The sequence below is a fragment of the Ursus arctos genome, unplaced genomic scaffold (genome assembly GCF_023065955.2).
Source record: "Ursus arctos isolate Adak ecotype North America unplaced genomic scaffold, UrsArc2.0 scaffold_20, whole genome shotgun sequence".
Lineage (NCBI taxonomy): Eukaryota > Metazoa > Chordata > Mammalia > Carnivora > Ursidae > Ursus > Ursus arctos.
The window spans coordinates 15,014,145-15,152,420 of NW_026622875.1; the positions used below are offsets into that span (position 1 = coordinate 15,014,145).

Here is a 138,276-nt window from a genome sequence, read left to right on the forward strand (position 1 = left end):
CCACCAGCCCCACACCAGGCCGTGTCCCTAATAAGTCCACTTCCCAGAGGGAAGGGGTCCTGTAAGTGACTTATGGAGATGAACGTGGAATATCAGATTGGGGGCTAGATTACGGACAGTCTTAAATTTCAAGAAATTTGAGAATAACTTGACGTATTAAATGACGAGGAATTTAAATTAACATCTAGAGGGGTGCCTGGGTGGCTCAGTGGTTAAGCGACTGAGGCTTTGGCCCAGGGCGTGATCCCAGGGTCCTGGAATCGAGCCCTGCGTTGGGCTCCCTGCTCTGCTGGGAGCCTGCTTCTCCCTCTCCCACTCCCCCTGCTTGTGTTCCCTCTCTCTCTGTGTCTCTGTCAAATTAATAAATAAAATCTTTTAAAAAAAATACATTGACATGTAGAGGAACGCATTACTGAAATTAACATGTAATGAAGAATCTGGGAATGGTACGTAGTAGGACGGACTGGGACAGCGAGAACGTAGAGGTTAGAGAATAAACTAGAGATGATTCCTATAATCTAGGAACAGATAATAATTGTCAGGGGATGATGGATGATCTGGTAGCCCATCTATCCAGTAATTCAAGCAAGCTCTGATACTGGCCAAGCACCAGTATTCTCCGTGGATTGTGCAACATTGCACTCAGCCTGACTAATGAAAGCTAAATGTATTTAGAATGGGAATGACGTATGTGTAGATGAAACACATGACAGGCTCTTATGCAACTCTGACTTATGTAAATGGACACAAATAAAGGAAGAAAGCCTGGATTATAAAAGAAAGGCAGGCATCCCTCACTTAGACTCTCCAGGCTTAGGGTCTGAAAATGAAGGCCCTTTTACCACTAATCTTTCTGGTTTTTATTAGTTCTCCAGGTGGGGCAGTAGATAGGCACTACAGCATAGGCATTAAAGAAACCACTTGGAACTATGCTCCTACGGGTAAAAATATGCTCAATGGGAAGCCTTTTTCAGAAGATCAGTAAGTAATACCTTTGCAATGAAAAAGTTGCTATCAGAAACAAAAGTTGTTAATCGTTATTCACTGAGAAAATGCTGATGAAGAATTTCCCATCATCGACCCTTTAAGGGCACGTTTGCTATTAGAACTGCTTCCTTTGTTTTCTTGTAAGCATGGCGTGAAAGACAGATACTGATAGAAATCAGAAATTATTCTTAGAATTGTCACCACTCTTGCCAACATGGCACAGTATTTCAGGGGTCACCTCTAACTCTGTGTTTATCATCAATTTTGTGTGTGTGGCCCTCAAGATATAAAACGACACTAGTCCTTCTGATAGGGAAGGTATGGCAGAGATTCTAAAATTGCAGCTGTGTTCTTGACTTCTCTTTTCAAGTAAGTGGGAGGGAGAAATCAAGTGGTTATCCATGGTTTGGATTTACCACGTTTGTTGGCCAAAAGGACCCTAAGTCTATCAGCAAATCCACAAATCCTCTGAAATGGGTAAACGATTCTAAGTCACCAGGATCGATGTAATGTTCGAGATCTAACGTGACCTTCAAGTGGGGTTAGAAGCTTTTGTGGCTCAGTGTGAAGAGTTGGGTGAGTCTTATAAACCAAAATGCCACGTTTGTGACTTGCTACATTTGTGTCTGATCCCTTTATCACAGACTCCAATGTTCTCCTTGCCTACACCACTTTTTTGATTCCCTTCACATTTTCTCCAGTGTCTGAGTTTTGTCTATCAAAATTAGTCTGTAAAGCTTCTTTTTCTCGTTTCATTTGATTCAATATTTTTTTTCTTTCCTGTCAAACTTTGTTGAAGTTCTCTCTTTTTGTTTCTTTGTTTATTTTTTACAGGGAGCTTCAGTCCCATAAATATCTGCAACGAAGCCAAGACAGGATAGGATCTGTTTATAAGAAGGCTTTGTATTTTCAGTATACTAATGACACATTTCAAACACTCATTGGAAAACCATCCTGGCTGGGATTTTTAGGGCCAATAATTAAGGCTGAGACTGGAGACATGGTTTATGTTCATGTAAAAAATTTTGCTTCGAGAATGTATAGTTTCCATCCTCACGGACTCACCTACACTAAAGAAAATGAAGGTAAGTGGGTCCTTTCTCCTTACATCCCTGAGCTGTTGCTTATGGCAAGTGGGAGCCCAGGACCTCAGGGAAAGCAGGGTAAGTATTAACTGGGAGGAGTTTGGGGTGAATGCAGACACTTACTTTTGATGTCTTTAATGTTTATACCCAAGACAGTCCTTTTTCAATTTCTCATCTTGAGTAAGTGCCCACCCTTATGCAATTCCAAGGAAAGAAAATACACTTTTCACTCACAATAATAATAATGTACATTCATGGCTTAATAGAGAAAGCATGGGTCTCTTTCTTTCTTCCTTCCTTCCTTCCTTCCTTTTTTTTTGTGTGTGGGAGATGCTCACGAGCAAATGTTAGGTTGGCAGAAATACTGTTCTACCCCCATCTCATTTCATTTCCTGATGGACGAGGATTAGCCTCTTGAAAACATCAGTGTCAAGAAAAGTCATTTTCCAGACAGTATCTTGTCTCCTAGACATCCACACTCACAGCTGCCTAGTGGTGTTAGAGAAAGGAAGGGAAGAGAAAGCCACCAAATAAGGTTTTATGTTCTCCATGAAACAGGGGGTTCCTGGAAGATGGGTATACATGAGAGGTAAGCCATGCTTCAAAGCCCTCTATTGAAGGTAGGAACTTTATGCATAGTTATGAGGACTCCAGCCTCAAGAGATCGAGATCTGAGGTAAAAATTCTAGGAAAAGAAGAAAGAAGAGAAAGCCCAGATTCAGAACTAATAGCTCAGGGTAATGTAAGCTACGCAGAAGGCCTCTTTGGGGCTCCAGTGGTCCACTTAGAGGACACATGGATGTCTCTTGATGCCCTGGGTCCCAACTCTGAAGAAAATATGGAAGGCATCTCAGGAGCCTAGATTTCTGTATCTGAGGTCTAGGCATATAGTAGATACACAGTAAATATTTTTGGAATCCATCAATAATTGTGATAATAGTCTGCAATTATACTGCCTCTCTCATTCCAGTTTAGTTTAAAAACTAGACCAGCTGGACATACGAGTGGAAGCCAGCTAAGGAAGAAGAGACAGGAGGCAGGAAAGAGGGGAGAAATGCACACTTGAGTCTAAAAATAGAAATTAACATACATTTATGGCTTACTAGAGAAAGCACGAGTCACATTCAAAACAGTGCTGCCCAATGGTTACTGTGACTGCAGTGTGGATTATGTCTTCCAAGGTGCTCTCTATCCTGATAATACTACGAACAAGCAAAAGGAAGATGACCGTCTGCAGCCAGGGGCACAATATACTTACAAGTGGTATGTAGAAGAAAAGCAGGGGCCTGGCCCCAACGACAGTAACTGCGTGACAAGGATTTACCACTCCCATGTAGACACTCCAAGAGACGTGGCTTCAGGTCTAGTTGGACCAATTCTGACTTGCAAACGAGGTATCGTATTTTTAGAATCTCATTGTAGCCAAAGAACCAGAATAAGCCGTCTCTCCCCTGCTCTCCTAGTGGAATTTTTCTATCAAAGGAGCTCCCCTTTTCTGCCTTGACCTTGGTTGTTCCCTCAAGAAAGTAAAGTTGCCCTCTCAGACTCCGAGCACTAGATGGCGATGGTGAGTCCCATGCCGCAGTTCAACTCCAGTGATGCAGGTTGGTCACTAGATGGTAGTCAAACCCAGTAAACTTCACTTTACCCACCTTTTCACAAAATGACTTGACACCTTTCTCCTATAGAGAAGTGTTCCATCAGCAGCGTTGGAGAAACTAGGACGATGAGGGGCTGTCTGTTCCTTGCATGCTCTGTTCCTTAAGAGTTCTGTCTGTAGGTGTGCAAGATTAACTTGAATCAGTTAGAATCACCAGTTTATTTCGTGGCAAAACTAGTTATGGCAAAGAGCAAGTTTTGTTGTTCTTTATGTTTCAGGCACACTGGATGGAGACACCGAAAAAAATATCGACAGATCTTATGTTTTGATGTTTTTCATAACTGATGAAAACAAAAGCTGGTATATCGATGACAATATTAATACATATACTGAATCCGGCAAAGTTAATGCCAGCGATTCTGACTTCCAGGAGAGCAATCTCATGCCCTGTAAGAAAGAAAGCTTTCTGATTCATCATGCCCTATAATTCTAACTTCCGTGATTTCTTCTGTTCAAGTTTTTGTGGCTGAGTTTACATCTTCCAGGCTTTCACTCGAGCTACGCTGGTTGATATGCAAGGCGTCTGGTAAATCTTGCTGGTTGGCAAAGGTTCTTAGCAGGTGAAGTTAGGTAGATGCATTCATTTTCTAAAGTCTTATCTTGATCAAAAGGAGACGGTAAAAAACAAGAAAGACACAATGTTAAGATAATAAAATATTATGGAAGAACAAAAACATAACTGACCGGATATTTTATGAAAATGTGTTTCTTAAAAAAAAAATGTGTTTCTACATAAGATGTTTCAGAAAAGATACTCTCATTCTCTCAGTCACCCATCCTGGTTCTCTTCTTTCCGGGACTTAGCTTCTTTTTAGTCTTTTCCCCTCGTCAATGACCCCTGCCCTTTGGCTCATTTTTCCTCCTCTCACCTGTAATTCTTGGTTCTCCTGACCCTTCTAATTATCTACAATATCTATGGCCTTTTTGTGTGAAACACCAGTCAAGTCCCCTGTTAGATTGTGCGTGAGAATAAGGCTGACACTGTGAGGTTTGTGTAACGAGCAAATGCACAGAATGTACAGCACGTGGTCCTCATCTACCGTGTGTGAGAGATTAGTACACGTTTGTTTTCTTGGCTCAGGCAGTACAGCATGCAACCCTTGCTATCGGGGCCATGGGTTCAAGCCCTGCGCTGGGGCTAGAGTTTGCTCAAAAAATAAATAAATAAATAAAACATGCCCTTTTTTTCAGCAATAAACGGATACATGTATGGAAATCTGCCCAATCTCACCATGTGTGCCGAGGACAGGGTCAAGTGGTATTTTGTGGGCATGGGTGGTGTGTTGGACACACACCCCATCTATCTGCACGGACAAACCCTGATATCTCGGAATCACAGAAAGGACACCATTACGGTCTTCCCTGCCTCGCTGGAAGATGCCTTCATGGTAGCCAAGGGCCCTGGAGAGTGGCAGCTGGGATGTCAGATACACGGTAGGGTTTTGTGACCTTTACATAATACAGGGTCAGAGAACTTTCAAGATTGCAACCCCTCACAAATGCCTTCTCTTCCAAATGGAGAAACTGATTTCTAGGGAGGTGATGGGATTGCCTTTTCGAAAGGCAGTGACAAGGTCAGAACTGGAACCCAGGTGTCTAACACTTAACTCCACAGTAATGGACGCTTCTAGGTATATCGGGATATTTTGTTTTGTTTGTGCAAAAAACTTTTCTATTTTTAGCCAGCAAGCCTTGCAGAAAGCCTGAATGTCAGAGAAGGTACTATTACTGTTTGTTTGTTTTTTAGTTGAGGAAACAAGTTTCAAGGTTGAAACACTTGTCTAAAACCCTATAAGAATTGCTAGGAATATTGTGGGACTAAATGATACTAATCCAGGACTCAGGAAACCTCTGTATTTCCATTTATTTCCCTCTTCAGTCACACCCTCCATTGAATCATACGATGGCCAGTTATGAAGTCATTGATCCTTTCTATACTTGAGTATGACCAAAACTACATATAATCATGTAAATGTTTTGTTTTACCTTTCAATCAAAAAAACATGGTTATTAGAACTGAAGAATGTAACTTTTCTTCTTTTGTACAAAACTGGGGTTTATTTCTGTGGTCAAACCTGTCTTCTAAGTCCCATACTTTGGTTAGAATCATGCTTCCACTAGTTACTGAAATAACTACACAGCAAATATTTATCAGGATTTTCTATGTGCTGGGGTCCTCGTAGGGCTCTGGGAAAAAGGAGAACCACTCGCAGCTACTGCAACTCGAGGACTGAATTTAATGGTAAAAAGTTTCTCACTTAGAAAGGAATATCATTTTCAGATGAAAATGTACACTCAGTCCCACTCGTCCCATTTACTGACTTTGCAGATAGTGCCAGGGCTGGTCCTCAACTCTTAGGAAAGGATAGGGTCAGCCCTAGGCACAATTGAGAAGCTTCTGAGAGTTCCTTGGCTGATTCGATTGACTCCAGAGCTTTCTCCTGTGTCCCATGTCCTAGAGTTGTGTGTGGTTTTCAAAATTTACTTCCACTCTTTTTAAAATTTGCATTTAAAAATTTTTTAATTTAAATTTTATTTAAAATTTTACTTTATTTTATTAGTAATTACAAGAATATATGCGTAGACTTTGGCCAGAAAGAAAGGAAGGATGGAAGGAGGAAGGAAGGAGGCGGAGGGAGGTTTTGGTGGGGGGGTAGTAGGCAGAAAAAGTGAAAATCTAATGTGATGTATGGGAGCCTGCTCATACCAGCTCAAGAGGGTGGAGGGTTAAGTCAGCCAACTGGTAAACCCTTGGTAACTTCAAATTGGTCACAGTGGAAGTGTTTAGACTACAAAAATTAGCAAAATAAATCAAATATTGTGTTTTTTGTCTTTAGAGAGCTGGTTTAAGAACACACCATTAGTCCAACCCTCCCGTTGCCATCTTCATTCCTCCCCAGAGAATAAACACCGGGTGTGAATACTTGAAAACCTGTGTACTATGCATTCTCACACAATGTATATGAACATGTAGACACAAAAAACACATTGCTATAGTTTGTGTTTTATTTTACATAAGTTTAGATCATGCTGCATGTGATTTTCTGCTGTTGTTTTCTTCACGTATCAATGTTTTGAAATCTTTTCCCTGACATTCCCCATACACCTAACTTATTCTTTTACGCTGTTGTATAGTTTTCCACATTGGGGATGTATCTTAAGTTATTTACCGATTTGCCTACCGACATTTAAATTGCTTCCACGTTTTTTACTTATTAACAATGTTATAGTTAACATCTTTTTATTTGTATCTTTTTATGTACGTGCAAATATTTCTCTTGGTTGACTACCAAGAAGTGAAATTATGTAATGGAAGGTGTTTAGTTTAAACAAATGCTGCTAGATTGCCTTCCAAAATATCTGTCCTAATTTACACTCCCACCAACAGTGCTCCGAAATCAAATCACCGGACTGGTGCCCTCATGGAGAGGAACCTGCCTGATTTCTTCCTGCTTGCCAATTAGTTAATCTAATAAATCAGCTAATTCACTAGTGACTAATGGTAGTAATTTCATACCCCCGAGGAAAGATGTTTTTGGCCAAAGAGATTCTCAAATCTTCTTGGTAGACAGGCACCATCTTCATCTAGGGACTGGGCCAATGGTGGTGATTATTCTCCGAGGTCATACGTGTTCCTCTAACATTCATCTTTGCATCCTGCTTTCTGTATTTGTTTCATACATTTTAGGTTTTTACACAGATTCTGTAAGTAAAATCCCTGAAATTTCTCCAAAAAGGAGAAGTTGCAATATTATTGGCTAAAATATAGATAAATATGGAATAAGAAAAATGTTGTAGTAATGTTCTATGCTTGGGTTTATTGTTTTTCAGATAGTATGCAGGCCTTTTTCAATGTAAGGAATTGCCAAAAACCTTCAACAGACGTTCCTGGGACACGTGTTGTACATTACTATATTGCTGCTGAAAAAATTGTTTGGAACTATGCTCCCTCTGGTGTAGATTCCTTCACTAAAAAAAATTTAACAGCATCTGGAAGGTAATAATTTGGTGATTAAAATATTTATAGTTAAATAAAAATAATCGAAATTTTTCATAACCAGCTACTCCTAAAAAGGATTTAGGCATCTTATCATAAAAAGATACCAATAAAACAAAAGTAGAAAAATAATTATATCAATAATTAGAAACTATTGAATCAAAGGATCACTACCACACAAAATTTTTCTCTAAATGCCTTGGCAGCCAGTGCAAAATAAAACATGCTGCTCATTTTTTTCCCCAGCACTAAATTTTAAAATAGATTTATTATATGTAATTATGAGACATAGTGGATAATTTATCGATAACAATTTTACAAAAATTCAAAAATGTTCTTCCTGTATAATTTATACTTTCCTGCTAAGATCTGAAGGCATAATTAAATAATTGCCCATGACATTTATTATTATTTTTTTCTTTCCTATGACATTCTTAAATCACATTTTATAAATATTTTTTATTCCAACATGTAAGAATATATTACCAATTACTATTTTAATGACCAAAACCTACGACCAAAAAACATTACCACGACACCAGCATTTAAAAGTACACGAAAAGGTTTTTTGATAGTCCACCTGCTATAATTGTATTTATCAACTCAAAGATTACAAGAATTTTAATCCTGCTGGTCCATTGAATGAAAGTTATATGTCAGAAGAGATCAAGCTCTAAAACCACCAACCAGTGTTTCCCATGGTAATTATTTTTCTCTCATTTACTCGCAGAAAATTTGTGAAAACTAAGACTGCTATATCAAGTGAATATTTTCTCTTCTTACATCAGCTCATCAATAAATTATTCAATCTGCGGGATGGAAATTTTATATGAAGGCTCTCTGGGCTTAGAGCAAAAATTAGATTCAGAATTAGGTCCAACTCTCACTTTATATGGACTCAAATAAGTATGAATGAATAGATGTTTTTTCAACTTGCTTGACTGTCCTGCCTATGAAATTCTATGATGTGTTAGCATGACAAGTCACTACTTTACTGCTAGGGAACACTTTTTCTCAGGGGACCCCACTTAATTTTATCGTAATAAAATTTAAAAAGAGGAATGACATCGCTCATCTTACTATTCTAACATCTTGGCACATGGTAGTTTTAGAAGTGGTGTTTGTTCCTACCTGACTGAAAAAAAATACCTTTTGTTCCAGAAGAAAGTGTGTGGATAAACCACCGAGTAGACAGGCACAGATGCTTATATACGCATGCACAGATAAAAGACTGAAAAGAAATCCATGGAAAATGTTGACAGTGGTTATATGTAGATAATGGGATTATGAAGATTTTAATTTTTTGGGTCAGTTTTCCTTTTATTTTTCAACTTTTCTACAATGAACATGCATTGCTTTTATAAATAAATTGCAACTAATTTAAAACAGATGTATGTAGATTCTTGCTTTCTTTTCACATGATCACTGTTATTTTAAAGGTTCTTTGTGTTACCTACTTTCTCTGCACAGTGAATCCCAGCTACATTTTGAACAAAGCCCGACCAGAATTGGAGGATCTTACAAAAAACTAGTTTACCGTGAATATACAGATGCTTCCTTCCGAACACAGAAGGCAAGAGATGAGCACCTTGGAATCCTTGGTAAAATTCTCTTCATAGCTCTGCAGGGTTATAATAGACACATTTTCTATGCAATCAAAATAGTATTCACATCTCACAGTTTTAGAGATTTTAGCCGTCATCTATGAAAACAGTTCATTCGGATTCAGCCAATTTTAAAGTACATTCTTTTGTCCCTACACATCCAATGAGATTAATACGTTCATATGATCCAAAGTGACTTTCTGTGACCGTGAATCATCTAGAGCTCTTGAAGTCGGATGCGTTCCTGGTTCGTGGCATTATCTCTTTAACTTGTTCCTAGAAGAAACTTACTCAAGTAACACACCAGACAACTGTTGGTGAAAACCAAGGACACTTACGGACTCTGTTGGTTTCTAGGCCCTGTTATTAAGGCAGAAGTAGGACAGATCATCAAGATCACTTTCTATAACAACGCTTCCGTGCCACTCAGCATTCAGCCTCATGGACTGCGTTACAACAAGAGCAACGAGGGTTCCTTCTACAAAACACCTGGAGGGAGTAAGTAACGCCCAAGGGAGGCCCAAGCAAGCCACACTGCGACATAATGTCAGCTAGAAAATAAAATTCCTCCTCAATTCGGGACGCAGCCCACTTTTGACATAGTAACCACTGTGTCCTTATTATGGCGGTGATTCCCTCAGCCCCTTTCAACTGTCCCCCGAGGTGCTAAAAGGTGAGCAAGATACAGTCCTTGTTCTCAGAGATCTCACAGCCTAGACCAGGGTACTTCTGGTTCTAGGTCCTATTTTACAAATACTTTTTTCTTACTAGGTACTCCTCCACCCTCCTCACATGTAAATCCTGGCAAGACATTTGTCTATACGTGGGAAGTTCCAAGATATGTGGGTCCTACCTCCGCGGATCCCGACTGCCTGACCTGGTTATACTATTCCTCAGTAGATATGCCAACAGACATCAACAGTGGCCTCGTAGGGCCTCTCCTCGTGTGCAGAAATGGAAGTCTTGGAGAGGATGGCAAACAGGTGAGTCATGGACCTACGACTAGATGTGCCTTGACGAGAGGTTGCCTGAGACGAACTGCAGAGGAAACGCAGTGTGGCAATCGGCAGTTTCAATTTCTTCTGTGTGCTGATTCTCTCAATTCTATCCTTTTCTGAACTCCAGACCTGCATCTTTCTCCGCCCAATGAGCACCCACCCTAGCGTGTACCAGACACCTCCAATTCCACTTGATGGTTTTAGCTCTTCATCTCCCTCTGGACAACCATACCTGCCCCTCTCTCCTCCACTCCGTCTCTTTGTTAATGACACCATCCAGCCCAGGACTTCATCAGCAACTCCTTTCTCACCTCCAACATTAGTCACCAAACTCCCAATACCACTGCCTTCTCGGAGGTCCCATCTCCTCATTCTGAATTCCTTCAACCTCCTGACTCCTCTTTCCACTCTCACCCTGCCTCAGTACAGCTCCACATCCCTTCCTTTCAAATCGAACTATAGCACTCTCCACATTCTGCAGTCTGCTGGCTCAGAAGTCAGCCCATCAGACCCTTATCGATCCCTCCAGATTCATGGCTCCTTCCTGCCACCCTGGGCATGCAATTCTCGTTCTACTGCAGAATTGGCTTATTAGTCCATGAGGAAGAAAGACTAATTCACATCTCTTTGATTGTGCCCTCTTCTCTCTTTCTGGAATGGCCTTTCCTCACTGGAGCCATTTTTAAAACTCCGACTGAAGGTCCCTTCCTGCCCTTCCGACAATATTCACTAACTACAGTGGTTTCTGCTAGATACCACAGTTCCTTGTGTATGTTTCCATTGGAGCACTTCTCCATGCAATTGTGTTTATTGGTCTTTCTGTCCCACTATGAAATGAAACCATACATGAGGTTTTATTAATTTTTTGGAACAACCACACCCCCTCTGTGGCATGTAGTAGGTGCTCAATAAATGTTTGAGGAATGAATTTCCCTTGTTCCTCACTCACAAGTGAACTAATATCCGATTTCTTTTTTTCATCTATAATTTATAAGGTAATAAAGCCTACTAATTATCCCCAAGTAAAGTATAATTGAATGTATATTTTATTTAAAAATGAGATGATATATTAATAGGCATCCATATAATGCAAGCATTATAAGTCTCGTGATTCTTATAGTACATGTAATCTATTTATCCAAAAATATAAATACGTGTATATATTTAATTTCTTCATAAATGCTAAAAATGCACTTGAAAACATTTTATTTAACTCACTTTCTACAAAGCATCCTATGAAAAGCCACTATAAACATCTACGATCATACAGTTTAGTTTTATGAAGTTCAGCTGTAGGGGTCCCTAGAGTAAGAGCTTTATATGAAAATAGCTGTAGATAATTCTCCTAACTTCTTAGTTGTGTGATAAATCCATTCACTGGGATTCATGCCTTTATCCATGCCTGGATTTTCCAGGAGTATACAAAACACTTTGTTTAGGCAATCCTGTATGCAGATCAACTATTTGACTAGACTTTGTGTATGTGTGTGTGTGTGTGTGTGTCTATCTATCTATATCTATCTAGCTAGCTATATATATATTTCATGTCTATTTCTTTTTCTATTCTCATCCACAGAAAGGAAAAGACAAAGAGTTTTACCTGCTTGCCACGATATTTGATGAAAATGAAAGTTATCTCTTAGATGAAAATATAAGAACATTTACCACAAAACCTGAAAATGTGGATAAAAAGGATCCAGATTTCCAAAAGTCCAACCAGATGTATTGTAAGAAAACATACAATTTACAATATAAATGCATTAAGCACTTGTTTAATTTCATTATGTCTAAAGAATCGCAGATTAAGAGAGACATACATTTTTCCCCAAGGGTTGGCTAATATGTTTCATGTTTCTTTTAAAGATAATTTCTCAACAAAAATATTATCTAGTAGGATGATTATGTTAAATTCAATATATTTAATATTTAACAATGCCTTGTTGGTGCACTATATTGTTTAGCTATTATGAATGTGAGATAGAAAAGTCATGTATTTTTTTATTGCCAAATTAGTGGTGTAGGTGGGTGGAGTGTTTATTGAGTTGGTTTAGTTAGTTGATTGGTTGGTTGGTTCGTTGGTTGGTTTTTGAAGACTGCAGGTGTAGGGGGAAAGGACTGGTCTAGAATCTAGAGACTTGAACTCTGATCTTAACTGTTTCAAATATTAGCTTAATAACACTGGACAAGTAATTGCCTCTTTGGCATTTGTTTCCTCAAATCTAAAAGGAAGGGGTTAACTCAGATAATCTTGAGATTCTTACATGATTGAGCTTCCTTATGATTAGTCCTTTGTTGAGTTTGAAGAGATGCCAGTTATCATTGAATTTTCTTTTCTTCGTCACCAATGTCTTGTAGCCATAAATGGATACATGTATGGAAATCTGCCTGGACTGGATATGTGCTTAGGAGACAACGTTTCATGGCACATTCTTAGTGTGGGATCTGAAAAAGACTTACATGGGATATATTTCTCAGGAAATACCTTCACTTCCTTAGGATCAAGGGATGACACCATAACTGTGTTTCCCCACACCTCCCAGACGCTTTTTATGAAACCTGATTCTGTAGGTAAGTAGTAGATCTTCTCTTTCAAACTGAAATGTGTCCGAATTATGAAAAACAGTGTCTTTACATGCACCGAATATTGTTCGTACGGAAAAAAAAGGAACTTATGTAAACAGTGCTTAAAAAGCCTTTCCCCTGCCCCATGTAATCTACAGGAACGGTAATATATCATTTCCCAGATCACAAAAATCACACCCACCCCTCGGTTTTCTCTTCCTGGCCTCCAGACTCTAAATCAATTCACATTCCTCAAACACGGTGAGATGCTTTGAAGTATTTTCACCTGTTTTCACTCTGTTATCCCCTCCATTTCTTACTCTTCTATCCCTTTGTTTCCCAGACCTGCCCTCTGCTTCTGCCTTCTTTCTACTCCTCTCCTTGCTAGCTTTGTTCTGTAGGAAAATGTTTTCACTTCAGGGAGGTCGATTGCAGCTGGCAAAAATTTTAAAATTAGAATATTGTTATATATATCATATATATATATATATATATCCCCTCTTCTCTGAACCTAATACCCTCATTTGTAAAAGAGGGATGGCAATAATTTACAATCCACAAAAAGGAATAGACAAGGACCAGGTGTGATACAGGTAGCATAGTAAAGTGCTGGCATATGTTAGATGTTCAGTAAAATATTAGTTTCTTCCTTTATCCTGCAGATCCACCTTCATCAAAATAAATAAATAAATAAATAAATAAATAAATAAATAAATAAATAAATAAATAAAAATCCATTCATCTTGGTCAAAAACTACTGGCACCAATCAAATGCTGGCTGTACAATAAGCTAGCTACTCCGTAAATGCCATGGATGGGTGTCCGAACTCTTGGTGATACCACAGATTCACTTGATTACATATTCTACGTTTAACATTTTTTTATTTTACTTTTCAAACAAATAGAACGTGTGATTAAGACCACTTGGAGGAAAAAAAGAAAGAAATCTTTTCCAACACTCGTTCTCCTCTCTGCCCTGGGCACTCACTTGGTGTCAAGTGATTTCCTGCCCCCCCCCCACCCTACTTCTTCCTCTCCTTTTCCCAGGAGGTGTTTTCCTGGACTTAAAAAAAAAAATTGCTTTGTTCTTCATTTCTTTCCTTAACGCTATCAGCAGCAGTAAACATGGGAGACACCTGCTATGTGTCGAGCGCCGTGCTACATGGGCGCCGGTTCATTCTAAACAATGACTTCTTTCCAAATCCTTGAGTCTGAAGGTTTTGATCATTGTCAGTCTTCCTGAATCTTACCCTCTACAAAAAGTTACAGCAACAACAGAAACATGTCCAGAGACAGAAGAGAGTATTGGTGATGACAAAGGTAACTTTGCGAAGCAGCGTCGGCAGGCAATGAGCATAAAATTACCAAAATCAAAGAAGGACAACCTGAATTCAGGTGGAATTTACTGGTCTCAACCAGGCTGGAGTTTTTTTGTTGCTGTTGTTGTGGTCATCGCTTAGGGATTTGAAAGTGTGAGTCTGATCGCCTTCCACTTCGGCCACTCTGACCCACGCCGCACCATCTCTCGCGGATTACTTCCTAGCGCCTTAACAGGTCTCCTTCCTTCCACGCTTGCCCACTACCTTCTGTTCTCAGCACAGCCGCAGTGTCCTCATCACTCATCAGCTCAAAATCCCACAATGGCTCCCCATTGCACAGAGCCACAGACTTTCAGTGACCCCTAAGAGCCCTTAGGACCCAGCCCTCCAACCCACACCAAGCTTGTCTCCTCTCACCCACCCCATCCCAGACACACAGGCCTCTCGAATGGTCTGCAGACACACCAAGCAGGCCTTCAGCTTGGGGCTTTTGCTGCGTGTTTCCTCTGCCTGGATTACTCTGGCCCTGGATCCATCACTCACCTCTCATCTTTGTCCAAGTGTCACCCTCCCATCAAGGCCTACCCTGATTATCCTATAAAATATTGCTCATTGTCCCTAGAGCTCCCCTCTGCCTGCCCCACCCCACCCCACCAGGATTCTCAATGCTTCTGACACCGGTGTGCCTTTCTCTTTAATCCACAGTGCTTATTAGCTTCCAACATCCATAAATGTTACCTGCCATGTTTATCTTGGCAACACCCGCCCTGCAACAGAAACCCTAAGGGCATGGATTTTTAACTATTTTGTTCACTGATGTTTCCCAAGTGCCTAGAAATAATCCTGGCATAAAGCATAAATAAGTATCTGTCAAATTAATGAAAAAAAAATAAACTGTCTTACATTTGGGGGTTAATATCTTCTAGATGACTTCACAGAGAAAAGAAATCTGAACGCAAAGTTTTATGCATTCTTTTCTTACTTGCCTCCAGGAACTTTTGCTGTGGTTTGTATGACAACAGAGCACTATCTAGGAGGCATGAAACATAAATACCACGTGAGGCAGTGTGCGGAGCCAAACCCTGATCAAACACAGTATGAGGAAGAGAAAACCATTTACATCGCTGCTGAGGAAGTTGTGTGGGATTATTCTCCCAGCAGGAAGTGGGAGAAACAACTGCAACATTTACAAGGAGAGAAGTATGGCCATCACTTCCATCTCTAACCAAGAAGGGTTCATTCTGGAGTCCTCCGCCCTTCCTTTCCAGTCTCACGTATGCGTGCACGTGTTGTGTATTTGTTTGCTCCGGTGTGTGGGTATGTGTGTATGGCGTACATGTGCACGACGGGTGCGTGTGCATGGTACGTGTGAGGCACGTGTGTGCTTAGGAGAGGATCCATTACAAATCACAATGTATCTGTGTATCTTACCTTCAACTACAAATGACTTCCAGTCTTTCCAAATAGCTGCGTCACTTACTTCTGTGCTTTGTTTCTCACTGTCTTTCTTTTCCCTTCTCGCCTCCAGTCTTCCTGATGCGTGTTCCCATCCAGCCTGGCCACTCCGAGGTGTGATAAACCTCTTTCAGCTACATTTAACATCTGGCATCAGTCAGATTTTCCTCTTGTCTTCATTTGTTTCTGTCAATCTCTCTTCTTCTGGGAACCTCAGATTGAAGATCCTTGCTTTTCTTTTGGTAAAACTTGCTTTCTTTCTCTGATTTTCACTTTTACTATTTATTCATTTATCAAAACTAAAATTTCATCCAGAAAACATGTTTTAAAATACAGGATGAATATCCAGCAATCTTACCAGTATTAGCAATTTTTTTTTAAGAAGAATCACTTTTCCAGGGGCGCCTGGGTGGCACAGCAGTTAAGCGTCTGCCTTCGGCTCAGGGCGTGATCCTGGCGTTATGGGATCGAGCCCCACATCAGGCTCCTCCGCTAGGAGCCTGCTTCTTCCTCTCCCACTCCCCCTGCTTGTGTTCCCTCTCTTGCTGGCTGTCTCTATCCTCTGTCAAATAAATAAATAAAATCTTTAAAAAAAAAAAAAAGAATCACTTTTCCAGGTAAAGTAGCCTCTAGACATTAATCAATTGTGTTGTTTCAATAAGGAGTTCTTCCATATGAGAATTTGTCGAATTTAATGGTTAAATTAACTAACTTTGTGGTTTTTTGGTTTTGTTTTTATTTCCTTAAAGTAAAACAAACATATATTTGGATAGAATTGGGACGTATCTTGGGTCCAAATACAAGAAAGTCATATACCGTCAGTATGATGATATCACATTCAAGAATCGAACAAAAAGAAATGAAGACGAAAAACATCTGGATATACTAGGTACTGATATACGATCAGACTGGTCTTCGTGTTTTTCTTCTTGTCCTCGACCACCAGGCACTGTTGCACACATTGAGGGTACTGTCGACCTCCACCAGGACAGAGAAGAGTGCCAATAATGCTAATTCTAATTTGTTTGCCGATAGGCACTTTTACTGGGAAAAGAAAATTGATTCAACCGTTGTTTCACGGAAACTAAAGAGACCATAGAAATATAATGTGATTAGTTATGGATTACCTGGCTTCCTAGAACTCAGGAACTCTAGAGAGACCTTAGAAGTAGCTTTTAGAGATCATTTCACTGATATTAAAATGAAGCCCAGAAGGCCTACTATAGTGAGGAGGGGGACCTCTTTGTTTAAATTTAAGTGTTTAATTTAAATACTTAAAGTGTTAATATCTAGTTTCATCTTCTAAGAGTGAGGAAAATTACAGCCCTTTCTTCTACCCTTGACAGGTCAGCCAGGAAAACCACAAGTTGCCCCCAGCACCTACGTGTAACATTTTCCTAATTGCCACAGCGTTTGCAGAGGTCACATGATGTTTTCATAGGTCAAATGACATTTCTGTATGTTGCATAATATTTCCAGAAGCCACGTGGCATTTCCGTATGCTCAAATTTTACGTGTCTATTGGAGATAGACATCTAAGTGTCTATTGGAGACTATCTTCTGGTGTGGGGCCCCGACAAGATGGACTTACATGCTGTTGGAGAGACTCTTACTCTTCTTAGCTCCGCATTGGCCTATTGAGCTTGTCCCTTTGCAACCCCCAGAAGGAGGTCTGTGCTGTCTGGGTCCCCCTGTTATTGGGTGGGCTCCTACCTTTAGTAACAGCAGGATGTTAGTTTTTGCTAGGATTCTGACTGCATGCATCAAGGTAAATGACATAGTATGACCCTCTAGATTCCATTATTATTTATACCAAAAACAAAACAAAACACCCAACCACTTTATGGAAAAGGGAAAACAATTCTCTAGTGTTTGGGAAAGTGAAATGGCCATGGGAACAAAGAAAGGATGTCCCGAGCTAGCATCTAACGTCTAGTAGGTGTCTTCAGGGCTCTGATTTCAGTAATGATAGTACAAGTTTGAAGGGAATTCTTACTGCTTAGTTCATCTCAAAGCCATCTCTGTTTCAGAATTTTTAGAGTCACTGATACAATCTGCTTCTAAATAGAAAGAAGATTTAAAACAAATTTTTTACCTCCAGTTCTTGGCCTGGGATGAAAGGGAGAGAGGGTACAATGAAGGGGTCTTCAGTGTGGAGAAAAAAAAAATCACCTTTGGTCAATAAAAAGGCCTTCCAGCTCCTCCTAACTCTCCACTAAGGTGAAAGGGGAAAAGGATAAAAGGTTTAAGTGAGGGGTGCCTGGGTGGCGCAGTCGTTAAGCGTCTGCCTTCGGCTCAGGGCGTGATCCCGGTGTTCTGGGATCGAGCCCTGCATCGGGCTCCTCTGCTGGGAGCCTGCTTCTTCCTCTCCCACTCCCCCTGCTGTGTTCCCTCTCTCGCTGGCTGTCTCTCTGTCACATAAATAAATAAAATCCTTTTTAAAAAAAAAAGGTTTAAGTGATAATGTTGGTCAAGAAAGAAAATAAAATATTTCATTTCCAAATTGTGTGTTTTCGTAGGCATTAACTGAGGCTCATCGAATTAAGTTTTCTAAAGACTTAAATTTCCCAGGGAAAAACTGTATTTCATAAATCATCAATGATCCACTGGTTAAAAGTGTGTTTTATTTGGCTGCATGTTGAGGAAAAAGGATAAAAATAAGTCGCTGTATAAATACTTAAGAGGACAGATGATTCATAATTTAAAATAAATAACAATTTCCGCACATTTTCCTTTTTATATCCCCTAGGTCCTTTAATATTCCTCACCCCTGGTCAAAAACTCCGAATTATCTTTAAAAATAAAGCCTCAAGACCATATTCGATTCACGCCCATGGAGTGAAAACAAACTGTTCCACTGTTGTTCCAACACAGCCAGGTAACTGCTTTGGAAGAGAAAAAAAGCTTCAAAGCTTTTATGCAAGACTATGTGCTAGTGTTCTTTCTGAAGTATGGGGTAGTTCGAGATGAGAGAGACCAGTGGGCTAGCAGGAAGGGTCTAAAGAAGGAGCTTGGGAACAAGTTCCTTTTGCAAGTCTTGAGTTTTCTTCTAGAGTGGGTACTATGAGCAAAACTCCCCCGTGTGTACAGTTCTCTTCTAGAACCACCTTCCTTCCCATCTCTCCACCTATCCAGCTGCCAGGTATCCCTAAGCTATCCTCCATCTCTCCAATTCAAGTGCTAAAGCAGGAGTTGAGTATACGATGCAGTGTGTGAAGAAGGGGGCAGGGGAGAGGGAGCCACTAAGAGGAGGTAACCTCGTGTATTAACATTTCTATGGCATCCCCACTCTACAGCATGCCATTCCACATGCCTCAGACAAAAAGAAATGCTTTTTAATATAAATGTCTAGGGAGCAGACCCTGAAATGAAAATTTGTCAGCAGTAGTGTTCTTGGGATCAAAGGCTATGGAGAGAAAGACGAAGACAGAATTGGGCAGGAGGAGAGCTTAAGCAGAGATATAGCCTCAAAAGAAATCACAGCCACCCTAGAAGTTCTAAAGAAAGGGTGGTCCTCAGCTGTCCTGAGTTGGGGTGAGAAACCTGGGCCTTTCTGTCCCTGCATCTGTCATTGGATGGAAGCTTGGGTGAGGTGGCTCTCTTCCACCAAGGCCAGCTCAGAAGAGGGTGGACAGCCTGTGGAGCAAAGATTCCTTCATTCTTAAAGGGGAACCCAAGAGGGGCATCGAGAATGTTATCATAGTTGCCTACCAAAACAAGTAGTTCTGGGAATTAAGGGTTATGAAGGAAAGAGCCAAAGTCAGAAAGGAAAGATGTGTGGGGCAGAAGGATGAAAGAGAGGTTTTGATGACAGGTGAAATAGTCCCTTTTGATTTTAAAAAAGAGCCAGTCCCATGGTAGTGCCAACATGAATCTCATATCAAGAGAGTTTGCAAGTCAGCACTCTGTCCTCATTAGTCAGGGAAGGATCTCATTGCGTACATTCCACAACCACTTCTGAGTACCTGCTGTGCCCAGGCACTGTGTGGTGCGCTGGAAGGGGAGGGCTGGTACTCAGTAGACTGATTGTTAAAGATTTGGAAGCAGGGAAGTTGGGGATAGGATCAGTTAGCCGAGGTGTTTGGGAAAGTTAATTTAAACCTCTGGAAGTGGAAGACGCAGGATTATACAGCAAGGGGCAGGAGTGGAAGGAGGTGTCCAAAAGAACTTTTCTGAAATAGGCAGGAGTTTAGGACTTAAACTCAGCAGGGCTACTGCAAATGCCCTGGGAGCAGGGAAGAGGCACATGTGATCTATAAATTGGAAGGTTCAGAGCTGGAATTCAAAACGGGTCACGTTTCAAAGCCTGTGTTATCTACACTACAATCAATACTTGTTGAACAAATGAGTTAGATATGTAATGACTGACATTTTTCAATGGCAAAATCACTATAAGCTTTTGATGCCGTAACCCTGAGAACATGAGAGCCAGCAGTGATAGTTACATCAACTTCACCCTGGGACCCAAGTAATGCTTTATTTGGACCATCTTGCCTAATCCCTAAATTCCCATTTTATGTGCAGGAGGAAACAGAAGCTCCGAAACTGTAAACACATTGACCAAGACCACAAGGCTAGGAGCGGATGAGCCAGAAGTGAAAACTAGGGCTATGCTGCCTACTCATTGCATAGCTTTAGGGTTTGGTCGTTATCCGGTTCCCCATAAAAACATGGGCTTTAAGACATTCTGTTTCTATACACTGTGTTTGTCTATTTTAGGAGAGATCCAAACATATATTTGGCAGATTCCTGAACGAGCTGGTCCTGCCTCAGAGGACTTTGAGTGCATACCTTGGTTTTACTATTCGACCGTGGATATGGTTAAGGTAAACTTTAAATCAAGTCGTCCTTTTCCTCCCATCTCCTCTTAGAAATTATAAAGGAAGAAAGAAGGAATTTATTTGTGTTAAAAAAAAATCACAGTTCTATGTAATCTTTCTTTTAAGTAACCTAATTTCTGCTCAGCTTTGAAGTCTATAGATGTTTGCGTTTTCCACGAGCAAAATCACGGCGTTATTTACTTCGAGTCATGGTATTTTCCACAATGTCACTGTGAATTGGAAAGTATAGTAATAGCCTCTTCTTTGTTTTGTTGAATTTGGATTACAGAAAACAAAGTATGGAGGTAAAGGTCTCTGATGAATGAGAAATGAACACATACAGAGGTATATTTTTTTTAAACCATCAGCTCTGGAGTTCAGTTTATTTTCACTTAACAACAACAACAAAAGTCTCATCTCCAAACTTTGGTTATTTTGGTCTGCTCTCTGTCTAGAATAAGAATCCACCCAGACATTCAACCCCAAACCAAAATGAGTATAAACAAACCAAGGCTCCCGGCTGAAAGCGACTCTGGGAGCAGGGACATCGCACGGCCAAGGATCCGAGACCTTTAGACATTGCTGCCAACCAACTCCAACGCCAAAAAATTCTAATTAAAAACAAAGCTCTGGGTTGTGTTTTTTTTTTAATTAAAATTTCAAAAATAGAGCTAAATCCACTGAGGAATGTGACTAAAATCCCTCTCAGGAGTTAGTTGTTCTCGTCAGACTTCAACTCGAATGAGTGAGATGACCGTGTTTCCTCAGTCAAGGATTTAACATGTCAACCATTTTCTTCCTTACTCTCAGACTTAGAATCCTAATAACTAAAAACTCAGGATCTGACCTCACTAGAACTCCACCTTGATTCTACTCGTTTCTCTGGTTGGGGGAAATTTTTCGTTTTGGGCACAGTTAATAATCCTGCTTTGCTTCTCCAGGATCTTAACAGTGGACTGGTAGGCCCTCTGATCGTGTGTCGCAAAAACACCAAAGCCAGCATAGTTCACCGTGTGCTCCACTTCATGATTTTTAATGAGAACAAGTCCTGGTACTTTGAAGAAAATGTCAACACCTATTCTTCAGATCCGAACAACATAGACAGGAATGATGAACTGTTTGACCTCAGCAACCAAATGCACGGTAATGTCCACCAGCTGACTCAACAGCTGGCGCCTGTGGGGTGTTTCACACAAAGGGAACAGAGGAAGGTTCACGCTTGTCACACTCAGCAGTTGACGGAAGGCAATCGCATGGGGCTGTGACGTAGATCACGTGGACCAGGGGCTGGCAAACTTCCATAAAGGACCAGAGAGTAAAGAGTATAGACTTGTAAACCACCCAGTCTCTGCCAGAGGCTGTATTTTACTCTGCCATGGGGCATAAAAGGCACCCCCAGACAAGACCTAAAGAAGTGGAGGTGGCTACAGGCCAGTAAAACTTCTTTTATGGACATTGAAATTTGTATTTCATATAGTTTTCACATGTTGGGAAATATTCTTTTTTTGTTTTTTGTTTTTTGAACCATTGAAAAACCATCCTGGACTCATGGGCCATAGAAAAACAGGAAGCGAGAGGGTGGATCTGGCCTAAGGGCTGTAGACTTAGCATGGGGCAAATTCTAATGCTTCTGGAACCACTCAGGGGATGCAAAACCAAGAATACCAGCTATCACTCTACAGGGCTTTCTTACACACTTTTCTAAGTATTTTACCTGGACGGACACAGGGAGAGGTGGGGCTTACGGCAAACTGGAGAGCACATGGCCCCAACCAATCTTCCCACCAGGCAGAACTTTCAAAAACCCCGTGCTCATCAATCAAAATTCTTTTGTAAGTGGCTTGTGACTAGGCATGTCCTGTTTATGTCTCCCCTCCCATCTAGAATCATAATAATGAGACAATTATTCAAAGAAAAAGCACATGAACAATCTCACTCAATCATAGTCACATTCAGTCAGACTTCTGGTCCCAGTCCTTTCACCAGAGGAAGCTCGGGGATGCGACTAGATAAGGGACCCTTAAGTAAGGCCAACCCAAATGTAATCTTTTCCAACTTCTTCATGTTTTCCTCCCATACATATAGTAAATTCAAAATTAATTCAAGGACTGCATCCTCACTACCCATCGTCTTTTAATAAGCCTCGTGGAGGGCGCAGAGCACCATACTGGTGCTGAGGGGTACGAAGGCCATAGGATGAGGCACCTTCTCTCAGGTTGTTCACAGCACAGGGCCAGCCCGCTTCTGCTGACTTGGGGGGGGGGGTGTGCTGTAACAGAAATATAAACACAGTGCTGTGTTTTAAATTCTTATTTGGAAGAAAATCTTCATGAAGGGGAGGGGACTTTTAAGCTGAGTATTTAAAGATGCACGGAAGTCTGTCTAGTAGAAAGGGAGGCGAATGACATTCCATGTAGACGGAAGAATGTGACCTAAGAAAGAAAGAAAAGAAAAGCCCACAGAATTGTGCAAGACCTTGAATAACCTGTTAAGAATTTAGACGCGATCCAAGATGGGGTTTCTCAAGCTTGCCACTATTCGTATTTTTGGCCTGGGAACTCTTGTGGGGGGCTCTCCTGTGCATCGTAAAATGGTTAGCAGCATCCTTACCCTCCGACCCCGGAAGCCAGTAAGACCCTCCCCCAAGTTGTGCAGCTCAGAATATCTCCAGGCATTGCCAAAAGTCGCCTGTGGGACAAAATTCAGCTAAGAACCTCTATGCTGAAGACACTCAAGACACCAAAGGAGGGAACGGTAGGAATAGGTGTGTGTTGTAGGAACAGTCCTGGCACTCAGCTAGGCCTTTGTGCTCCGGGTGTAGTCCTAGCATCAGCATCACTCGGCAGCTTGTTAGAATTTCAGAATTTCAGGTGAAACAGAGCAAGTAAATCATAATCTGCATTGGAACGAGATTCTCAGGGCACATACACATTAAAGTCTGAGAAGCACGGTCTAAAGCAGAGTCTCCTAGTTCTATTATATTTCTCCATCAGCTAAAACTTAGAACCCAACCTCCATAGACATATGGTTATAAATTAGTATATTTATTTGTAAATAAATATTTGTACCATATTTGTACCACTGTATTAATGCATTTTTGGTTTTTCAAAAGATGAACACAAACAAGAAAAGTAAAAAGGAGGATATATAGATCCATAATTATATAATGAAATTAATTAATAATATAATTAATATTTTATATAATTTATATAATATATAATTTGTACAGTTAATATAAAGCTATATATAATTTTATAGTTATATGTATAATTTATATTGTTTTTATATAAATTTATATAATTTATATATTGAAATTTAATGTGAATATTATATTTGTATATTAACTAATTTTAATTATCAATATTATATATAAATAATAATATGTTAATTAATAATTAATATATAGTTATATATTGATATATAAATATACATCAATATATAATTTAATTATATATAATTAAATTATTATATAATTTTATACAGAATATACAGAATATATTAATAATTTATATGTCATGTAAATTATTCATTATAAAACATATTAATATATTATAAATTATATAATATATTAATAAATATATTGATTTATTAGTAATTATATTAATATATGATTGCATATGATTAATAATTGAATTATATATAATCATGTGATTAAATTAACATCTTCTTCCTATTATCCTCTGGAAACCATGCCTACAGAGGACTAGAGAGAGGAAAAGACAACAGGCCCGGACCTCAGCTAAATGGCCATTCTAGTCACACCAGTGACAGATCGTGAAGGTCTGACTTAGAGCAGTTGAAGAGGAACACACTCAACTTCTATGCCTCTTGTGATCACTTTAAATATACTTTAAATATGTAGACACACTTAAGTATTCATCAATTTAGGTATCGGTAGTTGTGAAATATTCTAGTCCAGCCCAATTATTTAAAGCAAAGTCACTGTGTCATTTCCTCAGGCAAGGAAAACTCTAGAACTGGACTCATCCACACGAATGGACGGCTTGGTCATGTTCAACAGCTTCCTTAGGCTGACTTTAACATCCTCATGGCCTCTGAAAACATCTATGATACTTTCTATGAGGTGTTTTTTTTTTAAACATACATTATTTTAAATCTTTGTTGAATATAATAAGTTGTGTTCCTCCACAGCAATTAATGGAAGAATGTTTGGAAATAACCAAGGTCTGACGTTCCACGTTGGGGATGAGGTGAATTGGTATCTGATTGGCATGGGGAGTGAATTTGACCTGCACACGGTTCACTTTCACGGCCACAGCTTTGAATATACGGTAAGAGCCTTGGACAGCTTCGTTTAATTATTGCCGTGTCTTGTTGGGGCAGCATGGCAGGATAACAGGACTAGAAAGGAAATGACCCAGCCAGAACTGAAGTTCAATACCTACAGTCTGTAACATATCAGGTACATGTAAGTAATTATACATTTGGCTCTTTGTGTCCCATGGACATTCAGTAAATGTTTGTGAAAGCATGAAGCGCACTTCTCACTCTAATCTGGTGTTACTTGATAGGTAAATACGACTTCTATAATCATCTTGAGTTTCACCCTTTCTATCCCATCTTGTTTTTTTCAAACCCTTAGTAACATAAAAGAAAAACACTTGGAACAGTCATACATTTTGCCACATTTTCTTTCTCTATTTTTCTGAACTTAATTTAAAGCAAATTGCAAACATCATGGTTCTTCACCCCTAAAAACTAAAACCATGTGCATCCTTAGACTAAGGAGAATCTCTGCCCCACCGTGATAACATTATCACACTCCCAATGTTAACTTTAATTCAATAATATAATCTGTCAGGGCGCCTGGGTGGCTCAGCTGGTTAAGTGTCTGCCTTCGGCTCAGGTCATGATCCCAGGGTCCTGGGATTGAGCCCCGCATTGGGCTCCCTGCGCTGCGGGAGAGCCTGCTTCTCCCTGTCCCTCTGCCTGCTGCTCCCCCTGCTTGTGTTCTCTCTCTGTGTGTGTCAAATAAATAAATAAAATATTTTTTAAAAATTATATAATCTATCATATAATCCAACCAAATAGCCCCAGTTGTCCCCAAAATGCTCTTTATAACTTTTTTTTTTTTTAAATCCAGGATCTAATCATTTATACATAGCATTTGGTTGTCATTGTCATGTCTCTCCTAAAAGAAGAGATTTCTTTTTTTTTCTCAATCCTTCATGACACTTCACTTTTGAAGGGTCCAGGCCAGTTGCTTTGTAGAATGTCCCATATTCGGCCTTGGTCTGATAGTTTGCTCATGATTGGATCCACGTCAGACGTTCTTGACACGAACAGCACACAGGTGATATTACGTGCTTCCCATGCATCACACCGAGGGGTACAGGCTGACAACAGGTGCTGACATTGTTGGGGCTGTTTGATAACTTTATTGAGGTGATGCCTACTATGTCTCTCCATTTATAACAGCATCATCTTCCCCTTGTAATTAATAAGTGATTAATAAGGGATTTTTTAAAACATATTTTATTCTCCAACTATATTTCACCTTGTAGTTATAAAAAGAACTCACTGATGATTGTTGCCGGAATCAATTTTTCCGTTGGGAGTTATAAATGGTAGCTTTCTAATTCTGTCATTCCTTCAGCGTTTGTTATAAAATAAAAATGTGGATTTAGGTGACGCTTGGATTTATGGTAACTTTTTAAGATAATTATTTTCCTCTTTTTCTGTTTTATGTATTCTTAGTCTCTTTATAGCTCTGTCTGAATAGCTTTTCCCCCACCACACCCTCATGCTCTACACCATTGTTGTTTTACTGACCGTCTTTGCCTGGCCCTTTCTCTAATTTATTACAAGAATTTTAAGTTTTATCCTTCCCCTTTTCAGTGTCCGGGTTAGTGTCTTTTATTTACTTAAGGAGCATTTTCTTTATCTCTTCGTCCTAGTCCCTTTTATAAACATTAATGTACCATTGAGAACCAATTCTGTTTCATGCATTTGGCACCTCACTTAGTCCAGCCACTTGGCATAATACAGTGCATCTTTCGGCTCTGATAAAAGTTTCACGTAAAGCTTTCCTGGATTCGAGATGTATTATGCTCATAGCTTCTGTAATGCTCGGAGCCTATCTCAGGCAAATTCAGTGAGTGTGCATGACTTGATTGGCAAAGCTTTATTGGATGTGCCGCTTTTTCTGCTGTCCTTTAATAAACACATTGATTCCTTCTTTGTTTTGGCTGAAACAAACTATTTGTTTTGGCTGAAAAACTTTTTTTATTATTCTAGGGAATTTTACATGACAAACTAGACAGAATAATATAATGAACTCCGTTACCCACCACCCAGGGCCAACAACCATGACCTTCCTGTTCTTCCATCTACATTCCCTGTATTTTTGAAGGAAAACCCTTGATATTAGGGTTGTTATTCATAAGTGTTTACATTAGACTTTAAAAATTAGAACAAAAGAGACAGATTTAAACTCTGGTTATAATTTTTTACAGTATGTTTGATGTTCAGTTCAGATCAGTTCATTTCAGCAAATGCCTCTGACATTCCATTGTGTGGAGACAGAGGAAATCCAAAGAGTTAGCTCTCAGGGGCTCGTTCTACACAGACGATTATATTATTTAATAAAGGCATCAAATTAAGTGGAATTTGTGCTAACATTTCTATAGTGTTAATTAAAGCTAACCTTGATTAAGTACTTATGTGTCAAATGCTATGCTTAGTTCTTTGCGTGGATTTCTCATCGAGCCTTCCCAGAGATAGACACTCTTTTATCACCATTTTATAAGGGAATAAAATGAAGGATTAACAAGACAGAGAACTTTCCCATAACAATAAGGAGTAGAAGTAGGATTTGAACCCCCAGCTCTAGAGTCCCTCACTCTTAACTGCTTCACAAAACTGTTCTTTTCAGAACAATCCTATTAAATTTAAGAAACAAAATGAACAAAGAAAAAAGGAGATGAACAGAAAACCAGACTCTTAAACACAGGGAAGAACTGGTGGTTGCCAGAGGGGAGGTGAGTGGGAGGGTGTGAAATAAAGGAGAATAAGAGTACTCTGATCGTGATGAGCCCTGAGAAAGGTATAGAATTGTTGAATCGCTATATCGTGCACCTGAAACTAATATAACACTGTATGTTAATTATACTTGAATTTAAAAACAAGAATAATCCTATTCCTAGTACCAGAAGCTGTCAGCTCTCACCACTCATCCTTAACCTCTTTCAGATGATCACAAATAGTCTTCCCCTCCCTTGAGGTGGAAATTAATTACTCCAAGGTTAATGCAGCCTCTGGGTTTTACTCTCTGGAACTCCCGGGTACAGCAAAGTAGCCCTCTGGGGTTATTCACTTGGTCTTGGAACAGCCAGTTACCTGTTCCCTAAGGCCATGGTCTCCCTTGGTGCCAGGGCTCCAGATACATCATGCACATTTACTGGTGCCTTAAACATCGTCAATTCTTAGTTAAAATTGTTCAGTATTGTTCTCTACATTTTCTGACATCTTAGAAATGAATCCATGCCACCCGTTTTGTTGTCCCTGTAGATGCAAAATTAATCTTCCTAAATGACAGTGGTTCAGGCTCCAATCTACAGCCTGTGGAAAACAGCCCTGCCTCCCTGCTTTCCACTCTCCAATATCTCCAGGGCATCTTGAGAGCCTGTTTCTAGTCACCTCCCACTCTCACTTCCTGTTTCTGCTCATCTCCCTTACCTCTCACCTTCCATGACTGGTGTTTTCTCATCTCTGTGCATCTCCAGAATGGAACACACCCCCATTTCCTTTGACTCTCCTTAACCACCACAAAAACAAGGCCATTGTGGGTCAGAGACTCTTAGTGAAAGTTTGGAGGTAGATGAAGTCTTCCCCCCCACCCAGTACTACATGGTGAAAGCATTTGACAGTAGACACCCCTGTATTCAGTTATCCCTCTACCATGCGTCACCACGAAACACTGGCTCTCCGCCTTTTCCTCTCACACTCAGGACTTCTTTCCTCACACTCTTCCTCTCTAGACTTGCTTGACATCTGTCCTCTCCTCAAATTACTCCAGATCCCATCTTGAGCTGCACTCTTCAACACGCCCCCACCCTCCAAATACCTCCCATTGCATTACTCAGAGCAATTCGTCTCCTTCCTATGCTCTTCCAAGTCCATCCTAATCCAGCCAGGCCAGGCCTGGGGCTTCATCTTTCAAAATCAAAGTAGCCTGCAGAGAAGGTAGTCTTCTGAACATCCGGTTCTCTGCTTGGGAGAGAAAATAGCCCTTAAGGCCCTCAGTCTTTCGTCCCAACCCCAGAAGGCAGACGAGCTCCTCTCCTTCCTGTAACCACGACTTTTCCTGATTAGCTACCTCTCAAGAAACGTCATCTTCACATCACCCACATCCTTAGTTAGAAATACTTCAGTTAAAACTTTTGGGATATGTAAGACCGGATGTTGTCTGGAATCTAGAGCATTCTTCTGCAGGAGATACTGACAAGGTATCTAACACCAAGAATGACACGAGATCCCTTTAGAGGGAGATGTTTCTCTGTGGCCTATCCCTGAAATGTTCTCAGACTTGCCCCTCCTCTAAAACCCTCAACTGTACTCAGAGGAGAAGTGCAGTGGCACCTAATGCTTTCTAATTGTCATCTAACAAAGTATATTAGAATTGATAGGCTGTGTAAGTGACGGATACCTTTTATAAGTTATTTAATGATGTTTTGTCTCCTTATTGAGGATACGGGACTGTATCGCTCTGATGTTTATGACCTTCCTCCTGGAGTATATCAGACTGTAAAAATGTATGCAAGAGATGTTGGGACCTGGTTATTTCATTGCCATGTTAGTGTTCACATTGAGGGTGGAATGGAAACCACATACACTGTAATCGAATGAAAAGGTAAGCCAAATTGATTCGAAGTAATCGTATTTAAATAAATTCACTGTTTATACAAAGATATCTGATCCACTGAACATTTACATGATCCCACACACAACTCATTCACTCAAAGATTCCTGTTCTGAGGGACATCTGGGTGGCTCAGTTGGTTAAGCATCCGACTCTTGATTTCAGCTCAGGTCATGATCTCAGGATCATGAGGGGGAGCCCCACATTGGGCTCTACTTGAGATTCATTCTCCCCCTCTCCTGTTGCCCCTCCCCCACCACACTCTCTCTCATTCTCTCTCTCTCTCAAATAAATAAATAAATCTCAAAAAAAGAAAACAAAAACCAAAGATTACTGTTTTTAGATGACCAAGAAACTCTGGTTTTATCTTCTTTCTCAAACTTAGATAACTTTCTTTTTTTTTTTTTTTAGGATTTTATTTATTTATTTGACAGAGAGGCAGCGAGAGAGGGAACACAAGCAGGGGGAGTGGGAGAGGGAGAAGCAGGCTTCCCGCTGAGCAGAGAGCCCGATGCGGGGCTTGATCCCAGAACTCTGGGATCATGACCTGAGCTGAAGGCAGACGCTTAACGACTGAGCCACCCAGGCACTCCTTAGATAACTTTCTGATCTGCTAAAAGATACTCTAGAATTAAATGCATTATTTCTAGATTTATATAATATATGCATAAGGATTTGAATAATTTAGGGACGCCTGGGTGGCGCAGTCGTTGGGCAGCTGCCTTCGGCTCAGGGCGTGATCCTGGCATTCCGGGATCGAGCCCCACATCGGGCTCCTCCGCGGGGAGCCTGCTTCTTCCTCTCCCACTCCCCCTGCTTGGGTTCCCTCTCTCGCTGGCTGTCTCTCTGTCACATAAATAAATAAAATCTTTAAAAAAAAAAGGATTTGAATAATTTATAGAAGATGAAACACAAATGACTACTGAGTCTATAAAAATATCTAACCTTGCTAATAATCAAATCATTTAAACATTGTATTTAAACAACAGTCAGATACAGTTGTTGAGTAAGGAACTATTGATTTGGCAAAGATTTCTTTTTTCAAAGATAATATCAATAACACTGTGGTGAGATGGGTGCATTACATATACTCTGGTAGAAGTATAAAGTGTTTCCACAACCCTTGAAAAAACTAAATAATGATTACGTATTTTTTCATATTCAAGTGACACTTTATTTCGTCTCATTCCCATCTCCCTTTTCTCCAACACATTTTACTAGAACTTTAGGATAAAAATAGTATCTTTGTTTCTGAGATTTGCATCAGTTCCTTACTTAGGCTATCGGAAGTCATTACCCTTTGGTCTCTTAATATGATTGTAATATTTTTTTTTTTTTTTAAAGATTTTATTTATTTATTTGACAGAGATAGAGACAGCCAGCGAGAGAGGGAACACAAGCAGGGGGAGTGGGAGAGGAAGAAGCAGGCTCATAGCAGAGGAGCCTGATGTGGGGCTCGATCCCAGAACGCCAGGATCACGCCCTGAGCCAAAGGCAGACGCTTAACCGCTGTGCCACCCAGGCGCCCCTGATTGTAATATTTTGACTCAGTTACTTCTTAGAACATCATGAAACTTTCTTTTCCACAGCATAAATATCTTTCTGATATGAGTGTTGACAAGTCCATGAGCAGAGCTAAAGCTGCTGAAGGAGAAACACCAGGGTGAAGGAATCCAGGGGGCCCTGGCTGAAGATTCACGGCAATCTATCAGGAAAACAAGCTTGAAATAAATGCGGGGTTTTGGGGGTTTTTTGGTTTTGTTTTGTTGGGTTTTTTTTTTTTTTTTTGGCCAATTTTGTGTGTGAGCTGCTTCCTCTTTCTGTAAACTGTGCCACTGGAGCAGAGTTTCTAGTGGTGTTAACAAGGCTTTCAACATATGGCGAAGGGGGTGGGCAAGTGGAACAAAGAGAGCAGGTACAATCTGAAGTCTAGCTCGGTTAGGAAAAAAATACGCAATCTAAGACTAAACTGCACCATCACCAAGCATCAAAAAAAAAAAAAAATTCTCATAGCATGGATGAAAATTAGAATCAGTCTTTACAATGCAAATCCATATATTATTATTAGATGGCAAGTTATAGAATGTATAAGTGTCAGTTTTCCAAAACCAAGAATAAGCACTCATGCTCTGACTTTGTCTCTAGCAATATTCACATTTGGGATGTGTTCTGTTACAAGTAACAGAAAACCCAGCTAAGGGGATTATCAATGATGTTGTCTCATATTTTTAAGTAATTTAGGAGGCTGCTAGGGTTGGTTCAGCAACTTGATGGTGCAAGGGCTGGTGTCTTTAATGTCCTTGGCCTTTCCCTCATGACTGTTGCCTCCTGGTTGCAAAATGGTTGCTGCAACTCCAGATATTGCATACACATTGAAGGCAGAGAAGAAGGAAAAAAGAGAAGCACCAACCACATATTCTCCTCTTATCAGGAAAGTAAAAGTCTTCTGAGGAGACCCAGCCAACTTCTTCCTATGTCTCATTGGTCAAACCTCTATTATCTGCTATTCCTAACTGCAAGGAAGGCTAGGAAAGAGTTTTTGTAGCCTTTGGAGAGGAAATAACAGGAAGAGGGGAATACAAATGTCTTGTGGGTTGGCTAACAAACAGCTTATGACTTTGACAATAAGTAAGAATATTTGAAATCAGAAATTAAATAAAAGTGTTCAACATGAGAGTTGAAACCAAAGCCAGACTTTTCATTCCTTTTACTGTTTCCTTTTCAATATTTTGTCATGCTTTGACATCTTTGGGGACCTTGCTAGCTGGGAAAAGACTGCCCCCCCCCCCGACCTAGTTAATTCCTAGAGATAGTGAACAGCTTGCCAGTGAGCCAGACTTTCATATGCAAACCAACTGATCCCTGAATCCATACACCCAACCACCTTCTTTATGTAATTCTGGAGCCAAGTACCAAACAAGTAGAGACTGTTCTTATGCCCCAAAGCCCACTGAGTATTCAAACTAGCCAATCATAAGCTACTTACTCTGCCCTGGCTTGCCTTTCCTACACACACCCCAACAAAGGCTGTGGCCTGTGCCTCCCCCAGTATCTGCTTCTGCCTCCTGAACAACTCTGGCCCTGTGTGACATGTGTGCTTCTTGTGTCTAGGGGAATTGGAACTTTTCTTTCAATTGGCCTCTTTGTGTCATCATGGAGTCATCTTTTATAAATTAAGACCCAGGCACAAATCAAAGTGTTAAGAGGTATACAGAATGTATTGCACCACATGGAATAGAAGCAAGAAGGAATGAGGTTAAACATAACAAGAGAGGAAGACGTTTCAAAAAAATTGCAAATTGGGGACGCCTGGGGGGCTCAGTCAGTTAAGTGGTTAAACATCTGCCTTCTGCTCAGGTCATGATCCCAGGATCCTGGGATTAGGCCCCCAGACAGGGTCCCTGCCCAGGTGGGGATTCTGCTTCTCCCTCTGCCCCACTCCCCAGCACCCCACTCACACTCTCTCTCTTTCAAATAAATAAATAAATAAATAAATAAATAAATAAATAAATAAATAAAATCTTTTTTTTTTAAAGTCACACATTGAAGTCGTATGTAATCAAGCCTTGTGAATAAGTTATTCTTTAACCTTTTATAAAAATAATTCTACTATTTTGGTTCCCTTTCATTGCTAACGAATCCCATGCTTTGATTTCTGCCTTGTTCACAGCATAAGAAAACAAGAATGGAGTCATGGGAATCCTTATGCCATTAAAAAACAAATCTCCTTCTCTGTTGTAAGGCAGACCTTAACACCATCAAGGCTTTTGCTAGATGAGAGTCTAGGCTTTTCTCCTCCCCTGCCTGTGACAGCTCTACCTGCCCGTGTGTGCTGAACAGAGCCTTGACCCACTAATCGGCAGCCAAAGGGGATGGAGCAACCAAAGACCGATCTGTGTGATCACTCCCTACTGCTCACTCCCTAGTGAGCAGGAGAGAAGAGGATCAGCTAGGCTTGTGCTATACTAGTTCCAGGGCACTCATTATCAGAGTTCTGTGTGTAACCACACTGATAACATTCCAGAGTTGCACAATTTCCTGTGAAAAAGATAGCATCGTGGTGGTCTGACTGGTCATGTACAGAGTGACCTGTGATTTCATACTGTTTCCTGCTGTCACAAAATGAAAGACTGTCCTTGGCGGTTTGTTTCTCAGTAATTCCGATATATTATATTAAAAGCCAGTTTTCATGGATCAACCAAAAAGAAACTAGAGGGTATAAGCAGGAATAGTGGAGGTAAGGAGATATTGAATCTTGCCAGACAGAAGTAAAACTAAAGCTTCCTTGATTTTAGCCATTATCAGCCCCAGGATCTCTTTTTTTAATCTTTTTTTTTTTTTGAGAGATTTTATTTATTTGAAAGAGAGAGTGAGAGAGCACGAATTGGGAAGGGAGGGGCAGAGAGAGAAGCAGGCTCCCTGCTGAGCGGGGACCCTCCCCCCAACATGGGGCTCCATCCCAGGACCCTGAGACCATCACCTGAGCCGAAGGCAGATGCTTTACCGACTGAGCCACCCAGGTGCCCCCAGCCCCAGGATCTTAATTGTTAAATGCAGATAAGACTCACCCAATCCAGAAATCTTTAAGACAACAAAAAAAGAAATTGTGGAAAATGATTAAAACTTGTGCTATGTGACTCTACTCCGGTTACTAAACAGTTAACTTGGCGCGCAGTAATTATTTATAACAAACTATAAATGTGTGCCCCAGGGTTCTGAGGTAACAACATTCTGACACACGCGGTTAAGTGGACGAGCTACTTGGTCCCATCCAGGTTCCTCTCTTCTTTTCTTGCAACGCTCTAAGCCTGCTGAGCCTCTCCTGGTGGGCCCCCTGCTCTTCTTGGCTCACTCCAGTTTATGCTGCTGTGACATTTCTTGAGCACAGATGTTCTCAATTGCAACATTATTCAAAGTTCACTTTTGAGGTCCACCCCTGGAGTCACAGTAAGGGGGTTTCCAGTAAATGACCCTGTCAATGGCTGGTTGTTTATTAGCCCACAATGGCCTCTTTTTATTTAGACAGTACTGAGGTTCAGAGCATTCTCCCTACTTCCCGCCATTCAGCAGCCATATGCCTTTTAATGGGAAGGGTAACTGTCACAAAATAGGACAGAAATATGGACTTCAAGACCCTTCCTGCATTGCAACATGAAATATTTACTCCCACTGCGCAGGGGTGTTACTATTTAACCATCTCATTTTACCCCCATGTAGGGGATGCTATCCATATACATTCTGAAGCCCTCAGTAACTACCTGAGCGGTTTTTGTTCGTTTGGGGGTGTTTTTTTGGTGGGATTGGGGTAGACTAGCTGAAAGAAGTGACAGGATTGTTGCTGTGATCTGACATTGTCCTCACATCCCTCAGGGCTGAGTTTGAGCATGGAGTAGAGAATGAGAAAGAAGGAAATGCCGGGAAAGCTGCTGGCTCCGTGAGGGCACATTAGCTAAAGGGGGCTCTAGAAGGAGGTCTTGGGACATCCTGGGCGATGTGACTCAGTTTTCTGTATCAGGGCAATTAGTTAAGAATATTATGACTCGGTGAGAGAAGCATCTCTACGACGTGCCTTAACGTGGTGGGTCAATTCAATTACCATCTGGACAACAGTCCGCTTGGACTGAGATTTTACAGGTGAGGAAACAGAGGCCAGGGTTAAGCATCTTGCCTGATGTGACATAGTGCCGTCAGGTTTTCATCTTCATCCTGCTGTCTTCCCTGGCACTCATTATTGTGCTTCTCGGATTTGTTTTTCTTCCTAGCACTTGCTGCTAATAGGGGCTCTCTCACCTTCCATTTGTACATTGTCCGTCTCTCACAATTAGAATGCAGGCTGGTGCAGGTAGGGATTCACGTCTGCTGTAGCCCCGCACTTAGAACAGGACCTGCGCACAGCAGGCTTTTCGGTAGCACGTACTAAACCAATGAATTGTACAAACATCAGGGTCCTTTCTCCTATACCAGTCTATTTCTATAAACAACTTCGGGCAAATAATAATGCATTGAAGGATTCTAGGGGTAAAGGTCATATTAACACAAAATGTGCAGTGTTAACAACCAGGATTTTCTGTTAATAAACTTCTGTTTACTTCTGATAATAAACTTCTGTTTACTAAGACCAACCTTTGCCTTTGCAAACAGATGTACTTATGTCTGATTTCTTTGACAATAAAGCAGAGTTATCAACCCCTGTTACGCTCTGTTAGTTATTTGCATATAGCAATCAGAATAATACGGTAAGCTTTCTCTGCAGATGTGTGCAGAGCATGCAAAATAGATAAATCCTTCAAAATAAGATTCTTATTGTGGGGTACTTAAATTTGGCATGCTAAGTATCATGTTCTGTATCATCAAGTTGCAACTAAGTATTGTAAGCCGTTTCAAAAGTAAAGAGTGACATGTTTAAAGCCACTTTGCATAATTTCCTCCTGATTTATTAAGAGTTCACTGCGTGCAGGGCACTATACTGTGGCTTATTGTTCGAGGAACAAAGGGAGCATTTAGAGATGATTCTTGCCCTCCTGGAATTTACACAATAAACGGGAGAAAGCAGAGTTATGCACACTCTAGTGGCTCCAACAATCACTGTTGACTTTTTATTTGTAATCAGAGAAGCCTGGCAACAGGAAACTTTTCTTTCTGGGTTTACGAGAACTGAGCTGAGGTGGGAAACGTTATTTGCTTTGACGAAACAATTTACTTTTGTGCAACATTAAGTTGTGTCAGTCAAGCAAATAAAGGAAGAAAGTATAAAATTGCCTGCTTCTGATTTCACTTCATTGCTTCTAAGGCTCCAAGAGGAAAAAAAATGAAGATTTTGTGGCTGAGTATTTTTCTAGTTTTATATAGTAACTCAGCCTGGGGGAAAGAGAAGCATTATTACATCGGAATTATTGAAACGACTTGGGACTATGCCTCTGACAACGAGAAGAAACTTATCTCAGTCGACACGTAAGTTACTATTTTCATTGTTTACAGACCAAATTTATAAACTATCAGTTAAAAAATAAAGACAATAAGATAAAATATTTTATTAGTTTGTTGCATATAGAAACTGCAAAATGTGGACTGGAGATCCAGGAGAGCTTTCTAAATCTCCTCTAAATTTCTGGGCATTTTTTGGTAAGGGGGAAAGGCTGCCCTACTCCTTTCCCTTCGGTCCTGGGGGGGGTCTGCGGGAGCTCCCTATTATCTCCTCTGATTATTATTTTGTCTCTCATCAGGGTTCTATCTTCTTGTCTGTTTATGCAGAAGATCCTTAAGTTAAATAATGACAGTGTAAAATGTTATGCTTATCATGCCATTTATTGATTACTAGTAGGTAAGAATAAAATGTTTTTTAATCCTTTAAAACATCATTTATAGAAATCAAACACAATTTTAACAAATATGACTGCCCCCAGTACTTGTTGGATGACTCCACACAGTTAATTCAGTTTGTCTCTCTCAGTCTCAGCTTGCTAATCTGTAAAATGGAGATAAAGAATGCCTCACAGGGTTCTTTGAAGAATGGGTGCATGTAAAGCTCTTAGTACAGTGCTTGGTCCATCACACATGTACAAAAAATATGAAATATCTATTGTGATGGTCCCCCCAAAAACTCTGTGTAACTTAAAGTTTTCATGTTTTAGGTGAAAGCCCCCTTATTTCAAGCAATAGTCACCATACAGAAAAGCAAGAGTATAGTTCTTGACATTTTTATAATGGAAGTTTATATGGAGGTCATCATTTTTAATAATGCTAATTAAATATTTATCACCACACCCAATACTCACTACTTTTAAAAATGTATTTTAATGGTGATAAAGCACAAATGAACACAATGACCATCAGCTGCTAAGATTACATCTTTAAAAATAGCCAAGCAGGTATGCCGATTTTTATAACCGTTGATTCTGTTGACAGGTATTTGCTATTCTTGTTCATTTTATGTATGTTTGAAATTTTTCACAGTAAAAAATGAATGCATAGCTGATAATAATATCTAATTGTTAAGTTATTAATTTAGTAATATACAGTAAGAAAAGTTTCTGACCTAAAAGTAACTGATTGTAAACAAAACTAATACATCTTGCAATAACTTTTTTAAAACCCAGGAGCGCCTGGGTGGCGCAGTCGTTAAGCGTCTGCCTTCGGTTCAGGGTGTGATCCCGGCGTTATGGGATCGAGCCCCACATCAGGCTCCTCCGCTGGGAGCCTGCTTCTTCCTCTCCTACTCCCCCTGCTTGTGTTCCCTCTCTCGCTGGCTGTCTCTCTCTGTCAAATAAATAAATAAAATCTTTAAAAAAAAATAATTTTTTTAAAACCTGGTTTTGAGGTAGTATTCTCTTCTTAGGAATATGACCTATTTTCATGACTTCACCAAACTATTTTGTGTGAATGCTATATTTTCTGATTAAATACAATGTAAATTATATATGGTTTCTATAGGGAAAAAACACATTTTTTTAAAAAAGTACTGCTGTACTCCATGCCCGCATCTGCCATTCTTCTGCTATTATTCATGATCCAAAACCAAATCAGCTTTACTGGACATAAACTAAGTGCAAGACATCGACCCAAGCATGCTTCAATAAAGAAGTCTGTAATTCCAGAAGTGAGAGAAGAGAGAGGGAGTTTATTAAGGATGTCCGGGGAGGGGGGACTGGGGGACAGAGAATACCTTTAGTTTTAAATACTCTTGTGTCTTGTCTGTGCTTAGGGAGGTTGCACAACATTGGTTTGACAATCCGTGGCTTCAACAACAGCCCAGAGCCATGTGGCTCTAAATGACACTGCTCCCTCTGCCTGTGATCTTTCTTAAAATATATCTAAACTGTGACTATTGAATAGAGCTTTAGCGATTTCGCTCATACGATACTAAACTTTTTGTAAAGATGAGTTTAGGTAGCAGCTTGTTTCTCCCTTCTCTGACCCTGATTACCAGCATGTCCAGCAGTCTTAGTTTGTTCAGGCCACTACAGCAAAATATCACAGACTGGTAGCTTATTAACAACAGAAATTTATTTTTCAGTTTTAGAGGCTGAGAAGTTCAAAGGCAAGGTGCCAGCATGGCCATATTCTAGTAAGAGCTCTCTTCCTGGTTCATAGCATTTTCACTGCATCCTCACATGGTGGAAGAAGCTACGAATCTCTCTGGAGCCTCTTTCATAAGGCACTAATCCCATTTATGAGGGCTTCATTCTCATGACCTAGGCACATCCCAAAGGCCCCATCTCCTTATCCAGCACACCGGAGGTGGCCCTAAACCTCCAGAACCCATATATACGATGAGCTATCACTCTCATGGTCTGTATTATATTCAATGGCACAGTTGACTTTAAAATAGGGTGGTGACCCAGCAGAGGAAACAGTCAACAAAACTAAAAGGCAACCTAAGGAATGGGGGAAGATATTTGTAAGTGTCTTTTCTGATAAAGGGTTAGTATCCAAAATCTACAAAGAACTTATCAAGCTCAACACCCAAAACACAAAAAATTCAGTCAAGAAATGGGCAGAAGACATAAACAGACATTTCTTCAAAGAAGACATACAAATGGCCAAAAGACACATGAAAAAATGCTCAGCATCACTCATCATCAGGGAAACACAAATCGAAACCACAATGAGATATCACCTCACACCAGGCAGAATGGCTGAAATTAACAACTCAGGAAACAACAGATGTTGGCAAGGATGGGGAGAAAGGGGAACCCTATTACACTGTTAGTGGGAATGCAAGCTGGTACAGCCATTCGGGAAAACAGTATGGAGTTTCCTCAAGTGACCCTACCCTATGACCCAGCAATTGCCCTCTAGGTATATATCCAAAGGATACAAACATAGTGATTCGAAGGGGGCACATGCACCCCAATGTTTACAGCAGCAATATCCACAATAGCCAAAATATGGAAAGAGCCCAGATGTCTTTTGACAGATGAATGAATATTACTTAGCCATCAAAAAAAATGAAATCTTGCCATTTGCAAGATGGAGCAAGAGGGTATTACACTAAGGGAAATAAGCCAGTCAGAGAAAGACAAACACCATATGATTTCATTCATATGTGGAATTTAAGAAACAAAACAGATGGGGCGCCTGGGTGGCACAGTGGTTAAGCGTCTGCCTTCGGCTCAGGGCGTGGTCCCGGAGTTCTAGGATCGAGCCCCACGTCAGGCTCTTCCTCTATGAGCCTGCTTCTTCCTCTCCCACTCCCCCTGCTTGTGTTCCCTCTCTCGCTGGCTGTCTCTCTCTCTGTTGAATAAATAAATAAAATCTTTAAAAAAAAAAAAAAAAAGAAACAAAACAGATGAACATAGGGGAAGGGAAGGAAAAATAAAATAAGATGAAAATAGATAGAGAGGCAAACCATAAGAGACTCTTAACTCGAGGAAGCAAACTGAGAGTTGCTGGAGGGGAGGTAAGTGGGGGTAAGGGGTAACTGGGCAATGGGCATTAAGAAGCACACTTGATGTAATGAACAGTGGGTGGTGTATGCAACTGATGAATCACTCAATTCTACCCCTGAAACTAATAATACAGTATATGTTAACAACATTGAATTTAAATAAAGAAATTAAATTAATTAATTAATTAAAATAAAAATAAGATGGGTTGATGATCTGGGTGTGCCTCATCTAAACCAGAGAATTCCTAGTGGAAGAAGAGGAAGAAGAGATTTGAAGTGATTCAACAAACCGCTGCTGACCTGCATTTGGAAGAGACCGCTTGAGAAGGAATATGGGTGGTTGTGAGGAGCTGGGTAAGGTCCTCAGCTTACAGCCAGCCAGCAAGTGCGGATGTCGATCCTACAACCACAGTGAACTGAATTCTGCCGATAACCTGAACAAGTTTGGAAGTGGAATTCTCCAGCGCCTCCAGATAAGTGCTCAGCCCAGCCAGCACCTTGATGTCAGCCCTGTGATAACCTGAGCAGCGAAGCCAGTCACGCCGTGCCAGACTTCCGACCCCCAGAGCTGTGAAATAATCAGTTGGTGTTGTTTGAAGCTGCTATGTGATCCTTTGTTATTTGGCAATAGAAAACTAATGTTCTGTGTCTCCACTGATGAAGCCAAGAACCCAGAAACTTTTCCCATATATTACCTACATTTTAGTAGCCATGTCTAAACATACACCAAGACCACTCAAGTGCTTTCTGAATTTATGGAAGGATGTAGCATTATTATCATCACTAAGGCAGTGTAAAAAAATTTTATTTAATTCCACTACCATTAAAAACTCACTTCTGAGTGTGACTCTACCAGAAATTATAAGGGTTGACTATAGGATTCTAGAAGTTGGGGGGATAAAAAAGAGGGATGTGATTACTGAGAGGGAGACAGTATCTATTATAATGAGTAGAAAAGAGCATGTTACAATTCTCAACAGGAAGAACTACAATTAATATGAATTATCTGGTTCAAAGATCAACTATAATGGATTCTTTTGACTGAATATCTGACTGGCAGACTTCCTGCAAGTTTCCAGTAACTGACCCTTGTCCCCAGGCTGTGCTCTTGAAATTAAATAGACATCTTCTAATGATCCTTTGATGTTCCTTTGGAGACAGAACATAATCAAATAGACCTCCCTCAGAATATCACGTGATATGAAATATTTCCCAATTTGGTTAAGTTAATTTTATTTAAAAAAAAAAAAAAAGATGGGAAACATATTTTGCATATTGCTGTGTATGTAAGAAGAATTCCAAATGTTAAAAACCCAGAATATGTTATAACTTCAGATCAATTATTTCAAAAGCAGTTTTTGCCTCCCCCAAATCTCTGTGTACAAAGAGTGAATCCTGAGGCTTAGACAAGGCTCCTCCTGTATGAGGAGGTGATTGACACAGGGCAACTTTTGAGCAACAAAGGCATTCCAACAAAATCCACTGCATTTCATTGAAATGGGATGTTACATATTCTCAAGTGTTTCCGAGTCACATTCAGAAAATATATATACACAGTATATTTGAGTGAAGCCTTAAGAATTTGAGGGCCTATGTAAAATGTGTGTCAAGAGGGCATTTTCGGGGGCGCCTGGGTGGCTCAGTCATTAAGTGTCTGCCTTCGGCTCAGGTCATGATACCAGCGTTCTGGGATCAAGCCCTGCGTGGAGCTCTCTGCTCAGCGGGAAGCCTGCTTCTCCCTCTCCCACTCCCCCTGCTTGTGTTCCCTCTCTCGCTGCCTCTCTCTCTGTCAAATAAATAAATAATATCTTTTAAAAAAAAGGGCATTTTCGAACACAGATTAGAATCTCAATTTAAATATCACCAGGGCCAATCTCCTCCCACTAGGAGACACTGGAGAACGCTGCCCCTCAGACTTGGATGGGCCTGTGTAAGACTGAGTGCGCCAGGGTCTGCTGGGGCGACCAGAGAGGAACTCCATCTTTGTACTGTGAGCCTGCCTCAAGTTGTACTCTCATGAACCTCCTCATGCAGTCCCATCTGGATGAATTTGCTTTTAATCTCAGTGGCCTTCAGTGCCTCAGAATTTTGCTGTTGTTCAAACATCTACTTATTAGGACTCCTGTTCATGTTAACGCTGCAGTGTTAGAGGAAGAATTCACCCCCTGTCCTGCTGTTTTCCCATGCATTTTGATGTCCTTGAAGTCCCTCTGAGTCTTTCTGAATTCGTTTTTCTATTTTATTCTAATGAAATGGAAACTCCAACACACAATTAGAAAATGAAAACAATTAGGAGAAATGAAGCAAAAGATGTCACTTCTTTGTTTTCTAACTTCCAGCTTGGCCCCCTTCCCATCAACAGGGTTCATTTCTCAGTGAACAATTTGAGAAGCCTGGGGTTCACGCAATCCAGGAAAGATGGCGTCCTCGATTTACGGTGACAACGATGAGATACTCCAGTCCAGGGCATGGTGCTCTGCTATTTTCGGCACCCACTGCTGCTGCCCACGCTCAGCCACCAAAACCACGGCAGAGCAGCTATTGCTCATTGGCTCCAGCACTCAGATTTAATCTGATGTCCTCATGCAGCTATACCCACAGAGGTCTGGCCACTGCCAGGGTATGGTCTGGAAACAGAACCTGCCACTTTTCTGTCTCACTGTCCCAAGAAATCCCACTGCCTCTGGGATGAGGCAGCTCTCTTCCCCTTCACTTCGGAGTGTCCCGTATTCAGGTTGCCCGTGGCCCAGAGCTGCCCGCCCACAGCAGGACACACGGGGTGTTTGTTAGTAACCACGAATGCCTGAGGCCCAGCCCAGACGCGCACCATCGGAATCAACGGGGCTGGCACTCGGGGGCTTGCATTTCATCAAGGCCTTCAGTAGATTCCCAGGCACACTAAAACTCAGGAAATATTAGGCTGCAACCCTAGATTTTTTGAACAGCAAGGCCTTTAAACTCTGCAGCAACATTAGTCCAGAGCTCCCAGACAAGCCCTCCTCTTGTCTTGAAAAAAGAAGGAGAAGTCTCTCTCACTCTTTCCGGTGAGCTTGCAGCTGAGGAAGTGACGAGGTTTATTCTCCAGTCAGATCTTCCGGCTCCATGGGGATTGAGAAGAAACCGTAAGGCATCAAAGTCACTGTGGTGAAAAGTTGGCAACACACACACACACACACACACACACACACACACACACACACACTCACACGAAGAAACACAAACCTCAGATCATCAGCCTGAGCGTTCACAGTGTTTGTTCTATTGGAAGAGATCCATTTGCGGCGGGGCTTACCAAAGTCCAGGTTTTAAGTGGGTTCTCCTAAATGGGTAGATGGTGTTACCCACAAATCGATCTCCCTGAGCTATCCAGAGCCTTCTGTTAAGGACAACATAAGAAGCACTTTAAAAGTTCAAATACCAAACTCACTTTCTTTCTTTTCCTTTCTTGTCTTTCTCCTCCTCGCCTTGTTCCCCTGACCCAGTTATAATTTAATTTGCTAATATGTTTAGAAAAGTTTTGAGCAACTATGAATCAGCCACTAAGCAGAATGTAACCATCTAGTGTTCAAGTATTTTCAGTAGCAAGGGATTAAAAGAACGTAACGGTAATTTGAATCCAAAGATAATTTTAAAACCCACATATATTGCATGCATCAATTCCAATCTTGGTTTAGTGCTGCTAAAAGAAATACAAATTAATTAATTTAGTGTCTTTAATTTTATTTACATAGGAAAAAAATATATGCACACGTTGAAGTCTCAAATATCCAGATTAACTGCTTATAAACTCATTTTTTTTCTAGTAGCTGAAATGTATACCATAAGTGAGTAATGTCTTAATATTTATCTTAATATTTCACTTTAACTTTGTATTCTATTTCATAATGCGTCTGGGCTTTAACATAAAAATCCTGTAGAAAAATGCTCTGGTAAGATACACCATGATTCTCTGCTACACACCTGATATGAGACGCCTCACATAATTAAAATATGAGGGTAAGTACCCGCTCACCTCTTCATTTTTTGGAAGCATCCATATGACAAAGGCAAACATTTAATGTGATGTGATTATTAATCTCTCTTTAGTTATATGAGATGTTATAATTATAATGTTACCCCCGAAATGATGGCTTCTGATAGAGTCGTCTTCTTTCCTTTGCAGGGAACACTCCGATATCTATCTTCAAAATGGCCCAGATAGAATTGGAAGGTTCTATAAGAAGGCCCTTTATCTTCAGTACACAGACAAAACCTTTACAACGGTTATAGAAAAACCTACCTGGCTGGGGTTTTTAGGCCCTATTATCAAAGCTGAAACTGGAGATGAGGTTTATGTACACTTAAAAAACTTTGCCTCTAGGCCCTACACTTTTCATCCACACGGAATAACTTACCATAAGGAACATGAGGGTAAGTTCAGCTCATATTCTAGCTGGAATTTCCTTTTAATTCTCAGTAGGGGCACTTTTTTAACTTCTAAGATTATGGCCTCCCCTCCTGGATAAGATCTATAACTGTCATTTAGCTCCAAGCGACTTTATTAAGAAGTATTTTGGTTCATCGTAATAATGCTGAGTTTCCCTTGGTTGCACTTGCTTGTGTGAAGTGTGAGCGTGGGATTTCCAGGTAGACTGCTAGAGTGAGTCAGTGAGAACTGGGACTTCCCGCCCAGCGCCCCGTAACTCGCCAGCCAAAGAGAATGAGAGAACTAGGCAATGGGCATTAAGGCCTAGAAAAGGCACATGTCCAGAGGGAGGAAACAGGACTCGACGTAGGGATTTTCTCACCTCTGAAGTTCCTACGTGTGAACATACTGTGGCCATTGTCACGTGGCATCCTAACTTGGGATCAACTCTGTTTCAGCTCAGGCAGTCAGAATAGTCTCCTACATCAGCCAAATGGTACACATGGCTGCATGACCCAAGAGCCACAGCTGAAATAAAATTAACCAAAATGTCATTGGAATGTAGGCCTTAGAAACCTTGAAGATGGTACAGGAAGAACACAGATTAGGTTTGGTGTCTCTGATCTCATTTTTAATACTTGATGATGGTAATGATGATGATGGTATTTTGTTGTGGGTAAGAGCAAAGGCTCTGAAAGTAATGGACCAAGTTTCAAGTGCAGCCTTGCCTTTTATTGGCTGAAGGATCTTAGGCCAGTTACTTAAATTCTCTGTGTGCTTCAGTGTCCTCATATATAAAATAGGGACAATAATAGTACATAGTAATAGCTCAATGAATGTCACGTATTATCATAAGCGAAAATGCGGAGGCCATGCTAATTGAAATTATAAGGATTAAGTCTAAAAATGAAGATAAAGTTCGATTTTTTAAAATTATTTGTTTTCTTTTTTAAAGAGGTATTGCTTTGCAAGGTGATTGTTTTGACCATATATTTTTGTTTATTCTTCTGAAACAAATAAATATACTCATGGCATACAGGCTGACTGCCATCTTATTTCTTTTTTTTACAATTTCATGGTATATTAGGGCATTACTCATTTTTAAGGTATGGTAGTTATATTGTGTTTCTGTTAAAAAAATAAAAAAGAGTCCTTATCCTTTAGAGGTACATATTCAAGTATTTACAGATGAAATGATATGATGCCTGGGATTTGCTTTAGAATAATTTGATGGTGATGGAGATAAGAGTAAGTAGGTGTAAGGATGAAACAGGATTGGCCTTGAGTTGATCATTGTTAAAGCTCAGGTGATGGGTACATAGAAGTTCATCATATTATTTTCTCAACTTTTATACGTTTTTGGAAATTTCCAAAATTGAAAGTACAAAATTTTTAAAAATCTGTAGTTACTTCATGGGCAAAAATTTTTATCATATAAGATGTTTCAAATTATAAGACAGAGTAGCCATTTTGCTCATGCTTCCATACCATGACCCAGAGCAAAGGTGGTTCTTTAAATTGCAAACAAAAAGCCACTATTCTCTATCTATTACTACTCCTTTAAGATTCAGTAAGTATCAAAAATAATAACCAAATTTTCTGTGAAGCTGCCAGACCCCCTAGTCATTAGCCTCTCACTCCTCTCTGTTCAAACAGGACATCACTACATCCCCAAGGGAACACATCCTAGAAATTGAATACATGTTTGCTGAATAAATTAATGGACCATCTAGTCTCTCATTTAAGTTCAAATACATTAACTTTGTAACTTTATCGTGTATTGCCTCCTAGGGGCCATCTATCCTGATAACACCACAGATTTTTACAAAGCAGATGACAAAGTGTATCCAGGCGAGCAGTACACATATGTATTGGACGCCAACCAAGACCAAAGTCCCGGTGAGGAAGACAGTAATTGTGTGACCAGGATTTACCATTCCCACATTGACGCTCCAAAAGATATCGCCTCAGGACTCATCGGACCTTTGATAATCTGTAAAAAAGGTACATTTTTTCATTGTTGATCATGATGTATGACCAAAAGGCAAGAGACGGGGCAGTTTGGTTTTTCTTTTTTTTTTTTTAAATATAAGTCAAGTCTTCTGTGTTACGATTGAGTAGGTAAGGTTGAGAGGGGGTGATTCTAGAAAAAAAGGAAAGAAAGAGCAGGGCAGGAAAAGAAGAACGGATAAATGGAACAAGCATTCCCACACATTGCTAAACTGCAAGAAACATGCTTTCCTAGAAGGTAGGTTTGCTGTCCCCAAGTTCCATCAGTGGTGTTGAAGAGATGTGGGACTACTGAGTGTGACGCATTAGCGGCACTCCATGGTGTTCGGTCTGCAGTTATCTGTATTGTGTTGGTGAATGTAAGATCACAGTATCTATTTCTAGCATCATGAAAAACACCACATAGCTCAAGAGCTCGAAATCTAATTCTTCCTGGAATAATGAGTTACCTGCAAAGACTTAGTGTCTCACCGTATGGCTGTATGCACCAGAAGATGTACACACAACTTTAAATTCCAACCTTCTCATTTGCCAAAAAGTCTTGAATAGTTATGTGGTCAGTGGACATCCAGATATGTGAGGATCTCCAAGCCCAGGATACCGACCATAAAATTTCCTAGGATTTCCATGTCTGTAAAACGGAAGTGGCTAATCCAGATTTGTGCTTTATAAGAAAAATAAATCTTTAAAGCTATAAATCACCTGCTAAAAATACATGCTAAAGATTAACTTCTACTAAAATAGTAATTTTTCACTTCAGATTCTCTGGATTATGAAAAAGAAAAAAATATTGACCAAGAATTTGTGGTGATGTTTTCTGTGGTGGATGAAAATCTCAGCTGGTACCTAGATGACAACATTAAAACCTATTGCTCTGAACCAGAGAAAGTCGACAAAGACAATGAAGACTTCCAGGAGAGTAACAGGATGTATTGTAAGATTATAGAAGCTGTGTTAGTTTTATCTTATTTTTCTTGATCCATTAAGTCTGCTAGGTTTATCCTTCACATGAATAAGTAGTGTGCTTCCTTATTTTTTTTTAAAGATTTTTACTTATTTACTTGTCAGAGACAGAGAGAGAGTGAGAGAGCACAAGCAGAGGGAGTGGCAGGCAAAGGGAGAAGCCAGCTCCCCACTGAGCAAGGAGCCTGATGTGGGACTCGATCCCAGGATGCTGGGATCATGACCTGATCTGAAGGCAGATGCTTAACCGACTGAGCCACCCAGGCGTCCTTAAGTAGCGTGTTTCTAGTCTGGCCTTGATAAGAAGGTATATTAAACATGCAACTTCATATTCAGCTGAACAGATCAAATCAAAACTCTGTGCCTGGTAAAACTGGATACACCAAATTGTTCCCAAACTAATAAGGAGAAAGCATCATCAATTATGGTTAATGTATATGTGTGTCATATTTATTTATATATTTGTTTATCCTCCAAACTCATTCCAAAAATTATTTGAGGCAGCTTAAAATTATTCAATGAAATGCTTAAAATTATACTTATATCATAAAGCATTGAACTGTATTTGGGAAAATAGTTCAAACCACTAGTACTAAAAGGTATTTCTTTTACATATACATTTTTCCTCTGCATCTTTTTTTTCTATCTTTCAATTAATTTTATTTCTTCTAGAAATGCTTTCTTTACTGCCTAGGCTTCTCCTTAATTCTTAATTGTGTCCCCAGACACAAAATAATAAGCTTAGTAAGGTTGTCTATCACTCAGAATTTGCATAAGAAATCACATCTCTTCACACCACTAGACCAATGAGTATAGATTGTTGTTTGTGTGTAGTTCTTCAAAATAATCTTTACTCAGAAACTGAGAATACAAAAATAACTACCAAAGCAGAAACATAACTAACGAAGTACAGAGTTTTCTCCTGAACTTTTGCTTATTTCTGGCTAGAAGGTGTCTTTCTATACTTCAATCCTGCCTCTGTTATGCACCAATCAAAAATAGATGTTAGAAAAAGATACTCAAAAAGTCTGGGGAGGTCTGGTTGTACCTCTGTTGTATCAGGTACATTCTCTGTGCTTCCCAGATCCAATTCCCACCTTACTTCCAGGACCACCTGGTGTGAATAGTGAGCCTAAGTTTCTTCAAAGGGTCTTAGGTCAGCCTGCCTTTGAACTTTTGGGGCTTTGTGGCTCTGGTACCGGTCCTTGCTATCCTTCCCCAGCATTTCTTCTTTCCTCCTTCACATCTCTTCCAATTTTGTCTTCCAATCTTTAAAAAAGAAAAAAAAGCTTTCCTCATGTTCTTTTTTTTTTTTTTTAAAGATTTTATTTATTTATTCGACAGAGGATAGAGACAGCCAGCGAGAGAGGGAACACAAGCAGGGAGAGTGGGAGAGGAAGAAGCAGGCTCATAGCGGAAGAGCCTGATGTGGGGCTCGATCCCATAACACCGGGATCACGCCCTGAGCCGAAGGCAGACGCTTAACCGCTGTGCCACCCAGGCGCCCCTCCTCATGTTCTTATTACAAAAGTAAATTACATTCACTGTAGAAAATTGGCAGAGTTCTGTAAGCAAAAAGGGAACATTGAAATCATTCATGTTACCACTATCAACATGATACATGATTGATTACTAAATAACCTTCAGTCTTTTTAAAATTTATGTGTGTACATTTTGTATGTATGTGTGTATCTATGCACATATTTGCATTTACAAATACACACACATATACACCTACTAATGTGTACAGCTTCTAACGGAGAGGGAAAACAGGATTCATCCTCAGTGCCGTGTTCATCTGCTAATGCTGTGTTGACAAAATTCCTGAGGCTGAATACAGGTCTAAGATAAGAGCATCGTGATTGATTAGCAATGTCTGATGGGGGTACAGGACGGAGGAATAGCAGCAAGATGTGTGCCAGGTATTTTCCATCCCAAATTCATTCTGTTTCTATAAAGGTGACTTTTACTATCCCAGGCACCAATGTCTCTGAGGCACAATCTCTGCTCTTGGCTTACAGCTGTGAACGGATACACTTTTGGAAGTCTCCCAGGACTCTCCATGTGTGCAGAGGACAGAGTCAGATGGTATCTTTTTGGTATGGGTAATGAAGTGGATGTGCACGCAGCTTTCTTCCACGGCCAAGTATTGACTAATAAGAACTACCGGATTGATACGGTCAATCTCTTTCCTGCTACCCTCTTCGAAGCTTTTATGGTGGCCCAGAATCCTGGAGAATGGCTGCTTAGCTGTCAGAATCTAAACCACCTGAAAGGTAAGGCATCTTTAGCAAAAATGAGCGGTCAGCTGATATAAGTGTCATGTCTCAGTTATACCACTAATGGGGTGATTATTGGGAATCTTAATGTAAAAGTTAAATATCTTTGGAATAATCTGAGCTTTGAACTGGTAACTTAATTTTATTCCTATGACAGTATGCATCATAAGCTAATAACAAAGACTGGAATTTTATAAAGTAATGAAATCTGAAAATATATTAATTTGGGGAAAAGAACAACTGGTTCTGAATGGGTAGTTCTATCCTAAAAGTATTGTTCTGTATACAACTTCTCAGCTTTATAAGATACACAATATTGTAAACACCAGAAGATTTGCATGTGGTGCTGAAAAGTAGCTCTTTTTTTTCTTTTTTACTTGGTTCTATCAAATATAACCAACTTTGTTCTTTGAATCCATCTACTCCTTGGTTTAATTTGCTAAATTCCTCTTCCATCTCTTCAATATAAGAACATTCTTAGTTCTTGAAAAAGTATTAGTTTGTAATATTGATCTCCTGAAGAAATTAAATTTAATCTGGGTCTTTTGGTATGTTAATTGGACCTTCGAACATAACCTCACTTACTAAATATGACCTTGGCCTCAGAAGACCCAGCACACTGGGTACATATCCATTTTTATTTTGTCTGAGAACCATAATCATATATGCTCATTCTATTCCTCTTCCTCCACTCCACCCTGCCCCTTAAAATATGGCCAAACCTTTCTTCAATAATTATCTATTAATGTGTCTTTTTTTTCTCATCAAAAGACCTCCCAAGGAAACTCCACAGAGATTGGTACCATATTTTTAAAAAATACTAGTATATGATTTCTCTGTGCCATATGGAGAAGTTTTACTGCTTGATTTTTCCATCAGTAAATCACTTACCCTGTTTACTATCATTTTTAATATTGTTTCTAGCTATCTATTTCTTCAATTTCTATCTGTTATTTCACCAGCAGTGTTTACAAGGCAATAGGAGGGGAAAACCATTGGCTTCATTAACCAATGTCTCCTTCCGTGTGGTTTTCAGCTGGGCTCCAGGCCTTTTTCCAGGTACAAGACTGTAACAAGACTTCATCAGAGGACAATATCCGTGGGAAACATGTTAGACATTACTACATCGCTGCTGAGGAAATCATCTGGAACTATGCGCCTTCTGGAATAGACGTCTTCACCAAAGAAAGCTTAACAGCTCCTGGAAGGTAATTCAGAAAAAGGACTATTTCAAAATATGCCTCCCTAAAAAAAGAAAGATGGATTCAGCAATTAACATTTTAATTAGTACCTGAAATTTAGCCTGCTAAATATTTATCAAGGTGTTTGGTATGAGTCCCAGTTTAAGAAATATGACTTTTGAGTTCATGAAAGAAAATGGTTTTAAAAATTACCAAATGCTCAACAAATTCCTCAGAAAATACTGAATACAATTAGACTGATCAATGCATTAGCTTTCCTTTTGTGAAAATAGAGCAGCATTCAGTACATTCACAAAGTTGTAGCATCATCCACACTATCCATTTCCAGAACTTTGTCATCATTCTAAATAGAAAGTCTGTATCCGCTAAACAGCAGCTTTCCAATCGCTAATAACTTCTACTTTCTGTCTCTATGAATTTGCCTATTCTGGGCACTTAATGCAAGTGAAATGATGCGGTATTTGTCCTTTTTTGTCTGGCTTATTTCACTTAACACAATGTTTCCACGGTTCATCCATGTTGTAGCATTCGTTCCCCTTGAAGGCTCAGTGATATTCCATTGCATGCATGTATCGTATTTCGTTTATCCATCCGTTGATGACAGTTTGGGTTGTTTCTACTTTTTGGCTATTGTGAATAATGCAACTATGAACATGGAAGGACAAGTATTGTTTACATCCCTGCTTTCAATTCTTTTGTGTACATGCCTAGGAATGGAATTGCTCAACCATAGGACAATTGTGTTTCTAATTTTTTGAGGAACGGCTGTAACCAGTTTACATTCCCACCAGTAATGTGCAAGGGTTCCAATTTCTCTACATCCTTGCCAATATTTCTTTTCCATTTTTTTATAATAGGCATCTTATTGGGTGTGAAGTTGTATCTTATTGTGGTTTTGACTTGTGTTTTCCTGGTGATTAGTGATGTTGAGCATCTTTTCACGTTCTTGCTGGTGATTTGGAAAAACAGCTGTTCAAGTTCTTTTCCCATTGATGAATTGGGTTGTTTGTTTTTGTTTTTGTTGCTGGTGGTTGTTAAAGTCTATGATTTCTTTATATATTCTGCATATTAACCCCTTATCAGATATATGGTTTGCAAATATTTTCTCCCATTCTATAAGTTTTCTTTTCACTCTCTTGATAGTGTCCTTTGATTTACAGAAACTACTCCTGTCCATGTTCAATGACTTCCAGAGCCTCCCAGCCATTCTTCCCTGCTCAGTCTTCCTTTCCTACTGTCCATCCTCCATAAAGCACCCGAAGTAAGCTTTCGAAAATGTTGAGCTTATGCCACACCCCTGCCACAAGTCTCTGCTCAAACATCACCTCCTAAGGGAAGTCTTATTTGCCACCAAGCTACTTGGAAAGGTTACGTAACTCAATGACACACAACAGGTCAATAGCTGGGCCTGGCTCTACCCAGGTCTGTGATTCCTGAAGCAGAGATTTAAGTCCCAGTCTACACTGACATCCAGATGCAATGACTCGAAAGCTGCATCTCAGCCCAGAAGGCTCTTCAAATTGTAGATTTGCATTTCAAATTGCTTAAATATAACCCACTTGGATGAGGCCCTTCCAAATCAGTATGTCCAAATCTGAACCTATTGTCTTCCCTGTGTATCTGAGTTTCCTCCTCTCTGTGAATAGTATCACTATGCATCCATCAGTCAAGCCCAAAACCTGAGTGCCATCCCCGACTCCCCACTTCACCATTCCCTCCTTCTCTCCTCAAGTACTGCCTCATTATATCCTCAATGTCTCCAACACTTGTCTACTTTCTCCCCACATGAGGGATCCTCTTAAAACACTACTCCCGAATGCTCACATCTTTCTAAGCTTTCCCACTGCTCTGGGATGGAATGCTGACACTTTATCTAGGTCCTGCTGCCCACCTCCCATCTCTCCAAGCCTCATTGTCTCTGTTCTGTCTCATTCTGTCTCTTTTCCCCTGCCCTGTACGCTATGCTCCTGTCATACTTTGTAAAACATGCCTATTCACTCTTTCCTCTGAGCCTTCCACAGGGTATTTCCTCTTTGTCAACACCCACCCTATTCTCCCCACACATATACTTCATCTTTTTAAACTTGACTCTCCTCTAGATAATTTTTAAAAATCACTTCTTTGGAAAGCCTTTGGGTCCTCTTTCCACCACTTCCCTCAGCCCCAGGAGAACTGCTCCATAACTCCCTGTGCTTATTGCATCGTATTATGTTGATTGGTTCCTAGTCCGTCTTTTCTGAATGGTGTAAAGTCCCTGTGGACAGGGATGGGTCCAGCTTGCTTATGGTTATGCCTTCAGCAAGTAACAAGGTTCCTGGCAAAAAGCAGGTGTCTGATACATTCATCAAATGGGAGAAGAGATGAATGGGATGGCTTTGGCAATCAAATGCCTTTCTGAAATTTAATTTCTTCATTTGTAAAATGGGGAGAATAATGCCAACTTGGTTGCCTTATCACATGAGTTTCAGATAATAAGTGAAAGTTCCTAAGTACCAGGCTGGTGCTGATATGCAATAAAGAGTAGCTACTGTATTTTTAAACATTTCATAATTTGTTTAAAAGATTTTATTGTAAAACAATTAATAACTATCAGGGATTGACATGGGCCATCTTAAAATTTTTCACTTCACTTGAAAAAGTGAAACCTCTATATCATGATACCCCATTCATTAATTGAATATCCTTCTATGACGTGCCTGGTACCATCTGCTTCTGTTTGAATATTTGGCAAATCATAAATAAGAATTACCTCTGAGCACTGGTCATACTTTTGTTCTTTAATTTTTCCTATGTGAATGCCTGCTTTCTGTTCTACTTTCAACTCCATTGTTAAACCCTTTTTCTCTTGGCAGTGCTTCAGAGGTATTTTTTAAACAGGGTACTACAAGAATTGGAGGATCTTATAAAAAGCTGGTTTATCGTGAGTACACAGATGCCTCCTTCACAAATCGAAAGAAGAGAGGCCCTGAAGAGGAACATCTTGGCCTCCTGGGTGAGTCCATGCAGAATATTTATGACTGTTACACTCTTTTTTTTTTTTTTTAAGATTTTATTTATTTGTTTGAGAGAGAGAGAGAACAAGCAGGAGCTGGGGAAGAGGCAAAGGGAGAAGGAGAAGGAGGTTCCTGCTGAGCAAGGAGCCCGATGTGGGGCTCGATCCCAGGACCCTGGGATCATGACCTGAGCCAAAGGCAGACGCTTAACTGACTGAGCCACCCAGGTGCCCTGTACTCCTGTCCTGGGCTACCCAAACTTAGAAAGAATAGAAACTTCAGGACCCTCAGTATGATTTCCACATACAAACTAAGGATGTGGAAGGTCATTCGATAATTAAATGTAGCAGCTAATTACTTTTTCCAGTGTAAATTACCAATAGTAAATCTTCATCATTAAAAACTCTCCTGACTCCAAACGATGACTTTTTTTTTCTTCAAGAGGTAAGGAGAATTGTGTGTTTATGACTTGGTTTAAGCAGACAACAAAGCTATTAGCCTCTATTCTTAGCTGAAGTTACATTCCTCTAGAAATAAAATCCAGGCTATTAACGAAAAAGGCTGGGTCTGTCTTAGAGCCTTGTGCGCAGCCCAGAGACCTGTTCTTGCTCAGGCCCTTAGACAGAATGTGGCGGGTGAGCCCACAGAGTCTGGATGCAGACTATCCGCACTCCTCACCTATCAGCTGTGTGACCTCTGAAAGCACTCAGTTTGCTATGCCTGTTCTCTTTCTGTAAAACGGGAACAATAATAACAATAACAGTCCCGGGGCGCCTGGGTGGCTCAGTTGGTTAAGTGTCCAACTTTTGGTTTCAGCTCAGGTCATGATCTCAGGGTGGTGGGATCGAGCTCCACTTGGGCGGGGGCGGGAGGTCCGCACTCAGTGGGGAGTCTGCTTCTCTTTTCTTTCTCTCTCTGCTTCCCCACCACATGTTCTCTCTCTCTCTCAAATAAATAAATAAATCTTAAAAAAAATAACAATAACAGTCCTTACCTCATAAAGGTGCTATAAGGATTAAAAGAGTTAATACACATAAGCACTCAGGAAAGCACATGGGAAGCTCTCGATAAATATCATTTTATATATTACATAAAATATGTACTATATACCTATGTTTTTATTCTATATTTGGTAACCATATTAATTTTGGTGACAGAAAATCCACAAAATTGTTACTCTTCACATCCAAGACAATTTAATTTACGCTTTTTGGATGGTTAAGGTTTAACTAGCAGCTCCGTGAATCTTGGGAAAAATATCACATATCTGGCGAACAGAAAACTAGGATGAGGAGAGTATAGACACGGGATAGTTTCTTGTCGATGTATGGAGCTGGTAAACTGACTTGGATAAAAATGATAACAAGTTTCCTTAACCTGAAGTTAAATCAAACAGCACTTCTTACCTCTTTCTAGCCTCACCATATTGTTGATAATAAACTTGAAAACAAACCAACAGGTTTTCCATTTGCCACAAATAAGATGTTGCTTCCAGCAGTTTCTGCCAGAGGACAAGCCAAAGAAAATTACTCTTAATGTATTCTGTAGGTTGTATACCCGGGAAGACTAACAATGCTCTCTTTGTCTCTAGGTCCTGTCATTTGGGCAGAGGTGGGAGATACCATCAGAGTCACTTTCCATAACAAAGGAGCATATCCCCTCAGTATTGAGCCAATTGGAGTGAGGGTCAGTAAGAACAACGAGGGCACGTACTACACCTCACATCACAACCCCTTGAGTGAAGGTGAGTACAACATTCTGTAACCAAACAACATTTAATAACCCACTGCGCTGGTCAGCCGGGGAAAACTGCCCTGCAAAAACTGAAGGCAGGAACTTCCGAGGATACCGCTCATCTATCATTCTTAGGCATCTGCCAGGAAGCAAGTAAATCTCTTCTCCTTCCATTTCCAACAGGCGTCTGGAAATTTGTCCTGCCTTAATTGGATGAGTTTTGAAAATGCTGCGAGTAACTTATTGGGATTATATCAATACATTTCTGGAGTCCTGCTTGGGTGATTTTTAGATTTGAAAAATGTTCTTGCAATTATAAGATTAGATGCTCATTTTAGGATATTTGAAAAATATAAAAAGGGACAGTCGAAAATATTATCTATAGTTCTATAGACAACCACTCTTATATTCTTATATAATCCCCTACTCTTTCATCTGTGTACATATAATATATATATTGAATGTAGTTGAGATCATAGTATATAAGTACCTGTCATTGTATTTTTGTACTGAGTTTGTTTCCTTGGCATTATAATCATTTTAATGTAACTTTAATGACACAAATATTCCATTTTATGCACGCATTTGGGTATTTTTATATGTCAGGCTGACTGATGAAGAATAGTGCCTTTGCCACCTCTTGCAGTGTGACTGTGGCAAGTTATTCATTCTTTCTGGCCTCAGTTTCCCCAGGAATAAAATCAGGATATTTGAACAGAATCATCTGCAGTTACCTTTTAGTTCTGAAATTATTTTCAGTTCAGTTTTGTTCAATAGAACAGGTATGGATTACCCCCTCTTTTCAGGTGTTTTTCTAGCAAGGGAAATATAGAGACAATGCTTGCTTCAGGAGGGTTACCTTCTATCCGTGGGGGAAATACACATAATCTAACATGAAAAGTTCTGGGCACATCGTCAGGGGCTGTGAGAGCAGCCCTGTCTTAGTCTGCCCAGACTGCTGTAACGAAATGCCATACACTGGGCGGCTTATAAACAACAGAAATTTATTACAGTTCGAGACTGGAAGTCCAAGATCAGGGGGCCAGCATGGTTGGATGAGGACCCTTTTCTGGGTCTCAGACTTCTTGCTGTATTCTCATGTGGTAGCAGGGGCTAGGGAGCTCTCTGGGATCTCTCTTGTAAGGGCACTAATCCCATTTAGGGGGACTCCAGTCTCATGGTTTAATCACCCCCCCAAAGGCCCCACCTTCTAGGACTATCTCATTGGACATTAGGATTCCAATATGTGAATTCTAGGAGGACACAAACATTCAGACCATAGCAGGCACCAAATCACACCAATTTGGTGTGTTTGAATCACTGGTTAGAAGGAGGCTTCCTGAAGGAAATCACACCCATCCGTGACCTGACACAGGAGCACAAGTGGACACCATTCAAGTAGGGTTTCATTCTAATTAGTAATAAGAAACCGAGAAGTGGGTTGTCTTAGACTAAAGCCAGTCTAGTCTACGTGGTGGCTCAAATGACCACATTAGAAAGCATACTTAACTCTCCACTGTGACATTTCTCACAGGTGTGCCTCCTCCTTCAGCTTCACACGTGGCACCCAAACAAACATTCACCTACGAATGGACTGTCCCCAAAGAAGTGGGACCCACTTACAAAGACCCTGTCTGCCTATCTAAGATGTATTATTCTGCTGTGGATCCCACCAAAGATATATTCACTGGGCTTATCGGGCCAATGAAAATATGCAGGAAAGGAAGTTTGCGTGCAAATGGGAGACCGGTGAGTCCAATGAGGAAAAATAAAAATGATTTCCCAATCCTTCTGAATTATCATTATTACAAAGAAAACTCTGGGTTTTGACACAGTGAGGATATAACACATAATGTTTATTACAAATTTTTCTCGGCTTGTAAGAGCTCTATTGTGTAGAGAATCTCTGGCTAACGTGATTATTTCAAGATGAGTTGGAAACAGACTTTCCTTGGAACCCAAGGTCTTTTATGATACATTTAGACTTCCCACACACAAATAAAAAATGAAATTGGTCGCTCAACATTCACTAGGGAAAGTATTGCTTAAAGCATTTTTTAGAAAGGAGGAAATGACCATTTGACCAGGAAAGAGAAATACCTAACTCCATCATGTTTTTATCTCTCACTATTGTAATATGAACCTTTAAAAGATAAGGACTCTTTTTTAAAAAAATCCCTTCAATATAATTATCATACCTTGGAATCATCATCATAACAATATTAGTATCATCAATTTTTAATCAAATTTTATCACATTTCCAATCAATGTTCCCATTTTTCCAGCTGCCTCTTAATTGTTTCGTTTGTTGTTTGAAACAGTAGCCAAATAATGACACTCATTGCAATCAGTTGTTGTGTTTCTCAAGGTTATTTCCTTGCATTTTTCTGTCGCAAGGGTCATTTATTCTATGGAAGTTTCCCATGCCTGGATTTACTGCTCGTATTCCTGTGGTGTCATTCAGCATGTTTCTTCCTCCTTCCCTCAATTTCCTATAATCAGTGGCTAGATCTATAGGTTTGATCAAATTCAGGTTAGATTTTTTTTTTTTTTTTTCAAAACTACTTCATGTGTGGTACTGGGTACTTCCATCAGGGAATATATACTATACAGTTGGGAATGTTGTCAGCCACTGAGGACCATTTCCTAGACTGTTAACTAATCAGGGATTGCACAATAGTAACATCCTGACCCCATCATTCTTTTTCATTTATTAGCCAGTATACTTCCATAAGCAGAAGCTTCCCTTAATGGATTATTTGGTTAGTCTGAGAAAGAAAGAAATGACAAATGCTGATTCTTTCCCTTTGTTTACAAATTTTCAAAGTAATAGTTCTCTAACATACTTCAAAGATTCTTAAAAATTTATTTTCTTGTTAAGTGCTGTTGTGAACTCATGGATTTAAGAATATTTGGTATGTTGAATTCATTGACATTATCCCTATTGGTGCCCCAAATATCCTATTTTCTGCCACTGAGGGGATTTGTTCAGGTTGATTCCTTCATTTTTATATGACCTTGGTAGTCTTTGAAGCTTCCTTGATTTTTTTTAGTATAAAAAGCTGTTTTAGGTTCATATTACACACTTTCTGAGCCAGACGTGGAATTAGCCATTTCTCCCAAAATGCCCTAGTTCTTTTCAGTAAGACGTTATTTTTAGAACCACAATCTGGGCACCACAGGCACTCATTTCTATTGGCTTAATCATTGTTTCTAGGCCTTTTCACCGGGCAGAACTGGAGAACGAAATTTTTTAAAATAGAATTCATCATGAGTTCATACTGATACTTTCTATTCAAATTCAGGTCTAAGGATTCTTATTGTTTTTTTACTTAACTTTATTAATCTTACATCCGTATCTCCCTTCAGCTGCACTGAAAATTTTAGTTCTCAATGATACCAACGTAAACATTCACTCAATTCACCCCACAATAAACATACAACAGCCTCAAAATCACAATTACAGCACTACAGCCAGCAGTATAATTACTGAAAACAATTTAGATTTGTTTGCAGCCCTTTTTGTCCTTAGAGTAGATTCCACTGGAGATGTTCAGTCAAATTACAAAGTTAAAGTCACTTGGAATAGCTCCTCTCTGTGTAGTTTTGCTACCCACCAGATACACAAGTTTATTTAATTAATTTTACTTCTATTTCTTCTAGGGATTGCCTTTAAAATTGTAATATTATTTTATAATAATGTAAAATATTTATCTGGTTCCAACATCAAATCTACAAAAAGAGGCATATTCAAAGAAGTCTAGCTCCTATCCTTTCTCCCCTCTCACCTATCCCCTTACTACAGCACCTTTTATTTTTTAGCTTTCCAGTTTATTTTTTATTTTTTTCATTATTATTTTTGTCAACTTAATTTTTCAGAACACTTTAAGGGTAACAGCAAAATTAAGAAGAAAGTAGAGATTTCCCATATATCCCCTCCCCCTCCCCCACAGCCTTCCCCAATATCAACATTTCCAACAGAGGGGTGCATGTGTTGCAATTGATGAATCTACATTGACACATTGTTATCATCCAAAGTCCATAGTTTACATTAGAGTTCACTCTTGGTGTTTACATTCTGTGGGTGTAGACAAATGTATAATGTAAGTATCCACCATTATGGTATCATATAGAATATTTTCACTGCCCTAAAAATCCTGTGTTGCACCTATTTATCCCTTACTCCCAATCCCCAACACCTGGTAACCACTGGCCTTTTTAATGTTTCATAGTTTTGCCTTTTTCCAGAATGTTGTATAGTTAGAATCATACAGTATATAGCCTTTTCAGACTGGCCTCTTTCACTTGGTAATACACATTTAAGTTTCCTCCAAGTCTTTTTTTCATGGCTCAATAGTTTATTCCTTTTTAGTGCTGAATCAGGTTCCATTGCCTGAAAGTACTAGATTGTTTATCCATTCACCTACTGAGGAACATTTTGGTTACTTCCAAGTTTTGGCAATTATGCGTACAGCTGCCATAAATATTCATGTGCAGGTTTCTGTGTAGACATAAGTTTTCAGCTCCTTTGGGTAACTACCAAGGAGCCCGGTTGCTGGACTGTGTGGTAGAAGTGTATTTCATTTTCTAAGAGAACACCAAACTGTCTTCCAAAATGGCTATACATTTTGTATTCCCACCAGAAGTGAACAGGAGCTCCTGTTGTTCCACATCTTTGTCACTATCTGGTGTGGTCAGTGTTCCAGATTTTGGTCGTCCCAGTAGGTGGTATCCCACCGTTGTTTTAATGTGCATTTCCCTAATGATATATGAAGTAGGACATCTTTTCATATGCTTATTTTCCATCTGTGTATCTTCTTTGGTAACATGTCTGTTAAGGTCTTTGTCTATTGGCTAATTGCGTTGTTTGTTTTCTTAATGTTGAGTTTTAAAAGTTCTTCGATATTTTAGATAAGAGTTCTTTATCAGATGTGTCTTTTGCAAATATTCTCTCCCAGTCTGTGGCTTGTCTTCTCACTTCTCTGGACATTATCTTGAATAGAGCATAAACTATAATTTTAACGAAGTCCAGCTTATTAATTATTTCTTTTACAGGTTGTGTGTTTAGGTGTTGTTATATCTAAAGAGTTATAGCCAAGGTCATCTGGATTTTTCTTATGTTAACGTTTAGGAACTTTATTTATTTTACATTTATTTTATTTATTTTATGTTTAGGTCTGTAATCCATTTTGAGTTAATTTTTATGAAGAATGTAAGATCTGTGTCTATATTCTTTTTTTTTTTTTTTTTGCATGTAAACGTCCAGTTATTATGTCACCATTTGTTGAAAAGACTATCTTTGCTCCACTGTATTGCCTTCGCTTCTTTGGCAGAAATCAGTTGACTAAATTTATATGAGTCTACTTCTGGTCTCTCCATTCTTTCCATTGATCTATTGGTCTATTCTTTCACAAATGCCCTAGTGTCTTGATTGCTGTAGTGTTGTAGTACGTTTTGAAGTTGGGAAGTGTCAGTCTTCCAACCTTGTTCTTCTTCAGTATTATGTTGGCTATTCTGGGCCTTTTGCCTCTCTGTATAAACTTTAGAATCACTTTGTTTATATCCAGAAATAATTTTCTGGTATTTTTATTGGTATTGCATTAAATCTATAGATCAAATTGGTAAGAACTGACAACTTGGTGGTATTGAGTCTTCCTAGCCATGAACATGGAATTTCTATTTAGGGTAATGTGATAGTGAACAGAAATCCTAGTTCAGATAAAGTGAATGTAATATTTGAGGTGAGATCTAAATTTCAAGGAGGAAGCCTTGCAAAGATCTGGGGGAAAGTGGAGGGAATATCTAGTGCCAAAATATGTAATTTTATTTAAAATTTTTTATTTAAAAAATTATTATGTATCTTTTCTCCTTTGACCTGTAAGCACGACCAACTACATTAAGGATTTCCTAATGTTGAACCAGTCTTGCACTTCTGGGGAAAAACATTGCTTGAACACTGTGGGCTTTTTTTGTTTGTTTTCAAATTTTTATTTAAATTCTAGTTAGTTAACATACAAGGCAATATTGGTTTCAGGAGTAGAACTCAGTGGTTCATCACTTAAAACAACACTCAGTGCTCATCATAACAAGAGCCCTCCTTAATACCCATCACCCATCTAGCTCACCCCATCCCCTCCCTCCAGCAACTCTCAGTTTGTTCTAAAGAGTCTCTTACTGTTTGTTTCCCTCTCTATTTCCCACCCTCCCATATGTTCATATGTTTTGTTTCTTAAATTCCACATGTGAGGAAGTCATATGGTATTTGTCTTTCTCTGACTGATTTATTTCACTTAGCATAATACACTCTAGCTCCATCCATGTCATTGCAAATGGCAAGATTCCATTCTTTTTAATGGCTGAGTAATATTCTTTTCCCATTCATTAGTCAATGGACATTTGGGCTCTTTCCATAGTTCGGCTATCATTGATAATGCTGCTGTAAACATCAGGGTGCATGTACCCCTTTGAATCTGTATTTTTGTATCCTTTGGATGAATACCTACTAGTGCAATTGCTGGGTCATAAGGTAGCTCTATTTTTAACTTTCTGAGGAGCCTCCATACTGTTTTCCAGAGCGGTTGCACTAGTTTGCATTCCCACCAATACTGTAAGAGGGTTCCCTTTTCTCTGCATCCTCGCCAATACCTGTTGTTTCTTGTGTTGTTGATTTTAGCTATTCTGACAGGTGTGAGGTGATATCTCTTTGTGGTTTTGATCTGTATCTCCCTGATGATGAGTGATTTTGAGCATCTTTTCAAGTGTCTATTAGCCATCTGGATGTCTTCTTTGGAAAAATGTCTATTCACGTTTTCTGCTCATTTCTTAACTGAATTATTTGTTTTTTGGGTGTTGAGTTTGATAAGTTCTTTATAGAGTTATCAGATGTGTCATTTGCAGATATCTTTTCCCAATTCTTTAGGTTGCCTTTTAGTTTTGTTGACTGTTTCCTTTACTGTGCAGAAACTTTTTATCTTGATGAAGTCCCAATAGTTCATGTTTACTTTTGTTTCCCTTTCCTCCAGCAACGTGTCTAGTAAGAAGTCACTGCAGCCGATGTCAAAGAGGTTGCTGTCTGTGTTCTCCTCTAGGATTTTGATGGTCTCCTGTCTCACATTTAGGTCTTTCAACCATTTTGAATTTATTATTGTGTATGATGTAAGAAAGAGGTCCAGTTTCATTCTTCTACATGTTGCTATCCAGTTTTTCCAACAGCATTTGTTGAAGAAACTGTGTTTTCTCCATTATATATTCTTTCCTACTTTCCTGAAGATTAGTTGACCGTATAGTTGTGGGTCCATTTCTGGGTTTTCTATTCTGTTCCATTGATCTACGTGTCTGTTTTTATGCCAGTACATCTTGACGATTACAGCTTTGTAATAACAGCTTTAAGTCTGGAATTGTGATGCCTCCAGCGTTGCTTTCCTTGATCAGGATTGCTTTGGCTATTTGGGGTCTTTTATGGTTCCATACAAATTTTAGGATTGTTTGTTCTGGCTCTGTGAAAAATGCTGGTGGTATGAGCACTGTGGTTTTTAAATATTTTTTTCAATTATATTTCTGCATTGAATTTAATAGTGTTTTATTTAGAATTTCTCACCTAAGCTGGAAGTGATATTATTTTAGATTTTGTGTGCTTTTTTAAGGTATTGTATCATGGTTATACTATCTTCATTAAATAAATTGGGAAGATTTCCACGTTTTGAATACTTGGGAACTATTTAAATATATAGGAATTATCTGCTCCTTAGAGATTTGAAAGAAATTGCCCATAAAATTACATCAACTGTGTGACTTTTTTTTTAAAGATTTTATTTCTTTCTTTGTCAGAGAGAGAGAGCACACCACAGGGGGAGTGGCAGGCAGAGGGAGAAGTAGACTCCCCTAGAGTCCATGTGGGATTCGATCCCAGGACCCTGGGATCATGACCTGAGCCAAAGGCAGACACTTAATGAACTGAGCCACCCAGGCATCCCTCAAGTGTGTGACTTTTTTTTTTTTTGAAGATTTATTTATTTATTTATTTATTTATTTATTTATTTATTAGACAGAGAGAGACAGTCAGCGAGAGAGGGAACACAAGCAGGGGGAGTGGGAGAGGAAGAAGCAGGCTCCTAGTGGAGAAGCCTGATGTGGGGCTCGATCCCGGAACGCCAGGATCACGCCCTGAGCCGAAGGCAGACGCTCAACGACTGAGCCACCCAGGCGCCCCTCAAGTGTGTGACTTTTAAAAAAGAAGTAGTTAGGGGTTTTTCTTTTTCTTTCCTTCTTTTGTTTTCTATTAAAATGTGTTTTAATCACATTTTTATTTCACCTATGGATATTGGTCTATTCAGGTACCTTCTTCTTAGTCAACTTAGAACATTTATTGTACATAATAATCTTTTTTTCCTTCTCCGTATGTGTGGTTATAGTCCTTTCTCAGTTCTATTGTGGTATTTTTAGGTTATCGCTCATCTTTTTTTATTAGACTTGCCAGAGATCTGTATATTTCATTGGTCTTTTCAAATAATACATTTTTAGGTTTAGCCATTTTAATTTGTGCTCTAATTTATTAGACAGGTTCTCTTTTGCCTTTATTAATTCCTTTCTTCTTTTTTTATTTTACTTTTCTAAAATTTGCAGATATTTACAAACATTTATTTTTATTTGGTTTTCCTTAAAATAAAAAGTATTTCAGGGGTGCCTGGGTGGCTCAGTTAGCTAAGCGTCCAACTCTTGATTTCAACTCAGGTCATGATATCTGGGTCGTGAGACTGAGCCCCACATCAGGCTCCACAGTGGGAGTGCAGCCTGCTTAATTAAGATTCTCTCCCTCTGCCCCTCCACTCCCCCCACCCCTGTGCACTCTCTCTCTCTAAAAAGTAAAAGTATTTCAGATTCTCAGTTTATATGTTTAGTATATTCCATACATTATGCCTTGTTCTCATAGATGTTGTTTACCAAGTATTAAGTAATTCATGTTTGCTTCCTCTCTGATCTAAGAGTTATTAGGATCAAATATGATCTTTTTAATTTTATTAACTGTTTGTCCCTTTATTAGTACTTTTTAGTTTTGTTGCATTATGATCAGAAAATATGACCTGTAGACTTTTACTGAAGTTTTCTCTATAAATCAGAATACAAGTGACTGTAGCAGTCTTCTATTACAGTCCCTACACATGTGAGAACATATTTTTGTTGTTCTTTGCTAAGTACAGAATTTTTGTATCATAATCTTTTTCCCTCAGAAACATAAATATTACTCCATCTTTTTCTGATATTTAATGTACTAGAGAAGTCCAATGTTTGTGATAACACTTGTTTTTAAAGATTTTATTCATTCATTTGAGAGAGAGAGAAAGCACAAGCAGGGGGAGAGGCAGAGGGAGAGGGAGAAGCAGGCTCCCCGCTGAGCTGGGAGCCTGATATGGGACTGATCCCAGCACCTGGAGATCATGACCTGAGCTGAAGGCAGACACTCAACCATCAGAGCCAGACTGGCGCCCTGTAATAACACTTTTAAAATGACTTATTGTAGAAATTTGTCTATGTCTGAAATTCAAAAATTTTACCAGAATATTTTTAAGCATAGATCTCTATGACTACTTTTGCCTTGTTTGCAGTCAAACTTTTGAATCTGAATTTCTCTTTATAGTGGTAAACGTTTCCATTATTTATTATCATTATGTCTTCCCCTTTTATAATGCCTCTCTTTCTGAAATTGTTACTACGTATATATTTTTCATCTTTGAATCTTTTCTTCTGATTTATGAGACCTTTGTTAAAATTATCTCCATCACAGGGGCATCACCTCGGTGGTACAAGCAGTTAATTGTTAGATTCTTGGTTTCAGCTCAGGTCATGATCTCAGGGTCATGGGATTGAGTCCTGCATCAGGCTCCATGCTCAGCTCAGAGTCTGCTTGAGACTCTCTCTCCCTCTGCCCCTCCCTCCACTCTCTCTCTCTCTCTTAAATAAATAAATTTTTAAAAAAATCATCTCTATCACTGATTTAGTTTTCTATAGGATCTAACCTTCAGCTCTCTGCTTTAGCTGGATTTTAAAAATTTGATAATCATATTTTTCATCTGAAAAAAAACTATCTCAGAAAAAAGACATGTAATGATCTCTAAAGTTTTCTCCTCTTTGAGGGAGTATCTAGTTTTTAGGGGTTCATACGCTTTGGTCTCTTAGACCGATTGCCTTCTTCTGGACTACTGAAACATTTCATAGACCAGATAGCATTTCTGCTTGCTTATTTTTCAGCAGGGACGGGGGAGAGGAAGTGAGAATGTTTGTCCAGATGACTGGAGATTGTGTGAATTCCTGGCCCCCCTCATTTGGCAGGCTATTTCTTCACTTAAGATGATTCCTCCCTCTATCTGCTTCTCCTGCTCTGCCTTATAGAAATTCTTTAAGTTTTCATGAATAAGTGCGGATGACACTTTCTCTAATTTCTGGCACAGCCATCTACTCCCCCTATTTTAGTAATTGTTGTTGGTGTGTTCAGTTGGTGTGGGCAGAGCTGGCAGGAAGGTGGGGAGAGGAGTCAGAACTCGTAGATGCAGAGAGATACTTAGATCATGTTGAACCAAAAGCCTACTACACAGATAGTAATGAAAACTCTGGTAGTCAACTGGACAATTTCGTGAGCCCCATCTACGAAGAGGAATGGAAACCTCTTCTCCTTCCTTTGGTGAGTTTGTGCCCAAATAGTGTTGTGCACATGGAAGTCTTTCTGCTACACTTACCCTATCTTCACTTCATTGTTTTTGTTTTGATTTACAGAAAGATGTAAACAAGGAGTTCTATCTGTTTCCCGCAGTGTTTGATGAGAATGAAAGTTTACTCCTGGATGATAATATTAGAATGTTTACCACTGCACCGCACCTGGTGAATAAGGAAGATGAAGACTTCCAGGAATCTAATAAGATGCACTGTAAGTACGCACCATCTGCCAATACTCTGATTTCAGTACTGCACATGTAATGCCTTTAATGAAACCAAAATGCTAATTGCTTTGCCCATTGATTAATTTTCAACAGACGATTAAATACAACTCTGAGGGTAATATTGATATTTAAGGTATCAGTCCATTATTCTTCACTTCGCTTAATCTAGGATAATAAAACATACAAAATATGTCAATTAAATGCATGGTCCTTAAAATGTAGTCCTTGGATCAGCAGCTTTAGCATGACCCAGGGACTTGTTAGAAATGCAAATTCTTGGGCCCCAACTCCTACCTACTGAATCAGAAACTTTATGGGTGGGGCCAAGCAATTCCTATTCAACAAACCCTCTACGTCATTGTGATATATGTGTCAGTTTGAGAACAACTGGATTAGATGCTTTTCTCATCTGTGGTTTGATAGCTATAGCCTCATTTTATTATTCAAAATGAAGAGAGATATGGTCTCTGTTGTCAACGAACTTCAGTGATTCTCACCCTTGACTACAAATTAGAATTCCCCTGGGAGTTTTATTAAAACTGTTAAAACTACTTTTTTAAATGCTCAGGGCAACCTCCAGAAATTCTTATTTAATTGAAACCTAGCATCAGATTTTCTTTTTCGTTCCCAGTGTAATTCTAGAGGTTTAGAGACAGTGAGCTAATTGTTCAGAATGCCCACATTGCTAATGGACTACATGTGAAAATCACTGTAGTAAGAAGAAACAAATGTTAACTTGTGTTATAAACTGATGCTGTTTTAATTGAATCAATATTAGTCACGATCATGATAATATTCCTTTCGAGTGTGCATTTTTACATTTTGGAGAATTCAAGACTATTACTGATTAGTAACAGCAGTGAGAGGAAACTTTCCGCATTCACTCTTCCCTGTTCTTCATGATGAATCAGAGAATTTTCCATCCAGAGCAACAAACACATTCTCAGTCTACAGTGCCAAGGAATAGCTGTTATTATTCACACATTTGGATGCTTGCAAATCTGACTCTTGGGAGAACTAGGAAATGGCTAGCTGGGACGAACAGGGCAGAACGTCAAGAACCCTGCCTGCAGCTCTTCCCCTTCCAGCCAGGGACTGTCCTGGGGCTGCTGGGTGCAACTAGGAGTTGCAGAGACACTCCTGATGCATAAAGCGGTGGGGCAGGCATGAATGGGTCTTTCAGAAATTAGATCAACAAAGTTGGTGCTGGAAAATATGGGAGGTTTTCATGTAGGAGGACATGAGATAAACCACTTTCAAAATACCATTTCCCAACTTTTACAGCCATGAATGGATTCATGTACGGGAATCAGCCTGGTCTCAACATGTGCCGAGGAGATTCAGTCATGTGGTACTTATTCAGTGCTGGAAACGAGGCTGATGTACATGGGATTTACTTTACAGGAAACACGTATCTGTCAAAAGGAGAAAGAAGAGACACAGCAAACCTCTTCCCTCAAACAAGTGTTACACTCCTCATGGAGCCCGATACTGAAGGTGCATTTTTTTTAAAAGTCAAGACAAGTCTCCATTGAATGGATTCATGTCACTTGGGTTTAAAATCCTGTGTTGGGTGATAAACGCTTCCCTTCCCCAACTCCCAAATGTGTGCCCTTCCTTCCCTTGAAGAGCACATCCGAGTCACTATTAGCTAAGTGTGTGGCTGATAGATCTATTTCCTGCCTGTTGAGGGGAGGAGAGTGACAAGTGAAGTGAAGAGTAGACCGTAGTTTCTCCCATTTCCACACCATAGAATCCTCAAGATGCTTTCTTTTTAAGTTATGTTCCTTTTAAAGATAGCTGGCAAATCAGACTAGAAAGGGAATGACTTCCATAACAGCTCTGCAGTGAAACTTTTTGTCCTCTCTCTGTAGCCTACATGTAGCGTTGGCTTGTTGGCTGCTCGCAGTCGAGGGTCCTATGATAGAATGATAGCCATGCAACCTCAGAGATATCTGCAGGCCTGGTTCTGAATGAGTAAAACAAACTGAAACAAAAAAGAAAGAACTTTAACCAAAACGTGAAACATACTAACTTGCTTCAGGCTTTATCTGGTTCATCATATGCTACCACAACATAAGACAAGTCCAGTGTCACCTCTCCCTTTATTCATTAGATAAGTGTAAATACAACAGTCAACAAAAGACATAAAGTGTCTGCCTTGTGAAGTGGAAATTCTAATGCAGGGAGACAAGAAGCTAGTGGTTGTAAGCACTATAAAGAAAAAGAGGGCAGAGCCCATAGTCTCTGAAAAACAAACTGAGGGCTTCAGAGGGGAGGGGAGTGGGTGAATGGGATAGGCTGGTGATGGGTAGTAAGGGGGGCACGTATTGCATGGTGCACTGGGTGTTATACACAACTAATGAATCATCGAACTTTACATCAGAAACCAGGGATGTACTGTATGGTGACTAACATAATATCATAAAAATGTTATTATGAAAAAAAAAAAGAAAAGAAAAATAGGGCAGAAAAGGGGGCTGGTGACTGATGGGGGAAGGTGGATAACAATTCTCTGAGATGATGATTAATGAGAAGCTTGAATAAAGCGAGGACATGAGCTCTGTGGCTATTTTGGGGAGGAGTGTTCCCGGCGGAGGAAACAGCAAGGGCAGAGGCCCTGAGGCAGGCACACACTTGACCTCTTCTAAGAAGAGCAAAGAAGCCTCTGTGACTGGAGTAGAGTGAGTGGTGGCTGGTGTAACCATCCAGCTGAGCCACGTTAAGGACTTGGGTATTGATTCTGAGTGAGTTGAGGAGCTCAGTTGAAGGTGCTGAGCAAAGGAGTGACACGCTTTCTTATTTACCATTTCAGGGACTTTCGATGTTGAATGCCTGACAACCGATCACTACACAGGAGGCATGAAGCAAAAATACACTGTGAACAAATGCAGGCGAATGTCTGACGATCCAAGCGTCCACCTGGCAGAGAGGACCTACTACATCGCGGCGGTGGAGGTGGAATGGGACTACTCCCCCAGTAGGGAATGGGAACGGGAGCTGCATCGCTTACAAGAACAGAAGTAAGTCTCCAGACTCTGAGTCCCAATTTTTTTTTCATGTTTTTCTTTCAGAAAATTAAGAATTATGCTAAATTTTAGAAAAACAAACAGTTGCATTAAACAGTAACATCAGAACAGTAACAAAATGCTTCCCAGCAACCTTTCCTCCTTAATTTCTCCTCTCGCAATTTTCTCACAGGAAAATTTCCATCTACCTCATTTGATTCTTTGTAGTCACTCTTTCTTTCTTTTCTGTTGGATTGTCTTCTCATATCCATGTGCCCTTATCTTGCTCTTAATTGTCCAACTTAAACAAAAATTAGTGCCTAAATTCAAAGCTAAAGTATTATTTTCCTTATCTACCGTTTGCTGCTTATTTTTCCTCCAGAGATTTCCTTATCAGTTCAGTAATCTGTTCTTTTACATTCTTAAAACTGCTATGTGTGAAGAATATTTTAAATTCTTGAGGGCAGTATAGTAGATATGGTCTCTGTCCTCCAAGAACTTATAGGAAAATATGCTGCAAAACCACCAATAATGTATATGTTACAGAAATGTAAAAAAATAAGTTCATTGTGAATAAATGTAAGGAAAGCATCATTATTGGACCTTTAAAAACTGTACGTAGAGTAGTATCACCAGACACTTCTTGAAGACTTTTCCAACCACTTTGCCCTCCATCATCTCACATGTCATGCACTAACCTTTCATGGATATGATTTGAGAGATTGGGATGGACATGTGTTCGGATCTGGGTGTACGGCATCTCTGGTAACCCGTAGCTAAGCAAAGGTTAGCTGGTTAGTTTGATTGCAATGGAGAGTATGATTTGCAATGTACAGGGGCAAAAGGTTATTTCAGGTGGGAAGGGCAGTAAAGTAGTCAAAAGGCTACAGGAGCTGGGGCACCTGGGTGGCTCAGTTGGTTGAGCAGCTGACTCTTGATTTCGACTCAGGTCATGATCTCAGGGTCCAGGGATCAAGCCCCACTTCAAGCTCCATGCTCAGCGGGGAGTCTCTTTGGGATTCTCTCTCTCCCTCTCTCTCTATCCCTTTCCCCACTTGTTATCTCTCTCTCTCTCTCTAAAATAAATACATAAAAATCTTTAAAAAAAAAAAAAAAGGCTACAGGGGCCATGAGGAGTCAGTGCAAACTTTAGATAAAGGAAGTGGCTGAAAACACTGAGCCATTTCAGCTCTTATAAACCAGAAATACTGCAGTAACCAGAGAACACTTCATCGGTGAAATCTGGGCTCAGAATTTCAGGGCTATCGAGAAACGTTAGAGATCATCTCATCTCACACCTCATTTTGGGGGTGAGGAAACTGAGGGTCCAGCAGGCAATGACCAGCTGAAGGTCATTCTAGTTACCCGCAGAGTGGGCGCAGGTCTCGGATGGCTCCACTCCCAGCAAGGAGCACTTTCTACCACGCCTATCTATTTCTAAAGTCTTACTCTTTCTTGCTGGACTGGGAGAATGCTATTAAAAATTAGCATAACTGGGGCGCCTGGGTGGCACAGCGGTTAAGCATCTGCCTTCGGCTCAGTCCGTGATCCCGGCGATCTGGGATCGAGCCCCACATCAGGCTCCTCCGATATGAGCCTGCTTCTTCCTCTCCCACTCCCCCTGCTTGTGTTCCCTCTCTCGCTAGCTGTCTCTATCTCTGTCGAATAAATAAATAAAATCTTTAAAAAAAATTAGCATAACTACTTAAATGAAAACTATATTTTCATTCAAAATTGAAAACTCAACTTCCACTTTCATTAAGACAAGTACTAACCTTAGTCGTTTGTGTGTTTTGTTGAAGTGTTTCGAATCCGTTTTTAGATAAGGAAGAGTTTTACATAGGCTCCAAGTACAAGAAAGTTGTGTATCGGCAATACACCGACAGCACGTTCAGAGTTCCTGCGGAGAGAAAGGCTGAAGGAGAACATCTGGGAATTCTAGGTACTCTAATCATCGGGTGTGGGGTAGCGACATGGATTAGATGCAGTGACAGTATGTGTCCGCGGGTTTCATTTCCCAGTTCATAGTCAAAGGTATTTAAATAAAAATTAAGTTATGCAATAAACATGAGAAGCCTATATATACTAAAGAATATGACAAAAACATTGCTTATTTTTCTCAGAAACAATGTCTTATCCCATATACTAATGAAATTGTATGTATTTGATGTTCATCAAATTTATGCCTGTCGTTTTGGTGAAATTCCTAGAAATTATGTTCTAATGAAAATCTTTGCCAAATTCTCCCTGTTATTTCACCCCTCTCCCAGCTCCCAAATCATAGCTATTTGCTTTTAAAATTGCCATCTGGTGATTAACTCCAAGAGAAAAAAATGTACACATAGACAAGGAAATAAAGAAAGGAAGAAATGTTACCATACACAAGGCATGGAAGAAGTTGCTTCCGATTCTTCAGGAATCCTTTTAAAAGAGGATGTCTAAGAACTTGACCAGAAGTGGTTTTGGGAATTTTCTTGAAAATCATCAAGTGCTGGGGACATCACTCCCAATCCCACCGTATTCTCATACTAACAGCATACCCTGGGGCGTGTTATCTTCAGCCCCCGAAAAATGAGACACCCAAAGGAGAATAGCATTGTTGCTGGGTCATGGAAATTCTTAGCAGCAGACAAGATAAGATTGGCTAGAGAAGAAGGTAGAAATGGGAGGGGTGGTCCCACCTACCCTTCCAAATGCAGTTACTGCCCCAAATTCACACTGAGGAGGGCCTGGAAGTCCAAATGCTGAGAAATGAGAGCAAGTGCTGCCCAATGACTCTTGGCCAGGGTAGGGTCATAGCTGACTCACCAGGATTAGGCCATTGCCCTGCAGGCGACTTTCAGGCCAAAAACCTTCTGCAGGACTCTTGATGAGAGATACACCCCTGATTTCCATTTACAAAGACAACCATTCCTAGTGTTTTTATTCTGAATCCTCTCAGCCCAGGGGTAAATCCAGGAATAGTATAGTATGAAGCCGCACAGACTCCTGCCTTCATGCTAAGAAAGTTACCTGATCTTTGCTTCTATTACTGAGTTAGAACTTTTCATCTGATAAATGTATAAGCCACTCTTCTCTTTTGCTCTTGCCAGGTCCACAGCTTCATGCAGATGTTGGAGACATAGTTAAAATTATCTTTAAAAACATGGCCACAAGACCCTACTCAATACATGCCCATGGAGTGAAAACAGAGAGTTCTACTGTTACTCCAACTTTACCAGGTACTCATGGCCGGAGAGGGGTGGGGGGTGGCATTTTAATAGACTTTACAGGCTTTCCACAAATGACTGGTATCAGAGAGGTAGTCTTAAGGAAGTGAAGAAAGAGGTGGTTAAGACAGCATGCAGAGGGGTGCCTGGGTGGCTCAGTCTGTTGAGTCTGCCTTCAGCTCTGGTCATAACCTCAGGGTCCTGGGATCAAGCCCCCATGTCGGGCTCCCTGCTCAGTGGGGAGTCTGCTTCTCCCTCTCTCTTTGCCTCTCCGCCCCTTCCCCACCTTGTGCTCTCTCTCTTTCTCTGTCTCAAATAAATAAAATCTTAAAAAAATAAAAAAATTAAAGAAAAAGAGGGCATGCAGGGAGGCGTATCGGTATGTATGTCTCCATGCACATACGAAGAAAGGAAAGGAAAGGGAGAAAGAGAGAGAGAGAAAGAGAGAGGGAGATCCACTGGAAAACTGCAAGGAAAACATCTGCAAGTACTGGACACCTACAAATACTCAAGGTGGAGTGAGCAGAGATATCTCTCCTCGCCCAGACAGCATTTACCGCACACTGTGTGGCTGAATGTTTCTTGCCTGCATCTGAAGGCGGAGTCCTAGGGGCAGACCCTGCCACATGGGATTTTAAATCCCGCAATTCTAGCCCAGTATCTGGCATGTACTAAAAACTCAATAACTTCAATTAACACAGTGCAAAAGCTAGAAGAGGTTAAATACATGTGTGTATTTCCTTTAATTAAAACTATATTTTTCTTCTATTAGTTGTAAAGTTGGCTTCTAGAAAAGGACCATTTCTTAGTAATTTAGCAGTTCCCAAATTTGGCAAGTGAGACAAAATGGATGAGAAAAAATAAATTACAATATACAGTTGCTCGTGTCAATTCAGGGGATTAGAAATAAAAAACCCTGCCCTTGTGACTCTCACTTCTTCCAAAAGAGATACACAAATATACATGGTATCAATTTATAAACGTGCGTGAAAAAGATTAAAGCAGACGAGAAAGAGTGAGAGGAAGTAACAGGAGTGCTGTTTTAGGTAGGCTAATCAGGAGGGCTTCTTGGACGAGGCGCCACTGGTGAGTCATGAGCCACAGGGAGTTATGGGAGAACAGCATTCCAGGCCCTGAGATGGGAATAGCAAGGAGGTCAGCGCAGAGCAAACAGGGGACAGAATGTGAGATGAGATCCAGGGAGGGCAGGGGGCTGGATGCAGTAGGAGGAAGGGGAACCTTAGAGGCCATGGTTAGAACCTTAGATTTTATACTCTTCACCATGTGAGGGTTTGAGCTGGAGAGTGACGATCTGACGAACACTTTGTAAAGGCCTCTTCTGGCTGACGTGTGGGTAAGTGACTCAGAGGACAAGGGCGGAATCAAGGATCAGTTAGAGGACTATTGCAATAATCTGGGTTAAAAAAAAAATGGGGGGCGCCTGGGTGGCACAGCGGTTGAGCGTCTGCCTTCAGCTCAGGGCGTGATCCCGGCATTATGGGATCGAGCCCCACATCGGGCTCCTCCACTAGGAGCCTGCTTCTTCCTCTCCCACTCCCCCTGCTTGTGTTCCCTCTCTCACTGGCTGTCTCTATCTCTGTCGAATAAATAAAATCTTAAAAAAAAAAAAAAATGGGACTTGGACCAGGGTGGAAGCACTGAAGTGGTAAGTTGTCATACTCTGGTTGTATTTTAAAGGTGGTACTAATCCCCCCCCACCCCCGCTGAAAGATCAGGCATTAGGGAACATTAGGGAAGGAGGAGTCAAGGACAGCGCCAAGGTTTTGGGCATCCGCCATGGGTGGCAGGGAGGTTGAAGAATGGAGAAGAGAAGGAAACATTTTTTTTGGTTTATGAGATTAAGAGTGTAGATGAAGAGATGATATATTCAGGTGGTGAATCTAAGCTTTATATTCTCGGCGAAAGGTTCTGCTTAGAAAAAGGGTGACGATGTAGGCGTGGGTAAAATGGAGGACTTGGGGAAGAAAGAAAAATCTGTCACATCCCTTGAGACCATCCTTCCTGTCCTGCTTGATTCCCCAGAAAAGGTTTGTCAAATTCTGGCTAATGAACGTCTGACAGCATGAATATGTAACAGTGAGGTCTACATAAATGGAGGGGATGGTGAGTGGCCACAGCTAAAAGCGAAATTCTGGTGAGCAGCTGGACAGGAAACCCTGAGGTGACAGGAAGCAGAGATCAGACTGGAGAAGAGCCCAGAGCACATGGAAGAGGGTCAAGGCTTCGGCAGGTTAGGAGGCTAGAGCAATTGGCTATCTTCAAAGTATCAAGGTCCAGGGTGTGACACCACACATACGGTGTCCTGTATGTGACAGAGCTGTGACAGAACAGCATATGGTATGGCAGAGTGGGACAGACCTGAGAAGAGGTCATTGTGACAACTCAGTGACCCAGGAGACCCCAAGAGCTAATGGTTCCTCACCAGAAATTGTGGAAGCACTAGAGATAATGGTGAAAAAGGAGAAAAAGAAGGCCAAGGTGAAGCTGAGGGAATGACAGAGGGCAGTACAGATAAAAACACAGAGAAGGCTTGGGGAAGGTGCTTGCACTGGGGGGGGGGGGGAGGGAAATCACTTGACGGTTGAAAATGGCATTTTACAGGAACAGACTTCAAGCTAAAAAATGATCTGTTACAAAGTTCCTTCAAATTGTGATATTGGTATTGCCACATCCTGGCCTGGTGTATTGTGTGTATATGTGTGTCATCGCTAGTTAATTCATAACTGACAAAGAAGATCTGAAAGTATGTCTTACAGTTTGTCTTAAAACTTAATTCCTAAAAACAATTTTGAGTGCCACTACTTTTTAACACTAATTACCTCGACATTTCCAGTTTCTAGGTCGCTGGTTATTAAGACTTAGTGTATTTATATTTTGTATATAGATTTTATATATATATAATATCTATCTATCTATAATCTATATATAAAATCTATATATAATATAGTATCTATGTATATATAATATAAATATAAAATATATAATAATCTATATATATATAATCTACATACAAAATATAACCAGATACTTTAACACTTGATTAATTTAGGTGAAATTCACACTTACATATGGAAGATCCCAGAAAGATCTGGAGCTGGAATAGAGGATTCGGCTTGTATTCCGTGGGCTTACTATTCAACTGTGGATCAAGTTAAGGTAAGCTTTAGATCATTTGTGTTTTGTGAAAATTCCCAAAATAGATGCACAGTTGAAGGAAGATGAGATTAGAGTTTTCCTGTGATCCAATTTTATCTTAAAATCCCAGGAAAGGAAACTTCTCTACAATTCACTTTGGTTTCATTTTTTGGTTTGTTTCTTTTTAAGGATAGAGTTATAACTGTGTTAATCCCATGACTTCTGATTATGGGTAACGCAGAATCAAATATTAATCAATACAGTATTTTATTTCCCTTTCGACATAAAAATACATTAAACCCAAAGAACTGAGGTACATGATTTCAGAGCTCTATTAATGATAGATAAAAGTGTTGATTTCAGTTGTCAACCTAACACAATAAAGCTATTTGATTGAATATCTGAAAGCCAACACAACACTCGACAACTACAAATTAGAACTTGTTCCAAGATTCTTTTGTAGAATTATATCTCAAGTCCAAATCTCTCTCCTGAGCTCCAGACCTGTCTATATACCAGCCTACTGAACGTCTCCACCAGCATGTCCCACCGGCACTGGAAATACAGTCACTCTAACATGGAATTGAGATCCTCCTCTACCTCTCGTATTTCCTACTGCAATAAGTAACCCTACGAGTTCCAAATCTACTCATTCGTTGAAGCTAGAACCCTGGGTATGAAGTATCTAGCTCTTCCCCTGGCCCACACAGGCAATTCGCCCCCCTACATAGAGTTCAGTCTATTCTTCTCTCTACCTCCATAGATCGGGTCCTTGTGATTTGCCTAACTACTGCAATGGCCTCCCAGGCTCCATTCTCTTCCTCCTTCAATCCTTCCTTCACTCACCACTAGGATGACTGGTTTAAAAATGCAAATATGTTGCCATGCTGTGTCCAATTTTTCAATGGTTCCCTATGACCCACATAAGATAAAATCTAAAATTCTGAACCTGGTAGAGCTCAAAGGCCCTTCCAGACCTAATCTGCCATTACTGACCCCCACCAATCCAAACTTCTCCTAGATTTGTCACGTGTGGTCTTCCTCCTCTGTGTTCATTAGCCCTTTATGTACCTCCTTAGAAAACAAGTGATTCATTTCTTCCATTCTCTACTTTCTCTAGCAGACTGAGTTCCTGGAGGGCCCGGGCTTTGTTTGATTCATCTCTGGATTTTTAGAGACTGGCACAGGGCTTGATTTATGAAATAGGCCAACCAACACTGCTCGTTTGGGGTTCTTTTAAATTGCTGCTCGGTACCTGAGCCAATATTTGCCTCTGCATGCGCTTCTGTGACTTGACTTCATCACCCGTTCAACCCACCTCCTACTCACCATTAGTCCAACTTCTCTACAAATGGAAAGTGACTGACCTGACAGCACCATATTAGGCAAAGTCCACGACTTTCTAAAATTCCCGAGGTCCCAGTTCTCTGAAATGCTGACTTCCATCACAAGTATGACCGAAGTTTTTGCTTGTTTTCAGGACCTCTATAGTGGATTAATTGGCCCACTGATTGTGTGCCGGAGATCTTACACGAAAGTATTCAATCCCATAACAAAACTGGAATTTTCCCTTCTGTTTTTCGTTTTTGATGAAAATGAATCCTGGTACATAGATGACAACATCAAAACATACTCTGAACACCCTGAGAAAGTAAACAAAGATGATGAGGAATTCATAGAAAGCAACAAAATGCACGGTATGAGATGCTATTTTAACCCTATGTTCCCCCTTTTCTTCTTTCAAATAAAATTCGTCTGGAGACTATTCATTTTACAGTAAACCAGTTCTGCCTCCCTCTGTATGTGAGGTAGAATTCCATTCAAAGCAAAAACCATCTATTAATTCCTCTCCCCATTCCAAAGTCTCATTCCCTTTTAAATCACAATTAGGATTACGGCTTTTGGTGCTAAATGACTAGAAAAGCAGCGTGACATTATTGACCTTAAAGTATTCATTTCCCATCTGTAGGGAAATAACTTCCATTACCTCAAAAAGATCTCATACATTAACCTAGTAATCATATTGTCAGTGAAGCAGCTACTGATTTAAAATATCCTGAAAAGTAATTTTAAAAAAATCACGTGATTTCCCCAGCTATTAATGGAAGAATGTTTGGAAACCTGCAAGGCCTCACGATGCATGTGGGAGATGAAGTCAGCTGGTATCTGATGGGAATGGGCAATGAAATAGACTTGCACTCGGTACATTTTCACGGCCACAGCTTCAGGTATCAGGTAAGACGGATCCGCGGTCATTATTCTTGCTCTCTTGGAAAATGTTTTAACACAAAGGAAGAAAATATTTCCTCAGAGAGACTTATGAAAACAAAGTTCCAAGAGACAACTAAATTATTTCCAAAGAGCGTGCCACCCAACAATTTCAATTGCTGTCACCAGCCTTTGCTACACATTGGGCTCTTCCTTGACTTTACAGTTTTGCATGGAGTTCTGCTCACATATTGCCGGGCAAGGCATTTGAATAGAATCGTTAGCAGAGAGGTTAGGCGTGTTCATATAATGATGGATCAGAGAGGAGGGCCAAGAGTTTATTATTACCTTAACTATAACCTTTACCTGTTCTGACTTCTGAATCTTAAATGGCCTAAAGTGAACGAGATTATCATTTTGGTGTTGGGCAACTGATCAGTTCTTAGATCGCGACACTACTTCTGCTTCTCACCCAGTGCCAATTTCAGCAGGAGTCAAGAGCTCTTTCTTACCTTTGAGTTAATGTAGAAAATTCAGAAACTACCACAAAGCCCATTGCAGAAAAGGCCATTTTGTTATCTGTGTTTGGCTTTACGTAGATGTTATCTTCTTAGCGGACTTTCGATTCCGTCCTTGCAGAAATACCCCCGGGGTACTCTGTGTCTAGTCTAGACTCTACCTGAACGGCCCCTGGTTCTGGCTTCTCCGCTGGCCTCCTTTCCTTCTCCCTGCATTCCCCTCCCCGCCATAAATTTTCACAGACCAGCTAATCCAGAACAGGTTCAGCAAAAGTGAGATTAGGACTGAAATGGGGCCACAGCTAAAGTCCCTTGTGTAACTCACGTGCTCTGATGAAAGACAAACCGCAGTTGAAGAATAAGAGGTGCCAGGTGGTCCTAATGGATAAATCGATGCTCCTCCCATCTTCCCTTCACACCCACTTGGTGGCCCATACTGCCAGGCATTTAGCAGGACCAAGACCACATATATCGCTGTTTGTATCGGACACACGAATGTGCAGGCTCTCTCTCTCTCTCTCTCTTCTTTCTTTAACAGATGCATCCACTTTTCTAGTATCTCTGAGCTGGCCGATGAAAGATTAGTTGAATGAACTCTCACATGTAATAAACATTATGTAATATTTGTCATTTTTCTAATTAAGCACAGGGGCATTTACAGTTCTGATGTCTTTGACGTTTTCCCTGGGACATACCAAACTCTAGAGATGTTTCCAAGAACACCTGGAATCTGGTTACTCCACTGCCATGTGACTGACCACATTCATGCTGGAATGGAGACCACTTACACGGTTCTACCAAACAAAGGTGAATACCGGGCTGCTGGTTCTAGAAGTCATACATCATGAGAACAATTAAGATGCCGTACGTTGCCTAAATACTTCCCCCAATGCGAATCATTGCGAATTTGCTGCCCTGATTTCGTCCTTCTCTACCTCCAAATAGGAATTCTTTTTACTGCTAAGGGTGTGGGATACTGCCTATCTTCTGAGAGCTGGTATTGATAACAGCACTGGAAGTCTCTCAGCTAATACAAACGGACACCTATTTGGGGCAGTGCGATTACTCCTAAAACTGATACAAGGGAGTGGTCATGTTATTTACCGAAAGACTAACAAAAGACACATTTAGAATTTAATTTCTTTCTTAATAGAAAGCACTCAACCTTTTTTCTAGGTCGTACCTAGTACACAAGAAATCCTCCCCCCATCAGTATAATTTCAAATGGTCAATCAGGCAGAAATCATATCTTTCTGCACTTCTAGGGGTGAGGGGATGTATTATGGATGATTGTTTGTCAGAGGTTGTCTTAGTCCCTTCAGGTTACTCTAACAAAATACCGGACTAGGTAGCTTTTAAGCAGCATGTCTTGATTTTCACAGTTCTGGAGGCTGTTAATCAGAGATCGGGCTGCCAGCATGGTTGGGTGAGAGCCCTTTTCTAGGTCACAGACTTCTTATTTTATCCTCACATGGTGGAAGGGACAAGCTAGCTCTTTGGGGCCTCTTTGACAAGGGCACAAACCCCATTCACGAGGGCTCCACCGTCATGACCTAATCACCTCCCGAAGGCCCTACCAAGTTACTGTCAACCATGGGCATTAGGTTTCAACATATGAATTTGAGGGGACACAAATGTTCAGACTATAGCAAAGATCCAGGAAAAAAAAAAAATCTAAATTTTGTTTCCCCCAGCCCCGCAATAATACTCCCTCCTGAAGCACAGGAAACACAGAAAAAGGAACAGCCATTTGATGGGTAAATACTCACAAAATGTGTCCTACAGAGTGAAATTCTTGCTGTGTGGTTGCAGGCTTTTTTCTTGGGTCTTCTGAGTTCAGAATTGTTGGAATTGGTGATGGCCAATCCAACAGCAGGAAATGATGTAGAGAAAACAACACCTTGTGTTTCCTCTTCAAAACAGGCATTAAAGGGGACATTTAAGTGGAAGAAAATATAGAAATAAATCTCTCAAAAATTAAAAGTCATTCAAAGATCAACCGTGAGGGCAAACAACAGTTTTCACGTCTGCTCCTGGGTTTTACACAAACACCTGGTAACATGAAAAACGATCCTCTTGAAAGCCTTTATTACAAAGAGTGGTACTGAGAGTACTGGAACTCCAAAGACTGGAACAGACAAATAAACCACCGGGTTCGATGCCAGTAACTACTGAACAAGGTGGAGAGTCAAACATGAGAAAGAAAATTTTAGTGTTTTAGGAACACACGTAAGCCACCACACAAAACGATGGTCCTGCTCTGAGGAAACACTGAGGCAGGCATTTTGGAAATTCATGTGTCCAAATGCCTGACGTGCAGAAGATGCTGGCTGCTACAGGCTAATCCTGCAAACCCAGACGCTGAAAAGATTCCTCCTATAGAATTAGCCTGGAAGGAGAGGGGGATGATTGCTTGGTTAAGAGACAGGACATTGTTTGTAAAGCCTTAGAGAAAACTGTAGAACGAATCACAAATGTGAAGCGAAAACACACTTTGGGGAAAAGATTAAAGAGACTCTGGCTTCTACAAAAGGGAAAGGTATCGTGCAGACTGAAAGAAGCAATAATGAACAAAAAAGATAGTTTGAACTATAAACAGAAAGATGGGGAGCCATGTTTACCAGTCTAAGTTATCTTTAAATGAAAGTTCGAGAAAGCTTTGAGTAAGTCTACATTAATTCTGAATCTTAGAAAATTTTCTGCCTACCCTGACACAGAAAAGGGAGCACATGAGGTTAGAGTAAAATTTTTCAATATTATGCACCAAGAGGCAGGCAATTTCCTCCACAATGAAAAAAATCACTAGAAAAGAATCATAGATATCCTGACATACTTAATGTAATGCTTCATTTCCCCTACCAGAGGAAGCATAATAAAGACCTCCTCTGATAAATATAAAAGGTAATTTTTTTTTAGACTGTGACATTTCTACTACAGTCAGATAACCTTTCGGAGGAATCTGTAAGAAAAAAGCTTGCCTAGCTTTCAGTTACATATAGGCAGGCACTGTATATTCTGTATTTCTCGTAACTTCCCCAATCCAATCTAATACTCTGCTTGGTAAATATCTAACCACCTGTTAATTCAATGAAAAGGAATTTTTAAACTTTTTTGGACATAATTTCAGACTTACAAAAAAGTTGTGAGAACAGTACAAAAAATTCCCATAAACCCTTTACCCAAATTCCCCAACTGTTAACATTTTACATAGCTTTTCCGTTCTCTCTCCTATCTGCCCCCCACCCTAACACACATACAACAGAAAATATATATAAAGTTAAGTATGTGTGTGTGTGTATATATATATATATTTTTTCCCCTTTATAATTAATGAAGATCTTGCAGGGAGCAAAGTAATTTTTCTTTAAATAAAGCAGTACTAGAATGAAATATGATTTTAAACATATAAAAAAATGGACATTGCTGCCAGATGTCCATCGACAGATGAATGGATAAAGAAGATGTGATATACACACACACTCACGTGTGCGCACGCACAATGGAATATTACTGAGCCATCAAAAAGAACGCAATCTTGCCATTAGCAATGACATGGATGGAACTAGAGGGTATTATGCTAAGTGAAATAAGTTAGTCAGAGAAAGACAAATATCATATGATTTCACTCATACGTGGAATTTAAGAAACAAAACAGATGAACATAGGGGAAGGGAAGGAAAAATAAAATGGGATAAAATCAGAGAAGGAGACAAACCATAAGACAACTCTTAACTATAGGAAACAAACTGAGGGTTGCTAGAGGGGAAGAGTGTGGGGTAAGGGGTAACTGGGTGATGGGCATTAAGGAGGGCACTTATGTAATGAGCACTGGGTGTTATATGCAACTAATGAATCACTAAACTCTACCTCTGAAACTAATAATATACTATATGTTAATTAATTGATTTTAAACAAAAAAGAAAACACAAAATGGAAAAATAGAAATGAATCAAGAATAATTAAACGAAATAACTAACATTAAAAAATGAGAATACATTTAAACCATATGATGTATACAGTAGTCCCCCCACTTATCCACAGGGGATATGTTCCAAGTCCCCCAATGGATGCCTGAAACCATGGATAGCACTGAACCCCATATATACTATTGTTTTTCTACATATACATATCTATGATAAAGTTTAATTTATAAATTAGGCACAGTATGAGATTAAGAACAATAATAAAATAGAACAATTTTAATAATATACTGTAATAAAAGTTATGTGAATGTGGCCTCTCTCTCTCCCAAAACATCTCATCCTGATCATTCAGGATATGCTGATCTTTCTTGTTCTTGTTACGGTGTAAGACGATAAAATGCCGACATGTAAGATAAAGTGAAGTAAACGACGTAGGCATTGTGACATAGCGTTAAGCTACTGTTGACCTTCTGAGGAATATCTGCCTCTGGACTACGTTGACCGTGGGTAACTGGAGCCATGGATAAGGGGGGACTACTGTATTGTTTTTAATAATGGTTTTAAAATTTCTTTTTCTATAGAGACCAAGTCTGGCTGAAAGAAATAAATTGGTGATAAGTGGAAAAAAAAAAAAAAAGAAAAAACAATGATTCATAACAATGTACGTGAAAGTGCTGAAGAAAAAGTTTACCTTGGGATGGCTATAAGCATTAAAAAAAGACTGAAAAGATACACTTGCAAGCATTCCTGGGGAAACTGTTATTTTGTTTCATATGAAAAGATCAGCAGACACATGACTGACTCTACTACAATTATAATTGATTTATTTAGGTCCTTCATATCACCACCAGGACTTTATAAAACTGTATTCTCCACCCCCACCCCCAAAATCTATAACCAGATGTTGTCCTTGATGGTTCTTAAAGGATCGCTATTAAGATTCATTGAAATGTGTCCAACCATTGGCTTCCCATCAATCCCTATAACATGGTACTGATACCATTCTTAATGAATCAGCGGACATGAGGGCAAAGGTGTAGAGAAAGTAAAAAGTTATTTTAAAATAAATTAAAAATTAAAATTTTTAAAATAAAATAAATTTTTTAAATGAAATAAAATAAGATAAAACAAGGTAAAATTAAAAATTAAAATAACGCCAATCTATCTGGATTTTGTGAACCCTTGAAGAGATGGTAAAAAGGAGAATAATCTGGAACTGGAGAAAGGCAAAATTGACAAACAATTCTACAGATTAAATCCTGGTAAAAATGAACACTAACATCAGGAGAAAAGTTTCAAAATACAGTTGTGGCAGATGCTGGGTGAGCAGCATTTTTGCCCAGCCTTAAGTAAAGTCAAAGCACACTATCAATGAGCTGAACTTGGACTCAAAATTGTTTAAGAAGAGGTTAAAAAAGAAGACACAATTGTAAATACAATGATATATTTCTTTATTTTCACGTATATTCTAGCTAAAAGAGCAAAAGTACACAACAACAAAAAATAGAAGCAAGGCTTTGGCGGAAAAACATGCATCCAACAAATTATGTTAATGTCCAGACAAAAAGACAGTTAACTTTGTAAATTTCTACTTCATTGATTCAGGGAGAAACCACAGCATGAGTTTTAAAAGTAACAAAAAAGTAAAGTTTGAAATCTTTTACTGTGGGAAAACATTAACCTCTTTCTCAAAGAAAATTATTCAAAAAAAAAAAAAAAGAAGAAGAAGAAGGAGAAGAAGAAGTGACCTAATTGAGAAATCTGGAAAAATCAAGAAGAATAAATTCTGGGCCACTTGGCGTGACATTCTTTCAAACAGACCTACCAAATGTTTCTTTGTGTTTTGGGGTGAAAAAGACTGTCACTTCTCCAACAACACTGATTTGATGGTCCTTGGAATAAAAGTCAGTGTCCAGTTTTAGAAACATAGGAGAAAATTCTTAATTTTGTAGCTTTTTTTACATTCTGGACAATTAAATGGATGCAAGTTATAAAGTACCAAACTAATAATACCACTACATGGTAAGGTAAGCAGCCTGAAAGCATCTGCAATAAATGTACATATTTGATATGAAAATCCTTTATTTACATTTTTACCAGACACTCAATTTTTTTTAAAAGTCAGTCTTCTATGGCATTGTGGTATTTTTCAAATGAAACCGTCAAGTCAATGATTTCTTTCGACTACAATAAAGAAGATACGGCAAGAAAAATGCTGCAGTGCCATCTTCTGGGAGGACATTCAAGAAATCCCTTAGTTCTAGGTCCACAGCAACAACTGACAACGTTTCTGTTGGTAGGACAGAGTATCTGAGTTAGAACTGCAAGTCTTTCTTTCATCTAATTTTCTTACCACTCAACCAATTAGAAGCTAGTTCAGGCAACAAAATGCTATCACCACAAAAGAAAGGGAAAACAAAAGATGGGTCTTTTAAATCCACAGACTGCTTATGGTTTTAACAACTTCTTATTCATTCTTTGTAACACGCTTTGAAGTTTATTTTATATTAGTTCCATGCAATTTTGATTTACTGTTTCATTGCTGGATTATGTCATTATTTTTCAATATACTTCTATTAGCCTCTAAAGAAAAATGCAGCCATATGGTTACTGTCTTTAATGTTAGGGCTATATTGCAGCTAATTTATAAAGACTGCTACATGAAGTGCTATTAATCGATGGATGATATTTTCCTAAATTAGTTCCTCTCTATTATGAGATTTCCATGTTATTAGTAAGCACAAATCTGTCTTCATGACCATTTTTTTTCCAAACTGTAAAATAATGTACTCTTGTGTACATCTTCAATTACTAAGGGATTTAGGAAACATTTTTATAAAGAGAACTATGTAATTTTAGGATTCCATTGCTTCTTGATACGTACATGCTGCCCTCTGCTGGGAAGAGAGGGGGTGACACTTAAGAACAGTGTTGGAGATAAACACCGGGGCCGTTCCCTGTGTGATCCACACCGGCCCACCACTTACTCTATCTGCAGAGTGACTAAAATATAACATCTCCTGCTCAGATGTGCATCCATCCAAAATCATCTCTCTAATATTCTGCAACCTAAATCATGGAATGACATGCCCATATTCCTAAAAGGTAATGAATGGATCAACAGTGATGCATGGGAAAGATCGTTAACTCTGGAATCAGACAGATTCTGTGACTTTAAGAAAGTCACTTAAGCTTCTGAGTCCCAGTTTCTTCATCTATAATGAGGTGGTGCCATCTGCTAGCTTCTAGAGTCCTTTAAGAATTAAATAAAACACAATGATGCATACCTAAAATATTAATAGAAACTTAATAAACAATGACTACTAACTAGTTTGCAAAACCCATATGAAAAACGTGAATTATCAATAGTTCCCTATCAAACCAGCTTATTTTGCCTAAATGTGGAGGCTGTAAATAGTATCCTAGGTATAAAAAAACTGAGTTAGGGGCCAATATCAAGGTTATAGAGCCAACAAAAATCTTGCCACTGCCCAATTTTCCTCTTCTGCCAACCAATGAGGGGCTAATATAGGTTATAACTCCAAAAATAAGGTCGATATCTTAAATATGTAGAGGACTTTAAATCCTCCAGTGTGTCTAGAAAATATTCATCAGATGCTGAAAAGAGTTATTTCTGGCTGATGGGATTTTAAATGACTTTCTAAACTTCATTTTTGTAATTTACTACAGTAGTAAAATTTTCAATAATAAGCACAGTTCATTACCACAAAAGTAATAACAAATATTTCCTGGAAACAAGCCAATCACTAGCCGCAGTTTCAGTGGCTCTGCATTAGTGCAATGGTTGTCAACCAGCATGATTTTGCTCCCCAGGGTCATCTGGAAATGTCTGGAGACATTTTGTTTATCATAACTGGGAGAGTGCTACTGGTATTTAGCAGCAAGGAATGCTGCTAAACAGCCTAAAATGCATATACACAAAAGCATTATCAGTCTAACATGTAAATAGTGCCAGGGCTGAGAAATGCTATTAGACAGATAAGAAATCCAAGCTCCTAAGCGTATTATATAGATTCCTGACCTCCATCTCCAGCCTTACCATCTCACTGTTTTGCCTAATGTTTATTCTAGAGTCAATCCTGAGCTTCTCATTAGTCTCACGATACTCAAACATTGGCTTGCTTCCGGTCACTCAGCAACTCTAGTCCTGGTCTCCTCTCAGTGCACCACAGCTCCTCTGAACATGGACCTGAAGTGACTCAGGTGTCTTCCCTTCAAATCAATAGAGAATGCTTCCCAGGGAGACGCATATTGCTGGTGAGGAGGGCAAATCAGGAAAAGTGAATGAAACGCTCTACCAGCTCTTTAGGTTTGGGAGTCTAGTAAACATAAATCCCAGGCAGCACTTAGTCTTCTGAGCCACACACATACACGCATGAACATGGGTAGGCACACGCACCGACATATTTTGATGATACAGGAAAATGGAACCTTTGGAGGAATGATTATGGGGAGGTTAGGGATAGAGAGGGCTGGATGTGCATGAGGAAAGGACGAAGTCCTCTGACTGAGATAATTCTGCTGCTGAGCTCTGAAGACGGGGGTAGCTGCTCTGCGAAGTGATCCACCCACACGAGTTGTGCGATCAACGTGACACAAGGGGGACAAGGCAATCAAATAGCCGATGTTTCCACCTTCTGGAAACCAAAAATTCACTCGGGGACATGGGTAGGACAAAAAGTCAGTATCAAGTCACCGCATCTTCCCGGCCACAAGCATGCAACTTTACTTAGACGGGCATCTTCAGAAAAACACCCTCCAAGGGCCACTGGCTCCGCCTAACACTTTAAAAACCGATCACGTCAGCTGGAAAACAATTCCAGCTCTGTCAATTCCTAATCTTTTATGCACACTGAAATCAATATAACCACACCCTTTGTCCTCAGGCCAACAATTATCTAGTGATATTAACACATAAGACTAGAGCAATTGATAACCATATATCAGGATTTATAAGGGACTATGAATTATGCAAATTCAAACAATACCTATGTTATAAAACACTGCATAATTTATAGATACTCAACTTTTAAATCCTGGGGAGCCTTGTTATTCCTCAATACTTGCTTACGGTTATAATTAATAATAATAATAATAATCTTAATTTCCTGTATGCAACAGATTAAGCACTCAGATCAATTAAAAATGTAATTCTATTAATGGCTATCCAAGTTTTTAAAATACTGAGGTCTTGAGTTTCTAAAATACTGAGGTTGTGAGTTCTACTATGATAATTTGTTAAGTGTTTGAAAAGATTGACTTAAAAACATCAGCTTTATGGCTAGAAGAGATAAATGACTATCCAGTGTGATGGGGGAGCATATCAATGCGGAAGTAAGCTCTTGAGATGATTCTGCTATGATCCTCTTCACCTCATTTGAGATTCTCACGAAAAAATTGGAGAAAGCAAGGCTTCAGCAAATTAGGGAAACTAAAATTAAGAATCAAATTTATAATCAAGCAAAAGAGAGCATTTTACCTTTTAATGACGACAGGTAAAGCTGACCTTTCTCTCCACCACATTTTATTCTGTGACAAAGTTCAGGCAGCAGCTTTTTCCACCACAAAGTCTATCTTAGGAAAAAATGAATACATTTTAAGTTTGGGGCATTTTACATTCAAATTTCTAACGAGAATAAGAGTGTGCAGGAAAGCACAGGGCAAAAATACAGCATGTTGGTTAAGGTGCCAAACTTTGTTACAACAGAAGTTTTATCAGCAGCCAGGCTTCTGTTTAAACTATAACATAAATCAGGTTTGTAACTTGAAAATCTAATGATACGTATGTTGTACATATGTACTTGGCTATTTTCAAGAAGGAACATAGACATGTCCTATTATCATCTGTTAGGTGACAAGAAGGAAGGAAGGGAGGAAAGAAGGGAGGGAGGGAGGAAGAAGTACTAAAGTTTACACTCTTCTAATTTCTTTTTTTTTTTTTAAGATTTTATTTATTTATTCAACAGAGATAGAGACAGCCAGCGAGAGAGGGAACACAAGCAGGAGGAGTGGGAGAGGAAGAAGCAGGCTCATAGCGGAGGAGCCTGATGTGGGGCTCGATCCCATAACGCCGGGATCACGCCCTGAGCCGAAGGCAGACGCTTAACCGCTGTGCCACCCAGGCGCCCCTGAACTTTTTTTTTTTTAAAGATTTTATTTATTTATTAGACAGAGATAGAGACAGGCAGTGAGAGAGGGAACACAAGCAGGGGGAGTGGGAGTGGAAGAAGCAGGCTCATAGCGGAGGAGCCTGATGTGGGGCTCGATCCCATAACACCGGGATCATGCCCTGACCCGAAGGCAGACGCTTAACCGCTGTGCCACCCAGGCGCCCCTACACTCTTCTAATTTCTAAGCTAAAGACCATATAGCCCAGAAAATATTTTTCCTTCATACATTGCTTCCCAAATCTTCAGGTAATATCTCACTTGATTTCCAAGCAAGAGGTTTTTAATGACGATAACACACAATCACCATTCATTTTAATACCCTCTAAAAGTACTCAAAGCATATAACATATTAAGCATTATTTCTGCCTTTGACCCACCAAGACCTGTGAAGTTGTCCCCATTTTGCAGATAAGGCAACAAGATTATCAAATCTGATTATCACTGATCAAGCCTAAAGACATAAGCTGAAAAGCGTACCCGATTTTCTTCTTTCAATTCATGATTGGCATATGGAATGATCGCCTCTGGGCATCTTTCTAACAGTGTGTCTATACACTGTTCATACTCTTTCAAACGTGTCTGGCACAGAACATGGACACTGAGGCCGGCTATAGAGTCTTCTGAGAGTGGTTCCAGGAATGGAATAATGGAAGCTATGTCAAATGAAGGACCACAGAGAAGAGACTATGAACAGAAAAGTGAAATGTTACAAAATGAGGCACCCAAAAAACTAAAGCACAATACCTAGAATACAATTTTTTGAAAAAAGACCAAACGTCGCTTGCCAAAAAAAAAAAAGGAAACAAAAAGATGAATGCTGTTTTAGAGCACATGCATACAATATTTATTTATAAGTCTAAGTTGACTTAAGTATTAAATAATCATGAAACCACCTCCAGTTTAAAGAATAAAAATCTGTTTAATAGAAAGGAATCACTTCTAAAGTAACATGATTTTAGTTGCTTTGGATAGACTGCAAATTAAAACCAATGGGAATGTTTTAGGACTCTATCCTAAGGAAATAATCAACATTGTAGTCAAAGATTTATGTCCATTTCATTTCAGGAGTAATTGTAATATTGAACAACTAGGATCTATGTTAAACAAGGGATAAGTAAATTATGGTACAGTCATATGGTGGGATATTATATAGCCATCAAAATTGTTTTCAAAGGCTAGTTAGTGAGAAAATGTTCATAACAGACTGATGAGTAAAAAATGTCAATACAAAATTATATTCAGAGCAGGATCAATTTTGTAAAATCTACGCAGGTATATGCACATATAGAAATGCTTTTGGAAGAGCAATGAAATTTGAAACAGAGGTCAGCTCACTGGATGGAAGGACAAAGACTACTTTTTATTTTTTCACACCTGTATCTTCCAAATGTTCTATAATAAGCATGTACTACATATGAGCCAAAAATAAAATTTAACATTTAAGAAAACTAAAGCAATTGTTAATAACCTAATAATTTGTATCAATACTATTTGCCACACACTGAAAGACACAGAATAGTAGTATTTGAGTATTCAGAACTTTACCAGTATTTTGCTTTTAAATATTTAAACTATAAATACTACTTTTGATTCTACCGCCAGAAGAATCCCTGCTTTCCCTTTCTTCTGGATAAAGATGAGATGGTCGTATCCTGATTTTTTTTCTTCCTGTATCTTTTTTACTACAGCATCTTCTCAGACGCATAAGAGGATATGGAATGTGATCTACTCGTTTACAGTCAGCGTGATTATTTTATTCCAAATATCTACCAGGGAATGGCTAGGAGTATAAGGTTGGTCCCTTTCCTTCCTGCAAGTTTAATAGTCCTCTTTGTTTGAATCATTTCCTGACAACAAGAGAGCAAACATGATAATCTTCCACTTGTAGGATCTCCCACATGAAAGAAAACACAGATTATTTCTATATTCAACTTTTGGTTAATTTGGATAAGGGGCAGGGTAGGGAGGAGCCAGGCATGGGTAACCCAAACCGTGGTTAAAGGAAACTACTCAAAGCTTGGTAAAAATTGATTACCCATGAACTTTTACTCAGTTTTATCCATACCATCAAAAAGTTTAAAAATAAGAAACACCAGACAACACATACTTCACTGAATTTAAAATGCTCCAAAGGTTACTACTACTCTTTAAACTACTCTTGACGTTGTCTGCTTCTTAGCAGAGTGCTCCCTTTGTTTTCAGTAGTGGAAATGGACTCCTTTCCACACCCAACACATGCACATTGATTTCCTTCTGTCATCTACAGCCCTCTTTCTCAGCCGAGTCTGACGGGCTGGAATCCACAGACTGTCTCCTCCACCTACACAATCTAAGGAGTGGTGGTTGGCAAGGAAGTGGGGGAGGGGACCAGGACGATTATGACAAAAGGCAGGGCATTTACCAGTGACGGTGTCTTTCCAAATAGCAGCTTTTTGACATTAGATGATTTATAGGTTGTTTTTATTTTAAGTTTGGTACAAATATACTAATACAGTGATTGAGGACCAGAAACAGACACTCATATCAAATCTGTGTGGTGATGGTGGGATGCGGGGCAGAGAGGAATCACACAATTTTGGGAAAGTTCTCCAGGTAATTCTGAACCTCCTCTTCCTCTAGGTGAAAACAAATGAGGTTCTTTTTATTTCTTGGTGGTTATTTTTTACTTAATGACTCAACCCACCAATAATCTAGAAAAAGATATAATTAGGAAAACAATTCTTAAAAGTATAGGTTGACTACATTTCTATTCTTTAACAGCAAAGATTCCCAGAAGAATGTATTCTTTTTAAATACTTTAAAATGAATTTTAAAAGATCACTCAATTACACTTTTTCGAGCAGTGATTATAAATATGCTTTTAAGCTTTATCAGGTGAGATTTAACAGCACTAGCGACAATTGTGATTTTAAATATGTAATTAATACATGTATTCTGAGAGGGCAAGGCCCTGCCTGGCTTATCCAACGCCACAGAACACATTCATAGCACATGCTTGAGGAATATTTGTTGAATGAATGTGTTTGAGGCTAAGCCCTAAGAAGCCTCTGTCCCATAAGGGTACTAGAGATGTGAACCAACAAGAATTTTCTCTGGCAATTTTTTATGAATGTAAGTAACCCCATCCCTGGATTTACAACTCAGACCTGTCTAAAGGCTGAGTCTAAGCCATATGGGCTCTGGAGCTTCTCTTCCTGACCCCATCCCCAACGTGACATTTTGGTTTCTATAAGCAGTAACCACGCTTACGCCAGTTCCCAGTGTAAATCAGGGGTTGCAAACTCAAAGCCTAAAGAGGCCAAAACGGATGATAGAAATGAATGAAGGCAGCTGGGTATAAGGAAAATGGACACCAGACACTGTATCTGGACCAGGAAGACCCAGAGGGTGGCACACGGGACAACGTGAGCACTGACCACAGAGGGGAGCCACTAGTTCGTTCCAACTCTCAGGTCTCAGAGGCAGTGAAAGCTCAGGGTTACCAGTTCTGCCGAATTTTTCAAGAAAAAACTTGAAACTCAGAATTATTCATTTGAAATTTCAATTTGTATGTGTTGGCACTACACTGGGCAGACCAAACAAAGCAGAGTGGGGGTTATATGCAGTCCTGGGCCCACAGGACTACGTCAAATAAAATCACTTCCACATCTAGCCCAGCTTGGGCCACCAAGTCAAAGATGGACTTTATTTCTCGTTTGCGGTCAAAACACTGTCACAGTCAGAATTCTTGCAGGATGATTTACATTTTCTGATCATACTCTTTTTTTAACTCCTCCTCAGGAGCCAGATAAACTGGCTACTTTAACCTACTTTCTGTAAGACAGCAGTGGTGGGCTTGGGCTAGAGGCCTAACATATATGAATGAACACTAAACAAAAAATAAATTCCATCAGTAAAAACCGCTAAACGTTTGCCGTATTTCCATTTCACGAGTGTTTCCAAGCACACCCTGAAAATGAGGCATGACAGTCAGGTGACCTGGTGAACTCACTCTCTCTCTAGGCAACAAAACCAGCCTTCGGGAGCCGCCAGCCTTCCTCTCAGCAGTTTCAGGCGGAGGCGGGAATGTCCTCCAGAGCTCCTGAGTATGCCTAACTGTGGTTTTACCTCCCCCCCCACCCCGACCAAAAAAGTATACACTCTAGATTAACAGGACGCCTGAGGTTTTACCAAATTTAAATCTGATACTATATTGTAATATGCATATACATTAAAAAAGAGGCATTTTTATTTACCTGTAATTTTGAAAGGTCTTCTGTATAACTTTTATCCGCTAAGGAATCGGATGATATTAAGACATTAACCCAAGGATAGATTAAGCCATAATGACTACAGGCATTAATCTAAAATGTAAAAGAAATTTATCATAAACAAAATACAACAAAACAAGAGTCTCTTCATCCATTCCACAAAGAACAAGCAATTGCTAATCTTCTGCCATGTCACAGAGTTAGTATACACTTGCCTGGGAATGGGAACAAACGTCTTTTAGAATATATGCCCCTGGAGAAGTCTCAGCCTTGCTGCCTCTCCCTGAATGAAACTGTATCAAAACTGGAAAGCAAATGCACTAAATATTTCTCTATTTTTAAATTTTTTATTTATTTTTTAAGATTTTATTTATTTGAGAGAGAGAGAGAGAGAGAGACAGCATGTGCACAAAGGGGGTGGGCACAGAGGGAGAGGGACAAGCCAACTCCAGACTCCCTGCTGAGCACATAGCCCAACAGGGGGCTCCATCCCAGGACCCTGAGATCATACCCTGAGCCAAAGTCAGATGTTTAACCGACTGAGCCACCCAAGTGCCCCGATGGTTCCTTCTATTTTAAATTTCAAAATACGGCAAAGAAACACTTTCTAGCAAAAAAAGCAATACTGCTTTTCGGGTAATTTTACTCAGAAAAAGTTAATAGTAATATTAGAACTTGTATTGCTACTATTTTCCTTGTTAGGCAAAATCTCTTCTGTAAGTTCTCAAGACAATTCCCCTAAAGCCCCCTTAGTCAAGAAGTCAGTAACTTTTCCAGTAAACACACATTAGGCGTGGCATCCATGAGAGGCAAAAAGAGCGAGAGGGAGACGGGGACAGAAAGTGGTAAAGCAGAGTTGTTAGGACTCCTGCAAGGGCTACAGAAGAGCTCTTATGTGTGCAGCTGACAGGAAATGAGTCCAGTAAGGAAGTCTCCCTCCCACAAGCCTTCTGCAGTTCCTCTTCCACCAGGGAGGTCTGCAAATGGGTCTTTTCTTGTGTTCTACTTTGTAACTAACCCCCGAGGGAGTACAGACATGTTTTGGGGAAAGCCCCTCCCCTATGCTTTGTCCACAGAGGTACCACTGCAAGTACGTAATGTAAGAGCAGCAGGACACATTCTTTACAAAACAAAATTACTCAAAATGCAAGGAACTTTACTCATGGACAAGATTTAAGTATATTTTTAATTCCTGCTTATAAGATACCTGGTAATATAAATTAGGTTTGATTCTAAGCCATTAAAAATCACAAGGTACATTACTGCAGTGTGTAGTGTATAAGTTTAATTTAACGTATTATTCTATTCTCTCACCAGATCCTCTGATGTTCGCAATGGTATGGTGTCAGGGGGCTGCCTCTTGGATAATCTCCAGATGTACTGCGATGTGAGCTTGAAAAAGAGTTCCTGGAGAACCACATCTGGGAGACCTGCTATGAGCTGAGCTTCCCAAAGGTCTACCAAGAGCTGAGGAATGGTATCTTCGTCCTTACCACAAAGCACCTTGAAAACAGTGAAACAAGCCCCCGTATCCCAGATCAATATAGTACCAATCAAGTTACAGCTAGTCTGATCAGCACTCCATCATATGGGCCATGCATTTAAACATGTATCATTAGCATTCGTGCCATAGCGAAGTAGATTGAGACATCTGAACAGAAAACAGATTCTAGGTCGCATGAATGGAATTTTTCTAGATACAGTCTTTTAATGTGTCCTTTTATAAATTTGGTATGTGTAAGTCTTTTTTTCAATAAACAAATGCAAACTCAGTCTCTTATTCTGCTTCCTGTCCCCCACCAATTTTATCAGCCTATCCAGAACCACTGCATTTTGAAAGTGACAAACCTTAAAGAAGGAATCTGCTTCTTCGATTCCAATTTTGTTGTTCTTCTGTAAGCCCAGAACTGAAGCCACGAGCAGTCCGGGCTGAGTGTCCTTCAAGTGTGCTGCAAGCTCAGTGGGGACAATGTGTCCCTTTCTCTGTTGAATCAACAGCCGAGGTTCCAGAATGAAGCCGCATACCAACTTCATCTTCAGATACACAAGAAATTTGGATCAAAATGTACGTTGCTTTCATCTTGAACATACATGCCAGTGCATTCAAGGTTCATGATTAAGCTGTTAATACTTCAATCTCAATTTTTTCTTTAACCACAAAGCTCTCACTCTAAGAAGGACATCATTGTTAATTGCCTTTGAAGAAGTTAATATTTAATTAAGCATCAGGATATCTTATTTTTGTAGAGATCTTTATATTTAAGTCTACTTGTTTGAAAATAATATACCTTAAGAATATAAAAGGAATATACCTTAAGAAAATTCATCTTTCTAAAATTGTACTCTTCAAAGCAGAGGGCACCTCAGTGTTGACTTGCTCTCTTCATCATAACAACACATGTCATTTGTACAACGATATAGCACTTCTGCTCTCTTGTTTTAGAAACTAAAGTCATACTGTGGGCATTTGACCACAGGTAACAAAACAACAGCATAGGAGCACAGGATCGGAAGCCATATTGCCTGCTCCAAACCCTGGCTCGAACACTCACCAGCTATGTGATCTTGGACAACTCATTGATTCTCTCTTTGTCTTAGTTCCCTCATCTTTATAATAGGTATAGTAGTAGTATCTAACTTACAGCATTGTCGCAAGAATTAAATATAAGACAGCATATGCAAGGGGCTTACAATAGACCTGGGATGTAATAAGTGCTCAATTAACATTACCTTTTAATTTCCTCCTCTAATGATTAACATCTTCGGCTCATGACCCTAAATGGGCTCTCTTTGAAGGAAAAGCTACCTTTTCTTTGCTATATCACTCAAATACCAATCTTCCACAATGTAATTTGTGATTTTCTCAAGTGCAGGCCATTTCTTCAACTACTAGACTCCTAAGGCTCCTGGTTAGCATCCCACTTGCTGTACTTGAATACACAGCACTCCGTTCTGTTTCCGTGGACATACCATATCCCTCATGCTAGATTAGACTGTCAGCACAGGGCAGAGCCTGTACATTCTTTAGTTCCGAGTACTGTGCTCTGAAAGTAGCTGACACAAAGAGATCTTTGGATACCCATTGCTACCAGTGATTATTCTTATTTCTTTTTCATTTACCAGATCCAAAGCCCAAGCACTCCCACTTTGGGTCAAATCTTTTCTAAGATTAAGTCTATTTTCCTTTATGACTACGAAGAAATGAACTAGACAGCAGCCAGAAGACAACTAAACGCCTTAGGACTACCCGGTCCCATTTCAACCTACTATTAAAACCAAGCAGGGCACTGTACCTCTGGATGCTTTTTCATTTCATTTCTGTGCATGTCAAGATCTCCCATTTTCAGAGCCATTGCTGCTTTGGTCAATGTCACCAAGATCGATGAAAACCCAGAAGGATCCAGCTTGCTTAGATAGCTCATGGCAGTTAAAGGGTTAATATTCTTCATAGAAGGACTACAGAGAATATGGGGCAGCTGCTTTGGCTCAGCCACATGGAACATATGAACCACTTTTGCTGCTAATTCCTTTTGTGAACGTGAATAAGAAATAAAAGGTCAGTTAACCAACAGAAAGCAACAAAATCAGCAAAAAAGAAAAAAAGAGATACAAAACCAAGATACAAACTTCCAAACGACAAAATTATAAGTATTACATTCGGATTAAAAAAGACCGAGTTCATGGTGATAATGTGGGAGACCTGAGATGACCTGAAGTGATCTCTTTGCTGAGTTATAATGAAGAAAAAGCAGTGAAAATATGTACCGAGGTGTGGCTAGCATTTCTAATTTTAACAAGAGTTCAAAAGAAGAAAATAAATATTTGATTGAATTACACTTAAAAGTACACTTAAAAATTACAGCTTAGTACAAAATATACTTAATGAGGTAATTTATACGAAAAAATTCATTTCTCTCAAAACCTTAAAACATTTGGTCTCACAATGTTCAGCTTTGCATATCTGCACTCAATTCTTTTTAAAAATACATGAGGGGCTAAAAATAAGCCTTAACAATGTCTTAAGGTCACTGGGCCAGGATTTCATAAGTGAAGCTTTAGACACTTGGAATTTGGGAGAACTAGGACTGTGCAAAGGGCTGCAGATGAGAAGGGGGGCAAGGTCCTGGGGGGTGTGTCGTTCGTCTAAAGATACGCTCCTGTTACATTGGGCAGGTCACTCAACCACAATGGACCACATTCCCCCATCTATATAATGAGAAAGGAGGAGAAGGTGATTATAATTTTTTCCAAGCTATAATTCTAGGATTATTAATGAAGAAAAGGACACATTCATTACCTTTTTAGGAAAAGAAGAAAATAATACCAAAGAAAAATATTTGGAACCTGACTTGTAAACAGTATCACATAAAATAAATTGCTAAAATGAAAAGTTAGGAAGGTCAAATATAAGTAAATAGAAAACTATATTCACTTCACTTAATTCTTCATCCAGATTTTCATAAAGGGAATGATTAATGTAAAAGATTAACCCCCTCTCATATTTCTGCGATCCAGCCTCTAGTACCCAGTCCGCTCGGGTTAGAACTTCGGCCATAGATAAACCAGACATCTTATAGTATGGCAAGGCAAGGTGGGAATGCTGGGTGTCAAGCCTAAAGGGAAGGAAGTAAAAAAAAAAAAAAAAAAAAAACCCTCAAATTTGTCATTTTTAAGCCCGGATATCTAACACATTTGATAATAAAACAGATAATGCTTTCTGGATGACATAAATCTCAAAATACTCTTCTACAACCATTAGTTGAAACAAGTTCCTAAGTTTGATTCTGTAAAGTCCTTCTCATTCATACAGTTTCTTTTTGCCTGCTCATAATCAAAACAGAAAAATAATTCATTAAGTGAATTTTAGGATTTATAATTCTGTGGCTCTAAAATAATGGTGTTGATGGGCATGAAAAATCTGTTGTATTGATTTATAATCATTCCTATGGGTCAAGCAAGCCTTTGAAATGATCATATACCAAAAAATCTATAGAGATCGTTCTCAAAAATAAAACCCACTATTCATCCCAGGCCTTTTCTGAAATCATAAAAGCACTGACTACTAAGATTAAAGTCACAGACCATCCAAACAGTATCTCTCTCTTCAGGCTCACAGGCAAAAAACTAGGGGCGCCTGGGTGGCTCAGTCAGCTAAGCCTCTGCTTTCGGCTCAGGTCATGATCCCGGAGTCCTGGGATCGAGCCTGGCGTCTGGCTCCCCACTAGGTGGAGAGCCTGCTTCTCCCTCTGTCCCTCACCCCTCATACCGCTCATTGTTCTCTCTCTCGCTCTCTCTCTCGAATAAATAAATGAAATCTTTAAAAAAAACACAAACAAAACAAAACAAAAAAACAGGCAAGAAACTAGTAATAATGGCTGTCTCTGAGATTTTCATGGTCATGAGCAGGCCCAGAAGACCTGAAAGAAATTTCATTCCTAAATTAAGTGGAGGGAGACTCCTGAACTGGAGATTCATGGTTCGTCTAAAAAACTGTAACTCCTTGCAGGCAGGAAACAGTCATGTTCATCTCTGTGACTCTAAGCTTAGCACGGTCCCTGGCACACAGTATGTGCTCAACAAATGCTTATGGAATCAATGAATAAATGGGCCACCTCCCGTCATGCGTTCCCCCATTCATCAGCTAGCTACCAGAGATGGAAAGCTAGTACCTACGCGCAAAGCTCGAGATGGCTTCTCTAACAAGTTCCCAAGAAGCCTCACCAACCTGCTGTAGCAGTCTCCAAGGTGCCCACAGCTTTCTTTAAATGCTTCCAAAAGCTCTGCTTTTTCCCCGGGTTCCAGCTGATGGGCGTCCATCAAGGCAGCCCTCACTAGCAGATGAGCCTCGCTAAGCAGGTGGATGCAGCTCTGGGTTTTTGCTGTCTTGTAGGTATTACTGTAGTCTACCTGAAACAAAAAAGGCCAACGGCTAATGCTGCTGCAGAAAGACACCCAGAACTTTCCTGGTTCTTAAGAATATCTATATATTTTGTTAGTAATGTTCATGTTTAGACACATTGAATCCTAAAAACTAAAAATTGGTTATTTAGCATTCTGATACGGCCTCGCTGAGGTGTTCTTTTCCCCCACAATCCATGAGCCAGTTTAATACATACGTGATTAATACCTACAAGCATTCCCTTGTTAAACAGTGCTAATCACTAGACAAGGTAGAAATAACGTTGTGATACTAATAACACTGTTAACTTAGCAATAATTTGATCACGTGTCAATAAGGCTAACAAACATGGGAAACAGTTAACTTTTTTAAGTTCTGTGATTTACATCTTTCTTAAATTCAGACTGAGCATCCTTCCTTTATTGAAGTTTCGCTTGGCAAATTCAGTTTCTACCTGGTCTATTTCTGTCACCCACAGTGAGCTTATTAAAATTACCACTAGCTTATCTGAGTCAATCAGTATTTTCAGAGTCCAGCAAGCAGGTCAACTAGATGAAGTCTTAAGACTGGCAATTAAGCAAGATTAAAAGGACAGGGCAAAGCTGATACAATTATTGGCATTAAAATGCCAGGGACAAACCAGGCAAAACCTTGAACTGATGATCAAAATTAACATCATCAATGAGGGGCACAGGCATCACGTGCCTCCTGATGTAACTCCCCGAGAAGGACACAACGTTACTCACGCAATATTCTGGCTGAGAATGAACACACATAACCTGAATCTAAACAGGGAAAAAAAATAATAAAGAATTTAAAAAGGTGGAGGGGCAAAAATTTATTTTCAAAAATGTCCATGCCGGGTGTCTGGGTGGCTCAGTCAGTGAAGCATCTGCCTTCGGCTCAGGTCATGATCCCAGGGTCCTGGGATCGAGCCCCATATTGGGCTCCCTGCTCAGCTTCTCCCTCTGCCTGCCGCTTCCCTTGCTTGTGCTCTCTCTCTCTGTCACATAAATAAATAAAATCTTTTAAAAAATGTCTATGCCATAAAAAACAAAGGCTAAGAAATTACTCTGGATTAAAGGAGGCCAAAGAGACATGACAATTAAATGCACTACCTGATGTTAGACTGGTCCCTATACTGGAGAAGGAAGATACTAGTAGGTCATTACTGAATCAACCGACAACATTGGAATATGTGTCATGTTAAATATATTAGGCATTTGACGGTACTGCAGTGATGTAAACAAATACTCGGATTCCTAGGAAACATACAATGAAGTATTTAGGGGCATTCAGCTCTGATGCATGCAAATTACCTTCCAGTGGATCTCAGTGTGTCGGTTGGGGGGAGTGTGTGTGTGTGTGTGTGTGTGTGTGTGTGTGTGTTTAGAAAGTGCAGGAGTACAAAAAAGAGAGGGAAAGAGAACCAAAAGAGATAAAATGTTGACTATTGGTGAATCTGTATTGAGAATATACAGGGTTTTATTTCTACTATTCTTATCCTTGCAACTTTTCTGTAAGTTTGAAATTATTTCAGAATGAAGACTTAAAAAAAATTGTCAGTGATGAGTTGGCAGCTGTCACTCTTAAAAAAGGAAGGTGGGTGCCCCCCTCTGGGCCACTGCCCACAGGACAATGCTGCAGGTGCGCTGGGCCCTGAGACAATCTGCTAATATTTCAAAGACTGAGACGGGGATAAATGATCTAAGATTTCTTTCAGCTCCATTTCCTGGTACTCTTTGCTAGGGTTCGAAATAAAGGTCAAAGGCTGTTTATGTTTCGACGGGTTCATCAATGCTCGTTGGAGGGTGGGTATGAATAAGGAAGTCTTATTTTAGTGAAGTGAATTTCTACTGGCTCCTCAAATGTCAGGAGCTGCGAAAATGAGCAGGTGACGAAAGATACACGCTCTACTGTCAGACGGAACGTGAAAGCTGGTTGGCTGTGGCATTCTGAATGTGTGATGATTAGAATCAGTATCTGGTCATTACTTTGACCCTAAATTTCTACAAATAAGAATTAGAAGTCTGAAAGGAGTACCATTTCTTTGTACAGTTGCACTGGTGAGATCGTATCCACAATATACAAATTCCACCCAGCCTCAGCTACAGGAGGTGCTTTAAGCTTACCACTGGTTCCTTTTCTAGAACTAAAAGCAAAAGAAAAGACAAGAATCGCAAGATAAGACACAGTATTAATAAATGACAATCTTAAATGGTAAATGTTAGATACCTAAAAAGAACTATGCAATCATTTTCATTTAGTATTTTCTTCAATGACTCGCTGTACTAGTCAATTTTTATAGAACATGAGTTCTCAATGCTACATAGGCCTACGGCATTTAAAATTCAACAGCTTTCACGTACTGATAAACCAATTGCTTCCAATGTACTCCACAGGAATTCTTTAATGGGCAAAATGCTCAAAGACTAGGCAAGACCCCTCAAAAGGAAGACAGACTTGGCTGTCAGAGAGCCTGTGCCCACTACGTCTCCTGCACATGGCCTTCAGGAGACCAGCATGCCTTATGCCACCAATCTAACCAGAAGCTGCAACAGAACACTAGGCAAAACACTCAGGGCTGCTGGAAAAATGCAGAAGACACAAATACCCATGGGTCCGCTTCAAGTACTATCTTACCTCTTGCTTTCACTATTTGATGCATTTTCTTTAGTATACAATCTTTAAAATGTAGACCTCTGACCAAAGAAACTTTCAAATGAGAATTTTTTTTTAAAATCATTTAAAAATGAAATTTTAAAAATGTCTAATGACAAAAATGTCAATAATTTGCAAGATTGCCAATTGTTCTTCCTCTTGCCAGAAAGCTTTTAGAATCAGTCAGTCCCAGATCATTCTGTGCACACTCAGAGTGACCGGTTACCCAAATAAACCTCTGATTATTCCTGTTGGTGGGACAAAGCACAGGCACACAAAAAAATTTGAAAAAGCAAACCTTATGTTAAAACTAAAAACCGATGTTTGACTAGAAATACAGCTCTTCCTTGACTTACGATGAGGCTACATCCCAATAAACCCACGAAAAATTGAAAATAGCATAAATCAAATCCACCTAACCTCCCAAACATCATAGCTTAGCCTAGCCTACCTTAAACTGGCTCAGAACACTTACATTAGCAATCATCTAACACAAAGCCTATTTTATAATAAAGTGTTGACTATCTTATGTGATTTATTGAATACTGTACACAGCGAAAAACAGAACTGCTGTATGGGTACAGGATGGATGTAAGTGTATTGGTTGTTCGCCTGTGACCACGCGGCTGCCTGGGAGCTGCCACCGCGGGGCATCACCAAGAATATCATACCACATGTTGCCAGCCGGGGAAAGATCCGAACTCCAAACCCGAAGCACAGTTTCTAGTGAACGGGCATTGCCTTCCATACCATCGTAAAGTGAAAGCTTGTAAGTCAAACTAAGTATGGGACCATCTGTACACTATCTGCTTCTCTTCCCCCAGAAGGATTTCTTTCCTGATTAAATTATTCATGGGCGAACATACAAATCATTATCATCATCATCTAATTCCTACTACTAAGGTCACAGAACAGAAAATGTTGAACAGAAGCATAACTAGTCTAGAACTAAGCGTTCTGGTCCAAACAATGTAAAAGCAGAAAATCCAAGAGTCAACCAGAGATTAGTCTTATCAAAATGCAATTTTATTTTAAGGAAGATCAGCACATATCTATACATCGTGAATGGGCTTTAAGTAAGAAATGCATTATTAATTTCTTTTGAATCGAGATTCCAGAAAATAATACTTGGATAAAAATGTAACCACTGAAAGGTCAAAGAAAAAAACTAGTGAAGAGCCTTGTGGTTTGGATTAGCACTAGAGGCTCTGTCTTTCCTATTAATTATACTGAAGAACATGTCCTTTAACTTATCTAAAATACCACAGATTTTTATTGGAACTACTTTATAATTCATTCTCTTCTAAAGGATATTATGGAGATCACTAGAATCTTCTTTTCCTTCCCCAGGGGGAAAAAAAAAAACATAGACAAACCATCTTATCATTCAAAGTTCTGATTTTTAAAAAGATAAACTAGGACATACACACAAAATATATCAGTAACAACTCATTCCAGAAACATTGGCATGAATGTGTAGAAGTGTGGAGATGCTTACAGAAGCCTCTTGGGTGAGTCTCTTCTCTCTGGAATGGCCTCTGGGTCTGCCTTGGTCAAAAGTATGAGGTGGTTTTTAAAGTGACAGACGGCTTTCAAGCCTATGAAAAGCTGTATTCTTAGAGCACAGACATCCATACTGACAGGTGGGCAAGCCTAGTAGAGGAAAAATCACAAATTTCACCAAGGAACAAAGGTACATGAACTTTAATCTTCAAAAATCAGTCTGTTTATTTGATAAAATCCTGCTCCCTCCTCCACACCCCCCTCCAAAAACCCGATCTGAATTCCTAATCTTATCAAAGGAGGAGGTTATCCTGTTTGAAGTTCTGTAACCCGGTACCTATTACACATGTGCCCGCCGAAGAGCCACTCGGTATCTGCTGACTGAGTAGATGCAGACGGCAGGCGCTCTTGAGCCCATCGCGGCTGTGGGAACTCCTGTGTGGCTTACAGAGTGGCTCTCCGAGCACGGCTGTGGGCTGGTAACCTGCACCTACAGAAATCCCCACTGACGGTGAGCTGGTTCAGGGATATGCCCCAAAGTGGTTTCTAGGAAAAATCAGACACTATAAATGGTCATTCTATTGCACAGAGAGAACTTACATGGTTTCTTGGTGGATGGACGTGTAGAAGAGAAATGCTTGCATGTTCAGATGGCCCCTGACTGTTAGCTCCTTAGGTGGGAACATTGCCTGGAATGGATGACCAGCTGGGTGTGTCAGGTAAATGGGAGGAAACCCTGGATGAGCAGCCAGGCTCCTGTCCCTGTAAGGGGGCACTAATTTAAGGACAGTGGATAAGATAATGGAAGAGCTGTTTCTGGGAGCTCGCAAAATGATGCTGCCAGGCCTGTGCCCTCTCTTCCATTAACACTAGTTTGGTTCTGCGGTCATCTTCATTGCCTTCTGTACAAAGCGATTGGGGCAATGCAGTCATCTATTTTTTCATTTCTAAAAATAGATAAGATGGCCTTAGCTACTGCTGAGGGGCCAGAATCTCAGAGGAGAGGGACGTAAGATGTACACTTTGGACCAAATTCTGAGGTTGTGAAATCTTTCTCAGACGCCATAGCTCCCAAAGTCTGAGTCGGCAAGAGGGTTAAACGTGTGCTGGTTCTGGTGGTATCTAGCATTTCAGAATGGTAGAGTCGCAGGAGAGAGGGAACCATGAGGTGTGACCTTCCCTCTGCCACCTTCAGGAGGACTGGTCTCAAGGGCAGCATTCCCCACCAGCTAGCTGCCCATCTCTCTTCTTATCTCCCTTCTTCTCTTCCTTGTTCCTTCCCCCTGGTTTTAGGAGACTCTGAGAAGACCTACAACGTGATTTAATTTCAAATGCAGATTGAACCTACCTCAATCTATTATGCACCCCTCACTCCAGCATCACCACCTGTATAAGCCTATGTCTTTCTGAGGTTTGAAAAACAGAAAACAAAAAAGCAAAGCAAGGTGTGAGGAGAAGAGAGGGACAAAGAATCTGTTGGCTTTCCATTTCAATAGGGAAATAATCTTTATTTCTAAAATATGCTCTTGAAAAGGCTATGTGTGTATCTTAAACATAGACAGAAAGGCATGGGGAAGCTGTGAGTTGGGTTTCCTAAGAGGCTGAAGGTAGGCAGAATGCCTGGTCAGCAACAGAAAGCTACAGGCAGGCCATTGCATGAAAGAGCTACTGAGAACTCAGATCGAGTAAAACAATGTCACATGTCACTATTTGGGTGACGATGATAGTGGAAGAGGACCTCAAACACCTTAAGCACAAAAGTGCTGGCTTGTTAACATAACGATCAGTAATGAACACTTACTTTTCCAGGAAAAGCTATCCCAGGTGCCAGATAGACATAAACTAACTTATAAAATATAGGCCATCATGGGATGCCTGGGTGGCTCCGTTGGTTAAGTGTCTGCCTTTGGCTCAGGCCATGATCCCAGGGTCCTGGGATCAAGCCCCGCTTCTCTCTCTCTCTCTCTCTGCTTCTGCCCCTGATCATGTGCTCTCTGCCACCAATATTTCCATTAAAAAAGAATAAAATTGTAGTATACTATAGTTGTAAAGTACTCTCTCTGAAGTTACACTCACATATTCTTTACCAAATTTTAAAAACTATGCACTACACCTAAATTCTGAGTGAAATGTTTTCAAAGTAATCTTAAAAATTGTCATCTAAACCATGAATCACAAAATGCTTACTATTTCATGTCCAAAAACTCTATTTGGATAAAGAAGATCTTAAGACCTTTAATGTTCACCAACTTAGACCCAAGAGCAAATTTGCAAGCATTCATGTATCCCTTTTTGATCCTAAGATTTTGTTGTCATCATAAACCAGTTCTGGGGCGCCTGAGTGGCTTAGTCGTTAAGCGTCTGCCTTCGGCTCAGGGCATGATCCCGGCGTTCTAGGATCGAGCCCCACGTCAGGCTCTCCCGCTGGGAGTCTGCTTCTTTCTCTCCCACGCCCCCTGCTTGTGTTCCCTCTCTCACTGGCTGTCTCTCTGTGTTAAATAAATAAATAAAATCTTTAAAAAATAAAAATAAAAAAATAAAATAAACCAGTTCTAACCTTCAGGGTGGTGTCCACATACGGGTCCTCCTCACGAGCTGCTGCCGCACTGCACCGCACTGTGAAACACTGTAGGTTGTTGCTAAGGAAGAGGAGAGACACCACTGAGCAAAGCAGAGGCCAATAACCACATGCTCATAGATGGGAGGATTTCACAGAGGCAAACAGAGCAATGGTGGGGAGGGAAGACTCAAATATTTGTTAAATGCTGATGATTAGTCTGCTTCTTAACAAAGAGAGCACCTCAGAATCCCCATGGAGTGTTTGTAAAAATATACAACTGGTCCCCACCTCACCCCTACCGAATCATAATCTCTAAGAGCTGAATCTAGACATGTATATTTCTACAAAGCTCCATGTGTGGCTCTGTTGTACACTCCTAGTTAAGAGCCATGGATCTGGGTCAATATCTCACTTTACAGACAAAATGATGTCCCTAGTATCTGCCCAAGGTACAAAGAGGTAACTATCAACGCCAAGATTAGAACACAAGTTTCCTGACTACTATCTCTATCCCACTCATCTCAGCATGTAATTGAGCCTAGATCAGGCTGGACAACACACTTAGATTATGCAAACACATATCCGATGGTAGAACTGAAAATTATAGGCTATCTGAAGGAATCTTGAGAATTATCTACTCCAGAAGCTTGTTTTAAAGATGAGGGCATGGAAGTCTTATGACTGGTCTAAGACATCTCAGGAGGATGGAGTCAAATTAGATCCCAGGTCGTCTTACTCCTCACACTCCTCTAGCTCTTTCCACAACCCCATGCTGCTTCTGCATTGTAAAATGACCTAGAGACCCCACATCAGTGCACAACGAATGCCTGGTGACTAGGAGAGAAGTCAACACTCCAGTACTGACGTTAAAAACAGTTAACTTAGAAATTGCTACAAAACCCATCTTGCGGTGGGTTCACAGCAATAATTTTTATTTTTTTCCACAGGAAAATTTTTAAAAAACAAAAAGTAGGAGAATTAAAAATGAACTATGTTGAAATAAGGCAAACCTAGCATTGATCTTATAATAGAAGAAATACTTCTTGGGGCACGTGGGTGGCTCAGTCAGTTAAGAATCTGCCTTCAGCTCAGGTCATGATCCCAGGACCCTAGGACTGAGGCCCCAGGTCAGGCTCTGTGCTCAGCAGGGAGTCTGCTTCTCCTTCTCCCTCTGCCCCTCCCCCCCATTGTGCATGTGAGCTCATGCTCTTTCTGTCTCTCTCAAATCAATCAATCAATAAATAAAATCTTTTTAAAAAGTAGAAGAAATACTTCGTTATAAGGAAGGCATTCTGACATTTTCATAGTTGGGAGACTTTGCACAGTGTAGGTAAGAGGTATCACTCGGCATTCTCCCTCTGTGTTGGGGGGCTTCTACTGCAGCCTCAGCCCATTGCCATCTCTGTCCATTTCCACAAAGTCCTAGGACATGACCTCTGGAGTCATGATAATCACTGGAACACTTGTACCACCACTTAGAAATCTAGAATAGAGAGTTAACACCAGGAAGTAAAACAAATAGAAGGGACTTTGAGATAGTGAAAAGCAAAAAAGCACCTGTGATGGAGCCAGAATGATAAGTGAGAGTAGCTATGACCATAAAGATAAATGACTGTTAGTTTCCAGAGATAAGAAGGCTGGTCCTCTGACTCACCTCCACCTACAGCAATCCAGCAGCTGGCTATCGCAGAAATACTAAGCAGCAGTATAAGAGAATAAAGTGAACTGAAATGTGTTGGCATGGAAAGTTGTCCAAGATACACTGCTAAGTGAAGCAGCAAGTTGCTGAACAGTGGACATCTTATGATCCACTTCCATAAAAAAAAAAAAATCATAGTAGTAAATGTATTGTTTTTTTAAAAAGTTTAGATGAATATACACCATTTTTTTTAAAATGTTATTTATTTATTTGAGAGAGAGAGAGCGCATGAGTGGGGGGAGGGGCAGAGGGAGAGGGAGAAGCAGACAGGGATCCCAATGTGGGGCTGGGATCCCAGGACCCTGGGATCATGACCTGAGCCAAAGGCAAACGCCTAACCTACTGAGGCAGCCAGGTGCCCTGAATACACATCAATTGTTGACATGGTTGACTCTGAGGAGTAGGATTATGGGGGGGCTTTCCCATTTATGTATTTCTATAAGGATGACATTTTACATGATTTTATATTGTTCTTAGATTCTTTAAAAAAATTTTTTTTTGCCTTTTTTTTTTAATGTACCACCCTTCAAGAAACTTTTCAAGACAAAATTATGGGTCACAATATTTCTAAAGTATGTATTTACTGGGTAAAATAATATGTAAAAGTAAGTTCAACAAATATAGAACTTTAAAAATATGGGTGGGGATCTTTATTAAGAATCTGAATTTACATATAACAGCTGCTATTCTAACGTCTAGTGCTTCTACAGTTAAATTAATGATGTAAGAGTGTATTTTGGTGCTGATATTAAGAAAAGCTTCAATAATTTCCTACCTGGAGACAGGCAAAACCCACACATTTTAAATCCTTTCAAATCCCCATAACTGTGTTTTCAGGACTCTGCATTCTAAACTAATTCGTGACTTATATTTAACAGAGAGGGGAAATAAATTTAGGGAATCAAATCACTAAATTCTCAGTGTCCTTTACATCTATGCAATCAGGTAGAGAAAAGATTAATAGTCTTTCACATCAATATTTTGGGACAGAAATAAATATTTTATTCTTTCTTTCTCCCTCTAGTTTTTCCTTGGTGTCTAGGATGCTATAGTTCCCTAGGTTCTTCTGCATTCTTGAAAATCCTTCTGTTCTTTCTCTCCCTTCCTGAACATGACCTTCACCAGAGTTTAGTTTTCCAACTACTTTTCTCTGCTACACACTCTTGAGGCCATACTCACTACTTCGACAGTCAGCTCTTTTTTGATGGTAATAAAACGTCTATGTTTTCTTTTCTTTTCTCATCTTCAGTTCTGTGTCCAAAAGCCTACTTAACATTTCCCCTTGATACTCCCTAAGCTCCTCAAACTCAAATGCCTAAACCAAACTTCTCTTTCCCCACACTTCACCAGCGTCTATTCTTTCATAAAAGCAGCCTCAACACTCTGGTGGGGTTTTTTGTGCCTCCTCCATTCCCACCATCCCAACAGACACCAAGTCTTGTCATTCTCTTGCCGAAGCCTCTCCCATCCATTCTTCCTCATCCTCTCGCTGCTACAGCCCCTCGTTATCTTCCCCCGAACCATTTCAATAGTGTACTTACCTGTGTTCAATCTATCCTGCATAACAGCCACCACTGATTTTCCTAAAGCAATGCTCTTATCACATCACTTTATTGATCAAAACCTTAAAAAAGTCCTTAATTTTCAAAGCCCTGAGCTCTCCCTCGAGCATGATTTGCACCACTTCTCTGCATTTCAGATTCTTCATGGTTGAAGAACGTCACTATGCACAACATGTTAGAAATCGAGACTAGCTACTTCCACAACGTTCACTTAGGAAACACACAACAGAAGTTCTCCTTACACCAGACAATGGGGAGGAGAGGGCAGCAACCACACTATGAGTGAGCGGCAGAATCTTCAGATGAGTTCTATGCCGTCTGAATATACTCTAGCACCTGCTGTAGCTTCTGATCCTACCATTCAGTTGAAAAAAATTAAAGATCACCATCCTATGCAATTAATTATTAGATGCTCCTACAAAACTAGTCATAGCCTTTTTTTATAGTCTTACCTGTATCTATAATGCCCTTCTCTTCTAATCTACACCTGTAGATTCTAACTAGCTTTTCTCACTTCAAGCACAAAAAGCTTTCCATATGACTCAGCCAGAAGAAATTTCTCTCCTCGCATTGCCTATTTTCACTTTCACAAAGTCTAAAGATATTTTTCACAAATCCCCTAGTATTTGTGCCCCATGTATGTGTCTCTGCCTTCTTTCATGCTGTTGCTTTAGAAAACAGATGGTGTAGTTTATTCACGGTTACTTGGCTAGAGGGCCCAATGCAGTGGCTTGCACATAATCTAAGCTCAAAAAACAGGAACTAGAACCAGAAGCATCCGTTACTGCTGAGATAAAAAGGAAATGAGATTAAAATCCTGCTCAGGAACGCAGGTTATATGCCAGCCTATCACGGTAAGGCGACTGAAAAGGCATCTGCCACCAATTATCCACATGACCTTGCCAATCCCAACCTCTGGGTTATTTTTTCCCCATTTGTACTAATCAGAGGGTAGTCTTTCTGGCTCCTTCACAGTTCTAAATTATGAAATAATTCAACTCATACAGAAAGGATAGGACAGCAGAGGAATAAATTAGGAAATCTAAAAAGAAATCCAGAGATGTCCTGACTTTTCATTAAAATTCCCTATGAAAATTTTTTCTCACAAAGACCCCTATCCAATCTAAGAAAATAAAACAAAGGCAAAACGAGAATCTAAATCTTTGACATTGAAAAGGTAGGTATAGGCCATCAAAAGGCAAATGCACATCATTAATTTACAATACCATATATTGGTTCACACAATTCTCATTTATTTTTTTAAAGATTTTATTTATTTATTTATTTATTTATTTATTTATTTATTTATTTGTCAGAGAGAGAGAGAGAAAGAGCAGGCAGGCAGAGGGAGAAGCAGACTCCCCGCTCAACGGGGAGCCAGAAGTGGGACTTGATCCCAGGACCCTGGGATCATGACCTGAGCCGAAGGCAGACGCTTAACAGACTGAGCCACCCAGGCACCCCCACACAATTCTCATTTAAAGACTTAGGAAGCACCCCAAGAATTTGCAGAAGAGTAAGTGACTCAAAGTCCAGCAGTAACATTGTAACATACCTTGCGATGACATGCAAAAATTGTGGTGTGAGCACCGCCTGCTGAGACTTCTCAGGATACTGGTAAACTGACATTAATTCAACAGATTTGACAACCATGTACAGATAGCCCACATGAGGTAATGAGAAAAAACAGAAGAGACTCAGCAACTCTTTTTTCTGAGACAAATTTTTTCTACCAGAAGTTAGGGAACCTGCATGAAAAAAATGGGGGGAAAACCCCATGAAACCAATAAATAAAGGAAATTGATATCTTAACTTGTCTAAGCAAAAATTCTCAGTGGATAACCAAAGATTTGTTTAGGAAAAGCTGCTCTTTATAGAAGAATGCCAGTAAGAAATGAAAAGGGAGCTGATATAATTAAAATATCACCATTCTGCAACCCCTAATAAGTTAACAGATCTAGGTAATAATCATCACCAGATACCATGTACCTTCCAACAGAAGTCAGCACTACTTGTGGTACCAAATCATCATCTTCATAATCATAACCACTATCATCATCTAATCAAGACTTAGTCTAGACCAGCATTGTTGATAAAAATATAACATGAGCCACATATGTAATTTAAAGTTTTCTAGTAATCACATTTTAAAAAGTAAACAGAAACAGGCAAAATTTTCATAGTGTATTGTATTAACCCAATATATCCCTATTACCATGTCAACCAACAGTTAACGAAAAAATTAATGAGATACTTTATATATATATTTCTGTACTAACTCTTCCAGATAATGATGTGAATTTCACACTTAACAGTGTATGTCAATTTAGATTAGTCACATTTCAAGTGCTGAACAGCAGCAGGTGGGTAACGGCCACCATAGTGAACAGTACAGCTTCAGACTGAACTACCAAATCACAGGGACATACAGGGAATATAGGAACATGTTAAATGACACTGTGGGGACTCAATTAGCAAAATTCAGATTATGGGAAATTCTACGGTATTAGCCCAGCTTCTTGCTACTGCAAAGAAAAGAGAGAGAAAGGGAACGGCCATTAGAGAGTTGACCCCCTAACATGGCTCTGGGCCCTCTCTGGTCTCCAGCATTGTCTCACGACCTTCTCTGCCTTGCTCTAGCTCTCAGTTCCTCACTTATTAGATTCTCCCTCTACCACAACACCTTTGCTGCTTCCTCTGCACCAACCATATTTCCAAATCAGCCCCAAATCACTCTTCAGATCCTCTTTCCTAGGAAGCCTTTCTTGACCCATAAATGAGGTTAATATCTTTGTTAGAAGCTCTCAAGGTAGGATTCTTTTCCCTCAGAGCACTCATTTCAGTGTGTAATTGTATACTCCTTGATAATAACAAAATGATTATTCAATTAATGTCTGCTTCCCCCCCCCCGAACACAATAAGCTCCATGAGTGCAAGTACTTTGCCTACTTTTGCTCATTATTGGTTCCCTAGTATTCAGCACAATACCCAACATAGTAGGCAGTCAATAAATGTTTACTAAAAGAAAGAAAAAAATAAGGGAGGTTTATAAACACGTTTAGTCAGAATAATATTTATATTGTCTCTAGGCAACATCTAAAGATGTTAGGCAGGCCAGGACTAAGTACAAAACCCAATGGCAAATTCTCAGTCTGGGCTGCCCATTACGTTCCGGGGGAGCATTTAAAAAGCTACTGATGTCCACATACCTTAGCCGACTAATCAAGTCAGAATCACCAGTATGTAGAGCCTGGGTATCAGTATTCTTTAAAGCATCCAAGGAAGCCCAATGTGCAACAAGGTTGAAAACCACCACTCTGAATGAATTTCCCATTCAGTCAACATTTTCCCACCTTGCTCACAAGGCCATCATAAGAAGCTTAGCCATATACCCAGCTAAAAAAACCCCAGCTAGGACAAGGTTCCAATTTCCCTTTTTGGGCCAAGTAACCATTTCAAAAAGGGAAATGCGTTTTGTCTGTCATGTTCTCTCCATGGCTCCTCCTAGCAGACACAACTTCCCTTTCTAGTGCTCATAAGAACACTCTTTAGCATTATTTGCTAAGGAACTTGTCCAGGGCCACAGGGAGACTCGGTAAGAGAACCTAACGTATTACCCACCTTGGTCTCTCCTGCCAGCCCAGAGCCTTTTTACCTCACTGCACTGCAGCACCGCCATACTTACCTGTTTGGTAAATGGGTAGCAACTGAAGTGAATGTAACTTGATGTCATCAGAAAAGACATAGGACGAAATATCAGGAGCAAAACGTCTGTGAGTTTAAAAAGAGAAAGAAAGAGGAAGAGATCTAATTTCGATGTACTTCTAAGCAGGTAAATATATATTAAATGCTGATGAATGAAAAGCTTTGTAATACTTATAGAGCAGGTGCTGAACGTGGTAATATTTTGTTTTTTCATCAGCTAATCCCGTTGACTCCAGTGTAACAGATATTCCAGACTGGCTACTTTTTTCACCGAGAAGTTCCATGGGCTTTTGACAGATAACAAAATCATCTGACTCAAGCTGCAAAGTTTCACTACTGACATCTTAAAAAATAAAATTTGAGAAGAGTTTAGTAACCCCAAGTACTAGTTGAATGAAATTTAAATTTCATAACAACCCCAGACCAATTAAATTGAAATATAGTAATTTTATTTATTCACGCACACAGACATTTCATATATTTGCAAGGCACTATGGTTTTGAAAAGCCTTAGCACTTCCTCATTTATTCCTCACAACAGATAAAGTACAACAGGATATGATCATCCCAATTTTACCAAGGAAATTGAAACTCAGAGATGGCATTCCTAACCCAAGGCCATTCAACTTATGAGAACTGGGGCTAGAAACTCCTTCTAGCTCTTCCATTATTTCTATTGACAAGTATATGCTGAAACACACTGACATGCTACTGAGTAAGATCTGGGCAGCCGGATCATAAACCCAAATCTCATGTATCAGGAAAAACTGAATCTGTAAATAATGTGGCTTCAGAGATTGCCAGAAGTAAGGGTTTTCTCTACACCTAAGATAAGAAAGCAAGCTAAATTCATAATTTACCTTCTGTCTGTTTCATTGGATTGTTGGTCTTAGGTGGCTGGTGGTTAACACTCTCTCCATTTTTAGGGTCTGATTCCAGTTTTAGGATTAAGACTTCTAAGTCTGACATGAGAGCAACATAACCAATACAAAAAGAAATTTCTACAGGAATGATATTATCTATATGTATAATTAAAGAACGTTCAAAGTCCAATATTGAGAATTCTTCATTAATGATCTGATACTTCAAACTAAATAAGACTAACTTATTGGAGCAACCAACAAGAAGGTCTCCTTTCACTGGGCAACAGGAGATGCACAAGGGGGCCTCAGAAAGCGGCATTTCAATAATAGACATCTGGTCTTTGTAGGTGTCGCTAAAGGGTGCCTCCACATTATGTCCAACCATTCGGATACACACACGACAGTTTTCAGTCCTTTTACTTCTCCAGTTCACATATGCACGTAGAAATGTAGCTTTGTTTTTCTCTTCAATTACTGCCAGATAGTCTCCTGAGAAGAAAATAAGATTATACTTAGAATTTGTAATTAGAAACAACCACTTACTTTATGCCATGAAAAGGAACTATTAGTGAATCCTAATGTGAATTAGGATTCAATTAAAGATTGACGAGAACAAAACCCTAATTAATAGGATCTTAGGTATATTTTTAACTGACGTTAGGCATTTAGGTTCTGAAATAAATCTCTCCCCATTATGTCTTAAGATAATCCATTTATTTATGTAGCTTACATAGAAATTGTACATTTTATTCCTTATATTAGCTCTGAGTGTTTCCTGTAGCTCTGAGACCCCCTTCCCACAGGTCACACCTTCGTGTCAACTCTGAGAAGTAGGAAAAAGCTATACATATTAAATAAAACTTAAATCCAAATCAATTTTCCCTTCATCGTTGATTTTATTATATTGTTTGAATTACAAAGTAATTTTATAGTTAGTCTCTGTTGTAAGAAATCAAACCAGTAAAGAGATGCCAAATGAAAAGCATAATCTCGGGGCGCCTGGGTGGCACAGCGGTTAAGCGTCTGCCTTCGGCTCAGGGCGTGATCCCGGTGTTATGGGATCGAGCCCCACATCAGGCTCCTCCGCTAGGAGCCTGCTTCTTCTCCCACTCGCCCTGCTTGTGTTCCCTCTCTCGCTGGCTGTTTCTATCTCTGTCAAATAAATAAATAAAATCTTAAAAGAAAGAAAGAAAGAAAGAAAGAAAGAAAGAAAGAAAGAAAGAAAGAAAGAAAGAAAGAAAGAAAGAAAAGCATAATCTCTTCCCCGCAGTCCAATCTGTGAGGAGCCAGGGTTAACACACATAGCTTGGTATGTGGCCTTCTACACCTTTCTCTCATAAACATAGACCACAGACTAGTGTTTTGTCTTTTTTTTTTTCACCAAAATGGAATCACACAGAATATATTTAACAATCTGCAACTTCTAAAAATTGCCAATACATCTTACTCGCCATGTCAATACATGGGTATCTAACATCGTTTTATTGAAAATTATCTGTATATCCTATGTATATATGTGCCATAATTTATTCAACAATTCCCCTATTGAGATATATTCAAGTTTTTCTGCCACTATACTTCATGCTGTGATAAATAGGCCTACTATACCTATATACTCATTTCCTAGGGGGTTGTTTCAATGGCATAGATTCCCAAAAGTGAGAATGTTGGGGCAAAAGGCAGGTATGTTTTAAATCTTAAGATATTGCCAGATTCTATCACAATTACATAATCGGAGCTCATGTTGCCAGCAGCACTGTTTGAACATGCCCGTTTCCCCATATCCTCACTAGCACTGACTCAATGTGATGGAGAAACAAGGACTCTTATGGTTATCATAATGTAAATTTCCCAGACCATTTCTAAAGCTGGCCATCTTCTCCTGTGTTTTATCAGCCTTGTATGATTTCTCTTCCGCAAGTTATCTACTTTAATAGGATGCTTGATTTGTTTTTCTTACTAAGAAATAGCAGCTCTCTGGGTAAAGGTGATATTAATCTTTGGTCACGAATAGCAAATTGTTTTTGGTAGTCTGTTCTTTGACATTTGATTTCGCTTATGGCAGCTGTTACCATAGTAAAAGTAGTCAGATACCTACGTAGTCAGATCCATATGCTTTTCTTCTTGGCCTCTGAGTTTCCTAATTTGCTTAGACAGTCCTATGCCCGCCAAATTACGTAACTATAGTCTTACATGTTCTATTTTAGTGGCTTTTTTATTTAAATTTTTAATCTTTAGAACTTTGAGGGGAAGAGAAGTCAAGGTTTTTCCAAATGTAGAACCTACTAGTTACTAACATTATTTGGTAGATAGGCTCTTTTCCAATGAACTAAAACTGAAACATGCTCACTGCTGTGAGCATCACAACTTCCCATATACACATGCAGCAAGCAAGCAGCCCTCTCTGCAAACGCTCGCTGGGCTGGCCGGGTCCCCTCCTTGTCAGAAATGAGCCAACCTTCCAGAAAGGCGAGCCTTCTCTTGATGCTGGTCCCTTTGATACCACAGAAACGCAGCTTGCACCTCTTCATTCCCTGGACATCTTGGCATAATGCCTAACTGTACCTACAGGCTCCATATATTGGCTCACTCAGTTCCAGGGAAGCAGTTTGGATGGAGTTGGGTCAAAAGATGACTTGTCCCCTCCATCTTTCTAGAAGTTCCTTAGTAAATGAATTTTTTTAAATTTTTGTTGGGGTAAAATATACATAACATAAAATTTACCATTTTCACCATTTTTGAGACTGGCGTTCAATGGTATGAAGTATATTCACATTGTTGTGCCCCGATCACCATCATCCCTCTCCAGAACTTCTTCATCTTCCTCAAAGCTCTGTATCCCTTAAACAATAACTCCTCCTCTCCCCCACTCCCAGACTCTGGCCATGACCATTCTACTTTCTGTCTCTATGAATTCGCCCACTCTAGATACCTCATATAAACGGAATCATACAATATTAGTCTTTGCTTCTGGCTTATTTCACTAGGCATAATGTCTTCAAGGTTCATTTGTGTTGTAACATGTGTCAGGATTCCCTTCCTTTTTAAGGGTGAGTAATATTCGATTTTATGTATATACCACATTTTATTTATTCAACTGTTTAAGGACACTCAGAGTGTTTCCATGTCTTGGCTATTAAAAATTATGCTTCAACAAACATGCAGGTAGAGATACGCATATGCCACATTTTGTTTGTCTTTTCTTCAGTTGATGGACATTTGGGGTGCTTCCACTTCTTGGCTCTCATTAAAAAATGCTATGGGGGTGCCAGGGTGGCTCAGCTGTTAAGCGTCTGCCTTCGGCTCAGGTCATGATCCCAGGGTCCTGGGATCGAGCCCCACATCAGGCTCCCTGCTCGGCGGGAAGCCTGCTTCTCCCTCTCACACTCCCCCTGCTTGTGTTCCCTCTCTCGCTGTCTCTCTCTGTCAAATAAATAAATAAAATCTTAGGGAAAAAATGCTATGAACGTTGATGTACAAATATCTGCCAAGTCACTGCTTTCAATTACTTTGTTTATATACTTCCAAGAGTGAAACCGCTGAACCATATGGTAATTAATTTTTTGAGGAACACCATACTGTTTTCCACAGCAGCTCTACCATTTTACATTCCTGCAGTGTGCAAGGGTTCCAGTTTCTCCACATTCTTACCAATGTTTGCTGTTTTCTTTCTTTTTTTTAAATAATAACCATTCTAATGGGAGTGAAATGGTATCTCAGTATGGGTGTGGTTTGCATTTCCCTGTGATTAATGATGTTAGGCATCTTTTCATGTGCTTGTTGGTCATTTGAAGAAATGCCTATTTGCCCATTTTTGAATTGGCTTTTGTTGTTGTTAAGTTACAGGAGTTCTTTATATATTCTGGATATTAATCCCTTCTTGGATATATGCTTTGCTAGTATTTTCTCCCATTCTGTGGATTGCCTTTTCCACCTGTTGTTAGTGTTTTTAGTGTCTTTTATAGATGCACGAAGGTTTTTAATTTTGATGACATCCAATTTACTTTATTGTTTTGTTGCCCGTGCTTTGGTGCCATATTCAAATTAGTAAATGAATTTTAAAACTAAGAATATTTGTTTGGTTAAATAAAATTGTTTTATTCATACATTTATAAAAATATACCTATTTCACTGATAAAGTGTATATATCATTTGTATATAAGCTGCAAACTGTAGATAGTGCCCATACTGTCTTGTATGTTTTCAGATTAGTTTTACAATGATGAACTAGAATTTGCTCAGTAAGTGTGTTTACCTGACAAGCGTTATGATAAGAGATTTAAGAGTTCTCTCAGTTAATCCTCACAAAAAACTTTCAAGGTATTATCTCATTCTCCATTTTATAGATCAGGAATCTGAGGCTCAAATAAGCTAGGTAACTTGTCTAAGGCAACACAGCCAACAAGACAGAGCTGGGGATTTAAACCTCGATGTGGTTAGCTCCAAAGTCGATGCTCATTTCCCAATTATGCTGTTTCTCAAAATGTTAAAAAGGAGATATAAGTCTAGAGGATTCTGTGGAGGTTAACAGCACTGTATGAAAGAAACTAAACTTTTTAAAAAATGTAATATATTTAAACAAGCAACAAAACGCAGTTCACCGATTTCTCTCACTGCCCCCACCCCAGCTCTTGCAGCCACCAATTAGTTTTGTTTTTTTTTAAGTTTTTTATTTTTTAGATTTTACATATAAAAAATCATATGGTATTTGTCTTCCTCTGACTGACTTTTTTAGGTATTATGTATATGGTCAGGGGCTTTATTCTACTTTACAACAGCTTCTGTCTTCATTAAGTAAATTAAAAAATCATTCTCATATTTATTCTTAAGCTGAGATTATTGATTTTTTAAAATAATAATCTTCCTTTTATATAGGAAGATCACAAACCTGGTTAACACTAATACCAGATTAAGGAAAAGGCTGCTCCTATGACAAAATTGACATCGGAAGGCAGAAATAATATACAATACATCAAAATATGTATTATGGCTCTAGAAAAGTGAAGAGGTGGTAGGGTTTGGGGAGATGTAATTTAATACACTTGTGCTAAAGAACAGTCAACAATGAGAGCCATGTGGTCTTGTCCTCCCTGCCCCACCACCTTCAGACACCCCATAAACAAATGTCCTGCACCAGAGCTCCCCACACAGCACCCAACCCTGGCCACCAGGTCTTTCTCCTTTGAGAGCAATAAATTCTCATGTCTCCTTTTCCTCACTTCACACACAAAGCCTAAATTAAATTTCCATTACTGATGATGATGTTAGGGCCCTCTGTCCTTCAAAACTTCGACCTACTTTCTCCCTAACACCCCCAAATTTTATAAAGGGAGAATAGCATTCTGCTAATTAGAGATTTTAAAAAATGAAAATGTTGGGCACCTGCATGGCTCAGTTGGTTAAGCATCTGCCTTTGGCTCAGGGTCCTGGGATCAAGTCCCACGTCAGGCTCCCTGCTCTGCAGGGGGTCTGCTTCTCCCTCTGACCCTCCTGCCACTTGTTCTCTCAATCTCTCTCTCTCTCTCTCAAATAAATAGATAAAATTTAGAAAAAAGAAAAGAAAAGAAAATGTTTTCTATTTGGGTAAGAGACCTGCAAAGCACTTTTAATAAATATAAATGACTGATACAAGATTCATTTTGTTTCTGACAGGGGGAGATTTGCTATAGAGAAAGACACTAGGCAGGTAGAGCAGGAATCCCCATGTCTAAATTACTGTGAATGGGAAGAAAGAGACCAAAAGGAAAAAGCTAAGAAGTGGAAGACAAGTTATCTGGGTATCAACATAGCTAGGAGTCAGCTATGTGTGGGTTAATAGAAGCTGTACCCAGGGGTTGTATCCAGTCTTCAAGCTGAGGACTGAAAGTTACCCTTGAGCTATCTGACCCACGCTAATGCCATAGCACATGACTCCTGAACTTTCTTTAGGACAGCCAACTGGATTATAAAAAGTCTTTGTTTTTCAAGGCCTCATTAATAAGGTTACCATGCTACTCACTGCCTACAGCAGCTAGTAGGCACTAGGTCAGTGGTTCTGAATTTTGGATAAATATCAGACTCACCCCAAAGCTGGGCCATACCCCAGGAAACTGACAGTTTCTCTGTGGTCCAGGCATCAGCATATTTTCAAGCTCCCCCAGGTGATTCTGAAGCACAAGTAGTGACATAAAGGATCCCAAGAATCACCATTACTGACAGGGAAGAAAACTATAAGTTTACATAATGCCTGCCACTTCCAATTCTAGAATAAATGTCCGTTTGGAAGAATGGGGCAGATCTTATAAATATGTCTGGTCTGTTTCTGCCTCTCTCTCTCACGCGCTCTCTCTCTCTCTCTCACACACACACACACATCACACCTTGAGAGTGGTAAGTGTGCCACTCAGTAGAGCTCTTGAAGGTAAGAACTTCCTCGTCTAAAAGGGGGGGTGAGATGGGGAAACCACCAATATTGAAAAATGGATGAGAGGTATTTCTACTAAATTCCAAAATCAGAATCTTCTGCTGAAAGAGAACATACAGGGGCGCCTGGGTGGCTCAGTCATTAAGCGTCTGCCTTCAGCTCAGGTCATGATCCCAGGGTCCTGGGATCGAGCCCCGCATCGGGCTCCCTGCTCAGCGGGAAGACTGCTTCTCCCACTCCCACTCCCCCTGCTTATGTTCCTTCTCTCACTGTCTCTCTCCGCCAAATAAATAAATAAATAAATCTTAAAAAGAAAGAAAGAAAGAAAGAAAGAAAGAAAGAAAGAAAGAAAGAAAACATACAGATCTAATGAGTGGTTTTCAAACACTATCTGTGAACCAATGCAGGCTTCCGTTAATATCTTTACTAGCCAAGAAGAAAAAAATAACCGCATAGTAAGTTGCTCGTAAAGCAAAGATATCCAATGTTTAGGGTTTAGTGCTTTTTTCTCTTATGGTTACAGTAAATAACACGGCTTTTCATTTTTAAAAGTATATATTTTTACTGGACAAAATAAATAGTCAGATACTAAGTATGATGATAGCCCCACAGATTTTAATGGATCCACAAAATCCCAATGCCTGGAAATCACTGATCTAGCAATTTCAACTTTAAAAACAAAAAAAACCAGAGCCTGAGATCCAAAAGTTTCTGTAAACTCACACCCAACCAGTAGCAGACAGAGTAGGAGTTAGAAAGAGATCTCCAATCCTCCAAGTTCATGCTCTGCACTTCATAAGTAAGCCCCTGAGCTTTTCTACCATAAGTACTGCAATTTATACATTTACGACCCTCTTGAGAAGCAGGAATCAAACTTTAAGTGCATTATTAGGCAGTTAAAAGAAGCCTATGGTAAATCCTTCCGTAATCTTAAGTACCACTTATTTTTAAATGTTTTATTTTTCTAAAATAGAGATATACCCACATTGTACCTCCTTGGTACTGCTTCACATTTCGGTGGAAAAAGGGTACTGGATGCTGCTGCGCTGTTTTGGGTGGGTGGGAGGAGTTTATGACTTGAGTTCCACTTGCATAGATTTAAAAACCAGCATATAACGTGAGCTTTCAAAAACCGACTAGTGGATAAAGGTATAGACGTGAAAGGATTGGCCATGAGTTGGCACTGTTGTTGAAGCTGGGAGTACCTGGAGTTCAAGATACTATTCTCCCTATTTTGTATGTGTTTGAGATTTTCTATGCTTTTAAGTTTGAATTTTTTGGAGCTGTATGGTTTATTTTACCATACAAACAAACTGAGCGGAACCCAGCCACCCAACTACAGGCCTTTCTGGTGAGCGAGCGAGATAAGAGCAGACAGCGTCCCCCGCCCCCTAGAAGCAAGAGCTCACCTGCGGTTGCCACGACAACCGCACTGCTCTGCTCTCCTTCAGTAATCAGCAGCCAGACCCCGCGAGACCATCCAGCAAGTTCCGGGAAGTCTCCTTCCCCACCCAGAGTGCGGCCGGGGACGCTCAGTCCTCTAGGAAGGAGGCCCCGGCTCCCCCCTGGCCTCGCTGCTACTCACCCGCCTCGCTGTAGGCCAGGCACAGCACTCTGCCTAACGTGGAGAAGGCGCACCTCGGCTGGCACAGCTCCTGTCCGGTCACCGCGAATGCCTCCACCTTGCAGCCTGCCGCCACGAAGAGCGCGTCTTGTCCTCCGCCGCAGAACCGCTCGGGCTCCAACTTGCAGGGCACCACCTGCTGCGACCCGAATGGGTGCAGGTTATATAACTGCACCATCCTGACCACCGGCTCCGGGGCGGCCCGCCGGTGCCCGCTCAGGCCTGCACGCCCCTCGGGGCGCCCGGAGACCCCGCTCCGGTCGCAGACGCTGGACCACTTCCGCCAGCAGTTGCATAGAGCCGAGTCACGTGAGCGTCACCCGGGCCGCCTGCGGCTCCCCTTCTTAAAGAGGCTGTTACGAGGCGAGGCTCGGGTCCGGGGAGCAGTGGCCTCGGCCGGGTCCGTCTGCATCCCACGGGCCTCTTGTCTGGGGTCCTTGGACACGGCGGTCCGATGCTGGCCACCGCTCCGCGCCCCGCGGTTGACGGGCACAAAGACCGATGTGTCTTTTTTTTGGTTATTTCACGTTACTGCTTCGGGCTAGACGAGCTGTTTAGGCCCTTGAGTATGTCTCAACTTTTTATCTGCTATCTTGTACCATTTTCTACCTACTTAAGGGGCATCACTTATGTCTCCCCAGTAGCCTCAGAGTTTCAGGAGGATAGGGCTGCGAAAGTTGAAGTGCAGTGCACACGGCTCAACGCCGGGCTAAACACACTGAAGAGCTGTTCCAAAATATTGGAAATTCCAGAATGATTTCATTGGAAAGAACAACACTTAGAATGTGCTTAGCAAAAAGGGAGGGAGGGAGGAAGGAAGGAAGGAAGAAAAAAAAAAAAAATATATATATATATATTATATGTAATATATATGTATATTATATGTAATATATATGTATATTATATGTAATATATACATATATATATTTGCTGAGGAACTGTGGACATCACCTAGTGACCTCCATGTAGTTGGCAAAAGATTAGTTTGAGCCCCAGAGGATGCAATGACCAGGGCTGAAATCCACTAGCTCTCAGTCCAGTGCTCCTAAAACTAATCTGTATCCTATATCTATTCCTGATGTCTCGAGGTGGAGCGCATGATTGCAATCCCGATTAAAAAAAAACAGAACAAAACAGAACAAAACCACCACACATTTAGATGAAGGGAGCATTAGAGCAACTTTTTACAATTTATCCAGAAAATAAGGTATGTAAGTATGAATTGTGGGATGTTCTTACTTTCGGCGTCCCCTTACTTACATAGGGACAAAACTAAAAAGAAAGCAGATTTTCCTTTGGTTAGTTTCTAGTTCTCACCCTCATGAATCCTTTCTTCGAAGAATTTACAAATTAGGTGCAATTGGATTGAAGTTAAACCTACCTCCATTTCCTTTGCCATCTAGATGAATAAAGTACCCCTTAGTGGTATCCTGCTGCCCTTCACCTAACCCAACCAATAGAGACTTTTTGGTATACAACCATTCACCAAACTGAGGCCAAGAACTGGACAAGGAAGTCAGCAAGTGGGGTTGAAAACTCATAGAAGGCTCCTATGGAAAACAAAGAGCCTAACAACTGCTTACAACTAACTCATTCAGATCCAACACATGAACATCCCTTTTTCCACAAATCTATGCCATATGTGTCCTTTTTTTATTTCCTCCCTCAAAACAGAAAATTACAATTCCAGTACCAAATTAAAATTTCAAGACTAAACTTACAATTTTATTGTAACTTCACCTACGTTGAAAATGTCTATTTTGGAGAAAGAAGTGATATTTGCTTACAGCCTGGAGTCCCAATCCCTTCTAGAGATAACCACCTCTCCCTTAAATAAACCTGACTCATTTAAGATTCTCAGGGGATAGACATGTTAGCCAAGGGAAGGTGGGGGATGTGCCTGGTTTCCTTGTATGTCAGTAGCTATAAAGAGGAGTTGCTTGCTTGTATTCCTGTTACAAACGCAGGGGCAGCCGTAGGCACATCCTGATTTCCTTATGGGAGGCTGTTAGTCGGCTAGGGTAGCCATATAAAATAGCACAGACTGGATAGCTTAAACAGAATTTTTTTTCCCCACAATTCTGGATGTCAGAAGTCCAAGATGAAGGTGTCTGCAGTTCTGGTTGTTCCTAAGGCCTCTTTCCTTGACTTGTGGATAGCCACTGTTATAATCCATTTGAGCTGTTACAACAAAATACCACAGAGTAAGCAGCTTATAAACAACAGAATGTTACTTCTCACAGTTCCGGAGTTTGGGAATTCTAAGATCAAGGTGCCAGCATATAGTAGGGTTAGGGTCCTCTTTGAGGTTGTAGACTGTGGACTTCTTGCTGTGTTCTCACTGGCTGGAAAGGGCTCTGTGGAATCTCTTATATAAGAGCACTAATCCCACTCATGAGGGCTCCACCCTCGTGACCTAATTACCTCCCAAAGGCCCTACCTTTTAACACCATCACCTTGGCCTTAAGATTCAGCAGCATTAGTCCTTAGGGAAATGCAAGTCAAAACTACCATTAGAGATCACTAAACATTTATTGTAATGAAAATTTAAAAGACTGATTAAGTGTTGGTGAGGATATGGAGCAACTGATGTGGCTGTCAAATGGTATAACAACTTTTGAAACAGTTTGGCAGTCTCTTACAAAGTTAGACATACACCAACCATATGGTCCAACCACTCTACACCTAGGTGTTTATCCAAGAGAACTGAGGCATATATCCTTAAAAGGACTTGCACACACATTCTCATGGCAGCTTTTTGTGTAATCGTCAAAAACCGAAAACAACCCAAATATCTATCAACAGATGAATGGATAAACAAATTTTGTTTTATCCATACAACGAAATACTACTCAGCAATAAAAAGGAATGAACTATTGACACATACAACAACATGGATAGATCTCAAAATAATTATGGTAAATGAAAGAAACCAGACAAAAATAGAATGTACTATTTATATACATAATTCTATTTATATAAAATTCTAGTAAATACAAACTATAGTAACAGACAACAGTGGTTGCCTGGGTCTGAGTGAGGGGCAGAGTTAGGACAGATTAAAAAAGAGCATGCATATGGGGCGCCTGGGTGGCTCAGTCATTAAGCATCTGCCTTCGGCTCAGGGCGTGATCCCAGAGTCCTGGGGTCAAGCCCCACATCAGGCTCCTCTGCTGGGAGCCTGCTTCTTCCTCTCCCACTCCCCCTGCCTGTGTACCCTCTCTCGCTGGCTGTCTCTCTCTCTCTCTCTCTGTCAAATAAATAAATAAATCTTAAAAAAAAAAAAAAAAGAGCATGAGTAAACTTTGGGAATGATGCATATGTCCATTATCTTGATTTTTGTAATGGGTTTATGTGTGAATATATATGTCATAGCTTATCAGACTGTGTACTTTAAATATGTGGAATTTTTTTAAAGACTACAAGATAGGTAAAAGCTTAGAGACTTAACCCAAATCATATTGCTAATTAGCTAATTGCAAAGTAAAGCTCATTGTATGAACCTCAGTTATATAGAAGGTACTTTAGAAGTATTTCTTCAAGAATTTAAAATAAGAGAATTACTGAACTGTAAATCTGAAACTAATGATACACTTTTTAACTAATTGAATTTAAGTAAAATAAGTTAACAAAAAAATAAAATATGCAATCCAAAAAAATTTAAAATAAGAGTGATGTGGATTGGAGTTCAATGGTAAATAATGTGTTCTAAGATATTTGCTATGTTCAGGAAAATATTGAAAAATTCTAAATGCTTTTTAGTTTTTTTTAAAAAAGAGAAAGAGAAACAGTGTCACTTTCATACTCAAAACATTCCAATGGCTTTCCATGATATTCAGATCAAAACTAAAATTTCCTGGCTTGGCCTGCAAGGCCCTATATTGTCTGGTCAACCTCATGATCTCTCTCCAACCTCATTTCCTACCACTCTCTTTCATTGTGCCATAGACACAGAAGCCGTCTCTGTGTTCTCTAAAAATCTCCTGCTCATTCTCTTAGGACTTGAACACTTGCTGTTCCCTGCGCCTAGACTTTGTTCCCAGTACTTCCCATGACTTACTGTCTTGCTTCTTTTTAGGTCCTCTCTAATACTACTTCCCTGACATTCCATGAAACATACCCTCCAGACCATGTAGACTCACTTTTCTTCTTCATGGGTTTGCTGAAAGCAAGAGTAATAATCACAAATGTAACTCTAGAAGACATATTTTTTCAATTTTGTTTTAGAAGGGGGGAGAGAGAGAGCAGGGGATGAGATCTCCTCTAAGATCTGATCTCCTCTAAGTCCCAATTCCTTACTGAAAAAACGTGTAGGGTCTTCCACATTGTTTTGCTTAAATGGGACATTTTATTTCAATAGTTATTTTATTCATTCAATTTAAAAATATAGAAGTCAAAACATAGTGCTCATGTTTTAAAAACATGAATGTCCAGAATATCTTTGAGAATCCTCACTCAGGAAAACTTATCTAAAGAAACAAAGTATCCCAGTTCAGAATTTCTTACTGATTTATCACCTCATGTCTTTTTGCAGATTTTTACTTAAAGAGACCAATTCATTACGGCAAAAGGCAGGGTGGGCAAGCCATTCTAGAAGTATAAAATACTAAATGTTATTAAAGCAGAATGTGTGGATTTCTACAGCAACCCAAAGTATATTGGTATCCAGGATTTGTCTGGGCTCTAAAGAAAAGGTGAATGATACTTGGTTTAGAATGCCAATCAGCAACTGCTCCTATGTCCAAGTTACCACCAAAGCCAACCTTTACCCCCACTTTCCTAATGTCATGCACGGCCACAAGAGCACATCCACATGGGCCCTTTGGTTTGTTCACCCCAATGCCTTCATGAAGGCCCAACCAGGCCAGTGTTGTCCTAGCCTTCCCTTTGGCAGCTCCTATCCCTACCCACTCTGGGTCTTGGGATTCCTTCTCCCACAAGACTACTCCTAAAATTGATCTTCAGGTATTCTGAATTTTGAATATATTTGCTCCGAACTAATGCTAGGAAAACAAATAGGCAGTAACAGTAAATAACAAAATGGGTGAATTCCAAAGGTTACGGTTTCTCACATAGTTCTCAGAATGGTCCTCTGGGCTATAGGTCCCAATTTCCTTAAAGAAAGTAAATTTCTCCTTATACCCAATACCACACGTGTGCATGCGTGCACACACAAACACACATTTCCATCCCTACCTTTTCACTCAATAAAGCAGGGCTAATGGAATAGATGCCTCCTTTGCTCAAAGGGAAACTTTACATTTCTGGTGACTTCCAGACTGGGTTATGCCTAGCTCACTCAGTTTCTATCTTATTCAAGAGTGGTCCCTTCTGGAATTTCCTTATATAAAATGACTCCTAGCTTGAAAGAATTGGTAGCATCCTTATTGCTGAGATTGTATGAAAATTGTTTCCTAAATAATCACAGAGCTCTCAGATTCAAACATTCTAAGTACATATTCCCTTTTTTCCACACAAATATATATAAATTAACTATACCTAGTATAAATATATCTATTTCATGAGTTAACATTATTTTTCCATGAACTATGAATTTCCATGAACACAGAATTTTCTGTGAACTACCTCTATTAATTTTTTTAGGAAGATATACCTGTTAAATACATAAACTTAGGAAGATATACCTGTTAAATACATAAACTTGCAATTACTGGCTTTGCACTGCTTTTGTCATGAGAATCTAATCCTATATCTTTTCAGGAAGATTTATTCTAGAGAATAATTTTATGGTAAAAACTAGGTTGTTGACAAAATATTTCCAGTGACTATTTTCTTATTTCTGGGCTGGACAAGTCCTAATCAAGGTAATATATAAACAGAATATCTGATTTAAAAAAAACCCATTATACAAAATCTTTAGAGACATTTCATTGGTTGCATATTTCTTTTTTTTAATTTAAATTCAATTAATTAACATATAATGTATTATTTGTTTCAGGGGTACAGGTCTGTGATTCATCGGTCTTATATAATACCCAGTGCTCATTACAACACACACTGTCCCCGATGTCCGTCACCAGCCACCCCATTCTCCCACCCCCTCCCCTCTAGCAACCCTCAGTTTGTTTCCTAAGATTAAGAGTCTCTATGATTATATATTTCTTACACCAAACAGACACTTCACACTAAACCAGTGGTTCACAAACCTGACTATACATCAAATATTCCTGGAGGGCTTGTTAAAACACTTTTTGCTGTGCCTCACCCCCACTTTCAAATTCAGTAAGTCGACAGTAGAGCCAGAGAAACTGCATTTCTAACAAATTCCTAGGCAATGTTAATGCTACTGATCTCCAGACCAAACCTGGAGAACCATTCAGTAAACTATTTGGCTGCATGAATCTGAAATCTTAATACAACCAAAAATTATTTACAGTGGTAACTAAGCCGATTTCTTCAACTGCAACACTGTTATTGTAAGCCTCATATGAGATAATACACATAAAGTTTTTAGTGAAGGGCCTGCCACATAGTGAGAAAATTTTATATCCTTTTATCTCCCCAGAGTACACAGTGTTACGTAGGGCTAGAAACTTGAGTAATTTGAAAATGAACAATGGCCAGAAATGTGGGCCTTGGAGATGAGAGTGGAGAATGAAGGAGGGATGAAAATGGATGTGAACACTAATGGAGGGAACATAGTGGAAGGAAAGTGAGGAGAAAAGGAAAAAAAACTCACTATTTCTAGATTAGGAAGTACAATAGCATGGTGATTAAGAGTTTGTGCTCTTGCAGACAGACTATCTGGATTTGAACCTGGCTTTGCAATTTACTAGCTGTATTGTGTGATCCCGGGCAAATTATTTAACCATTCTGTGACTCAGTTTCCTCATGTGTAAAATGGAAATAATGATAGCTTCTAGCCTTTAATTCTCAAGATTAAATGAGCTAAAATCTGTTAAGGGTAAGACATGCTTGGCACATTATAAAAGCTTAGTAAGTGAAAGCTGCTATTATTATCAATTTTCAACTTAATTCCCTGGTCAGTCCAGTAAGGCTCTTGTTCTTAGGAATACTAAATAGCACAGAGAGGCTGGCATTGTGTCCAGTTGCAGCTGCATCCAGTGCATTCCCGGAATTGCTTTCCTGAGGACTCCTGCTTTTCTCCTCTGAAGGTGATAATATATAAAGTTTAGATCAGGTTCACACTCCCTTCTTAAAATTGAGCAGTGGACTTAAAGCTGCAATTCCCAAATTTTCCTGCACATTAGAATCACTGGAGAGCTTTTAAAAGTACTGATGCCCACATTGTGCCCCTTATCAGTTAAATTAGAATGTTTGGAGACAAGGGTCAGGAATCAGTATCTTTTTTTTTTTTTTTTTTTTTTTAAGATTTTATTTACTGAGACAGAGGGACAAAGATAGTGAAAGCACAGCGAGGAGGCAAGGGAGTAGCAGGCTCCCTGTTGAGCAAGGAGCCGACATGGGGTTTGATCCCAGGACCCTGGGATTGATCCCAGGACTCTGGGATCATGACCTGAGCCAAAGGCAGATGCTTAACCAACTGAGCCACCCAGATGCCCCAGGAATCAGTACATTTTAAAGATTCCAATTTGAAACAAAATCGGGAACCTCTGGCCTAACAGACTGGTTTTCCATCTGAGTTTGGGGTGCTAAATAAATCAATGCCTTTATCTGGGACCTTATTTCATTTTTGTAAGTAATGTGTGTAAAAACTATGACAACAGAACAAGGCTGTTCAACTTGTAAACGAAACTGCTCTTCAGACAGTCAATAGTGCCCCCTGGTGGTGTGATTAGAAGCTAAAATAATCTACTTGAGATAAGAAAGCTTTAAACACAGGGGAAAAGGCGTCAATGAGGACTATCCCCCACCTTTGTGCCCCTCTACCACATACACATATATCTAAAAAGGGAAATTTAGGTCTATGGAGTAAGCTAACCAAGAGCACACAAAAATCATGGATAGCTGTGGAATTGAAATGTAATTGGTCCTCCAACTTCCCCTTCCTCTCAAAGGCATCCTCCCCAGGGGGGCCTCATCTTCACAACTTCCCAGTGTGAGCACCACCAGAGGAGTAATGATCTCTTTCTTCTATAGCCTACGGTTTTGTTTCTTCTGTGTGGTAGAGGGCAAAGGTTGCACTGCTGGCTAGGAAAGTGACTGGGCCTTCTGGTTAAGGATAATACTGTCTCCATTTTACAAATGAGAATAAGGCCTAATGCAAGGTATTGCCATCATCAATAGGAGATGATTCATCTTCATACATCTCTTCCCTCTGTACTGAATCCAAGGGGCTTCATATCAAGTGGGGAAACTGAAGCCCAAGTACAGAACTGTTCTCGCCGGCACAATTTGAAAGTCCCTGGCTAACCTAGAGCCTCAGCCTAAAGGGACACTAGAGATGTACATGTTCAATATGAGGTAACAATAAATGACGCCACAATACTAGCAAGAAGTATGGGACTGTAGGGTCTGAAAGAAAGTAGAATATTAGTGTTGGGGGGGGTAGAGGCTGAAGATTTAGGGACTGGGGGTAGGGAGAAGGAGTGGGGTGGATCCTTTCACGTAATTGGCAGAGTTGAGTCTCTGAAGCAGAAATGGAGTGGAACTGAAGATCAGGAACAGGAGAGAAGGGAGGTCTGGGTCCTGTTTAGGTAGTTTCCCTGGAGACTGAGACTGAGACAGAATGGCCAGCGGCTCGCCCTGCCCTTACCAAGACTTCTGCAGCAAACACCTGGTGGCCACCACAGTGTGACTCCCACGACACGGGTCTTCTGGAGACCAAGACACCATCCCGGCCAGTGTGAGTTGGAGAAGACCTAGGGGTCCCAAGCGATCTGCCGTTGCTTGGCACAAAGTGAGGTCGGGCGCAGCTGTCTCCCCGCCCCCTTCCACTCCTTCCAAAATCTCGATTTCTTGGAACTTCTAGTGACACCATGGTCTAACAAACTGTAACAAGTGTAAAAGAGGTTTCGCTGATGCCATCCCGGGAAAGCTAGGGACTGCGTCGGCTCCGGCACAGGGAAACAAACCAGTTAATCCTGCCCTTTGCATTCTGAAAAAAAGAAAAGCTTCCAAACACTGATTGAAACCCTGCAGTGCTTTCTGGGAAACAGAGTCCTGGATAAGGAGGATGCATTTCCACAGGATTCTGGGATTAGTAGTTTTTGGTCTCCAATTACGCATGCCCAACTCCGCACGTGCATCGCGCTCTGGAGCTGGATGCTTGCTCTCGCGCGAAGTAGGCACGTGCCGGGTGTTCCCTGGGGTTTGGATTGGAGCTGCTTGAAGGCTCGTGGGCGCGGCCGCTGTTCCTACGTACCCAGCTGCTTAATCGAGGTTATATCTGACCTTCCTACAGGATAGGGTTTATGCATTCCAGAGCTCACAATCTGGAAAGAGGTAACAAGACGACTGACAAAATAGCATGAGTAGAAGGGCATGTATTTTAATTGCTGTGTTGAGAAGCGAGTAGGTGAGACAAGTTTCCCAGAGCGACTGAAGTTGGAGCTGAAACGTGAAGGACTGACTTTTAAGGCAGGAGCCCAGCAAAGAGTATGTTCAGGGCCAAGGCTTATGGTAGAGTATAAAGTGATTTTAGTTTGCTGATCCCGCTCGAAATTTTTACCCTATTTTCATAAACTGTTAATTTCTCAAGTACTTCTAAGATGCCTATAGTTTTAGTAAAACAAGTAAATTTTTGTGTCTTTAGCTAAGTTCAGCCTGTACTTAGTGTGATGCCACGTATAGATTATGTTGCGCTTTTTTTTTCTATTGATTTTTGTGTGGCTTTTAATATCTTTGTGTATATTTTCAGTTGTTAGCTGAAGTTGTATGGTTTGAGGGAGAACATTACACTAGTCTTGGAATCAAGAAATGAGCAATTTAGGGGCCCCTGGGTGGCGCAGTCGTTAGGCGTCTGCCTTCGGCTCAGGGCGTGATCCCAGCGTTCTGGAATCGAGCCCCACATCAGGCTCCTCCGCTAGGAGCCTGCTTCTTCCTCTCCCACTCCCCCTGCTTGTGTTCCCTCTCTCGCTGGCTGTCTCTGTCAAATAAACAAATAAAAAATCTTAAAAAAAAAAAACGAGCATTTAGATTGTAGGTCTTTGGGATAGTTAATCCTCAGTAATGAAGGAAAATATGTAATTTTACTGTGTTTTGGGACTTTGAACTACCTAAAGGATAGAAATCTAAAGCAATAATATTTGTAATGATTCCCTAGCCCTCTGAATGAGAATATTTTGTAAATAGTCAGGAGGAGGAGAGGGAGGAGAACAATAGCTGGTTTTACAGTAGTAGTACAGTAAGATTTTTAGGTTGATGTGGACTTTCAGTGTTTGCCTATTGTTTAACGTGGAGGGGGTAAGAGAGGAAATCTTTTGGGGCACAGGTCAATTATTAGGGGTTAAAGAGACCTGTGATTGTCTCTTACTTTTGTTTTGGGTTTGTGTTTGTTTTGTACTGTTTTAGTTTTACAGACAATCCCTGACTTACAATAGTTTGACTTAACAATTTTTTCTCTTTACTGCAGTGCAAAAGCAGTATACATTCAGTAGAAACTGCACTTTAAATTTTGAATTTAGATCTTTTTCTGGGCTACTGATAAGCAGTATGATGCTCTCTTCTGATACTGGGCAGCAGTAGTGAGTGGCAGTGAGTGAGCCACAGTTCCCAATCAGCCATGAGATCACAAGTGTAATCAACTGATATTGATTTACAGCCATTCTGTTTTTCACTTTCAGTACAGTATTCAATATATTATATGAGGTAATTGACACATTAGTATAAAATAAGCTTTGTGTTACATGATGCAGCCCCACTGTGGGCTAACAAATCTTCTGAGCATGTTTAAGGTAGGCGAGGCTAAGTGATGATGTTCTGTGGTAAGTGCATTATGCATTTTCAACTCAAGATATTTTCAACATTGGATGGGTTTATCAGGACATAACCCCATAAGTTGAGAAACATCTATAGTTTGTTTTGGGCAGAGACCATGTCCATTCAGGGAGATTCTTGCTAAGTGTGGTATTGACTGCAAGGGACTCCTGGGGTAGGTGGTGGACAGCAGGACAATCCCTTGGCTAATTAACATCAACGAAAAGCATGTCAAGTCTTAGTGTTTGGGAAAATATTTAGTCTCTTGTTATTTTTGTAGTCCACCTCAAATTCTATATTAAATTGATATTGAAAAATACAGAACTGCATTCTTTTGGGATTTAGTTGGATGAGATTTTCATTTCTCTGTTTTATACGGTCTCTTAGACATTCTTTTACCCACAATAAGCTCTTCATCATATTTTCAATAGGCTGCTTCTCTGACTTGGTGGGGTTTTCTTTCCTCCAGCTTTAAAGACTCCTTTGCAACATAGCCATTAAAATTATCATTCCCCAGGGCGCATGGGTGGCTCAGTTGGTTAAGTGTCCGGCTCAGGTCCTCAGTGGGGAGTAGGCTTGAGGATTCTCTTTCCCTCTCCCTCTGCCCCTTTCCCCCTACTCTTGTGCGTGCACTCTCTCACATTAAATAAATAAATCTTTTTAAAAAATGAAATTGTCATTTTCCTCCAGCTTAGCTGCTTCCTAGTTCATGAAGCCTCTGAACACCCTTTCCTAGTTACCAGAGCACAGTATTTTTATCTCCATTACTCTGCTTTGTTAATTTCCCTTGCAGTGTAGTGATTTGTATCTCATTTTGTTTATCTTGATGCTTTATAAAACCATGCAAGACATGTAGTATTTTCTTTTGTGTATTTAGAGACCATATATTAGTTATCTTTTATTCTTTTTTTTAAGTAGGCTGCACTCCCAGTGTGGAGCCCCATGCTTGGCTTGAACTTATAACCCTGAGATCAAGACCTGAGCTGAGATAGAGTTGGATGCTTAACAGACTGAGCCACCCAGGCACCCCCCCAGCTGTCTTTTATTCCTAATAATTATGTACTATTCATTTTTGCCCGTGTATATACAAGTGTCTAGCACATAGACCTCTGTAATTCCCAGCTCGAGGCCAGGAACCCCTGGCAAAGATGATAATATTTATCTACCTATTTTTGGCGTAAAAAAAAAAAAGAGTAAACATATCTCCTCAAAATTGTATAGGTTTAAAAATTTTTTTTAAAATTATATTTACTCAAAATACATAATTTCAAGTTTGTTAAAAGCTCGTTAAAAACTCTTGATTAAAAACCTGAATAAAGTTCTAAGTGATCTTTCAATAACAAAGGGATTCTTGGGAAAAGATTGAGAACTATATCCTATTTAGTACTTAGTACAAAAACATTTTAAGAAGAGCCCAAAGGGATTGTGGGAGAAAGGCTCTTTCCTTTCAATCTGCCGGCAGCAATTTAGCTCAAAGGTCCGCGAAGGTGGGTGCTTACAGGTACATCCTTGGGCTATGGAGGAAGAAGCAGTCAGATATAATGGGCTTTATTCTCAGAGTGCACTGCTGGCAGTACTGCCAACTCTCTGTACTTACCAGGGTACCCCGCCTAACGTAGTCTGGTAAAGTGCACAGACTGGGATACAATACCAAGCAAGGTTATGTCCTACATCAGATTCATGTGCACCATGGTGACTGCAAATGCCCAATTCCTAAGGGTGCTACCTATGGCAAGCCTGTCCATCATGGTGTTAAACAGCTAAAGGTTGCCCGAAGCCTTCCATCTGTTGTCTAGGAGGGAGCTGGACACCACTGTCTGGCTCTGAAAGTCCTGAATTCTTACTGGGTTGGTGAAGATTCCACATACAAAGTCTTTGAGGTTATCCTCCTTGATCCCTTACATAAGGATCAGAAGAAATGGTGACATCCAGTAGATACCAAACCATTCCTCAAGCCCAGGGAGGTTTGAGAACTGAAATCTGCAGGCCCCAGGAGGCGGGGCCTTGGAAAGGGTCACAAGTTCCACGCCAAGCAGCTTGGAAAAGAGGCAGTACTCTCCAGCTCCACTATTACTGCTAATATAAGTAATGTTTGTAAAATTCTTACTTAATAAACAATTTACAACAGTCAAAAAATTTTTTTTAAATATATGTATGCTATTGCCACTTCTTTCCTAAAGTCAAATTTTCTTTTAAATAGTAATTTTAAACAAGGTTATAGTGATTTATCTCTTTGCAGAAACATCTTGAAAAAGCACATCTTAGAACACCAGGCTAGTTTTGTTTCTGATCCTTTTAAAAAATCTATATTAATTTTATGGGTAAAAATGTGTGTCTTGTCCTTTTAATTATCTTTTTCACAAATTGATAATGTAGACTATTGTTTACTGATAAGCTCAATTTTCTGACTATTTAAAGCCATCTGTGTTGACTTTAGTATGTTAATCTAGGTCATCAATGCTTTAATGTTCCCCTGGGGGAACATCTGACTTCATTTCTTTTTGACCCCAACACCTTATCTAAAAATATTTGAGAAATGGAAACTTTATTTGTAAATATTACAAAATTAGCAATTCAAGCAGGATATTGATATACTTTGACCCTAAAATTTCATCTGTTTATGAGCTTGAGTCTCTTGGAATTTCTAATTCTATTAGGTCAGGAGATTAAATTCCTCTAAAAATCTATTCAAATACACTTTTTCTTCAAATTTGAGAAATGTGTTTGACATTTTGCAGTTTTTTTAACTTTCTAAAGGACTTCTGGAAATGGCAAGTTAAACTTTAATTCTGGGCTAGCAAACCATAATCCTATGGTTGTAGGATACAATGGTTTGGTGAACTGTGATGATGACTGATGATTTAAACTGATTTGCTAATACAATAAAGTTTCTCACATTTAAAAAGTGTTTTTGATAATGTCCAAAGTGTATTTAGAGTTGAAGTTTTGGTTTTTTAATTTTCTAGCAAGAAAGAAGGCAGAAAAACATTCACCAATCCTTAAAATAAGAACTTTCACCATGACCATGACCAGAACCCTAAATAATTCCATGGCTCAGAGTTGTGCTTTTTTGAAGTTAGGAAAAGCATCCTGTGCAGGACACAAAAGAAGGGACAGATCCCAGGCAGGCCTGATTCTTCAGCAATTCTGGTCTTCTGCCGAGTAAGAGAACTTAGAGGGTCAAGGCCTAAAGGAGGAGGAAACTACTATCTCCTGGGAAAGTCCTCTGTAATCTGGAACACCACAGATTTCTCAGAATGGGAGTTGGCATCAGAATGTCTTCTGGTTCTTGATGAAACAATTCAGTGAGATCAAGGACACACACCAGGGAAAATGACTGGCTTCTGGAAACAGTGTTATTCTGGTATTTAGGAATAACCCAGCTGCTGAGCACCAGGAAATAACCTTCAATCAACTATATTTCTTGTTAAGTGCAACAGGACTCATTAGATAATTCTATCACAATAATAGTATTGACAATAAGCACTTATTATTTAAAGGCAGGCACTTGATATTCATTATATTATTAAGACTTTTCCTTGGCATGCATTTTATATTACTTCCTCTGCTCTACCAGCTGTTGTACCCAGGAATCTGCCCCAGAATCTGTTGGGGTCCTGATTAAGCCTGAGAAAAATCTGTTGTAAATAACTAAGTTACAAAAGATTTTATCTTCTATCATTTCCTCTGCCTTCTTATTAAAAAAAAAAAGTTCAGGGGCGCCTGGGTGGCACAGCGGTTAAGCGTCTGCCTTCAGCTCAGGGCGTGATCCCGGCGTTCTGGGATCCAGCCCCACATCAGGCTCCTCCACTATGAGCCTGCTTCTTCCTCTCCCACTCCCCCTGCCTGTGTTCCCTCTCTCACTGCCTGTCTCTATCTCTGTCTAATAAATAAATAAAATCTTTAAAAAAAAAAAAAGTTCAGGGGCGCCTGGGTGGCACAGCGGTTAAGCGTCTGCCTTCAGCTCAGGGCGTGATCCCGGCGTTCTGGGATCGAGCCCCACATCAGGCTCTTCCGCTATGAGCCTGCTTCTTCCTCTCCCACTCCCCCTGCTTGTGTTCCCTCTCTCGCTGGCTGTCTCTGTCTCTGTCGAATAAATAAATAAAATCTTTAAAAAAAAAAGTTCAGAAATAATATTGTATCAATGTTAATTTTTTTGATAATTGTACTGTATCTATGTTAAAATAAATGGGTAAGAGATATGAGGGAACTTTTTGTAGTTTTGCAACTTTTCTGTAAGTCTAACATTAATTAAAAACAAAGTTGAAAAACTTCATAATTTCTTTACTACAATTTATTGTGTATCCTTTATTATCTTCTTGTGGCAGAAAAGCAATACATGTTCAATACAGAGAACATTTTACAGGCATGTAAGTAAAAAGAAGAAAATGAAAATCTCCTAATTCAACCAGTTAGAGGTATCTGCTACAAATACGCAGGTATAAATTCACTGAAAGGTGTGTGTATATGGATGTGTGCTATGTATTAATTTTGATCACTGACTCCATTTGCAAAGAGAAAACTTTGTATTTTTTTATTGAACTTAATTTATCTTATACCTTCAGTTTGCCTAATGGGAGGTAACTTAATTTAGTCACTTCCAGGTAGCTCAGTCATTTTAAGATTTAAAGTCATTTAAATACAGGTTTCAGATTCAGTCTCCTTTTCTCTTACCCTGTAGGCTATGTTTGGGCTCCATTCACCTTCAGCAGGTACTGACTACTGAGCCTTTACAGCGCTGGAGGCTCACTCACTGGGAGCTATGATAAAATTTTGAAGGGCGGCCCTTGAGCTCCTTAACGGAGCCAGCTTATTAGCTTTTACTCCTTTATTGCTCTGGCACATTTCTGATCTCTTAAAACTCTTAAGATCTGCAGAACCTTGAGGCTACACTCTGGAAAATGAAGCATAGCTTTCTTTTTTAATGGGATCCCCAGGAATTACTGAGCTATTATCCCTCCCTCTTTGGTGCTTGGTCTAGGGTGATGGCATTCAGGCCCTTTCCCTGAGATCCACTTAAGAGATTTACCCCGTGAACTCTAATGTCATTCCTGAAAATTCTCCTCTTCCGTTGAACTTTGTCTCTATCTCTTTATGGGTGAATAAAGCAAGCAAACAAGCAAACACACAACATCATACATTCTTTCAGAACCCATTCGTTATGACATAAACTTGGAAGTTTTTGTATTACAGCCAGACTTTTGGAAATTCAGATTCTTAAAGTTATTTTCTTTGCCAAGGGCTTCAAAATTCTATTTTGTTAACAAACTATAAAAAAACATTTTTTATAGACAATTGTGAAAATTTGATTATATTATTACAAGTTATTAGAAGATTGATTTATTATTAATTTTGTTGGGTGTGAAAATGGCCTTGTGGCTCTATATGAAAATATTCATAATTTTTAGAGTAGTGAAGGCAATCATTATAGGCAGGCTGGGTTGGGAAGTGATATGAGTGGCAGGTAGGGGACCGATTATAAAGAGCCACACCTGCCATTCTTTGATTCCAAGCTCACAGCATCAAACAGGGGAGTGACATGATTAATGTGCATAAAGGGGGGATGATCAGAAAGGGTGTTTGTGACTGGGAGGTAAGTGGCTGGAGGAATTTTTTATTCCTTCCCCTCCCTCAGCATCCACACCCAAATCCATCAGCACACCCTGTTGTTTCTCTTAGCTTCATCATCTCCCCATTCCAAGCCACCATCATCTCTTAGCAGGACATAATTGTTTCCTAATTATCAACTAAGTAGTCTACTTCTCTTTTTTCCCTATAATCTCCAGAGGGGCCAGAATGAATTTTTAAAAGCCTAACTCACATTGTTATTATCTTGCTTAGAACAATTAATGAGGGTCTACTGCATTTAAAATAAAATACAAACTATCCTAGACCATAAATTTCTACGGAATCTGGCTCTTATCTTCTTCACCATCCTCTTTCTGTCATGACTAAAGAGTGTTCAAGTTCAACTGCTAGATCTGAGATGTAAAATAGTGACAAAGTGGACAAAAAGGTTGACTTTAAATAGCAATTTTTTTACCTTAATCTGCATTCTTTAACAATGGGACAGATCTTAGGAGTCAGGTTTACCTGTATTTTCATATTCGCAATTTTATCTTTCAGTCTAATAATCATGGCTTCTTCGTTGATTTTACACATACAACATTTTCAGTCTGAGCATTTTCTGGCATATTTCCCAA

The 138,276-nt window shown here is 39.8% G+C and overlaps 3 protein-coding genes and 1 pseudogene across 7 annotated transcripts; 3 read left to right on the forward strand and 1 right to left on the reverse strand.

The window, feature by feature from the left end:
- Positions 1–444: 444 nt before the first annotated feature.
- Positions 445–32,053, forward strand: LOC113254046 (ceruloplasmin-like). Its single transcript, XM_048216254.2, has 19 exons — positions 445–981; positions 1,822–2,072; positions 3,254–3,466; positions 3,951–4,121; positions 4,924–5,166; positions 7,564–7,729; positions 9,200–9,330; positions 9,691–9,831; positions 10,105–10,316; positions 11,908–12,058; positions 12,687–12,899; positions 15,205–15,412; positions 16,417–16,556; positions 18,417–18,545; positions 20,387–20,493; positions 21,429–21,630; positions 24,640–24,779; positions 29,197–29,359; positions 30,958–32,053. The coding sequence occupies exons 1-18, from the start codon at positions 827–829 to the stop codon at positions 29,353–29,355; spliced, it is 3,132 nt and encodes a 1,043-aa protein (XP_048072211.1). The 5' UTR covers positions 445–826; the 3' UTR covers positions 29,356–29,359; positions 30,958–32,053.
- A 3,878-nt stretch (positions 32,054–35,931) lies between these two features.
- Positions 35,932–94,507, forward strand: CP (ceruloplasmin). Of its 4 annotated transcripts, XM_048216042.2 has the most exons (20): positions 35,939–36,319; positions 43,918–44,165; positions 45,952–46,164; positions 46,931–47,104; positions 49,155–49,409; positions 50,449–50,620; positions 53,467–53,606; positions 55,199–55,351; positions 56,876–57,090; positions 66,109–66,259; positions 67,557–67,769; positions 69,088–69,295; positions 71,083–71,222; positions 72,373–72,501; positions 75,560–75,666; positions 77,126–77,342; positions 77,741–77,880; positions 79,016–79,178; positions 90,174–90,278; positions 94,053–94,507. In XM_048216042.2, the coding sequence occupies exons 1-19, from the start codon at positions 36,177–36,179 to the stop codon at positions 90,275–90,277; spliced, it is 3,285 nt and encodes a 1,094-aa protein (XP_048071999.1). In that variant the 5' UTR covers positions 35,939–36,176; the 3' UTR covers position 90,278; positions 94,053–94,507. The 4 variants fall into 4 exon arrangements, with proteins under 4 accessions (XP_057171777.1, XP_048071999.1, XP_026353039.2 ...); XM_026497254.4 differs by lacking the exons at positions 90,174–90,278; positions 94,053–94,507 and adding an exon at positions 82,876–83,393 and having other exon boundaries at positions 35,943–36,319; XM_057315794.1 differs by lacking the exons at positions 90,174–90,278; positions 94,053–94,507 and having other exon boundaries at positions 35,932–36,319; positions 77,741–82,941.
- Positions 83,729–121,523, reverse strand: HPS3 (HPS3 biogenesis of lysosomal organelles complex 2 subunit 1). 2 transcript variants are annotated; one of them, XM_026497255.4, is made up of 17 exons: positions 121,175–121,523; positions 113,184–113,675; positions 112,496–112,667; positions 112,305–112,390; positions 110,175–110,367; positions 105,356–105,437; positions 102,794–102,948; positions 100,678–100,786; positions 98,461–98,642; positions 97,168–97,348; positions 96,029–96,262; positions 94,584–94,769; positions 94,050–94,238; positions 92,721–92,828; positions 88,963–89,169; positions 87,795–87,885; positions 83,729–84,584 (listed from the first exon to the last, which is right to left on the reverse strand). In XM_026497255.4, the coding sequence occupies exons 1-17, from the start codon at positions 121,389–121,391 to the stop codon at positions 84,457–84,459; spliced, it is 3,012 nt and encodes a 1,003-aa protein (XP_026353040.2). In that variant the 5' UTR covers positions 121,392–121,523; the 3' UTR covers positions 83,729–84,456. The 2 variants fall into 2 exon arrangements, 1 of the variants encoding a protein (XP_026353040.2); XR_003315634.4 differs by having other exon boundaries at positions 84,486–84,584; positions 87,795–87,889.
- Positions 121,524–130,639: 9,116 nt separating this feature from the next.
- LOC113253625 (60S ribosomal protein L15-like) lies at positions 130,640–134,153 on the forward strand (annotated as a pseudogene).
- Positions 134,154–138,276: the final 4,123 nt, after the last annotated feature.

What these genes read in the sequence shown, in the direction of transcription:
- CP (XM_057315794.1), top strand. Translation starts at nt 36,177, where the DNA reads ATGAAGATTTTGTGGCTGAGTATTTTTCTAGTTTTATATAGTAACTCA. An exon ending in AGCTTAACAGCTCCTGGAAG is followed by an intron (nt 50,621 to 53,466) that starts GTAATTCAGAAA and finishes TTCTCTTGGCAG; the next exon opens with TGCTTCAGAGGTATTTTTTA. An exon ending in CATCGCTTACAAGAACAGAA is followed by an intron (nt 69,296 to 71,082) that starts GTAAGTCTCCAG and finishes GTTTTGTTGAAG; the next exon opens with TGTTTCGAATCCGTTTTTAG.
- HPS3 (XM_026497255.4), bottom strand. Translation starts at nt 121,391, where the DNA reads ATGGTGCAGTTATATAACCTGCACCCATTCGGGTCGCAGCAGGTGGTG. An exon ending in CCTGGCCTACAGCGAGGCGG is followed by an intron (nt 113,676 to 121,174) that starts GTGAGTAGCAGC and finishes TTTTCTTCTCAG; the next exon opens with GAGACTATCTGGCAGTAATT. An exon ending in TGCGAACATCAGAGGATCTG is followed by an intron (nt 92,829 to 94,049) that starts GTGAGAGAATAG and finishes TTTACATTTTAG; the next exon opens with ATTAATGCCTGTAGTCATTA.
- LOC113254046 (XM_048216254.2), top strand. Translation starts at nt 827, where the DNA reads ATGAAGGCCCTTTTACCACTAATCTTTCTGGTTTTTATTAGTTCTCCA. An exon ending in AAGCCTTTTTCAGAAGATCA is followed by an intron (nt 982 to 1,821) that starts GTAAGTAATACC and finishes TATTTTTTACAG; the next exon opens with GGAGCTTCAGTCCCATAAAT. An exon ending in CTACACTAAAGAAAATGAAG is followed by an intron (nt 2,073 to 3,253) that starts GTAAGTGGGTCC and finishes ATGTCTTCCAAG; the next exon opens with GTGCTCTCTATCCTGATAAT.